Genomic DNA, 137,174 nt, shown 5'->3' with positions numbered 1-137,174 from the left:
ACTCGTGGGCTCAAGTAATCCTCCCACCTTGGCCTTCCAAAGTGCTGGGATTACAGGCATGAGCTACCACACCTAGCTCAGACACTAACTTAACCAGGCCTCTCAGGTTGAATCTGTGGGCTGATTCCAACTTTTCCTGGTATTAGAAACATTCTCCAGGTCAGGGGTTGTAGCCACACCTTTAATCCCAGCACTTTTGAAGGCCCAGGTGGGCAGATCACTTGAGGTCAGGAGTTCAAGACCAGCCTGACCAACACATGGTGAACCCCCACCCCGCCTCTACTAAAAATACAAAAATTGGCCAGGTGCGGTGGCTCACACATGTAATCCCCGCACTTTGGGAGGCTGAGGTGGGGATCACCTGAGGTGGGGTGTTTGAAAACAGCCTGGCCAACATGGCGAAACCCTATCTCTACTAAAAATACAAAAATTAGCTGGATGTGGTGGCAGGTGCCTGTAATCCCAGCTATTCAGGAGGCTGAGGCAAGTGAATCGCTTGAACCTGGGAGGCGGAGGTTGCGGTGAGCCTAGATTGCACCATTGCACTCCAGCCTGGGTAACAGGAGTGAAGCTCCGTCTCAAAAAAAAGTGAAAACAAATAAGCCAGGCTTGGTGGCACCGGCCTACAGACCCAGCTACTCTAAAGGCTGAGGCACGAGAATCTCTCCAACCTGGGAAGTGGAGGTTGCAGTGAGCCAAGATCGTGCCACTGCACTGCAGCCTGGGTGACAGAGGGAGACTCTGTTTTCAACAACAACAAAAAAAAACACCCTGCAAGATGCCTTACTGAAGACTAAAGATAAGAGAAACTGTCTTTTTTTTCCTTCTGAGACAGATTCTCGCTCTGTTGCCCAGGCTGGAGTGCAATGGTATGATCAGGGCTCACAGCAGGTGCAGGGCTCCTGGGCTCAAGTGGTTCTCCCATCTCAGCCTCTCAAAGTGCTAGGATTACAGGTGTGAGCCTCACAGTACTGGCCTAGAGAAACTGTCTTATACGGGTCCTGATGCCACAGTGTTAAGACCTGTCATACCTCTGGTGAGCAATAATATGGCACTCACTGCATGCCAGCACCAAAGACAGAAAGGGTGGCTCAGGAAGGTTCTGGATTTTGGATTTTAACTTTTGGCTGTAGGTGGAGGGGGCTCTTATTTGCTTCTGGGCTGGTGGGACCAGTCCTTTCCTGCATTACCTCACCCCAATGCTGAGAGGAGGACAGAGTCTAAACCGTATTAACAGAGCCTTAGAGAGAATGAAGCTCGAGGCTGGGTGCAGTGGCTAACACCTGCAACCCCAGAAATTTGGGAGGCCGAGGTGGGCAGATCGCTCGAGCCCAGGAGTTCAAGACCAGCCTGGGCAACATGGCGAGACTCCCGTCTCTACAAAAAATACAATATTGCTGGACACGGTGGCTCACGCCTATAATCTCAACACTTTGGGATCCGAGGCTGGCGGATCACATGAGGTAAGGAGTTCAACACCAGCTTGACCAACATGGAGAAACCCCATCTCTACTAAAAATACAAACTTACAAGGCCGGGTGCGGTGGCTCAAGCCTGTAATCCCAGCACTTTGGGAGGCCAAGGCGGGTGGATCATGAGGTCAAGAGATCGAGACCATCCTGGTCAACATGGTGAAACCCCATCTCTACTAAAAATACAAAATATTAGCTGGGCATGGTAGCACGTGCCTGTAATCCCAGCTACTCAGGAGGCTGAGGCAGGAGAATTGCCTGAACCCAGGAGGTGGAGGTTTCGGTGAGCCAAGGTCACGCCATTGCACTCCAGCCTGGGTAACAAGAGTGAAACTCCATCTCAAAAAAAAAAAAAATACAAAATTTGCCAGACATGGCCACATGCCTATAATCCCAGCTACTTGGCAGGCGGAGGCAGGAGAATCACTTGAACCCAGGAGGCGGAGGTTGTACTGAACTGAGATCACGCCTTTGCATTTCAGCCTGGGCAACAAGAGCAAAACTCGGTCTCAAAAAACAAAAACATTCAAAATTTAGCCGTGGGTGTTGATGCATGCCTGTGGTCCCAGCTACTCAGGAGACTGAGGTGGGAGGATCACTTGAGCCCTGGAGGCTGAGGCTGCAGTGAGCTATGATTGTGCCACTGCACTCCAGCCTGGGTGACAGAGCAATTTCCTGTCTCAACAACAACAAAGAAAGATTCCTGGTGCTGGAGGCTCTGAGGTAATGCAGTGTAAGTTCTTTGGTTCCCCATCCTGCACCCGGGGCCTCTGCAGATAACCAGAGAAACTGCCCCACGGGAGCTCAGCCTGGCCACGAGGCCCCGGGACCCAAGCTCAAGGCCAGTTCCTGCCAAAGAGTACACCCGGGGTAACTGTCATTTCCCCTCATTAAAAAAATGTTGGCCAATTTCCTGATGGAGAAACAAAGAAGCAGGAAAGAAAACAAATAAAAAATCTGCAGCCCGTCCCTTAATTGCTCAGCTCGCAGAGACGATCTCTGTCGGCATGTTGATGACTGATCGCTCAGCTCACAGAGATGATCTCTGTCGGCATGTCGATGACTGATCGCTCAGCTTGCAGAGACGATCTCTGCTGGCCTGTCGATGACTGATCGCCCAGCTCGCAGAGATGATCTCTGCTGGCCTGTCGATGACTGATCGCCCAGCTCGCAGAGATGATCTCTGTCGGCATGTCGATGACTGATCGCCCAGCTCGCAGAGATGATCTCTGTCGGCATGTCGATGACTGATCGCCCAGCTCGCAGAGATGATCTCTGTCGGCATGTCGATGACTGATCGCCCAGCTCGCAGAGATGATCTCTGCTGGCCTGTCGATGACTGATCGCCCAGCTCGCAGAGATGATCTCTGTCGGCATGTTCATGACTGCCTTCCAGCATTTCTCTGCCTGCATTTTCAAAAATGGTCTTATTATGTCTTTATTCTTATCCAAGAAATGTGACTGTATTGGAGAAGAAACAGCCAACAAGATAAGCAGAGAAAAAAAAAATAAACAGAAAGGGGCTCATCGAGGTGGCTCATGCCTGTAATCCCAGCACTTTGGGAGGCTGACGAGGCCAGATCACCTAAGGTCATGAGTTCGAGACCAGCCTGGCCAATATGGTGAAACCCCCGTCTCTACGAAAAATACAAAAATTAGCTGGGCGTGGTGGCAGATGACTATAATCCCAGCTACTCAGAAGGTTGAGGTGGGGAGAATCACTTGAACCCCAGGAGGCAGAGGTTGCAGTGAGCCGTGATCACGCCATTGCTCTCCAGCTTGGGCGACAGAGGGAGACTCCCTCTCAAAAAAACAAAAAAAAAGTAAAGTTCAGCCTCAGCCTGGTTTCACAGAAAGCCCCAGAGCAGGAACAGCACCGCAGAGATTGTCTTGGCCAGGCAATGACTTCCAAATCAACCCTCGCAGGGGCTATTATTTCTGTCCATTTTATAGAAGAGAAACTGAGGCACTGAAAGAGGCCAGACATGGTGGCTCACACCTGTAATCCAGCACTTTGGGAGGCCAAAGTGGGCGATCACTTGAGGTCATGAATTTAAGATCGGCCTGGCCAACATGGTGAAACCCTGTCTCTACTAAAAATACAAAAATTAGCCAGGGGTGGTGATGTGCACCTGTATTCTGAGCTACTTGGGAGACTGAGGCATGAGAATTACTTGAACCTGGGAGACAGAGGTTGCAGCAAGCTGAGATCTCACCACTGCACTCCAGCCTGGGCGACAGAGTAAGACTCCATCTCAAAAAAAAAAAAAGAAAGAGCTAGGTGATTCATCCAGAGTTCAGGCTTGATCCCTGACATGAATGAAACTGTCAAGTTATTCAGGCTAGATTCAAAAACTTTTTTCTATGTGCTATTTTGTTTTTTTTTTTATTTTAATTTTAATTAATTAATTTTTTTTTTTTTTGAGATGGAGTTTCGCTCTTGTTACCCAGACTGGAGTGCAATGGCGCAATCTCGGCTCACCGCCACCTCTGCCTCCTGGGTTCAAGCAATTCTCCTGCCTCAGCCTCCCTAGTAGCTGGGACTACAGGCACGCGCCACCATGCCCAGCTAATTTTTGTATTTTTAGTAGAGACGGGGTTTCACCTGGTTGACCAGGATGGTCTCAATCTCTTGACCTCACGATCCACCAGCCTCGGCCTCCCAAAGTGCTGGGATTACAGGCATGAGCCACCGTGCCCGGCCTATTTTTTTATTTTTTATTTTTTGTCTGGGGCAGGCCACATGCAGGCTCCCTGCCTGCAGCCTTCCCCATTGTTTTATTTTTTTGGGATAGCCTCTCACACTGCTGCCCAGGCTGGAGTGCAGTGGCGTGATCATAGCTCACTGCAGCCTCCCGGGACCAAGCAGTTCTATCTAAGTCTCCCAAGTGCTGATACCACAGGCACAAGCTACCACACCCGGCTAATTTTAAAGTTTTTGTAGTAAAGTTTTGTAAAGATGCCATGTTGCCCAGGGTGGTCTCGAACTGAGCTCAAGCAATCACTCCTGCCTTGGCCTCCCAAAGTGCTGCAATTATAGACGTGAGCCACCATGCCCAGCCTCTTTTATTTTGAATGCCAAAATAATATAGTAGTCCCCCCTTACCTGTGGGGAATATGTTCTAAGATTCCCGGTAAATTCCTGAAACTTCAGAAAATACTGAACCTTGTATCACTGTTTTTTTCCTATACATACATACTTACCTATGATAAAGTTTAATTTATTAATGAGGCACTGTAAAAAGTTAACAACAATATGGCCGGGTGCAGTGGCTCACACCTGTAATCCCAGTACTTTGGGAGGCCAGGCAGGAGGATCACAAGTTCAGGAGATCGAGACCCTCCAGGCCAACATGGTGAAACCTTGTCTCTACTAAAAATACAAAAAAAAAAAAAGAAAATTAGCTGGGTGTGGTGGTGCGTGTCTGTAATCCCAGCTACTCAGAAGGCTGAGGGAGGAGAATTGCTTGAACTGGGGAGTCTGAGGTTACAGTGAGCCAAGATTGCGCCACTGCACTCCAGTCTGGTGACAGAGTGAAACTCTGTCTCAGAAAAAAAAAAGATGAACAACAATAACATAATAACATAGAAAGTTAATAAAATTAGGATTTCTCAAACATAAGAACTGTAATACCGAGACAGTTGATCTGATCAACCAGAAAATTACTAAGTGACTAGTAGGCTGGTAGTGTCTACGGCGTGGGTGCCCTGAACAAAAGGATGATTCACATCCGGGGTGGGAGGGAGCAGGGTGGGGGCTGATTTCATCACACTACTCGGAACGGCAGGCAATTGAAAACTGATGAATTATTTCTGGAATTTTCCATTTAATATGTTTGGATTGAGGTTGACCGAAGGTAGCCAACACCACAGAAAGTGAAACCTCATGTTGAGTATGGTGGCTCATGCTTGTGATCCCAGCACTTTCGGAGGCAGACATGGGTAGATGACTTGAGGTCAACAGTTTGAGATCAGCCTGGCCAACATGGTGAAACCCCGTTTCTACTAAAAATAAAAAAAATTAGTTGGGCCTGGTGGCACACACCTGTAGTCCTAGCTACTCAGGAGGCTGAGGTGGGAGATTTGCTTGAACCCGAGAGGCAGAGGTTGCAGTGAGCCAAGATGGCACCACTGCACTCCAGCCTGGGGGACCAAATGAGACTCTGTCTCAAAAAGAAAAAAAAAAATGTTTTAGAGATATGAGGTCTGCCTATGTTGCCCAGACTGGTCTAGAGCTCCTGGCCTGAAGCAGTCCTCCTGCTTCAGCCTCCCATAGCACTGGGATTCCAGGAACGAGCCCCTGCAACTCCAGTGACAGTTACTTCTTGCCAGGTGTTCAGGCAGGACTGCTGGGACCCAGTACCAAAGCAGCGCTGTGAGTTGGAAACTATGGCCCAGAGAAGGCTCAGAGCAAGAAAGGGCTTTCCCCATAGTTGAATTTTTTGTATGTGTAGGGTGTGAGGTAGGGATCAATGTTCATTTTGTGCCACACAGATATCCAGTTACTCCAAAAGAGTTTATTAAAAAGCGCATCCTTGCCCAAGCTCACAGAGGTAACCAGAGATGAAGCAAGAATTCCAACCCACATTCCTCTGAGTCAACCTGGAACATTCTCCAAGTCTTCAGAGGGCCTGTTGTCATAGCCTGAAGCATGCTTTGCTCTGTCAGCAAAATGCAGTATTTGAAAAGTCACAAGCGTTTCCAAAGGAAGCAGAGGGAGGTGGCCTGGGTCAGCTCCAAGGTGCTTCCTTCCTGCAGGGATGGTGCAATGTCTCCCACTGTCTGCCGCCCATTGTGACCTCACCTTTTTATACTTTTTTTTTTTTTAATTTTCCTGCCTTATTCCAAGGGCGAAGGCTACATGTGCATTTCCGTGGGGGAGGTATTTGCCAAGGGGAACTTCACACTCATACCCACGTCCAGAACCTTTTTCCACTGGGAGATGTTCCAGGGGAACTGCCCCACCCTCCAGCCTGGTGTAGCAAACCCCTGCCTACCCCAAAGCATCAAGATTGCAGGGCACAGCCAGGCTCCCAGGCCACTCTCAGACCTGCCTGGTGCTCCCCAAGCCTCCCCAAATCAGAGAGTCCATGAAGCACCCAGAAAATCTAGGAGTTTCCCTAGACTCCTCCTTCAGCCAACTTCCCATGGCCTTCCCAATCCAGGCAGCAGAGCAGCCCACCCTGGAGCCTGCCCCCGCTAATTGTTTTTGTTTTGTTTTGTTTTTGGTTTGTTTGTTCTGAGATGAGCCTCACTCTGTCACCCAGGCTGCAGTGCAATAGTACGATCTTGGCTTATTACAACCTCCACCTCCCGGGTTCAAGCGATCCTCCTGCCTCAGTCTCCCGAGTAGCCGATATTACATGCATGTGCTGCCACGCCAGCTGATTTTGTATTTTTTGTAGAGACGGGGGTTTCACCATGTTGGTCAGGCTGGTCTTGAACTCCGGACCTCAGGTGATCCACCCACCTCAGCCTCCCAAAGTGCTGGGATTACAGGTGTGAGCCACTGCGCCCAGACTGTTTTTGGTTGGTTGGTTGTTTTTGCTTTTTAGCAGAAGTCTCTCTCTGTCACCCAGGCTGACTGATGACTGGAGTGTAGTGATGTGATCTCAGCTCACTACAACCTCTGCCTCCTGGGTTCAAGTGATTCTCCTGCCTCAGCCTCCCGAGTAGCTGGGATTACAGGCATGTGCCACCACTCCCAGATAATTTTTGTATTTTTAACAGAGAGAGAGCTTCACCATGTTGGCCAGGCTGGTCTCAAACTCCTGACCTCAGGTGATCTGCCTGCCTTGGCCTCCCAAAGTGTTAGGATTACAGGTGTGAGTCACCATTCCCAGCCCATTGTTTTTTTGTTTTGTTTTGTTCTGTTTTGGAGGAAGGAGTCTCACTCTGTTGCCCAGCTGGAATGCAGTGGAGTGATCTTGGCTCACTGCAACCTATGCCTCCCCTGTTCAAGCAATTCTCCTGCCTCAGTCTCCCAAGTAGCTGGGAGTTGCACCACCACGCCCAGCTAATTTTTATATTTTTAGTGAGATGGGCTTTCACCATGTTGGTCAGGCTGGTCTTGAACTCCTGACCTTAGGGGATCCGCCCGCCTTGGCCTCCCAAAGTGTTAGGTTACAGGTGTGAGCCACCGTGCCTGGCCCCTGCTTATTATTTGTTAGTTTGTTTCATAGAGATAGGGTCTCACTAAGTAGCCCAGGCCAGCCTCGAACACCTGGTTTCAAGTGTTCCTCCCACTGGCATGGTGGTGTTGTCTGGGGTAAATACTCAAGATTTGTTGTCTCCCAGCCACGTAAACTAGGACTCAGACACACAGAGAGTGAGGTTCAGAGTGAAAGTTTAATGAGCGATGTAAGGTTTGAATGAGGCAACTGGGGTTCGAATGAGGCAACTGAGGCCAGTTGTTGAAATAAAGAAATTTAATCGGCTCCCAGGCGAGGTTCTATGGTCCAGGGAAAGGGAACCAAAGAAGTCGCGCTGGCTTCCTGGGGCGTGGGGTTTTTATGGCTATGAGGAACGAGCAACAGCTGGGTGCTCTGATTGGCTCCAGGGGAGCAGGATTGGGACGGGGCGGGCAGCTATTGGTTGGCGGGTTGTTGGGCGGGTTTTCCGGTGCGAGAGCCGGCCAGGGCTGCATCAGGGGAGCCTTCCAGAGGAGCCATGCATGCCGGGTGTAGAGTCAGGTGCTGAGTGCAGAGGTGGGTGTGTCCGGCCTCCCAGCAAGGCAACCAGCCTTACAGGCGAAGCGCTCTTTCTGTCGCAAAAGATTGGTTGGACCAGGTGTTTCATTTGCATAGGTTGCAAAAAACTGGTTAGGACTAGGTTTTTTTTTTTATTTGCATAGGGTGTGAAAAGCTGGCCTCCCCACCCTAAGATTTTTTTTTTTTTTTTTGAGATGGAGTTTCGCGCTCTTGTTACCCAGGCTGGAGTGCAATGGCACGATCTTGGCTCACCGCAACCTCCGCCTCCTGGGTTCAGGCAATTCTCCTGCCTCAGCCTCCTGAGTAGCTGGGATTACAGGCACGCGCCACCATGCCCAGCTAATTTTTTGTATTTTTAGTAGAGACTGGGTTTCACCATGTTGACCAGGATGGTCTTGATCTCTTGACCTCGTGATCCACCTGCCTCGGCCTCCCAAAGTGCTGGGATTACAGGCTTGAGCCACCGCGCCCGGCCTTATTTTTTTTAAGACGGGGTTTCACCATGTTGGTCAGCCTGGTCTTGAACTCCTGACCTCAGGTGATCCACCTGTCTTGGCCTCCAAAGTGCTTGGATTACAGGCGTGAGCCACCATGCCCAGCTGGGTTCAAGCAATTCTCCTGCCTTAGCCTCCCGAGTAGCTGGGATTACAGGTGCCCACCACCACGACAACACCATGTTTGCCGGACTGGTCTCTTGGCCAGGGTGGTCTCAAACTCCTGACCTCATGATCCACCACCATGGCCTCCCAAAGTGCTGGGATTACAGGCATGAGCCACCAAGCCCAGTTCCTCATCTTTTACTATGCAGATAAGTTCTCTAGCTGGCTGGGAATGTTTCTTTCTTTTTTTTTTTTTTTTTTTTTTTACCCACTCCAGTAGATTTAGCCACAAGAGTCTGTTACTTTTTTTGTTTGTTTTGAGATGAAGTCTTGTTTTGTCGCCCAGGCTGGAGTGCGGTGGCTTGATCTTGGCTCACTGCAACCTCTACCTCCTAGGTTCCAGTGATTCTCTGGCCTCAGCCTCTCAAGTAGCTGGGATTACAGACACGCACCCTCATGCCTGGCTCATTTTTGCATTTTTAGTAGAGACAGTATTTCGCCATGTTGGCTAGGCTGGTCTCCAACTCCTGACCTCAGGTGATCTGCCCGCATTGGCCTCCCAAGTGTTGGGATCTCAGGAATGAGCCACAGGGGCAAGCCAAACTAAAGCCTGTTTCTTTCTTTCTTTTTTTTTTTTAAATAGACGGGGTTTCACCACGTTGATCAGGCTGGTCTTGAACTCCCGACCTCAGGTGATCCTCCCGCCTTGGCCTCCAAAGTGCTTAGATTACAGGCATGAGCCACCACGCCCAGCCAAAGCATGTTTCTTTACTGAACATGTTGCGACAAAAAAAGGGAAGCTGGAGCCCCCATGTTGAGCATACTCAGGTCGCCCTTCTTGTGGACACAGCTGCAGGCATTCACCCCCGCAAGCTTCCAGCTTGCTCATCCATGTCTGCAGCTCGATTTCGCAGGCTGCTCTTTCTTAGAAAACAAATGAGTTGGCCAGGCACAGTGGCTCATGCCTGTAATCCCAGCACTTTTGGGGGCTGAGGTGGGTGGATCACCTAAGGTCAGGAGTTCAAGAGCAGTCTGACCAATATGGTGAAACCCTGTATCTACTAAAATTTAAAAAATAGCCATGCATGGTGGCATGCACCTGTAATCCCACCTACTCAGGAAGCTGAGGCAGTAGAATTGCTTGAACCCAGGAGGCAGAGGTTGCAGTGAACCGAGATTGTGTCATTGCACTCCAGCTTGGGTGACAGAGCCAGACTCAAAATAAATAAATAAATAAATAAATTGGGGCTGGGCGTGATGGTTCACGCCTGTAATCCCAGCAATTTGGGAGACCAAGGTGGGAGGATCATGAGGTCAGGAGTTCGAGATCAGCCTGGCCAACATAGTGAAACCCCATCTCTACTAAAAATACCAAAATTACCGACGCATGGTGGTGCACGCCTGTAATCTCAGCTACTTGGGAGGCTGAGGCAGGAGAGTTGCTTGAACCTGGCAGGTGGAGGCTGCAGGGAGGCGGAGGCTGTAGTGAGCCGAGATCACACCACTGCATTCCAGCCTGGGCAACGAGAGTGAAACTCTGTTTCAAAAAAATTTAAAAAAAAAGAAAAAGAAAAAGAAATGGTTTGGAGGCCAGTCTTTGTTAAAAGGAAATTCCCAGGACTCTTTTACCTTCTCTAACTGCCTAATAATTTCTGTCTCCTGTATCACAACCACGACCTCCCAAAGTGCTGGGATTACAGGTATGAGCCACTGTAAACCTGACCCCTAGCTCATTGTTTTATTATTATTATTTTTTTAAAAAGCTCATGGTCACAGCATTTTTCTTTTTTTGAGACAGAGTTTTGCTCTCATTGCCCAGGCTGGAGTGCAATGGTGCAATCTTGGCTCACCGCAACCTCCACCTCCCAGGTTCAAGCAATTCTCCTACCTCAGCCTCCTGAATAGCTGGGATTATAGGCATGACCACCACGCCCAGCTAATTTTGTATTTTTAGTAGAGAAAGGGTCTCTCTATGCTGGTTAGGCTGGTCTCGAACTCCTGACTTCTGGTGATCTGCCTGTCTTGGCCTCCCAAAGAGCTGGGATTACAGGTGTGAGTCACCGTGCCTGGCCTTTTATTTATTTATTTATTTTTTTTTTTTTTTGAGATGGAGTCTCACTCTGTCTCCCAGGCTGGAGTGGTGTGATCTTGGCTCACTGCAACCTCCGCCTCCTGGGTTCAAGTGATTCTCCTGCCTCAGCCTCCCAAGTAGCTGGGGTTACATGTGCCCGCCACCACACCTGGCTAATTTTTGTATTTTTAATAGAGACAGTGTTTTGCCATGTTGATCAGGCTGGTCTCAAACTCCTGACCTCAGGTGACTCGCCTGCCTCGGCCTCCCAAAGTGCTGGGATTCCAGGCGTGAGCCACCGCACTTGGCCTATACATACATATTTTTTGTAGGCCTAAAATCCACTCCCTCCATGGATTTGAAACTGCAGAGAGGGGAGGCTATTTTGGCCAGGAGGTAGCATTTTGCTGACACCTAAAAGAGTAGCTGGTTATAGGGAAGAACTGAGAATAGGCCGCGCAGACAGCATGTGCAAAGGCCCTGGGGCAGTAATGTTGCCCTGTGCAGACCAGCCCGGAAGCCTGTGGCTAGAGCATTGTGAATGAGGGGGATCGCAGAGGGAGTTGAGCGTGGACAGGTGAGATGTTCGGCTTTATTCTGAGGCTGTGGGGGCACAGGGAAGGGATCAGCTCTGGTGAACAAAAGGTCCCTTCCCTCTTGGGGATGGCATGCCCGTTGGACAGAGGTGGAGTCTCAGGCTTGCTCAGGCACATACAGGGCACAGACAGGAGTCAAGGATGGCGGCTCCCTTTGCTGGACCAGGAGCTGAGGCCGAGGGTCCTGTCGTTTTCCTCAGTGCATGGACGACATGACCTCGCAGCCTCATTTTTTGCATGATCACCCACAGCAGGACCCTTTGATCCAGCTGGTAACTTAGCCTCAACTGCGTGTAGCAAGAAAGCTCTTCCGGGGCAGAGCTGCGCCGCCCGCCCCGCCCTAGCCCCTCCGGTCCGGTCCCGTCCCAGCCCACCAGGGGCCTCTCAGCCTCCAGCCACGCCCTCAAGCCCTCTGCACAGGTGCACTCCGCCCTGCTTCCACCTGATAGGGGCAGCTCGGGTCAGGCTCCGCCCACCCAATACGGATAGCCCCGGCCCACCAGGCGCATCCCAGACCCAAGTCCACTACTCACTGTGGGCTGCCGTCTGCTCTGCAGCACCCGGCTGACGTTCTTTGCGCCTGGCCTTCCCTTTCTGTACGATGGATGCAGGAATAGCCTCATTCCAAAACCTGCCCCGAATGTCCTTGCTGTGTGACCCGGGAGTGTCATTTCACCACCTCTTTGAACCTCAGCTTTCCCTTCCCTACAGTGAGTGAGGGTCGAGCCCACTCTGTGACTGAGTTGACTCACTCCTAGCAGGCTGTTGTAATGATGATCTTTGAGGATGCAGGTTGAGCGCTAAGTATACCGCCGGCGTTTAATAAATGTTTGGCCTTGTTCCTTCAGTTTGTCTGGGATAGAAGATGCAGAAATAGGCAGTAGTGGCCAGCCATGATGGCTCACGCCTATCATCCCAGCACTCTGGGAGGCCGAGGCAGGTGGCTCACCTGAGGCCAGGAATTCAAGACCAGCCTGGCCAACGTGGTGAAATCCCGTCTCTACCAAAAATACAAAAATTAGCCGGGCATGGTGGTGCATGCCTGTAATCCCAGTTGCTAGGGAGGCCAAGGCAGGAGAATCACTAGACCCCGGGGAGTCAGAGGTTGCAGTGAGCCGAGATCACACCACTGCACTTCAGCCTGGGCAACACAATGAGACTGTCTCAAAAAGGAAAAAAGAAAGAAGAAAAAAATAGGCAATAGTTGGAGAGAGCTGGCTGAGGAAGAAGCCAGCAGGTGGGGCAGGGTCAGAAGCCAGCCCTGAACTTCAGTTTCCTCATTTGTAAAAGGGACATGCAGGCTGCGCACGGTGCCTCATGCCTGTCATCCCACTGTTTCGAGGGGCCTTGGTGGCAGGATAGCTCGAGGCTGTCCTCCTTGACGGACACAATTCCCTGCTAGACATTCTAAATTAAATTAGCCCCCCAAAAAAGTAGGATTCAGGCTGAAGGGTGGGGTCCCATCTCTACCTTGCCTTCACTCGCTGCAGGTCTGGGTCGTCATGGGTTTTCTTGTACTCACGGGATGGAGTACAGTGGTGCAATCACGGCTCACTGAGCCTCCATCCCACTCTCAAGTGATTTTCTCACCTCAGTCTCCCAAGTAGCTGGGACTATAGGTGTGTGCCACCACACCCAGCTAATTTTTATATTTTTAGTAGAGATGGGATTTCACTATAACGACCAGGCTGGTCTCAAATTGCCAGGCTCAAGCAATCTGCCCGCCTCATCCTCCCAATGTGCTGGGATTACAGGTGTGAGCCTCAGCACCTGGCCAGGACACGTTTTTTTTTTTTTTTTTTTTTTGAGATAGGGTCTCACTGTGTGACCCAGGCTGGAGTGCAGTGACACAATCATGGCTCACTGCAGCCTCTAATTCCTGAGCTCAAGTGATCCTCCCACATCAGCCTCCCAAGTAGGTGGGACCACAGGCATACACCGCTATGCCCAGCTAATTTTATTTTAATTTTTGTAAAGATGGATTCACCATGTTGCCCCAGACTGGCCCCAATCTCCTGGGCTCAAGTGATCCTCTGGCCTCAGCCCCCCAAAGTACTGGGATTATAGGCATGAGCCACAGCACCCAGCCAAACTGGGATTGAAAAAAACCTTTGTCGAGAGAGTGTAGGCTGGCCATGGTGACTCACACTTGTAATCCCAGAACTTTGAGAGACCAAGGCAGACACATCATTTGAGGTCAGGCGTTTGAGACCAGCCTGATCAACATGATGAAACCCTGTTTCTACTAAAAATACAAAAATTAGCCGGGCATGTTGGGCCTCAGCTACTTGGGAGGCTGAGGCAGGAGAATTGCCTGAACCCAGGAGGCGGAGGTTGTGGTGAGCCAAGATCACGCCATTGCACTCCAGCCTGGGCAACAAGAGTGAAACTCCGTCTCAAAAAAAAATAGTGAAAAATTTTTTTTTTTTTAAGATGGGGTTTCACCATGTTGGCCAGGCTGGTCTTGAGCTCCTGACCTCAAGTGATCCACCCACCTCGGCCTCCCAAAGTGCTGGGATTACAGGCGTGAGCCACCACGCCTGGCCAAAAATAGTGAATTTTATGTTACATAAATATTAGCTAAATTTTAAAAATCAGAGGCTCCAATCTGCGGTCTCTGGCTTCCACCTCTAATGACACCTCCTCCAGGAATCCTCTCGTTACCACACTCAATCCCTTATGCACTTTCCATTTTCTCCTGTTATTATTATTTATTTTTTATTACTATTTTGAGATGGAGTCTTGCACTGTCACCTGAGCTGGAGACAGTGCAAGACTCCATTCAGAAATGCTGAAAAGCTGGGCTCAGTGACGAATGCCTGCAGTCCCAGCTACTCAGGAGACTAAGGTGGAAGGGCCACTTGAGTCCAGGAGTTCTGGGCTGTAGTGCACTATGCCAACTGGGTGACTACAGTAAGTTTGGTGTCAATGAGGTGACCTCCCGGGGAGCAGGGTACCACCAGGTTGCCTATGGAGAGGTAAACTGGCCCACGTCAGAAACCGTGACTCTTGTGCTGATTAGTAGTGGGATCGCACCTGTGAATAGCCACTGCGTTCCAGCCTGGGCAACATATGGGGACCCCTGTCGCAAAAATGAAGAAAAAGGAGGAGAAGGAGTGGGGGGGAGGAGGAGGAGGAAGAGAAGGGGGAGGAGGAGGAGGTGGGGGAGGAGAAGGAGGAGGTAGGGGAGGAGGAGGAAGAGGAGGAGGGGGCAGGAGGAGGAGGAGGAGGAGGAGGAGGAGGAGGAGGATTGAAAATGTGTGTTTGGCCGGGCTCAGTGGCTCACGCCTGTAATCCCAGCATGTTGGGAGGCTGAGGCAGGTGGATCATGAAGTCAAGAGATCAAGACCATCCTGGCCAACATAGCGAATCCCCGTCTCTTCTAAAAATACAAAAATTAGCCAGCCGTGGTGGTGGGTGCCTGTAGTCCCAGCTACTCAGGGGACTGAGGCAGGAGAATCGCTTGAACCTAGGAAGTGGAGGTTGCAGTGAGCCCATATTGCGCCACTGGACTCCAGCCTGGGTGACAGAGTGTGACTTCATCTCAAAAAAAAAGAAAATGTGTTCTTCTATTTGTTAGGCTGTCCCCAGAGAATGACCTAGATGTCCAACCATAGGGGATCTGTTTAACAACCAGTAGCAAAGCTTCAAGGTGAGTGATGCTGAAGTCCCTAAACTCAAGAATGAACCCTGGAAGTCGGCCTTGACTGACAAATCATGCGTATAGTATAATTCCATTTGGGCTAAGAAAAAAAGAAAGATAGAAAAAATGTAGATGGAAATAGACCATCGTGTTACCAACAGTTATTTCTGGGCATTGATTTTATTTTTAAAATTTCGTTCACTCAACAGATATTTACAGAGCACCTGGTCCGTGTCAGCTAGGGCCAAGGGCAGGGACAGCATCTGAATTTGTTTACTTTGTCTCCTCTGCCAGCATTTAAAAATTTACCAATAAGCACCAGGCATAAAGTAAATAGGTATTAAAAATTCATAGCGGAAATTAAATGCTGTGACAAGGGACCTATTTAGATTATTTATTGTCTGTGCTTTCTAAAACTGTTTTTACAATGAACACATATTATTTGCAGAATCAGAAAGAGGCCGGACATGGTGGCTCATGCCTGTGATCCCAGCACTTTGGGAGGCCGAGGCGGGCTGATCGCTTGAGGTCAGGAGTTCAAGACCAGGCTGGCCAACATAGTGAAACCCCATCTCTACTGAAAAATACAAAAATTAGCTGTGCGTGGTAGTGCATGCCTGTAATCCCAGCTACTCAGGAGGCTGAAGCAGGAGAATTGCTTGAACCAGGGAGTTGAAGGTTGTGTGAGCCGAGGTCATGCCATTGCACTCCAGCCTGGGTGACAGAGTAAGACTCCCTCTCAGAAGGAAAGAAAATGCAGAACTCTGAATCCATTAGGAAGCACACCTTTCCAGTAGCTCTGAAGAGAAAAAAAGAAAAAAAAGGAAGCACACCTATGTCCCACACCCCTCCCAGACCCCCAACTAGTGCCATCCGCCTTTTTTTTTCACTCTGTCATTCAGACTGGAATACAGTGGCACCATCACTGCTCACTGCAGCCTCGACCTCCCAGGCTCAAGCCATCCTCCTCCCTCAGACTCCTGATTAGCTGGAACCAACTGGTGTACACTATCATGCCCAGCTAATCTTTTTATATTTTGTAGATATGGGGTCTGGCTATTTTGTCCAGGGTGGTCTCAAGCTCCTGGCCCCAAGTGATCCTCCTGCCTCAGCCTCCAAAACTGTTGGGATTACATGTGTGAGCCACCGCGCCTGGCCCCATTCACCTCCTCAACCTCCCTTCCTGTTCTCCTCGCCTCAGGTCCTCCTGGCCTCTCCCCTGGAGTGGAGCTCATACATCCCAACTGGGGCCTGATGTGGGCCTCAACTTTTTGTAAATGTGCAATTAACATGAGACAGATTGATTTCATCCCTCAGTTTCAAATGGGGAAACTGAGGCTCAGAGACGTTAAAGTGACCTGTTTTGTGTCATGCAGTGCGTATGTGACATAAAGGGGCGCAAACCCAGATATTTCTGTTCCCAGAGCTCTTACGGCCCCCAGGAGTGGTCTCAGGCCAAGCCTGGGTTCCTTACCTGGGGCCTTTTTATTGGGCTTACATCACAGGAGCTTTATTATAGGCCTGATGCCTCAATGGGCCACAGACAGAATTGTTGGTCTCCTCCTTGACACCCCCTCACACTGGTGCTGCTGGGCCCCTAAGAAGCCTCAGCCCCAGGCTTGGCTCTTGAGCATTTTCCAGTTTGAAAGGTGAGCCAGGTGCATTCACTCAGCCCCATGGGGTCAGGCCTGGGCCAGAGGAAGGGACAGGGTCTGGGCCACATGGAGGGCTGCATGGAGGAAGGCACATGGAGTCGGGGCTTAAAGAATGAGTATAAGTATGAGACGTGGAAGTAGAGTTGGGTGGATCATGGGTGATGCCATATATGAAGGTGGATGGATGGAAGGAAGGATATGGGTGGATGGGGTAGGAATGAGGGATTGGTGAATAGTGAGATGGATTAGGGATGGACGGGAGATGGAGGATGAATAACTGGATAGGTGACTTGGTGGATGGATGGGTGGATGGATGGATAAATAATGGATCGATGAATGGATGAATATATGAGAAGATGGATGTATACATGGCTGGATGGTTGAATGGGTGGATATGTAGATGGATGGATGTATAGGTAGATGGGTAAATGGATGAATGGATAGTTGGATGGATGGGAAGATGGATGAATGGATGGATGGAAAGACAGATGGGTGGATGGATGCATGGATGGGTGGGTGGATGGGCAGATGGATAGGTGTATGGATGGATGGACTGGTGGGTGGATGGATGATGGGTGGATGGGTGGATGGATGATTGGAAGGATGGGTAAGTGGACAGGTGTATGGATGGATGGATAGGGGGATGAATGGATGGGTGGATGGTTGGATAGATGGATGGTTGGATGGATGGGAAGATGGATAGGTGGATGGATGGATGGGTGAGTGTATGGGTGGATGGATAGGCAGATGGGTAGGTGTATAGATGGATGAATGGGTGGCTGGCTGGCTGGCTGGATGGATGGATGGGTGAATGGGTGGATAGACAGATGGTTGGATAGATGGGGAAACAGACAGGTGTATGGATGGATGGATGGGTGGGTGGATAGATGGATGGGTGGGCAAGATGGATAGGTGTATAGATGGATGGATGGATGGGTGGGTGGATGGGAAGACAGATGGGTATATGGATGGATGGGTGGGTGGATTAGTGGATGGATGGGATTTGTGCACCTAGCCACAAATCTTTTTTTTTTTTTAATTTTTATTTAAAAATATAAAGACGGGGGCTGGGCGTGGTGGCTCACCCCTGTAATCCCAGCACTTTGGGAGGCCAAGGCGGGTGGATCACGAGGTCAAGAGATTGAGACCATCCTGGTCAACATGGTGAAACCCTGTCTCTACTAAAAATACAAAAAATTAGCTGGGCATGGTGGCGCGTGCCTGTAATCCCAGGTATTCAGGAGGCTGAGGCAGGAGAATTGCCTGAACCCAGGAGACGGAGGTTGCAGTGAGCCAAGATGGCGCCATTGCACTCCAGCCTGGGTAACAAGTGCGAAACTCCATCTCAAAAAAGGAAAAAATATATATATAAAGACGGGCCGGGCGTGATGGCTCATGCCTGTAATCCAAGCACTTTGGAGGCCAAGGCAGGCGGATCACCTGAGGTTGGGAGTTCAAGACCAGCCTGATCAACATGGTGAAACCCCGTCTTTATATATATATATTTTTTAATTTAAAATTTTTTTTAAAAAGACGGGGTTTCACCGTATTGGTCAGGCTTGTCTTGAACTCCCAACCTCAGGTGATCCTCCTGCCTTGGCCTCCAAAGTACTTGGATTACAGGTGTGAACCACCATGCCCGGCCTACAAATCTTATTTAAACACATAAAAGATCATGGCTGGGCATGGTGGCACACACCTGTAGTCCCAGCTACCTCAGAGGCTGAGGTGGGAGGATCACCTGAGACCAGAAGGTCGAGGCTGCAGTGAACCATGATCACGTCACTGCATTTCAGCCTGGGTGAAAGAGTGAAACCCTGTCTCAAAAAAAAAAAAAGCAGATCTTGTCCTCTCCTGCTCAAAAGCCTCCGTGGTTCCGCAGTGCTCTAAGTATAAAGTCTGCGTTCCTTGCTGAGGACCCGCAGGTCCCTGAGGCCCAGCCTGTAGGCATCCCTGCCTACATGGTACCCCCCAAGTCTCCCCAACCCACTTTGCTGCAGTCACAGTCGCCTCCTCAATGCTGTCCCAAGGGGCCAAACACGTCTCGCCTCAAGGCCTTGGGTGCGATATTGCCCTGAATCACCACCTCCACGAAGCAGCCTTCGGCAACCACTGCAGTCTTGGCCTGGTGCTGTGCCTGGTTTTCTTTCTTTTGAAAAATTCTGGGCCGGGTGCGGTGGCTCACGCCTGTAATCCCAGCACTTTGGGAGGCTGATGCGGGCAGATCACTAGGTCAGGAGATCAAGACCATCCTGGCCAACATGGTGAAACCCCGTCTCTACTAAAATACGAAAAAAGATTAGCCTGGCATGGTGGCACAAGCCTATAGTCCCAGCTACTTGGGAGGCTGAGGCAGGGGAATCGCTTGAACCCGCGAGGCGGGGGTTGAAGTGAGCTGAGATCTTGCCACTGCACTCCAGCCTGGTGATGGAGCAAGACCATCTCAAAAAAGAAAAAAAAAAAAGAAAAGAAAAATTCTGTCATAAATAATTTCCTCATTCCTTTGTCCCCAGTCATGAGGTCCCTGAGGGCAGGGGATCCTAACAGACATGGATACTCTAAGTGCTTTATAAACATGAGTTAATGATGAATAATCCTTGTTTTACGAAGGAGGAAACAGAGGGCCAGGGAGGGCCCCCTGCCGAGTGTCCACAAAGAAGGGCTGTTGGACCCCTTGAGTTTGAGCCAGACTGCACCAAATCTACCTGCAGGTGGGTGAGCGAACCCCTCAGTCCGTTCCCTGGGTAAGCAAAGCTCCAAAGATTGCAAGGAGCAGGCTTGGCTTCTTAGACTGGGGTTCCAGGACCAGCCTTTCCCCTCCGCTGACTTTTTGTTGTTTTGAGACAAAGCCTCACTCTGTCGCCCAGGCTGGAGTGCAGTAGTGTGATCTGGGCTCACTGCAGTAGGCTGGGGGTGGGGACTCACACCTGCAATCCCAGCTGTTTGGGAGACTGAGGCAGACGGATCACCTGAGGTCAGGAGTTTGAGACCAGCCTGGCCAACATGGTGAAACGTTGTCTCTACTAAAAATACAAAAATTAGCTGGGTGTGGTGGCGGGCACTCTGACACCTGGGTTAAAGCGATCCTCCCACCTCAGCCTCCTGAGAAGCTGGGAAAACAGATGTGTGCCACCACGTCCAGGTAATTTTTTGTGTTTTTAGTAGAGACAGGTTTTCGCCATGTTGGCCAGGCTGGTCTCAAACTCCTGACCTCAGGTGATCCGCCTACCTCGGCCTCCCAAAGTGCTGGGATTACAGGAATGAGTCACCTCGGCTGGCCTGACTTTTTTTTTTTTTTTTGAGATGGAGTCTCGCTCAGTCGCTCAGGCTGGAGTGCAGTGGTGCAATCTCGGCTCACTGCAACCTTTATCTCCCAGGCTTAAGCAATTCTCCCGTTTCAGTCTCCTGAGTACTTGCCATCATGCCCAGCTGTTTTTTCGTTTTTAATTTAGATGGAGAGTTTCACTCTTTTTGCCCAGGCTAGAGTGTAATGGCGTGATCTTGGCTCACTGCAACCTCCGTCTCCCAGATTCAAGTGATTCTCCTGCCTCATCCTCCCAAGTAGCTGGGACTAGAGGTACGTACTACCATACCTGGCTAATTTTTGTATTTTTAGTAAAGACAGGGTTTCACCATGTTGGTCAGGGTGGTCTCAAGTTCCTGATCTCAGGAGATCTGCCCACCTCGGCTTCCCAAAGTTTACAGTCATGAGCCTCCCGCCATTTTTTCATATTTTTGCAGAGACAGGGTTTCACCACGTTGGCCAGGTTGGTCTTGAACTCCTGACATCAGGTGATCTGCCTGCCTCAGTCTCCAAAAGAGCTGGGATTACAGGCGTGAGGCACCAACCCCAGCCTTCTGCTGACTTTTACTTCGGGGTACTGACAAGCTCACTGAGCCTCAGTTTTCTCTTCTATGAAACGGGTTGGATGCGGTGGGTCACGCCTATAATTCCAGCACTTTGGGAGTCTGAGGCGGGTGGATCACTTGAGGTTAGGAGTTCAACTCCAGTCTGGCCAACATGGTAAAACTATCTCTCTACAAAAATACAAAAAAAATTAGCCAGGTGTGGTGGCACACACCTGTAATCCCAGCAACTTGGGAGGCTGAGAGTGGAAAATCGCTTGAACCCAAGAGGCAGAGGTTGCAGGAGCCAAGATCGTGCCATTACACTCCAGCCTGGGTGACAGAGCAAGACTTTATCTCAAAAAAGAAAAGAAAAAAGAAAGGGAAGGGAAAGGAAAGAAAAGAAATTGGAGTTAGCTAGGTGCAGTGGCTCATGCCTATAATCACCGTATTTTGGGAGGCCAAGGCAGGAGGACTGCTTGAGCCCAGGAGTCAGAGACCAGCTTAGACAACACAGGAAGACCCCACCCTTACAAATATTAAAAACTTAGCCAGGCAGCCGGGCGCAGTGACTCACGCCTGTAATCCCAGCAATTTGGGAGGCCGAGGCAGGTAGATTAGGAGGTTGGGAGATCAAGATCACCCTGGCCAACATGGTGAAACCCCATCTCTACTAAAATTACAAAAATTAGCTGGACATGGTTGCATGTGCCTGTAATCCCAGCTACTTGGGCGGTTGAGGCAGGAGAATTGCTTGAACCAGGTTCAAGAATTGCTTGTCAGAGGTTGCAGTGAGCCAAGATGGAGCCATTGCATTCCAGCCAGCGTGACAGAGCGAGATGCTATCTCAAAAAAAAAAAAAAAAATTAGGGAGCCATGGTGGCTCCGGCCAGTTGTCCTGGCGCTTGAGGAGGCGAGGCTATGAGCAACATAAGAAGCTCTCATTCATTAACAAAAAACAAACAAAAAAATTAGCCAGGCATGGTGGCTCACGCCTCTAATCCCAGTGACTTGGGAGGCTGAGGCAGGAGAATCACTGGAGCCCGGGAGGCTGAGATCACGTCACTGTACTCCAGCCTGGGTGGCAGAGTTAGACCTTGTCTCTAAAAAAAAAAAAAAATTAAAGAAATAAATACATAAATAATTTGGTTGCATGTCAGGCCTGTGGGGTCGAGCCCGGGCTGCCACAGTGGCCATCTTCTTCCCCCACTGGCACTCCCATAGTGGATAACAATGGGGTCCCTGAGAGGCCTGGGTCCCAGGCCTGGACTCCAGATAGCCCCCAGTCTACGAGGGAGGCAGAGCCAGACACAGACACGGCCTTGTCCTGGGGATCAGGATCGTCAGAGTTGTGGGGAGGGCTGGAAGGCTTCCTGGAGGAGGTGGCCTCAGAGTGGACATTTCAGGCCACAGGTGGGACCCAGTGCCAGTGCTCTGAAGTGGTAGTGAGCAGCTTGGCCAATGGGCAGTGAGGAGCTTGAGCCTCCCTCTGAGGTGTCCAGGAAAGCCACAGATGATGCTGGAGCAAGGAGGTGGAAGCACCGCTGGTTAGAGGGGTCCCTTGGTGCCAGGCGTGGTGGCCGGTGCCTGTAATCCCAGCTACTCAGGAGGCTGAGGCAGGAGAATGACTTGAACCCGGGAGACAGAGGTTGCGGTGAGCCAAGATTGTGTGCCATTGCACTCCAGCCTGAGCAACAAGAGTGAGACTCCGTCTCATAAAAACTTAAAGGGGTGTCCCTTGGTGTGTGTTGGTGGTGGGGGTGGGGATACTAGAGGGCACCGCCAGGGCACAAGTGGCCAAGCCAGAGCCCCAGCCTGTGCCTGGGGACCAGGAATACACTCCCTTCGGCAGACCCGGGGAAGAGGATGTATTGTGTGAGTCACCCGGCTGCTGTGAGAACATTCGGCGCCCGGCAGCCCCACGTGGGCTGTTACCAAGCAGGAACACGGCCCCCAGAGCCCCTCCGAGCCGCCTTCCCCACGGGCTCCTGCTCTCTGTTCCCACAGCTGCTCCCTCAAGGCCACAGAAGGAGCGTGGGATGGGGGGACAGGCGGAGAGAAGGCTGTGTAGGCAGCACAGCCAGCATTTGGGAGCTCCAGGGTAGGATGGGGGTGCGGTGGGGCTTCCCTGGCAGAGGGCCCACTGTGTTCTGGGGCTGCTCAAGTCTCAGGACTCTGCTCAGGGTGGGGAAACTGAGGCTGCATCTGTTCTGCACATGGACAGACACCTCCTTCTTTCCTAAGAGCGAAACCCTGCCCAGGGCCTGCAGAGTCAGTGTGACTACTCCCTCACTCTCTGGCTCCAAACTCTCTCATGGCTCCCCAGTGCCTTCAGAATGAAACCCACACAACTCGCCAAGACTCATGAGGTTCTGCTCAGTTCCTGTGAGCCCCTAGGTCTCAGCAACCCCACAAGCTTTTCTCATGACCCCCCTGTCCCCACCTCAGGGCCTTTGCACACGCTCCAACCCCTGCTGCCTAAAGCACCCTTTTAAAATTACAACTGTTTCATCCCTTAGGAAATGTGCGAAGAGTTTATGAAAGGTAACATGCCCAGGAACACACAGCAAGCTGGCCGGACTTGGGATATGAACCCAGGTCCATCTGACTACCCCACTCCCACCCCCTGGGGGCCCTTTCCCGGCCATGCTGTCACATCAAAAACAGACCTGGGCCGGGCACAGTGGCTCACGCCTGTTATCTCAGCAGTTTGGGAGGCTGAGGTGGGTGGATCACCTGAGATCAGGAGTTCAAGACCAGCCTGGCCAACATGGTGAAACCCCATCTCTACTAAAAATACAAAAATTAGCTGGGCATGGTGGTGCACGCCTGTAGTCCCAGCTACTCGGGAGGCTGAGGCAGGACAATTTATTGAGCCTGGGAGGAGGAGGTTGCAGTGAGCTGAGATCACGCCACTGCACTCCAGCCTGGGTGACAGAGTGAGACTCTGTCTCAAAAAAAACAAAAAAACACAGACTTTCAGACCAATCCACCATGGAGCTGGCTGATTCTCAGCCCCTCTAGATTTTTTTTTTTTTTTTTTTTGAGACACAATCTTGTTCTGTCACCCAGACTGGAGTGCAATAATGCGATCTCAGCTCACTGCAACCTCCACCTCCCAGGTTCAAGCAATTTTCCTGCCTCAGCCTCCTGAGGAGCTGTGACTACAGGCGGGCGCCACCACGCCCAGCTCATTTTTTAAATTTTTAGTAGAGCTTGGGTTTCAGTATATTGGCCAAGCTGCTCTTGAACTCCTGACCTCATGGTCTGCCTGCCTCGACCTCCCAAAGTGTTGCAATTACAGGCATGAGCCACCACCCCATGCCCCTCCGGATTGTGCCACCTGTAGCTAGGCGCCAAAGACTGTCAGGTCTCGGGCCCAATCCACCCCCACCCTGTTCAGGGAGCTCCAAAGCCACCCGGCCCCCAATTCCCGCAGCGCCACCCCTGATGTGGCCTCAATTTCTCCGTCCCACTTTCTGCCCTTCAAGCACTGCTGATGGTGGAGGCTTCAAGGACGCCGCAGCCAAAAATAATCGGGCCCTGACCTACCTCCAAAAATTGGGGCAGCCCCGCCCAGCCACCTGGCACCCAGGAGGTAATTAGTGCATGTGGCAAATTAGGGTAATTAGGCCTGCAGGAACTCAACCTCGGGTCCAGGTCTGGTGCTCAAAGGGTCCTCAAGCACTGCCTCCTCCCATCTCCCACTCACCCTGGTCCTAGATCCTCAAATCCACTCCCCAGTGCTGGCGACCGCAACTCCCCCACCCTTGGCCCCGGCTCCATTGCTTCACAGGGGTTGTTTGTTGAATGAATTAACTTTGGCCGTGGGCAGAAGTCAGGTTCTGAATTTAAGGCAGGGTCTCCTTCAAGGGATGCAAAATCATCAATAGTGTTATGTCATCAAACTCCCCTTTGCCTGACCCCCATGTGTGTACCCTGTACTGGAAGATGACAAACTCCAGGGAAGCGTCAGTCCTGGTCTCAGCCCTTAAGAGACACGCAGGCTGGGGGAGTCAAAGCTGGACACAGACACTCCCAGGGGTCAGGGCTGGGCCAGAAAGTGGGAAAGGGGCTGGAGAAGGTCTAGAGGTGGAGGAGAGAGAGCTTCTTGGGGAGGAGAGCATTGAAGGTGAGGCTTTGAGGGATGAATAGGAGTTTTCCAAGAGGCAAATGTCTGGAAGTTGGTTCAACCAGCTACGGTTTGGGGAATGAGGAGAAGGAAGAGGGAGGTGGCTGGAGGGGGCACATGAGGGTCCAGGAGCTAAAGATTTAGAGGTTGGGTGGCCGGCTAAGGCAGTTTCTCTTGGCCAGGCCAAGCGGTGGATACGCTCATTGAGGGACCCTGGCTGCGGAATTTGTGGCTTTAGCAGATTGAGATCATGGCAGGTCCAGAAGCTGATGAACAATTTCAGTTCACTGGTTTTAAAAATATTTCAACTCTTACACTCTCACAGGTAGAAGGAATTGTGTACTGGCCACATACGGAGGCATTGCTTTGATTATCTTATATTTCAAGTTAAGGTCCAAAAAAACTCCAGCTGTGAAAGCAGTGTAAATGGATTTTAAACTGTCTCTGGTTCTTAACATCATCTGTTAAGTTCCATGCCTGGAGAAGCTAATCCAAGTCATCATGTGATCATACAATTTGTACAATAAATTATGAACCTGGAAAAAAAAGATTTAGAGGATGTTGGCTGGGCACAGTGGCTTATGCCTATAATCCCAGCACTTTGGAAGGCAGAGGTAGGTGGATCACAAGGTCAGGAGTTCAAGACCAGCCTGAACAAGATGGTGAGACCCTGTCTCTACTACAAATAATTAAAAAAAAAATTAGCCAGGTGTGGTATCAGGTGCCTGTAATCCCAGCTACTAGGGATGCTGAAGCAGAGAAGTGCTTGGACCTGGAAGGCGAAGGTTGCAGTGAGCCCAGATCACGCCATTGCACTCCAGCCTGGGTAACAGAGCAAAACTCCGTCTCAAAAAAATAGAGTTAGAGGGTATCATGCCAGGTTGGACCCATTCCTGCCTTTGAGAGTTCAGACATGGTTGGAGTCCTCTAACTCCTGAAAAAGAAAAGCATAAGAAGTTGCCTCAGGATCAAAACCACGTATCAAAAATAAATATGGTGTTTATAATAGCAAGCATTGCTGGGCGCGGTGGCTCACGCCTGTAATCCCAGCACTTTGGGAGGCCGAGGCGGGTGGATCACGAGGTCAAGAAATCGAGACCATCCTGGTCAACATGGTGAAAGCCCGTCTCTACTAAAAATACAAAAAAATTATCTGGGCATGGTGGTGGGTGCCTGTAATCCCAGCTACTCAGGAGGCTGAGGCAGGAGAATTGCCTGAACCCAGGAGGCAGAGGTTGTGGCGAGCCAAGATCGCACCATTGCACTCCAGCCTGGGTAACAAGAGCAAAACTCCATCTCAAAAAAAAAAAAATAACAAACAATAGCAAGCATTTATTAAGTGCCTATACCTTCTCTTCACATAACAACTCATTGGAGGCTGTGTGCAGTGGCTCACACCTGTAATCCCCGCCCTTTGGGAGGCTGAGGCAGGCACATGACCTGAGTCCAGGAGTTGGAGGCCAGCCTGGGCAACATAGTGACTTGCCATCTCTACAAAAAATACAAAAATTAGCCAGGTGTAGCAGTGTGCACCTGTAGTCCCAGCCAGAGTCTAAGAGTCTAAGGGGAGAGGATTGCGGATTGCTTGAACCCAGAAAGCTGAGGCTGTGAAGGAACTGCACTACAGCCTGGGCAACAGAGTGAGGCCCTGTCTTAACAACAACAGAAAAGGCTGGGCGCAGTGGCCCACACCTGTAATCCCAGCACTTTGGGAGGCCGAGGTGGGTGGATTGCTTGAGTTCAGGAGTTGGAGACCAGTCGGGCCAGCATGGTGAAACCCCCATCTCTACTAAAAATACAAAAATTAGCTGGGCATGGTGGCGTGTGCCTGTAGTCCCAGCTACTAGGGAGGCTGAGGCAGGAGAATCGCTTGAACCAGGAAGGTGGAGTTGCTGTGAGCCGAGATCGTACCACTGCACTCTAGCCTGGGCGACAGAGAGAGACTCCATCTCAAAAAAAAAAAAAAAAAAGAACTCGTTAGATCCCTACAGTAAACCTCAGAAGTGACACATTCATCCACCCTTTTATGGATGGAGAACCTGAAGCACAGAGAAGGGAAGGTGACTTCAGGGCGGCACTGCTGGTAAGCGGCAGAGCTGGGACGCACTCTCTGGCTCACGTGATTCCGAAGCTCACCGTATTGAAAGCTGGAACCCAGGGATCTCCTGCTTCTGAAAGTGCTCATAGAAATCGATTGCAGGAAAAAATTAGCTGGGCATTGTAATTTTGGTGTAAGCCCAGCTAAAATTGGTGGCACGTGCCTGTAATCCCAGCTATGCAGGAGGCTGAGGCAGGAGAATTGCCTGAACCCAGGAGGCGGAGGTTGCGGTGAGCCGAGATTGTGCCATTGCACTCCAGCCTGGGTAACAAGAGCGAAACTCCATCTCAAAAAAAAAAAACAAAAAACAAAAAAAGAAATTGGTTGCAGGTCAGGCCTGTTCTAGGTGCCAGAACACATCCATGTAAGAGGTGAACAGTAACCAAATCATGCCATAAACAGACCTGAAGCAGTCACCAAGACAGTCACTGGGAGGGGGGCACCCAGCTTTGGGGAAGAGCCGCTGGACTGTGGCTCTGGTGGGACAGCCTCTGGAGAGAGAGACAGTTCAGCCTCACTCCAAAGACTGGGTCAGATCTAACTAGGCAGAGACCACAGCCTGAGCTTCCTTACTGCTGAATGAGCCGTTCTGGCTCCCGCTTGGTTTCCCCTTTAAGACAGAAAGCTCACTCCCCCATACCATTTCTCAGCCCCAAAGGAAAGTTGCTTTCCTAGTCAGCTACCTTGGGGTGGTGGCCTCTGCCTGCCCTGCAAGGACATCCCAAGCCCTTCCTTCATTTCTTCTTCTTTTTTTTTTTTTAGAGATGGGGTTTCACCATGTTTGGCCAGACTGATCTCGAACTCCTGACCTCAGGTGATCTGCCCACATCGGCCTCCCAAAGTGTAGGCATGAGCCACCGGGCCTGGCCCCTCCCTCCCTTCCTTCCTTCCTTTTTTCTTTTCTTTTTCTTTTGAGACAGAGCCTCCCTCTATCAACCAGGCTGAAGTGCAGTGGCACATTCTTGGCTCACTGCAACCTCTGCCTCCCGGGTAGCTGGGATTATAGGCATGCGCCACCATGCCTGGCTAATTTTTGTATTTTTAGTAGAGACAGGGTTTCACCATGTTTTGGCCAGGCTGGTCCCGAACTCCTGACCTCAGGTAATCCACCCGCCTCAGCCTCCCAAAGTGCTGGGATTACAGACCTCAGCCACTGCACCTGGCCCAGTTCTTTAGAAGAGAGGCCTCCAGACCTAGGAAGAAGAGGGCTCAGACCGGAGTGGGGGCAGCAGCTCAGGACTGCCCTCATTAGAGACAAGGTCACACTATGTTGCCCAGGCTGGTCTTGAACTCCTGAGCTCAAGCAGTCCTCCAGCCTCAGTCTTCCAAAGTGCTGAAATGACAGACGTGAGCTCAGCCCCTTTCTGTGACTCTTCTGTCACCTGTTTATTACATGACCAGGTCTGGGTGCTCCTCTAGGGCTGGCCAATCCATCCTGAAGCCTCAGTCTGCCCCAGCACAAGAGTGATTGTTCATCCCAGCAGGGGAAACTGAGGCACAGATTCCGTTTCCCCAGTTGCAGCAAAGAGCTGCAGGGCCTCTGCCTGTGAACCTCATGGCAGGCACCCCAGAGGACAGCTGCTGGTATTGACCGAGTCCTTCATGTTTCTCCCTCTACCAGAGCCCTGCAAGCATCAGCCCATTTTCCAGGTGAGAAAACTGAGGTCCACACTGAGGAAGCCACTGCCTCAGTGTAGACTTGTGTAACCAGCTTCAGTTTGGGGCTGCTCAAGGCCAGCCCTGTCTCAGCCCCTCCCAGAGACTGGAAAGGGGGTTCAGGGAAGGAATTCAGCCCTTCACTGTCTCACTGTTGCTTTCTGCCCACACAAAGCGCAAAGTCAGCCTGGGCCACTTGCCCAGCCACCCCCATAGAATAGCCACACGGCCCCAGCTCTGCACTTGGCAAACTCTAAGCAGCTTCCAGAAGCCTCGGTCATGCTGGCCGGCACCTTTCCCAGATACTCTTTTATTTTTTCCATTATTTTGTTGGTAATAAGGAAAAGTCACTTTTTGCACAGAACAGACGGCGTTTTCTTTGCTCCCCACAATGTTCAAGCATTTTGTGGCTTCCAGCCGGAGAACAGAGCCAAATCCTTCCCTTGTGCAGATGCCTCGTGAAGTTAGAAGCAGCTGGGGAAACCGAGTCTGTGCCTCAGTTTCTCCTGCTGGGATGAACAGTCCCTCTTGTGCTGGGTCAGACTGGGGCTTCAGGGAGAATGGGCCAGCCCGAGAGGAGCACCCAGACCTGATCATGTAATAAACAGGTAACAGAAGAGTCACAGAGTGTCTGGGCTCACGTCTGTCATTTCAGCACTTTGGGAGGCCGAGGCAGGAGGATCACTTGAGCTCAGGAGTTTGAGACCAGCCTGGGCAACATAGTGAGACCTGGTCTCTAAAAATAAACTTTAAAAAAGGAAAAAAAAAAAAAGAGAGAGAGAGAGAGAGCCAGAGAGAGATACACAGAGATTGAGACAGGGAAGGGCAAGATCTTTTTCAAGGCCAGGGTAGTCAGAGAGGCTTCCTGGAGGAGGAGACGGGGTGGTAGCACTGAGCCTGGAAGGACAGGCAGAAGAGATGCCTGCAGAGAGGGCATTCCAGGCGGATGGAACAGTGTGAGCAAAGGCCTGGACGGGGGAAGACTTGTATCTTGGCCCAGGAGTCAATCTCCAGAGACAACCTGACCCAGAATTCACCTAAAGGTAATTTGAATGTAACTGCTGGCTCAGATATGTGATTCTTCTTAGAAGGAAACAGAAATAAAGGAACAGGGAAAGGAGACAGGAGCAGAGGTCTTGGAGATGAAAAGCAAAAGCCTCTCTGAAGTTGTCAAAAGACTCAAGTGTCGGCCAGGTATGGTGGCTCAGGTCTGTAATCTCAGCACTTTGGGAGGCCAAGGTGGGCAGATCACCTGAGGCCAGGGATTTGAGACCAGCCTGGCCAACATGGTGAAACCCCGTCTTTACTAAAAATACAAAAATTAGCCAAGTGTGGTGGTATGCACCTGTAGTCCCAGCTACTCGGAGGCTGAGGCAGGAGAATTGCTTGAACCTGGGAGGCAGAGGTTGCAGTGAGCCAAGATTGTGCCACTGCACTCCAGTTTGGGCAAGACTTTGTGAAGAAAGAAAAAAGTGAGGAGGGAGGGAGGGAGAGAGAGAGAGAGAGAGAGAGAGAGAGAGAGATAGAGAGAGACAGAGCCGGGCACGGTGGCTCACACCTGTAATCCCATTGCTTTGGGAGGCCGAGGTGGGCGGATCACCTGAAGTCAGGAGTTCAAGACCAGCCTGACCAACATGGTGAAACCCCGTCTTTAAAAATAAATAAATAATTAATTAAAAAAGAAAGAAAAGAAAAAGAGAGAGAGGGAGGGAGGGAGGGAAAGAAAGGAAAAAAGAGAGAGAGAGAAAGGAAGGAATGAAGGAAGAAAGAGAAAGAAAGAAAGAGACTCAAATGCAAGGCTCAGAGCTGTAGGGCGCCACAGCCCTTGGTTCCAGGGAGCTGCAGGGACTTTGCCCACAAACCGACGGTAATGTGCGGTTTTGGAGAAGGTGCCAGAGATAGGGCAGCACCAGGATTGACAAGTTCCACCCATGGGCTTGGGGCTGGGGAGATGGATCCCACCTCAGCTCTGGAAGGATGCTTTCCTGGCAAGTGTGGGAAGGGGATGCTCCTTGTGACCAGAGGTGACAAAGGGGACACACCCATGCGTTGGAGACATTCCCTAAGCCTTTGGATCTTGGGACCCACAAACTAGCAATGATAACCTTAATCCAACCATCATGGGCATTTTACCATTGTCTTGGGAAGGACAGAGGTGGACAGATGTCCCTGCCCAGGGATGGAGCTGGCAGAACAGACAGGAAGGCTTCTCTCTCTTTGTCTTGCTTCCTGTTCCCTCCCGAAGCCGATCTCTTCCGTTTCCTGGCAACACCCATTGAGCACCTACTGTATGCAAACAGTACATACAGTGCATACAGTAGGTGCTCAATGGGTGTTGCCAGGAAACGAGAGCCCCGTGGCCAGAAGGGACCCACCGCCCCCTCTGCAACCTCACTGAACCACCCACGTCAGCCCGGGAGGGACCTGACCTTCCTCATGGGCCCAAAGTCATGACCTCAGGTAGTGGGGACAGAGGCAGCTGTCCCCTGAGACGTGACAGGAGGGTGAGGTCACATCGCCGTCCCTGCAACTGTATCTCTACATCTGCTTCCTGTCTCTTTGCCTGTCTCCGCCGTGTCTCTTTCTGGGTCTCTTTCTCATCCCAGATGTCCCTCTCCTCTGTCTCTCTGTCCCCACCCTCTGTTCCCAGTCCCGAACCCCCGCAACGCCCCAGTCCCCCTCCACCGCCCTTAGCCCCCTCCCCCAATCCCCCGCCCCTCCCCCCACCTGGCCCGGTGCAAAAAGCCGGCAGGGGGCGCAGCGGGGCGGCCTCGGCGGCCCCGGGAGGCGGGGCGGGCGGCGGCCGCGTCGGGACCCGCCGCGATGGGACCGGAGGCGGCGCGGGCGGCGGCGGCGGCGCAGACAAAGACGCGGGCGGCGCGGAGGGCGGCGCGGAGGGCGCGGGCCCGGGAGCCAGGGAGCGAGCGGGGCGCCCGGCTGCGCGGAGTCAGCGCCGCGGGGGCCGCACCCGACTTGCGACCGAACACTCGCTGGGCGCCGACCCGGCAGGGTGAGCCCGGCCGGCCGAGACTGCGCCGCGAGCGCGGGGGCCTCGAAGTCGCGGGGCCAAGGGAAGGGCGCGGGGGGTCCCCAGAAGTTCCGGACCTGGGGACTGGGAGCGGCGCGAGGGGCCCCCAAGTTCCAGGGCCGGAGGGAGCGCAGGGGTCCCGAAGTTCTGGAGTCGGGGTCGGTGAGGGGACCGCGCGGGAGGTTCCCAAAGTTCTGGACCCGGCGTTGGAGGAGGCTGCGAAGGAGTCCCCAAAGTTTCGGACCTGGGGTGGGAGCCAGGCGCGGGAGGGGCCCCGACGTCCGGGACCAGGGACTGGAAGGGTGGCAGGGGGTCCACCTCGAAGTTTAGGAGTCTGGGACAACGAGGGGGTCCCCAAAGTTCCGGACCGGGTTAGAGGGGGCGGCACGGAGGGCAGTCCCCGGAGTTCCGGACCTGGGGTTGGAGGAGGCAGAAGAGGTATCCCCGAAGTTCTGTACCCAGCGACGGGGCTGTCGCGGGAATCTCGGAAGTTCCAGGGTCAGGGCGCGCGTCCCGGAGTTGGGTCGCGCACTGGGTGTCCTCCCGCCTCGGGTGGGGACTGGATCCTGAATGAATATTGGCCCCCTCCCCGCCTCCGGAGTGGGGTGCATGGGACGGGGCCTCACCCACCGGCCAGATTGGGGATCCCGGGCACCGGGCGGTGTCGGACCCCCCTTCGGGAGCCCCGTGGCCGGCGGCATCCGAGCGCATGACTAGTTGGTGAGTAACTTTCCCCAAACGCTGCAAGTCGCAGCAGGAGCGGCCGGACCGGAAGGGCCTGGGTTCCGGGGACCCCTGCGTCCCCCAACTCCCACCTGGCGCAGGACCTACCTCCGGTCCAGGCCAGAGCTCCCGCCCCACCCCCACTCAGGGGCTCCAGTTTCAGACCCTGTGACCGGCGCAGCAGCTGCCCAGGACAGGATGGGGGGGCATACCCCCTTTGACCATAGAGGCTGCTGGGCTGGGGCCTCCCCGCCTATCTTCCCCCTCCCCCAAATCCTTCCTTGGTCCCCTGCACATCCGGGTGGCTGGATGGACCAATGGGGAGGTTGGGGAGCCCTGTTCTCCCAGTGGTGGCATTGGGATTGGCATTCTGCTCTGCTCCCTGTGATGGGCACTGGGATTGGCTGTTTGGCTACATCTTGTCTTTTTAACTTGGCTGGGGGCTGCCTGGGGATTTGGAGTCTGGGCTGCCAGGTGTGCCTCTAGCCTAGGGTGGGAGCTGGGGGGGTCCCTCTGCAGGGCGCAGTGGGGAACTGGTCTCCCAGTACTACACACCTCTCAATGCCCCATTTTTGATGGAGAACCTCTCTCTGGCCGGTCATGGGTGAATGGAAAGAACTCAGCAGATATGTGGCCTTCACAGCTCAGCCCAGGATGGAGGGGGCTTCACGGGGCGAGGTGGGGGGTGCCGTAACTAGGACGATGAGAGATTTACATCTGAATGTCAACAGCAGCCACCTGGCTCCTCTCAGAGGGCCATCTCCTGTACAGGGTGTGGTGAGGGCTTCCCCCAGACAAAGAAAGATGGGGTCCACTTGCTCTGAGTGATCTATAATGATAATCTGGCCTTTTCATTTCTTTCTATCATTTCTTTGTTTTGTGGAGACAGGGTCTTGCTCTCTTGCCCAGGCTGGAGTGCAGTGGTGCTATCATGGCTCACTGCACTGCGGCCTTGACCTCCTGGGCTCAAGCGATCCTCCCACCTCAGCCTCCCCAGTAGCTGGGACCACAGGCACATGCCACCACACCTGGCTAATTGTTTAAATTTTGGGTAGGGGTGGGGTCTCACCATGATGCTCAGGCTGGTCTCGAACTCCTGGGCTCAAATGATCCTCCTGACTCAGCCTCCCAAAGCACACCCAGTGCTTTGGGCCTCTCTTGCCTTTTTGATGGAAAGTTCTGTGATAATGGGTCCTGAGCTGGAACCTGCTTGGCTTCCCTCAACCTGGCCTGAGGGACACTCATAGTCCCTCCTCTCTCCCTAGGGGCCAAACCAGCGGCTCCTGCCACCTCTCTGGCTGCCCCCTAGAGCCTGCCCAGCCCCGCCTGACCAATGTCCACAGCCAGGTGAGCTCCCACCTCCCCAGCCTGGACCTGAGCTTTCTAAGGGGGCATGTCCGGCCCCTACTGATCACCCTCTCCCCACACAGGGAGCAGCCAATCTTCAGTACACGGGCGCACGTGTTCCAAATTGACCCGGCCACCAAGCGAAACTGGATCCCGGCGGGCAAGCATGCACTCACGGTCTCCTATTTCTACGATGCCACCCGAAATGTCTACCGCATCATCAGCATTGGGGGCGCCAAGGTCCGGGTGGGGTCTAGGTGGGGCAGAGGCACCAGGGGTCCTGGTGACACGCGTGGGTCTGGTGGCTGGCTTGCTGTGTGCCCAAGGGATGGGAAACTCTGAGCCTTCCGGGGCCCTAGTCTGTCCCCTGAAATGGCTCAGAGTAAAGACTTTCCAGAGGCTAATACAAGGTGATACCTGGGGGTTTCATGTCTCGTACTATCCGTCCCATCAACCTTGAACTTTGTCCCCCAACCCCAGGCAATCATCAACAGCACTGTCACTCCAAACATGACCTTTACCAAAACCTCTCAGAAGTTTGGGCAGTGGGCGGACAGTCGCGCCAACACTGTTTACGGCCTCGGCTTTGCCTCCGAACAGCATCTGACACAGGTGGGCCGGGTGAGGGGGAGGGGGAGGGAGGGGATGAGGCTGAGCCCAGTTCTCCTGGGCAGGCTCTGGGACCTCGAGCAGGTCCTCTATCTTCCCATCTGCAGGATGGGCATGTGGGATGAGATGAGCTGAAAGCCCCTTTAAGGTTCACTGGTTTGAGTCCTAGTTCATTTTTTTGTTTTTTTTTTTTTGAGACGGGCTGGAGTGATCTCAGCTCACTGCAACCTCTACCTCTCCGGCTCGAGCGATTCTCCTGCCTCAGCCTCCCGAGTAGCTGGTGCCCACCACCACGCCAGTCTAATTTTTTGTATTTTTAGTAGAGGTGGGGTTTTGTCATGTTAGCCAGGCTGGTCCTGAACTCATGACTTCAAATGATCTGCCCACCTCCGCCTACAAAGTGCTGGGATTACAGATGTGAGCCACGGCCCTCCTCTAGCTCTAATTTTGGATATACCCTGATCCTCTATGGGCCATCAAGTGGGTGGCTGGGCTGGACACTTCCCCACATGCCCCAGTGATATTTTCATCGTCACCTCCCTCTGCCCTGTGCCCTCTCTATACTTCCATTATGATCTTTATCTATGCTTTTGTTGATGATGAGTGCTTTCATGAAGATTTTCTTCTTCTTCTTTTTTTTTTTTTTTTTTTTGAGATAAAGTCTCACTCTGTCCCCTAGGTTGGAGTGCAGTGACATGATCTCGGCTCACTGCAACCTCTGCCTCCTGGGTTCAAGTGATTCTCCCACCTCAGTCTCCAGAGTAGCTGGGATTACAGGCGCCTGCCACCTTGCCTGGCTAATATTTGTGTTTTTAGTAGAGACAGGGTTTTACCATGTTGGCTAGGATGGTCTTGAACTCCTGACCTCAGGTGGTCCACCTGCCTCAGCCTCCCAAAGTGCTGGGATTACAGGCATGAGCCACCACGCCTGGCCTTTTTTGTTTTCTTCTAGAAGTTTAAGAATTTTCCTTCCTTTCTTTTTTTTTTGATGAAGTTTCACTCTTGTTGCCCAGGCTGGAGTGCAGTGGCGTGATCTCGGCTCACTGCAACCTCCTCCTCCTGGGTTCAAGCAATTATGCTGCCTCAGTCTCCATAGTAGCTGGGATTACAGGTGAATGCCACCCCACCCAGAAAATTGTTATATTTTAAGTAGAAATGGGGTTTCACCATGTTCAAACTGTTTACCTCAGGTGATCCGCCCCACTCGGCCTCCCAAAGTGCTGGAATTATAGGCATGAGCCACCGTACCCAGCCTAAAAAATTATTTTTTAACTAAGAAAATTTATTTTAAAACTAGGGGGATGGGATGGGGGGAAACATATTCTATCCTAACTGGGAAATTTATCGCTCGTCATAAATAGGTAGTAAATATACACATTTAATACAACAAAAACAAGAATGGGATGATTTCTTTCTCATTGACTTTCCATGTCTCCTAGAGCCTGAGACCTAATCTCTTTGTTATAAAGGAATACTAACAGGTGTTAAAGACAGAATAGCACCCACCTGAGGCTCTCTTTGTTGAAATAGGCTTTATAAAGAAAAGGGGCCAGATGTGGTGGCTCATTACCTGTAATCCCCACACTTCCTGGGAGGCCAAGGTCAAAGGATCACGTGAGCTCAAAATTTCAAGACCAGCGACCCCATCTCCAAAAATATATATATATAAAAATATAAAAGGTCAGGTGTGGTGGCTCATGTCTGTAATCCCAGCACTTTGGGATGCCAAGGCAGGCGGATCACGAGGTCAGGAGTTTGAGACTAGCCTGGCCAATATGTGAGACCCTTGTCTCTAGAAAAAATACAAAAATTAGCTGAGTATGGTGGCACATGCCTGTAGTCCCAGCTATTCAGGAGGCTAAGGCAGAAGAATCGTTTGAACTTGGGAGACAGAGGTTGCAGTGAGCCAAGATTGCGCCACTACACTCTGGCCTGGGTGACAGAGTGAGACTCCGTCTCAAAAAAAAGAAAACAATGGCAGGCACAGTGGCTCATGCCTGTAATTCCAGCACTTTGGGAGGCCAAGGTGTATGGATCATGAGGTCAAGAGTTTGAGACCAGCCTGGCCAAGATGGTGAAACCCCACTTCTACTAAAAATATAAAAATTAGCCGGGCATTATGGTGTGCGCCTATAGTCCCAGGTACTCTGGAGCCTGAGACAGAAGAATCGCTTGAACCCTGGAGGCAGAGGTTGCAGTAAGCTGAGATTGTGCCACTGCACTCCAGCCTAGGTGACAGAGCGAGATTCCATCTCAAAAAAAAAAAGGAGGAAAAGGGCCATTCTGGGCAACATGGCTAGATCCTGTCTCTACAAAAAGTTCACAAAATTAGCCAGGCATGATGGTACACACCTGGAGTCCCAGCTACTTGGTGGAGGGGTTAGGTGGAAGGGTCACTTGAGCCAGGGAGGTCAAGGTTGCAGTGAGCCAAGATCACGCCACTGCATTCCAGCCTGGGTGACTAATTGAGACCCTTTCCTAAAAAGAAAAAGAGGAGGCCGGGCGCAGTGGCTCACACCTATAATCCCAGCACTTTGGGAGGCCAAGTCAGGTGGATCACAAGGTCAAGAGATCGAGACCATCCTGGCCAACAAGGTGAAACCCTGTCTCTACTAAAAATACAAAAATTAGCTGGGCATGGTGGCGCGTGCCTGTAGTCCCAGCTACTCGGGAGGCTGAGGCGGGAGAATTGCTTGAACCCAGGAGGCGGAGGTTGCGGTGAGCCGAGATTGCGCCATTGCACTCCAGCCTGGGTAACAAGAGCGAAACTCCATCTCAAAAAAAAAGAAGAAAAGAAAAGAAAAAGAGGAAAAGGGAATTCCTTTCCCTTTCTCAATGTGGCCCAATGTATTAAAATGCCACCTTCGTGATCTGATGCCACCTGCCCACCCACCATGGTACATCATTTTTCAGACCTTCTCTCCTTCTTCCACAGTGTGTGATGAGAGAATGGGTACAGTTCCAAAGTGACAGGGCTGTCGCTGGGTGGCGGTTACCTGGTTTGTGGGGATGGGCTGGGGGTTGACTGTCTGTTCCTCCCCACTCCCCTAGTTTGCCGAGAAGTTTCAGGAAGTGAAGGAAGCAGCCAGGCTGGCCAGGGAGAAATCTCAGGATGGCGGGGAGCTCACCAGTCCAGCCCTGGGGCTCGCCTCCCACCAGGTCAGCACTCCCTGCCCCCCTATGCTTCCTGGGCACCTGTGAGTCAACCAGGCCCAGGATTGGGGGGACCTTGATATTAGGAGACCAGGCACTGTGCTAGTCCTCAAGACCCAATGCTCCCAGATGACCTAAAGTTAGACCCATGGCAGGGGCCATGGAGGAGGGGTGTGGAGCATGTCATGGAGGGTCTGGGCCTTGCCTGGGGTCGGCAGGGGGCACCCAGTAGGTCCCAGTAGCAAAACCAGCTCAGATGGCAGAATGGAAGACTAGAAATTGAAATAGCTAAGTGTGGCCAGGCGCAGTGGCTTATGCCTATAATCCCAGCAATTTTGGAGGCCAAGGTGGGAGGATCGCTTGAGTCCAGGAGTTTGAGACCAGCCTGGCCAACATGGTGAAACCCCATCTCTACTAACAAATACAAAAATTAGCCAGGCGTGTCGGCGTGCACCTGTAATCCCAGCTACTTGGGAGGCTGAGGCAGGAGAATTGCTTGAACCCAGGAAGTGGAGGTTGCAGTCAGCCCAGATCATGCCACTGTACTCCAGCCTGGTGACACAGTGTGACAGAAAGAAATGGCTAAGTGTGAGGCACAGCAATGAACTGGCCCTGTGTGTTTTCCCACATTAATTTATTCAGCATCATTTATTGAGCGCCTGCTGTGTACCAGGCCCAGGGCTGTGCACAGGGGTTGCAGAGATTTAGAAAAACAGGCTGAACTCTACCCTCAGAGCCAGCGGTCCAGGCTTTGGGGTGGCTCATGAAACACAAATTCAGCCTGGGCAGGGCTTCCTGCTGAAATCCTAAACGGGCCACAGGGAACAGAACAGGGAAGGGAACAGCATGGAGCTGTCCGATTGTCCCTCTCCCCTACCTTGGAGGTTCTAAGTATCTTGGTTTAGACTAACCTGCATCAGACTTGCTCCTAGGGGTGGTGAAACCCCAGGAAGGCAAGGCTGAGGGCATGGGCCTGGAACTCTCAGCCTAGGGGCCACAGGGAGCCATGGAGGGTGGGTGAGATGGGGAGGGACACATTCGGATCCGGTGCTGTGAAGGACCTGCTTAGGGTGCATAGGTCAGTTGGACCCCCTGATGTGACGACCCCGGTCACATCAGCCTTGATCCCAGCCACTGACAGAAGCTACTACTCATCGTGACCTGCTCTTTTCCCCGTGCACAGGTGCCCCCGAGTCCCCTCGTCAGTGCCAACGGCCCGGGTGAGGAGAAACTGTTCCGCAGTCAGAGCGCTGACGCCCCCGGCCCCACAGAGCGCGAGCGACTCAAGAAGATGCTGTCCGAGGGGTGAGGGGCGGGGCTTGGGGCGCGGCAGGGGACGGGGTGGGGATGCGGGACTTGGAGGCGGTTCTCGAAAGCCAAGGGAGTGCCAGGGACTGCGGGATCTAACTGTGGACCCAAGACCTGGGAAAGGGGAGGAGCTGATCCCGCTGCTGCTCCATCCAGAGCCGACCCCGCCCACGGCTTTGGCAGGCCGGTCTGTATTGAACCGGTCCCTGTCTCCTGGCTGATAACCTCGCCCCATCCATGCCTCTCGGGCTTAGGATAAACCTGGGGCGCCTCCCCACCCCGACCACGCCCCCCTTGGCTGACTCTCCTCAACCTCCCAACCCTCCTCTGCCATCCCGACAGTGTTACTGGGCGGACCCCATGTGCCCACTTCTTTGACCAGGTCCCTGACAAGACCCCGCCTCTTCGGGACTGCCCCATCCCCAAGCTTCGCACTATTTTGGCTGCGCTCCTAGCCCAGCCCAGTGTCGCCACGTCCCCAGCACACCGTGGCCCTGAGTCCATCCCCTGGCCCTACGCCACCCCACCCTTGGCCCTGCCCCCTACCCAGCATTGTCCTTGACACCACCCCCAGCCCAATCTCGCGCCTGGCCACGCACCAGCCCACACCACCCACCTCTGGCCCCGCCCCCTAGTGGAGCATCGCCACTGACTCCACCCCCAGGTCAGTGCCACCCCACCCTGGCCCTGCGCCCTAGTTCAACCTCACACCCTCTCCAAGCTTCGTCCTCACCCAAGCCCAGAGCCATCCCAACCCCTGGCCCCGATCCCAACCCCTGGCCCGATCCCAACCCCAGCATTGCCCTCTGACTGCCCCCGCTCTAGCCCCATGTCACCCCCTGCCGACCCTTGCGTTTCTGCAGCTCCGTGGGCGAGGTACAGTGGGAGGCCGAGTTCTTCGCGCTGCAGGACAGCAACAACAAGCTGGCAGGCGCCCTGCGGGAGGCCAACGCAGCCGCAGCCCAGTGGAGGCAGCAGCTGGAGGCTCAGCGTGCAGAGGCTGAGCGGCTGCGGCAGCGGGTAAGGGCACCCCCTCCCAAAGAGAGCCCCCCACCTGACCCGGGCAACTGTGGAGCCCACGCCTCTGCCAGTCCCATCTGCCCTGGGTGCATGGACTGGCCGGGTGACCTCAGCAGGTCACTGTCCCAGCCCCAGTTCCTTGCTCTGTAAAATGCGTGTGAGACAATGCCAACTTCAGAGGGTGATCAGACCCTAAAGTCCAAGCTACGTGAGTGGGGGAGGTGCCACCAACCAAGGGAGTTGGGTGCTCGGTCCTGGATGTGGCTGGACAGGAGGCAGAGTCCCTAGAGGTTGGGGGAGCAAGGGAGAGTGCAGGCAGGGGTGGTAGGGGCTGCTATTCCTGTCCCACAGGTGGCTGAGCTGGAGGCCCAGGCAGCTTCAGAGGTGACCCCAGCCAGTGAGAAGGAGGGGCCGGGCCAGGGCCAGTCACTGGAGCAGCTGGAAGCTCTGGTGCAAACCAAGGACCAGGTGAGCGCCAAGTATGGTTCCCGGGCCTCGTCCTCCCTCACCTCCAGAGGGAAAGCCAGGACCCCCAGAACAGACCCTGGGAACTCTTTTCCTCTAGGAGATCCAGACCCTGAAGAGTCAGACTGGGGGGCCCCGAGAAGCCCCAGAGGCTGCCGAGCGCGAGGAGACTCAGCAGAAGGTGCAGGTGTGTGTGGGCGCCAGGAGGTGGGGTGAAGGTGGGTGACCATCACCTCAACAGACAATTGGGACGATCTACCTAAGATGATAAAGTAGTATTGGGAGTCCCAGGCCCGCGCCAGGCCTGATGGCCGGCAGGCGCTGTGTGAACAGTGGGTTCAGCAGGCAATCTCGAGTCCCGGCTGCATTCCCACGCCAGACCCTGTCATTTCCTCCTGTTCTCAGCCGGAAATCACAGAGCCTGCACTGGAACCAGGTGTGGCTTGGCTTTTTTTGTTTTTTCTTCGAGATGGAGTCTCACTCTGTCGCCCAGGCTGGAGTGCAGTGGCGCAATCTTGGCTCACTGCAACCTCCACCTCCCAGGTTCAAGCGATTCTCCTAACTCAGCCTCCTCAGTAGCTGGGATTACAGGTGTGTGCTACCATGCCTGGCTAATTTTTTGTATTTTTAGTAGAGATGGGGTTTTACCATATCGGCCAGGCTAGTCTCAAACTCCTGACCTTGAGCAATCCACCCTCAGCCTCCCAAAGTGCTGGGATTACAGGAGTGAGCTGCCACGCCCAGCCTTGGCTTGGCTTTTGCTACAGGCTTTATCTGAGAAATGTTCAGGGGATACCTTTTTTTTTTTTTAATTTTGAGACAGGGCCTCACTGTGTTACTGGGGCCAGAGTACAGTGGCGCAATCTCAGCTCACTGCAACCTCCACTTCCTGGGCTCAAGCGATTCTCCTGCCTCAGCCTCCTGAGTAGCTGGGACTACAGGTGCCTGCCACCACATACAGCTAATATTTGTATTTTTAGTAGTGATGGGGTTTTACCATGTTGTTCAGGCTGGTCTTGAACTCCCGGCCTCAGGGGAGCCACCTGCGTCTGCCTCCCAAAGTGCTGGGATTATAGGCATGAGTCACTGTGCCCAGCCCAGGGGGCACTTCTTGTGAGCCCAACAAGTTGAGATGTTACAGGACCTGCTTCCCTTACACCTGTATTCCTAGCTACTTGGGAGGCTGGGGTGGGAGGACTGCTTGAACCTAGGAGTTGGAGGCTACAGTGAGCTAGGATTGTGCCACTGCACTCCAGCTTGGGCAACAGAACAAAACCCTGTCTCTTAGAAATGAGGGCAGAAGCCAGATCCCTGGGGGGGTTGGATTTTATTCCCAGTGTGATTGGTGCCCTAGGAGGGCTTTGGGTAAAAGAGGGACATGAAGCCGTCAGACTCTGGACACCTCGGACAGGCACGGTGACTTGTTGGGGCCCCCACCCCGCCCACCCTTTCCTGGCAGGACCTGGAAACCCGCAACACGGAGCTGGAGCACCAGCTGCGGGCAATGGAGCGCAGCCTAGAGGAGGCGCGGGCGGAGCGGGAGCGGGCACGGGCCGAGGTGGGCCGGGCAGCGCAGCTGCTGGACGTCAGGCTGTTCGAGCTGAGTGAGCTTCGTGAGGGCCTGGCCCGCCTGGCTGAGGCTGCACCCTGAGCCAGGGCTGGTTCTCTATGAACGATTCAGGCCGCAGGCGGCGTAGTTGGACCCATTTGTCCTGGCAAGGGACCGGGGGGTCCCAACTCGGTCCCGGGTGGGCCGGGGTAGGGTGGGCCCCAGCTGGCTCTGGCTGTTGACAGCATGGGGGCTGTTTTTGAGCTTCTCATTGTGTAGAATTTCTAGATCCCCAGATTACATTTCTAAGCGTGGCTGTGTGTGTGTGGTATGTGGGTACCTGGGCACCTAACATGTCGCCGGCCCCTTTCCCTGCCTCCTCTTGGGTGCCCCTGCATCCATGTGGGAGTTGTAAGCCACTTGCAGATGAAGGGTAAGCCTTGAAGTCCGGGGTGGGGTGTCCAGGCCACACAGCCAGGAACCTGGCTCTGGTGCTTCTGCCTGTCCCCTTGGGCTTAGCTAATGTGGTCTGGCCAAGTTTGGACGTTCGTGACCCCTTCACTCTGGCCACAACCCCCAGATGTGTCCAGGTGGCTGGCCAGGGAAGCTTCTAGAACATAGCTGTGCTTATTCAGCACAGGAGTGCCCTCACTGAAACCTCACAGCCGCCTCTGGAGAGCGGGGCAGCTGCTGCCATGCCCATTTTCCAGATGAGGAAGCTGGAAGCCCAGAGAAGGGGCTTCTGGATGCAAGACCACGGCCGTGCGAGCAGGTGGTTTGTCTGCAAAGCTCTGGGCCTGCCTGCTGGAAACAGACTTGGTGTTCTGGGCAGACACCGGCAGCCGCACCCCACCTCTCCTGTTCCCCTGCTCTTTGAAAGTCAGACTGAGGAAGTCAAAAGACCCATTTATTGAGCACCTCCTGTATGTGGCACCCTTGGGGGGTGACTTTGGGTCGGGTCACAACCTCTTGGGTCATGTTCTTTCCTCCTCTGCAGGCTGAATCTTGGCCACAACTCAGGGAAGGGGCCAGCTGGGGGTTTGGGGGCAGAGGAGCAGGGTCTGCACAACATGGGTGCCCACGGGTTCTGCTGCAGGACACTGAGCCCTCAACGAAGGTTCCTCCAACCCTCAGCTCCATGGAAGAGTCCAGCACTGGGCAGAAGGCTGTGTGGGGCTCAGGCCGGGTGCTGGGAGGGAACCGGGCCTGAGCGGACTGCAGGTAGGGCCCCGGGTGGCCCCCTCTTGTGGCCTGCCCTGCCAGCCTTCTGCCGTCGCTGCAGCGTCTCCTCTACCTTCTCCTTGAAGCGCCGGTTCTTCTGCTTGATCTTGGCCAGCTCGGCCTTGCGCTTGGCCTCCAGGTCAGGGTCCTAGCACCGGGAGGACCAGGGGGCGGCTGAGCCAGTGCCCCCACCCAGGGAACCTGACCACCCACCTCCCACTGGTGGGCTCGGCCCTCACCTTTCCTTCCAGGATCAGCTGCTTCCGTTTGTTTATCTCCTTCTTTTCATCAAAGTGGGCCGCCTCCAGTTTCTGGTGGAGGGACAGGGGGTAAGGAGATGCTGGTCAGAGGGGCCCCGCCTGGAAGGGAGCACCCTGGCCCCGGAAAGCAGCTTGGCCCCTGCCCACCTCTGACACTCACAATCTCACACTCTCTCCGCACCACGTTGACCTGTGTGAGGATCTGTAGCACCTCGGCCTCCTCCACGGAGAATTCCTCTAGCTTCTTCTCTGTGGGGACAGCAAGGCCAGGGTGGGGGTGGGGAGGAGATGTGACACAGAGGAACTTCAGCCAGGTAGTGAGCTCCCCATGCTGTGGGGTATACAAGACCATCTGGAGTCATATCAGATAAGGGCAAGGTGGGCAAGGTCAGGGATTTCTGAGCTAAGGAAGGTATGGACCGCTGTCTTTGCAGAGTCTCACTGTCACCGAAGCCGAAGCACAGTGACACTATCTCGGCTCACTGCAACCTCCGCCTCCCGGATCCAAGCAATTCTCGTGCCTCAGCCTCACTTTTTTTTTTCCAGATGTTTCTTTTTTCTTTTTTTGGGACAGAGTCTCACTGTCACCCAGGCTGGAGTAAATTCTCCTGCCTCAGCCTCCCAAGTAGCTGGGATTACAGGCGTGTACCACCACACCTAGTTAATTTTTGTATTTTTAGTACAGATGAGATATCACCATGTTGCCCAGGCTGGTCTCAAACTCCTGGGCTCAAGTGATCCGCCGGCCTCAGCCACTCAAAGTGCTAGGATTACAGGCATGAGTCACTGTGCCTGGCCAAGTCCAGATGTTTCTAAATTTTAGGACAGTCGGTGCCGTGGTCAGAGATACCTTAGGAAGTGTCTCTGTCTTGGTTGTATATGAAGCCACTCCTGGGGGTTTTTAGCAGGCCCGGGCCCTGCCACTGCGGCCTCTGACATCTCAAGGACCTTCCACATAACCTCAGTCTGAGAAACCCAAGTCCCCTCCTGACGTGGCTTTCAGCTGCTGGCAGCCACTGTGGCGAGTGTTCCAATAAATGGGAAAAACTGCTTTTGGGGGTGCCCAGGGAGGGAAGCTCAGCCTACATCTGCTCATATCCTACAGGGCAAATGGGTCCCACCCAGAGGCACCCACCCCTGCCCACCCCCTCTCCGCCCCCGCCCCCACTCACTGATCTGCTCCTCAATGGCATGCACCAGGTGGATGTCGTACTGTGTCACCAGTGTGATGGCCTGACCCTGCCGCCCTGTGGGGATGCACCAGTTATCTGCTATGTCCTGGGGGTCAGGACATGGGGCTACGTAACTCAGCGGTCCTCCTAGAGATGCTGAAGAAAGGCTCAGGCGTGGGAGGGATCAGCCCAGAGTGTCTGGGGTCGACTCCAAGCAGGACCTCTGTGTGGAGGATGGGTCACTGAGTTCTCCTGCTGGTCTGGGCTTAGACAAGAGTTACTGCCCGATTTCCCTTTTTGGCTTGGCTGCCAGGGAACCCAGTCTAAGTCACCCAGGTTGGAGTAAATTCTCCTGCCTCAGCCTCCCGAGTAGCTGGGAATACAGGCACGCACCACTGTGCCCAGCTAATTTTTTGTATTTTTAGTAGAGACGGGGTTTCACCATGTTGACCAGAATGGTCTCAATCTCTTGACCTAGTGATCTGCCCACCTTGGCCTACCAAAGTGCTGGGATTACAGGCGTGAGTCACTGAGCCAGGCCTATTTTTATTATTTTTTGAGATGGAGTTCTGCTGTTTTTGCCCAGGCTGGAGTGCAATGGTGCAATCTTGGCTCACCACAACCTCCCGGGTTCAAGTAATTCTCCTGCCTCAGCCTCCTGAGTAGCTGGGATTCACCTCTGCTTTAGAAAGGTCGACTCCTGGCCAGGCGTGGTGGCTCACGCCTGTAATCCAAGCATTTTGGAGGCCAAGGCAGGCGGATCACCTGAGGTCAGGAGTTCAAGACCAGCCTGACCAACATGGTAAAACCCCGTCTTAAAAAAAAAAAAAAAAAAATTAAAATTAAAAAAAAAAAAAAGAAAGGTCAATTCCTTCAACTTGCAAACATGGCCCCAAGTGGCTCTCATCTGTGGCTGTACCCCACCCATGTCCCACCACCTGGCTTTGCTGGGCAGGCTGGAGGGACGGGCCCAAAGCCCAGCCTCCCCTCGGCCACTCACCTGCACGGGCCGTGCGGCCGACTCGGTGGATGTAGATCTTGGGGAGCCCGGGGGTGTTGTGGTTGATGACCACCTGTACCGTAGGGATGTCCAGGCCCCTGGAGGCAGCGGTGGCTGGTCAGCTTTTGGGAAACCGAGGCTAGCTATGACTCACCCAGGGCCACTCAGCAGGGAGGATGGGGCTGCCCGACGCACGCCCGAGGCCAGACTTCTCATCTGTTGGGCCATGTAGTAAAGAGGGAGTGCCCTGGGCAGGGGACAGGGGCGCTGCTCACCGGGAGGCCACATCTGTTGCGATCAGGATCCGGTAGATACTGGACTTGAATTTGGCTAGGGCGGCAAAGCGTTCTTTCTGCATGGGGTTGGGGAGAAAATTGGGAATGGGTAAAGGCAGGGTTTTCTGTGTGAGGCCTGGGGACAGGGTGGAAGCTGGGACAGTCCCCCAGATCCACCGAGGAAGGTGGCCACGGGAAGCCAGACTGGGACAAAGGAATGACAGGTGAAAGAGGTGGTGGTCAGGGAGGGCTGTGTGAGCTGCGATGTTCTGGGAGCAGGAGAGGGCAGGTGGCAGGAAGAAGGCACCTGCACAGGGAAGGATCTCGGCCAATGCCTGAGGCCGGGAGGTGACCTGGGGTGAGGCTGGCGGGCCCCGGGTTTGCCTCACCTGCTTCATCATGGAGTGCAGAGCCACAGTGGGGAAGCTGAATTTCCGCAGCATCATGCACAGAATCTGGCAGGTCCTGGTGAGAAAGATGTGCCTGTCAGCCCCTCCAGCTCTCAGGTCCTGGTAAGGCATTCCTCCCCGGACCCGCCCGAGACACTGAGCACAGCGGCCCCATATGGCTTAGAAAGGAGAGGCAGTAGCCAGGCGCGGTGGCTCACACCTGTAATCCCAGCACTTTGGGAGGCTGAGGCAGGCAGATCACTTGAGGCCAGGAGTTCGACACCAGCCTGCCCAACATGGCAAAACCCCATCTCTACTAAAAATACAAAAATTAGCTGGGTGTGGTGGTGTGCGCCTGTAGTCCCAGCTACTTGGGAAGCTGAGGCAGGAGAATCGTTTGAACCTGGGAGGTGGAGGTTGCCGTGAGCCGTGATTGCGCCATTGCGCTCCAGTCTGGACGACAGCATGAGAGTCTCTCTCAAAAAGGAAAGAAAGAAAGAAGAGACAGCAGGATGAAAGGCAGCTGAGGCCTTGCCTGTCCAGTGTCCTCTCTACTGATCACTCCCTGGAGCTGGAACTGACAAGAGTTGGCCCTGGGACTTCCGGGCTGGAAAGCTGGAAACTGACTTGCTAGGGGTGGTCACTGTTAATGAGAGGGCTGAGAGGTAGTCAGCAGAGGAAAACAGAGAAGAGAGAGGGGCACGGGGAGAAGGATGAGACCATCATGTAAGTTGCTGGATCCTGCTGTGTCTGACAGCCACCCTACAGCCAAGCTTTTATCTCTTTTTTATTGAGATGGAGTCTCACTCTGTCACCCAGGCTGAGTGCAGCAGTGTGATCTCGGCTCACTGCAACTTTGCCTCCTAGGTTCAAGAGATTCTCCTGCCTCAGGCCCCTGAGTAGCTGGGATTACAGGTGTGCACCACCATGCCCAGCTAATTTATTTTTGATACAGAAGGAGTTTCACCATGTTGGCCAGGCTGGTCTTGAACTCCTGACCTCAGGTGAACCCCCCCCTTCTATCCTGGCTCTTGCAGGAAGCGCCTACAGCTTCTCAATGAGCTTCCCAAACAGCTCAAAGGAGATGTGAACTGCCCTCCTAAGGGTCTCTGTGCCTGTTAGTTGTCACAACTTCCTCTGAGATAGGACTAGAGGCCCAGGAAAGCTCGGTGATACCCCCAGAACACAGCGAATGGGCTGTTCACACGGCTGCCTGCAGGGGTTTCCTGACCCTTCCATCAAGGGCTGGCTGAGGAATCCCAAAGCCCAGCTATACCTTCAGATAGGGTGACCTTGGCTCCCTGGGGGAAGCCCCATAACCTCCAGGCTGAGCAGAGGCTGGGGAGTGCTGAGACTGGTTGTGTGTCCCAGGCCCAAGCCATCGGGCCACCTCCTCCTCTGAAGGGCAGTGGGAGGGGAGAGGCGGCCCCACCCCTGCTCACTTGCACGTGTTGGTGAAGATGATGACGGACCAGTCCTCGTGCTCATCCTGGAAGCGCTGGATCAGGTGGACCAGGTAGGCGTCCTTGACCTTCTCGGGCACCAACAGGTAGCGCTGGTCCAGCTGCTCCACGGTGCTCACCCTGGGGATGGACAGGTGGACCGCCGCACCTCAGTGTCCCTACCTCTCAGATGGGGCTGCCCCCCTACGCTGTCTGGGCTGTGGACTCACGGGGCCTGTGCCTCCCAGAAGAATGGCTGGTTGGTGGCCAGGCCCTGCAGCTCCCGGAGTGTGTCGGTCAGCGTGGCGCTGAACAGCAGCGTCTGCCTGCGGGCCGGCACGGCTGCCAGGATGGTCTCCAGGTCCACAGTGAAGTCAGTGCAGCCCTGTTCCAGCAGCCGGTCTGCCTCGTCCATCACCTGCCGTGCCAGTGGGGGTGGGAGTGAGGGTCCCGTCCATGGCCCCAGGTCTTGGCCATCCCTGAAACAGGCCTCTCTGACAGGTGTGGATGTGGGCCCTGGAGGACCCTCCTTTCAAAAGAGGCCTGCCTCTCACCCAAATCCCAGCAAGGCCCCGCCCCTAAATAACATTGCTAGGACTGGGGCCCCTCTTATTGGTCCTTGAGTGGTCCTTGTCACTGTTCCTAGCATTTTACTGGACAGTCTAAGGGATCTACATTTCCTAAATGGATGAGATGGTGCCCCCAGGCTCTGACCCTGGGCCTGGAGGCTCTGAGCCCAGCTCCTGAGGTCTGCTTGGGGGGTGGGGGGCTCACCAGGAAGCGGATCTTCTTTATACTAAAAGTGTTGGAGCTGCGCAGGTGATCTGCCAGGCGCCCTGGCGTGGCTATGACCACGTGCGGTTTCCGGGAGAGTTCCAGAGCCTGGGCCACCATGTCTGAGGGGCAGAGAGTGAGAGGCGGGGCTGGGTGGGTGGTCCAAAGCTGCCGGGGTCCTATGCTGGGGCCTCACCCACCTGCCAGCTCCCATACCCAGGCCACCGACGATGATGCAGTCTTTCAGCCCCAGAGGCTTCCCCAGGACCCGGAACTGCTCTGCGATCTGGTAGGCCAGCTCCCTGTGGGTGTGAAGGGGCCAGGCTGGGTCAGGTAGTGGTTCTGGGCCTGCCTCCCATTCCCCTCTCCATTCCTAGGGTTCCTCCCTGAGCTCCCAGGCTCCTGGCTTGCCCGGTCCCGTTCAAAGATACTGAGCGTTGGAGGCCGTTGTGGCCCCTGCCCCCTCGTCAGGCTCAGCCTGGAACAGCCCTCCTTCACCAGCCCGATCCAAACTGGCCTCAGCATCTCCTCCTACCCCAAACCTGTGCCTTCCCCCAAGTTCGCCACTCAGCAATGGCCTTACCACCAGCCAGTCGCTCCAGCCAGAGAGTCTCAAGCATCAGGCTCCTCTCCTCCTCTCTGTCCCCCAGTCAACTCTGTCCTGGCCTCTCCCTGGCCTGGGACCTTTCCTGCTCACACACCCTCAGAATCAACCCTCTGCCTGGCATTCAAGGCCCTTCTCAAACTGGTGCCAATATGCCCGGGCCTGGTGGCCTTTCTGCTGCCTGCCTCTCTCATGCGTCTCCTACATGCACTAGCAGGTCCCTCTGGCCACAACACCTTTCCCTAAACTTGTCCCTTTGCAGGGCTCCTTTCATCTTTTTTTCTTTGAGACGGAGTCTTGCTGTGTCACCCAGGCCGGAGTGCAGTGGTGCGATCTCCGCTTCCTGCAACCTCCACCTCCCAGATTCAAGCGATTCTCTGCCTCAACCTCTAGAGTAGCAGGATTACAGACGTGTGCTACCACACCCAGCTAATTTTTGTATTTTTAGTGGAGACGGGGTTTCACTATGTTAGTCAGGCTGGTTGCAAACTCCTGCCTTGGCCTCCCAATGTGCTGGGATTACAGGTGTGAGCCACCACGCCTGGCCCAGCCCTTTTCATCTTTAAGACACTCCTTGAGTGAAGCCTTCCACGACATCTCCCCGCAAGCTACACCCTTATGGCATGCTATGCCCACTTCTGCTGTCATAGGACTCATCACATCAACTGCTCTGCTTGCTTGCCCAAGGACAGGAGATGTGTCAATTCCTTTTTTTTTTCCTTTTTTTGTCAATCTCTTTTTTTTAGGTGGGGAGACAGAGTTTCACTCTTGTTGCCCAGGCTGGAGTGCAATGGCAGAATCTCAGCTCACTGCACCTCTGCCTCCTGGGTTCAAGTGATTCTCCTGCCTCAGCCTCCCAAGTAGTTGGGACTACAGGTGCTCACCAGCACACCTGGCTAATTTTTCATTTTTAGTAGAGACAGAGTTTCTCCATGTTAACCAGGCTGGTCTTGATCGCCTGACCTCAGGTAATCCACCCACCTCAGCCTCCCAAAGTGCTGGAATTATAGGTGTGAGCCACTACGCCTGGCCTGATGTGTCAATTACTTAGGCTCTAAAACTATCAGCAGCTCCCCACTGGCCAGTACGTGCGCTGCTTTGAGCCCTGTGCTGGGAACTTGTCCCACACACACCATCTTGTTTTATTCTGTTTTGTTTTGTTTTTCTGAGACACAGTCTTGCTCTATCACTCTGTCGCCCAGGCTGGGGAGCAGTGGCCCGATCTCAGCTCACTGCAACCTCCGCCTCCTGGGTTCAAGTGATTCTCCTGCCTCAGCCTCCCGAGTAGCTGGGATTACAGGCACACGCAACTGTGCCCAGCTAGTTTTTATATTTTTAGTAGAGACAGGGTTTCACCATGTTGGCCAGGCTGGTCTCCAACTCCTGGCCTCAATGATCTGCCCACCTGGAGCTCCCAAAGTGCTGGGATGACAGGTGTGAGCCACTGTGCCTGAGCCATCTTGTTTAATTCTGTAGGACCCCTAAGAGGTGGGCAGCAAGATTTTCATCCTCATCTCACATGTGGGACAAGGGGGCTCAGAGAAGGAAAGGCACTTGCCTGAGAGAACACAGCTGGTTAACGCATACCCAGGAGGCCTGTTGGGGGCTCACCTGGTGGGTGTCAGGACGAGGCAGAAGATACCATAGGGGTCCTCAGACAGCTTCTGCAGGATGGGAAGGACAAACGCTGCTGTCTTCCCGCTGCCCGTCTTGGCACAGCCCAGGCAGTCCCGACCTGGGTGGGGGACAAAGCAGCATCAACGCCCTCCATGTGTGGACAGCTATTCCACTGGGCACAGTTTGCAACAGCTTCCATTTAATGAGCAGTTACTGTGTGCCAAGTCCTGTGTGCCAGTAAGCCTTTTCCATTCTGGGTATACTGACCCCTTTCCACTGGCAACTGACAAATCCTAGGAAGGGGCGACCATTATCGTCTCCATTTAACAGAAGGGGAAACTGGGTTTCAGAGACCTGCTCAGGACACACAGCTGGTGAGTGGCAGGCTGGACTGGAACCCAAATCCATTTGACCTAAGATGCCCACAGCCTCCCAACACCTCATTCTAACTCCCTCCAAACTTGGGGAACCCAGAATTCCCTTCCCTCATATGCATCTTGTGCTCCCTGTTGACTCCTTCATTTGTTTATTTAAATCCCTGACTCGTCACATCTTAGACTTCCTGTGGGCATCTCTTTAATGGCAAAACTGAGTTGGGCTAGAACGGAGAAGACCTGCTCCTAGAGGAGCAATCACAGGACCAAGGGGTGGATCTACCAACAATTTTGACAATCTCAACTTCTAATTGCAAAATGCAGAGAGTAGTATCAGGTCTGCAGGATTTTGCAATACTATCAATTAGCCATTCATCAAACCCTCCCTGTGCTGAGACTATGAAAATTTCAGAGACTACGTCACTTGGGTACGGACACAAATCAAGTCAGTCATGCAGCCTAAATCGCAACACTGTCTAGTTGGCTTCCGGAACACTGGATCTCCTGTAATGCCCGAGGCTACCCATCGCCTCGTGGGACCAAAATGAGCAAAGGCTGCGAGAAGGAAAAGCGGTTGAGAGGAGCGGAGTCGCCTTTTGCGGAAGGCGCCGGGCCTACTCACCCTCCAGGATGGCGGGGATGCAGCCGAGCTGCACGGGCGTGGGCTGCTTCAAACCCAGCTGCCGACATTGTTCCACGAGCCACGATGACAGCCCGAGCTGCGCGAAGCCTGCCATCCTTGTGCCCAGCCGTGGGAGAGACCGTGTGATTCGCACTTCCGGTGCGTACCAATGACGTCACAACCATTTATTGGATCTGCCTCCTGCGTGGTTCCACCCTCTCCAGCTCCCTGAGCCCATTGCCAGTTTCGACCGCACTTTTATCATGTTTCCCCGAATCCTATTGGCTCGCAGAAACACACTACAATTCCCGAGATGCCCTGCGTGTCGCCCTTACGTCTTCCACCCCTTGCTTATCATTATAGAGCTTCCCATTGGCTTACTTTGCCACCACTTGGAAGAAGTAAACTACATTTCCCAGCGTGCCTCGTGTCGGGGTCTTGCTTCCGGCCGACGTGTCTTTCAGGAAGGGGAGCGGGTGACTAGTAAGCGACATGGCGCCTCCGGTCCCCGGCCCAGCCTCCGGTGGCTCCGGGGAAGTGGACGAGCTGTTCGACGTGAAGAACGCCTTCTACATCGGCAGCTACCAGCAGTGCATAAACGAGGCGCAGCGGGTGAAGGTGCGGCCGCTCAGGGGCGCGGGGACGCTGGGGGCGGAGGCGGAGGACGCTTCCTGGTGGCCGCGAGCCACGTTCTGCGTCTAAAAACTTTCTCTTTTCTCCTCGCGTTTTTTGGGCACCTGTTTACAGTTCAGTGAGGAGTAATCACTGTCCCATGACAGAACCCAGAGCAGTAACAGTTTACGGTACTGCTCACTGGTGCAGCGCTCTCTCTGCGCCCTTGGACGCGTTTGAGTAATGGAGGTGTTTATGCTGCTGTAGTGACAATAAGTGTTTTTTGTCTAGTCGTACCCTTAGTTCCCTTGAGATGGGGATTGTTGTTTATCCTCATTTTACGGATTAGAACACCAAAGTTCAGAGGGAGAAACCGCTTTCCCGACGTCTGCCTGCCCACCAAGTCCGGTTATTTCTCCCAGAACTTATCCATTCATTCATTCATTCATTCATTCTTCTTTACGCACTTTTATAGAACGGGCACTGTATTCCGCTGGACTCAGAGTGATTACAGATAGTTTCCCAGCGCAGTGGCTCACGCCTGTAATTCCGGCGCTTTGGGAGGCCGAGGCAGGCGGATCGCAGGAGCTCAGGAGTTGGAGACCAGCCTGGGCAACATGGTGAAACCCTGTCTCTACTAAAAATGCAAAAATTAGCCAAGCGTGGTGGCAGGCACATGTAATCCTAGCTACTCGGGAGGCTGAGAGAGGAGAATCGCTTAAACTCGGGAGGCGGATGTTGTAGTGAGCCAAGATCATGCCACTGCACTCCAGCCTGGGTGACAAAATTGTAAGAATTAAAGAGAAAAGAAACAGGAAACGTGGCTTGCCAGTCAAGACAGGTTTATTTTAGAGAAAATAAACCTGAGAGGTGCCTTCTGGCCGAGTTGGGTCAGAGGCACTCTTTTACAGTCTAAAAGTTTTTAAGGATTCAGGGTGGGAGAGTTGATCAGAGGCTTGGGCTGCTTCTGTGTCTCTGTTGTGCTTATCTGGGAGGGATAGTTGTGTGTTCCTTCCCGTACTTATACAGCTGCAGGCATACTCCCCAGTCTGCTTTAGCTTCCCTGTCTTAGTGCACCTGAAGGGAAAGCAATGTGCTTATTAAGGCCCACTGTTTTACTGGGGCCCATTGTATGAGGGTAAAGTTTGGCAGTTACCGAAAAGACTCCTCCACCTCCTTCTGTGCCCTAGCTGTCTTATCTGTGTTTTACCGTCTGCTTTTTCTGGCTACTTGTTGTTAGAAGAGAAGCGATTTCCTTGAAATGCATGAGGCTACAGAGAGAGCTGGAACTTAAAGTGGCAGTGTTTGTCCAAGAGAGGGTACTCCTGCTTTGAGACAAAGTGAGACCTTGTCTCAAAAAAAATCTGCCCGCCTCAGCTTCCCAAAGTCCTGGGATTACAGACGTGAGCCATTGCACTGAACCAAAAAAAAAAAAAGGAGAATTTTTCTAGCAGGTTTTCTGACCTTCACCAGAACCCCCAACTGGGAAAAAAAAAAAAACGCAGAGGGAGATTTGAAACACAGAGAGGAGGCAGTGATGGGAGTGATGTGGCCCCAAGCTGAGGAATGTCACAGTCACCAGAAGCTGGGAAAGCCCCTAGAGCTTTTGTAGGGAGTGTGGCCCTGCTGGCACCTTGACTTGGGACTAATGGCCTCCAGGACTGTGACTGTGAGGGAATTTTATTTTTTTGACGGAGTCTCACTCTTTCGCCCATGCTGGAGTGCAATGGTGCAATCTCAGCTCACAGCAACCTCCAGCTCCGAGGTTCAAGCCATTCTCCTGCCTCAGCCTCCCAAGTAGGTGGGATTACAGGCATGTGCCAGCACACCTGGCTAATTTTTAAGGAATACTTTTTTTTTTTTTTTTGAGACAGAGTTTCGCTCTTGTTACCCAGGCTGGAGTGCAATGGCACGATCTTGGCTCACCGCAACCTCCGCCTCCTGGGTTCAGGCAATTCCCCTGCATCAGCCTCCTGAGTAGCTGGGATTACAGGCACGCGCCACCATGCCCAGCTAATTTTTTGTATTTTTAGTAGAGACGGGTTTCACCATGTTGACCAGGATGGTCTCGATCTCTTGACCTTGTGATCCACCCGCCTTGGCCTCCCAAAGGGAATACATTTTTTAAGCCTTCTGGTCTGTGGTGGTTCATGACAGTGACCTGAGCAGCCTAAGATAGTCCTGCCTGAGGTGGCTCTAGAGAGAGCATCTGACTCGTCTTTACCCTTTGTTGACACTAGCACTAGGCGACCATCGTGACATTTCTGGGTTTCTCAGACATTTGTCAGTTGCCCACAAGGTGGCAGGCACCGCCCAGCTGCTGGGGTTGAAGCAGCTCACAGGCCTTGAGCTGCTAACGGCACAATGCAGTCTGGTCACTGGCTACAGGGACAAAGGGGAGGAGTCACTACCCCCAGGTTTCCGGCTACAGGGCCCCCATCCTGTCACCTGCCTTCCCAAACAATACCACAGCCGCATCTTAAGCCACCTGGGGCCAGTGCTGGGGCCACCCTAGGGCCAGGTGACCTTGGTGGACGTGGCCTCCTGGCTTTGCTGGTTTCGGGTTCCCCGGTGATCCTAGTGAGCCATTGGGGTTGAAGAGTAGCACTCTCCCTCCCCGGGGACACATATGTGTCCTGATGGTGGGATCATCCCTGGGAATCAAAGAAAATCACAAAGATTCCAGAGCCTCCCGTCAGGGTCACGGTCTCCACATCTGTTGTTATCTTCCTGGTGCTCTTCTCTCTCCAGTGCGCTCTGCAGCCCCTGAGCACTAATGCACACACAGTCTCCTGGGCACCTGCATTTCACACAGGGGCGGCCGAGGCCACCCCGGTGCCTGCCATGGCACCCCACTGTGCCCTTGCTTTGAAAGCCCCAATAGCCACCTTTTGTCTCTTTTTTTTCCCTAAAGGTAAACAGGGTCTCACTGTCACCCAGGCCGGAGTGCAGTGGCGTGATCATAGTCTCCTCTAGCCTTGACCTCCCAGGCTCAAGCAATCCTCCTTCATCAGCCTCCCGAGTTGCTGGGACTACAGGTGCACGTCACGACACCCAGCCAATTTTTAAATTTTTTTATAAACACAGGGTCTCAGACCGGGCACGGTGGCTCACGCCTATAATCCCAGCACTTTGGGAGGCCAAGGCAGGTGGATCACCTGGCCAACATGGCAAAACCCAGTCTCTACTAAAAATACAAAAATTAGCTGGGCTTGGTGGTGGGTGCCTGTAGTCCCAGATAATCAGGAGGCTGAGGCAGGAGAATCACTTGAACCCTGGAGGCGGAGGTTGCAGTGAGCCGAGATCATCATGCCACTACATTCCAGCCTGGGCCACAGAGTGCACTACCGTCTCAAAAAAAAAAAAAACAACACACGGGGTCTTGCTGTGTTGCCTATGCTGGTCTCAAACCCCTGGACTTAAGCATTCTTCCTGCTTTGGCTTCCCAAAGCACTGGGATTACAGGTGTCAGCCACCATACCCAGCCTCTCTCTTTTTACCTTTTTTTTTGTGTGTGTGAGACAGAGTTTCACTCCTGTTGCCCAGGCTGGAGTGCAATGGCTCCATCTTGGCTCACCACGAACTCCGCCTCCTGGGTTCAAGTGATTCTCCTGCCTCAGCCTCCTCAAGTAGTTGGGATTACAGGCACGCACTACCATGTCCAGCTAATTTTGTATTTTTAGTAGAGATGGGATTTCTCCATGTTGGTCATGCTGATCTTGAACTCCCGACCTCTCAGGTGATCCCCCTGCCTCGATCTCCCAAAGTGCTGGAATTACAGGCATGAGCCACTGCGCCTGGCCTGCCTCTCTCTTTTTAAACTGAGAGTCTCATGGGGCCCTGGGCTCGTCACCTCACTGATGTCCACCTCAGAAGGTTGCTTGAGAGTTACTTATTAACTAGTTTTGAGACAGTCTCTCTCCATTGCCCAGGCTGGAGTGCAGTGGTGCAATCTTGGCTCACTGCAACCTCCACCTTCCAGGTTCAAGAGATTCTCCTGCCTCAGCCTCCAGAATAGCTGGAACTACAGGCATGAGCCACTGCTCCCAGCTGATTTTGTATTTTTAGTAGAGACAGGGTTTCACCATGTTGGCCAGGCTGGTCTGGACTCCTGACCTCAAGGGATCCACCCGCCTGGGCCTCATAAAGTGCTGGGATTATAGGTGCGAGCCACTGCACCCAGCCTGTAATATGTTTCTTTGCATACTTGAGTATATCTTTTACCTTTCCATCCCATTTGCAGGTGGGGCTCAATTTCTGCAGCCTCCATCCTCCAAATGCCTTTGACATTCTTCTAGGAGTGAGTGAGTGAGTGAATGAGTGAGTTAATGAGTTATTAAGGCAGAGTTTCACTTTCATTGCCCAGGCTGGAGTGCAATGGTGCGATCACGGTTCACTGCATCCTCCACCTCCCAGGTTCAAGCAGTTCTCCTGCCTCAGCCTCCCAAGTAGCTGGGATTACAGGCATGCGCCACCATGCCCAGCTAATTTTGTATTTCTAGTAGAGGTGAAGTTTCCCCATGTTGGTCAGGCTGGTCTCGAACTCCTGACCTCAGGTGATCCGCCTGCCTCGGCTTCCCAAAATGCTGGGATTACAGGCATGAGCCACTGCGCCCAGCCAGAGTTATTTATTTAGAAGACATCTCCTTTGGGAGGCCAAGGCGGGTGGATCACGAGGTCAAGAGATCGAGACCATCCTGGTCAACATGGTGAAACCCCGTCTCTACTAAAAATACAAAAAATTAGCTGGGCATGGTGGCGCATGCCTGTAATCCCAGCTACTGAGGAGGCTGAGGCAGGAGAATTGCCTGAACCCAGGAGGCGGAGGTTGCGGTGAGCCGAGATCGCGCCATTGCACTCCAACCTGGGTAACAAGAGCGAAACTCCGTCTCAAAAAAAAAAAGACATCTCATTCCAAATCACAGCCAGATACCTAGTCTGGCTACCAGAGCCTGAACTGCTGGGGCCTCTTGGCAATGCCAGCCTGAGTCAGGCTGGGGCCAGGTCTACAGTGGAGATAAGGGATGAGGACATGTTTGACACCCACGCTCCTCCCTCAGGCAGGGGAGAAGGAAGAGATGTATCTTGGAATCTGTGGTTCTCGGCCTCAGGGGACAGGGTAGTATAACCCCCACCCCAGTTTGGGCGCTGGATTTTTTGCCCCTGTGCCATGGCAGCTCCTCTTGCTGAGAGCCCTCTCCATGCCTCCCATATAGAGGTTGTTGGAGTGACTGTGCCGAGGTGGCTAGGCCCCTTCCCAATTGCACTTTCCTCTCAAAGCCCCCAGGCGCCTGTGCGAGCACCCTCAGGCCACAGGCTGAGCTGCACTGTGTCCACCTGCGTGGGCACCCTGGGAAGTCAGCCAGCCCCTGGAGGCACTCTGCAAAGCGGTGCTCCAGAGGAGGGCCCCAGCCTCCCTGCCTGGCCTAGGCCCAGGGGCAGCTTCCTGATCGTCCCAAAATGGGTGTTGCCACAGGTCATCTCCCTCCTGTTCCTCAGTTCTGTGCAGTGACTGGGCCGTGGGGGGTGTGGCCCAATACAGGGCCGTCTCCCGGCTCTCCCCTGGCAGGGCTGGGCACAGATGTTACCACACTGGGACAGCCAAACTGAGCTCAAAATGTCTTGAGACAAAAACACAACAGAATCAAGCCACAGTGGCCCCAAGTCCAGCAGTTAGAGGTGCGGGCACCACCCTGGTTGCTTGAGTGTGGCTGGAGCAGGCACTGGACTTTGGGAACAAGCCTTCCTGGGGTGGTGTCGGGGTGGGATGAGATCGGGTACCCCCGTGTAGGGCGCCCCCAGCAGAAGCCACTCTCAGGCTCCCCAAGGTCACGGGCAGTGGAGGATCAGAGCTGGGACTCAGACCTTCAACCCTGCTGGAGAAGTCACCTGTCCCCAGCGTACAGGGGCCTGTCTGTCTGTCATGCTCACCCTGTGTTGTGTGGGTGGCATGGGGCCTCCTGTGCGTCATGACCCACGTTGGTTCCCACAGCTGTCAAGCCCAGAGAGAGACGTGGAAAGGGATGTCTTCCTGTATAGAGCGTACCTTGCGCAGGTGAGTGCGGGCCTCGGGCTGGAAGCGAGAGTGATGAACAGAGTAGAGGGTGGGGCTGCGGGCAGGAAGGCACAGAGCAGGCAGCAGGGACCCAGGCCTGCGCATCCAGTGACTCTGAACAGCCAGTGCAGCCAGCTGTGTCACGGAGGCCCAAGACTGCCAGGCCGGGGGCCTGGGTCACAGCTTCTTGATTTTTTTTTATTTATTTAGAAACAGAGTCTCCCTCTGTCGCCCAAGTTGGAGTGCAGTGGCGTGATCCTGGCTCACCACAACCTCCACCTCCTGGGTTCAAGTGATTCTCTTGCCTCAGCCACCCGAATAGCTGGGATTATAGGCGCCTACCACCATGCCCAGCTAATTTTTGTACTTTTAGTAGAGATGGGGTTTCTCCCTGTTGGCCAGGCTGGTCTCAAATGCCAGACCTCAGATGATCACCTGTCTTAGCCACACAAAGAGCTGGGATTACAGGCGTGAGCCACCGTGCCTGGCTGATTTTTTTTTTTTTTTTTTTTTTAATAATTTGTAGGAGCCAGGCACGGTGGCTCACACCTGTAATCCCAGCAGTTTGGGAGGCTGAGGTGGGAGGATCACTTGAAGCCACGAGTTCAAGACCAGCCTGGGCAACATACCAAGACCTCCATCTCTACAAAAAAATTTAAAAATAAGCCAGGCATGATGGCATGTGCCTGGAGTCTCAGCTACTTGGGAGGCTGTGAGGGCTGGGCCCGTGGCTGCAGCTGTGACCGTACTGTCATTGTGGTCCTCCTTGGGAGGGTTGGTGGGTGGGGCAGGACTGGCTGGGGGCATGTCCTGCTTTGTAGAATCACATGCCATAGCCCCCAGTAACTACTGCTGCCCTGCCCCGGATGACACGCCCATCCTCACCTTCACCTCACACCAGAGGTGGACAGCTCAGGGGGATAGACAGTAACCTGCCAGGGTCCCCAGCTCAAAGCATGGGCAGTGTGGCCCCACAGATGAAGACACACCTGGCTGCTCATGACAGGTGATACCACGCCCACCTTCACCATGTACTGCAGTGGGGGTGGCCCTTGCTGGATTGAGGGGGTCCCTCGTAGGGCAGGGGCATCCCATCTGGGGCTCTCCCTGCCAAGCTGAGGATATGGAAATCCTCTGGGGCGGGCAGGTGAGCTAGCTGACGCCTTGTCTCCACTGCAGAGGAAGTTTGGCGTGGTCCTGGATGAGATCAAACCCTCCTCGGCCCCTGAGCTCCAGGCCGTTCGCATGTTCGCTGACTACCTCGCCCACGAGAGCCGGAGGTGAGGCCCCAGAGGGCAGACTGGCCTGGGGCGCGGGGCCTTCTCTGAGGCCTGTTGTTATGAACTTGGGTGGGCAGTGGGTGTGGTGTGCAGCACACAGCATCTTCAGATTAGCCGCCTCTCCCCTCTGCCCCCCTGCTGCTTTGGGTCTTCAGTTTCCTTCACCTGCACAGCAGTGAGGGCTGGTGATGGACCCTGCTTCAAAGGGGAGAGTCAGAGACAGTGCTGTGTGTACACCTGCCCTCAGGGCCTACAAGGCGCTCTCTGGACCTAGAACTGAGAATGTCAATCAATGAGCAGCCGAGACCCCAAGGTCTCAGTGGGGTGGGGCCTTCCAATCAGTTTCTTTTTTTTTTTTTCTTTTTTGAGTCAGAGTCTCAAAAAAGGACTGAGACTCTGTTGCCCAGGCTGGAATGTAATGGTGCGGTCTCAGCTCACTGCAACCTCCACCTCCTGGGTTCAAACGATTTTCCTGTCTCAGCCTCCTGAGTAACTGGAACTATAGCCATGTGCCACCACACCCAACTAATTTTTGTTATTTTAGCAGAGACGGGGTTTTACCATGTTGCCCAGGGTGGTCTCGAACTCCTGAGCTCAGGCGATCCGCCTGTCTCACTCTCCCAAATGCGATTAGTTTTCTAGTCCCAGCTAGTTAGGGACTGTATCCTGCCAGTGTACTCCCTCGAGCCCAGGTAGAGGGTGAGGCCATGCCAGTCCTGCCCCTGAGCCAGAGGCCAGCATTGGTCAAACACCCATGGGTAGCAGCCAAAGGGAGGGGGAGCTGGGCTGTGGGGACCCAAGAACCGCCTCCCCCTCGCTATGGGGTTGGAGTGAGGGTCTGAGACGGGGAGACTGCTGTGATACTGTTCTTCCTTGGCCCACGGAGGCCGCGCCCCGACCACTGCCTCCCTTCACCCAAAGATGCCTGGGAGCTGACTCCTGTGCAGAGGCAGCAGAGTGGGGTGAATGGGGTCCGCCAAAAGGCATGTCCATATCCCATCCCACATGTTTGTGAACGGGATACCATTTAAAACATTGTGTCTGGTCTGCGACCACACCACCGTGAACGCTCCCGGTTTCATCTCATCTCGGAAGCTAAGCATGGTCGGGCCTGGTTAGTACTTGGATGGGAGAAAAAGCGTCTTTGCCAATCAAATTAAGAGATGAGGAGATGAAGACATGGTGAATTTAGGGTGGGCCCTAGAGCCAAGGACTTGTGTCCTTATAAGAGATAAAAGAAGGGCTGGTTTTAGCTGGAGAGGCAAGAAAAAGAAAATGAGGGCTGGGTGCAGCGGCTCACGCTTGTAATCCCAGTACTTTGGGAGGCTGAGGCTGGCAGATCACCTGAGGTCAGGAGTTTTTGAGACCAGACTGGCCAACATGGAGAAACCCCGTTTCTATGAAAAATACAGAATTAACAGGGCATGATGGCACGTGCCTGTGATCCCAGCTACTAGGGGGGCTGAGGCAGGAGAATCGCTTGAACCAGGGAAACGGAGATTGCAGTGAGCCAAGATCATGCCAGTGCACTCCAGCCTGGGTGACAGAGGGGGACTGTCTCCAAAACAAAAAAATGGGGACAGGACAGGCACAGTGGTTTACCCCGTAATCCAAGCACTTTGAGAGGCTGAGGTGGGTAGATCACAAGGTCAAGAGATTGACACTATTCTCGCCAACATGGTGAAACCGCATGTCTACTAAAATACAGAAATTAGCTAGGCACGGTGGTGTGCACCTGTACTCCCAGCTGCTCAGGAGACTGAGGCAGGAGAATTGCTTGAACGCAGGAGGCGGAGTTTGCAGTGAGCCGAGATGGTGCCACTGCACTCCAGCCTGGCGACAGAGTGAGACTCTGTCTCAAAAAAAAGGGCCAGGCACAACCCATAGCATTCAGCCCACGTGACAACAGAGACAGGGATGACATGGCTGCCAGCTGAGGAGCGCCAAGAATGGCTGGCAGCCACGAGAACTGGGAGAGAGGCGTGGGACGGCCTCCCCTCCAGCCTCCACGTGGAGCCAGCCCTGCCGCCACCTTGACTGCAGACTCGCGGCCTCCAGAGCTGTGAGAAATGAAGCCCTGGGGTCCTCAGACTGCCCAGGTTGTGGTACTTTGCCACAGCAGCTGGAATGCCAGCTGCCGAATGCCAGAACATTCGGATGAGTGACCTCCCAGGGTCACGGTTTCTCCCACCCTGCACTTCACCAGCTGGGGTGAAGGCGGGGAACCCTGGGTGCCGCCGGAGCTGCAGTTGCTGAGTTTCACAGCAAATAGCCCTGGAGAGCAGGCGGCCCAGCCAGGCGCTTGTGCTTCGTCTCTCTGGCTGCCCAGCCGCTGCCTCACTGGCAGGACGCCCCGGGACTGGAGGATCCTCCATGAGCAATTGGTTTTGGTTTTGAGTTTTCTGTTTTCTTTGTTGTTTGTTTTGAGATGGAGATTTTTGTTCTTGTTGCCCAGGCTGGAGTGCAATGGTGTGATCTCAGCTCACCGCAACCTCTGCCTCCCGGGTTCAAGCAATTCTCCCGCCTCAGCCTCCTGAGTAACTAGGATTACAGGCATATGCCACCATGCCCGGCTTTTTTTTTTTTTTTTTTTTAATAGTAGAGACAGGGTTTCACCATGTTGCCCAGGCTGGTCTCGAACTCCTGGGCTCGTGATCCGCCCAGTAATTGCTTTTGTTGCTGTTTGTTTTCTAGATGATCTTGCTCTGCCACCGAGGCTGGAGTGCAGAGGTGCAACCACAGCTCACTGCAGCTTCAACCTCCCAGGCTGAAGCCAGCCTCCTGCCTCAGCCTCCCAAGTAGTTGGGACTACAGGCACCACCAGGCCCAGCTGACTCTTTTTTGTAGAAAAAGGGGTCCTATTATGTTGCCCAGGGTGGTCTTGAACTGCTGAGCGTAAGCAATCCTCCTGCCTTGGCCTCCCAAAGCACTGGGGTTACAGACGCGCCGTGGCACCCGGCCCCATTGGTTTGTAACACCTTAGGGTGACAACTTTCTGGTACCAGTACTACCACAGCGGGCAGCGTTTATGCACCCTTCATGTGCTGGAGCCTCAGGAAGCTTCATAAGGTGGCCTTGAGTGCGCCCTGCTCCATCCCACATGACCCCTGTAACATGGTCCCTCAGCACAGGGGGAGACAGACTCAGACCTGAAGTCACTCATCCATCAGACCTGGCACCGTGGCGCGTCCTCAGTGGAACCTGGTTGGTGTCAGACACACTGTGCTCTTGGTGACCCCTCGGACACAGGCCCTGGGCAGACAGCCCCCAGATCCACTTGGATGCTTACGGGGTCACAGAGCTGGGTGTAGACCCAGGGGAACACCAGCTTTGGTCTAGGTTATCTCCCTCGCCCGCCTTCTCTTGTCAGCTGCTCAGTAGCCATGGGGAATGGAGGGTCTGGGTCCAGTTGGGGACATGGAGGCGAGTGACCTGTGCCCTTGGGGGAGCCCAGCCAGTCCTCAGCCTCACCTGGGCTCAAGCTTGGCCCTGGCCTGCAGCATGCTGTTCATCTTCAGGGTGCAGCTGGCACGCTGGACTCTCAGGGACTGAGGGCAGCCACCCTGGCATTGGGGGTGCCTCAGGGCTCCCATCCTCCTGCATGGCCCCTTGGCCATGCTCCTGCTAGAAGATTTGGCCTTGGTTATGGTCAGGAGTCCCAGCTGGGCCCACCAGCCTCCTTGGGAAGGTAGGTGAGGCTGGTGTGCCCATGACTGGCGGTGCCTCCTCATGTCCCCTTGGGCACATGTCCCACGTGTCCCAGCCTTGGGATCCTTGTCTGGACCGGCGTAAGAGGTGACTCATAGGGAGGGAGGGAAGGCATGTCGGGGATGCTGGATGCTCTGCCTGTGGCTGCTCTGCACCCCCAGTGCCTGGCTCACCCTCTCTGGGCCTGTCTGCTCCCAAGGAAGGGGAGCCTCTGAGATCGCCCAGTGCCCCCAGCTGTGGGTCCTGAGCATCTATGTCTTGCAGGGACAGTATTGTGGCTGAGCTGGACCGAGAGATGAGCAGGAGCGTGGACGTGACCAACACCACCTTCCTGCTCACGGCCGCCTCTGTCTATCTCCACGACCAGAACCCAGACGCTGCCCTGCGTGCTCTGCACCAGGGGGACAGCCTGGAGTGGTAAGTGGCCGTCCTGCTCTGGGGCCAGCCTGGGAGGCAGGTGTCCCTTACCACATCTCCAGGCTGCGCACGCATGGCCTGACTGGCCGTCGTCATGGGAGCAGGGAATGAGGTGGCGCTGAAACGAGGCCCCAGCCTGTTGTCCAGGCTCCAAGGACACGGTGCCCAGGCTGCAAACCCTCTGTTCCCAAAGGCAGAGCAGAAAGCAGCTTTGTCTCTGCTTGGTTTCTGTGTCCCCATCCTTCTATAAAGCCTTCTGTGCCTCGGCCCTGGGCCCAGTCTCTCAGGCCTCCCCAGACCCCCCACACTGGCCCTCCTCCAGGGCCCTCTGGGGTTGGGGTGCTGGAGCCCTGCAGAGTGAGTTCAGTGCCCCCTCCACCCCACGATGTGACTCTGGGCCATGTCCAGGGCACTGGTCACAGAAAGTGTGTCGACTCTTCCCGGCAAGCTGTCATGGAGTGCCTGCCTTCCGCCACGAGTCCCAAGCTGGGCATTACACGGGGGCTGTGGATCTGCTCCCATCCCACCTCCATCCATGGAGGGCTGAGAATGGAGGGCGGCAGCCAGGCATGGTGGCATGCACCCATTCCAGCTGCTCAGGAGGCGGAAGCGGGAGGTGGAGGCTGCACTGAGCTGTGATGGCGCCACTGCTCTCCAGCCTGGGCAGCCAGACCCTGTCTCACAAAAAAAAATAAAAAGAAAAGCAATACGGATGTCACGCTGCCAGCGGGCTGGTGGACACGGTGCTGGACCAGGCACTGGCTCCCGTTGGTGGTCACGGCCGCCTGGGGCCGAGAGGGATGAAGGGATGAGGGGACCTGCAGGGAGAGTGGGTGGCCCCAGGGCCCTGCTGCTGGTGCAGGTGCAGGGCAGGTGCATGCCCTTCCTCTGGGGCCTTGTTCCTGAGTACCCACCGCCGTGGGGATGTTGATGAGTCCAGGCAGGGTGCTCTGTCTGCAGTCACAGCCTATGGAGGCTGCCGCTTCTCCTGTGGGCAGTGAGTGGGCCACGGACTAGAGCCCCACCCTGGGGACCCCTGCCCCTGCAGAGCTCCTGGGCCTGAGCGAGCTGAGTGGTGACGTGGGAGTGCGGGTGTCCCCCTCTTTTGGATAGGTCTGGTGGTCCCAAACAGAAGGCTTAGGAACATTCCAGACACACAGAGTGAGCCCTGGGTGTGGAGGGGCCGTGCAGTGTGTGTGTGGCCACCTGCTGACCTCCACCCAACCTGCCCTGCAGCACAGCCATGACCGTGCAGATCCTGCTGAAGCTGGACCGCCTAGACCTCGCCCGGTGAGCCCTCCTGCCCCTCTCTACCACACAAGCCACAGCCCAGCCACATTGGGATCCCATGGCCCAGAGTGTCTATGGTTACGTCATTACTCTTGATGTCCATGGGGCTGGCCATCACTCAGCCCCTCTCTGCAGTATTTTGCCAGGAAGGAGGGCCATGGCTATCTGTGCCTCAGTTTCTCTCTATGCAGTGGGTGGCAGGCCTGTCCCACAGGATGACGGTGGGCCCAGAGGAACATGTCAGTTGGCCAGCTTGTAACTGTGCCATGGGGCCGGCAGGGCCTGCATGTGGCATCCGCAGGTCGGAGGCTGTGGCTGAGTTCCGGCACTGCCCTGCTGCCATTTCCAAAGCCCTTGCCTCAGAGTTGTTCACGCTGTGGCTCTGTGGCCCTTCCCTGCGTTCCATTCTCTGTGGAGTGAGTCTCTCCTGAGCCCTACCTTGTGTGGACTACCTTGGGGTTCCATAGCTGGTGCCAGTCCAGCCTTCCCGGGGCCTGCATGTGGCCGGACGGGCAGGGCAGCTTAGGCACTCAGTCTCGGGGGGTGTATGTGCAGGGGAGCACGTGGCAGGGGCCTCCCTGAGTTCCAGTGGGCCCCAAGTGGGAACAAGGCAGGGATGGCCAGGCCGGGTCCTCGGCCACTCAGCCCCTCCTTCCTCCGTCCCCGCCCCAGGAAGGAGCTGAAGAGAATGCAGGACCTGGACGAAGACGCCACCCTCACCCAGCTTGCCACCGCCTGGGTCAGCCTGGCCACGGTGAGTCCCGGGCCACAGAGCAAGCGGGCATTGCAGGCACCTGGCTGAGCGGGGTCTGTGGGCACCCTGCACCTATGCCCAGGCTTGCTGGCCACTCCAGTGGGACTCCAGGATGAGGCCATGGCCCATGTCAGCCTGGCACAGCTCTCAGCCTTGACTCCATTCTGGCTTCTCACAGCCAAGAGATGGCAGGGGCGGGGACGGGGGTTTCCGAGCCAGAGGTGCAGGCCTCTGCCACGACCAGCGGCCCAGCCACCCTGGCAGCCCCTCCTTCCACAGGGCTTCCTGGGGTTTCCTTCGGCTCAGCTTTGCTCTCCAGGGTCCTGGTCCCCAGCCAGGGACGGGGTCCAGTGTTTCCATAGCAGCGCTGGAGATGTCCTTAGCTCCCAGGCCTGGGCATCTCCGCCTGGCAACAGCCCCCTCCTGATTTCTGGGACTTGGCCCCTTTCTGAGCCACTCTTTTGTGCAGGCCTGTTAAAATGTACTCCCTGGGCCAGTCACAGTGGCTCACACCTGTAATCCCAGCACTTTTGGAGGCCAAAGTGGGTGGATCACGAGGTCAGGAGTTTGAGACCAGCCTGGCCAACATGGTGAAACCCTGTCTCTACTAAAAATACAAAAATTAGTCAAGGTGACGCACAGCGTAATCCCAGCTACTCGGGAGGCTGAGGCAGGAGAATCACTTGAGCCCAAGAGGCAGAGGTTGCAGTGGGCTAAGATCACGCCACTGCCCTCCAGCCTGGGTGACAGAATGAGGCTCCATCTCAAAAACAACAATGTGCTCCCTGCCCTGCTCCCCAGGAGGATGCAGCCTCACCCAGAGGGACTTGCGGTGTCCATCCAGTTGGTGGGACAGGGCCTGGCAGCCTCTTGGGTAGTTTGAGCTGTTTTCACAGCCTGCCTTGGCCTCAGGCTCCCCCTGCAAGTGGCCCGCTGTCCCGAACAAATGGACAGGTCAGGGCTGGTGGTCACAGAGCTGACTCCTCCTCCGACGGGCCCGGTGACCCAGTAGTCCCCACTTAGACCCTGGCCCCGCCACCCGTGCACTGCCTCCCTGGAAACCCCAGATTCCACCTCTGTGTACCCAGTGCTCCAGGAGCCGGGTGGGAGGTAGGGCGGGAGGCGGCTGCGCATCTTTAGGCCTCATCAGCAGAGTACAAGCTACCAGCCTTCCCCATGGTGATGAGTGGCTGTGCCTTGAACCTGGCACACCAGATTCGTCTCTGCACAGTGCTGGAGCTGCCCCACTGGTGGAAGGGGCTGGCAGGGGGAGAGCCAGGCGGCAGGAGCTCAGGCGATAAAGCAGGACTCTCCCCACAGGGCGGCGAGAAGCTGCAGGATGCCTACTACATCTTCCAGGACATGGCTGACAAGTACTCGCCCACCCTGCTGCTGCTCAACGGGCAGGCAGCCTGCCACATGGCCCAGGGCCGCTGGGAGGCTGCCGAGGGCCTGCTGCAGGAGGCGCTGGACAAGGTAGGCACAGGCCCGTCCAGCAGTGGGGCCGACGGGAAGCCAGGCGGCCGGAGGGCAGGGAGGACAGAAACAAGCGTAGCAGAGGCCCCCTGGGTGTGCATGTGACCCCACAGGGCTTCTAAGGCCCAGTCAGCTGTGAGACCTACAAAGCAGGGATCATACCTGCAAATCAATCCAGATTCCAGCCTCCCAGAAATGGGGCATCTGGTCAGCCTGGGCCTCAGTGACCTGAGCTGTCATTGCTGTCACCCCAGGGCCTGCACATGGAACCCCTCACCCGAGTACATATTCAGTACTGGAGGGAGGCTCCCAGCCTCATCTAGAGGAGAGCGTGCTGTGGACAGGGGTGTCCCCTTCGTGGAGAGAGTGCTGCCTGCCCAGGGTGGCTACAGCCGTCTCCTGTCTCACATCTGCCATCGTGTCTTTTTTGAAATATTTTTTTGAGACGGAGTTTCACTCTTGTCACCCCGGCTGGAGTGCAGCGGCCTGATCTCAGCTCACTGCAACCGCCACCTCCTGGGTTCAAGCGATTCTGCCTCAGCTTCTCAAGTAGCTGGGATTATAGGCGCATGCCACCTTGCTGGCTAATTTTTGCATTTTTTGTAGAGACAGGGTTTCACTGTGTTGGCCAGACTGGTCTCAAACTGCTGACCTCAGGTGATCTGTGCACCTCGGCCTCCCAAAGTACTGGGATTATAGGTATGAGCCACCTCACCTGGCCATCTGCTGTCTTTCTGAGGAGTTTATGTTATCGTAAATTTAAAGTATTTAGATATTCTGTAGAGATGGGGCTATTCTTGCTGTCTTGCCTAGGTTGGTCTCAAACTCCTGGCCTCAACTGATCCTCCCGCCTCAGCCTCCCAAAGCACTAGGGTTATAGGTGTGAGCCACCATGCTCGGCAGATGATGATGATGATTTTATTCGCTTATTTATTTATTTTTAAGACGGAGTTTTGCTCTTGTTGCCCAGGGTAGAGTGCAGTGGCTCGATTTCAGCTCATTTCAACCTCCGCCTGCCCGGTTCAAGCAATTCTCCTGCCTCAGCCTCCCAAGTAGCATGCCACCACACCCAGCTAATTTTTGTATATTTTGTAGAGACCGGGTTTCTCCATGTTGGCCAGGTTGGTCTCATCTCTTGACCTCGTGATCCGCCCACCTCGGCCTCCCAAAGTGCTGGGATTACATGCATGAGCCGACATGCCCGGCCTATTGTTTGTTCATTTTGTGTTTTTGGTTTTTTTGAGACGGAGTTTCGCTCTTGTTACCCAGGCTGGAGTGCAATGGAGCGATCTCGGCTCACCGCAACCTCCGCCTCCTGGGTTCAGGCAATTTTCCTGCCTCAGCCACCTGAGTAACTGGGATTACAGGCACGTGCCACCATGCCCAGCTAATTTTTTGTATTTAGTAGAGACGGGGTTTCACCATGTTGACCAAGAGATGGATGGTTTTGATCTCTTGACCTGGTGATCCACCCGCCTCGGCCTGCCAAAGTGCTGGGATTACAGGCATGAGCCACCGCGCCCGGCCCCGGCCTATTGTTTTTATAATCAGAAAGGACATCAAAGCTTTTTCCATTTTGGAGAAACAGGTTTTTTTTGGTGTTTTTTGTTTGTTTGTTTGTTTTGTGCTTTGAGACAGGATATGCCACCACACCTGGCTCATTTTTGTATTTTTTGTTAGAGCTGGTTTCTCACTGTGTGGGCCAGGTTAGTCTTGAACTCCTGGGCTCAAGCAGTTCTCACCCTCCTCGGCCTTCTAAAGTGCTGGGATGACATGTGTGTGCCACTGCACCCAGCTGTGATAGTTTTAATCCACTGACAAACACTGGTTAAGCTCTCCTCCCTGTCACGTGTTCCCAGGGCTGAGTTATCATCAGAAAGTAGTTTGCAGAGCGGGACAGGCCAGGGGGTGTCAGGCTGGCCCCATCACAGTCCAGGGGCTGCTCCTCCTGGATGGGGTTCGTCTTTAGCTCTGAGCAGTTAGGGCTGGTCAGGAACTCACAGCCTGATGCGGCATCTCAGACAGGCAGTGTGTCCCTCACTGCCCCAGCCTGGAGACTGGCGCCCTCCTCCATCACCCTGCCCCTCTCTGCTACCTCAGAACATTTGGATGGATGCGTGTTCTGTGTTCACGGCCACATCCTCATGGGGCTTTTGTTACACCTCTCAGGTGACACACTCCGTGACTCACCTGTTAGACAACTCCCTTCTGTCCTGTGTCCTGAAACACCGCCCGGGGCTGGCTGGCTGTGGCCCATGGCCCTGGTGGCCTCCCCGTGGCTGTGGTCACCCTGCATTCTTGCCAGGCTTCCAGGAGGCACTCAGGTTCCCCCACTTCTCTTTGGAGCCACCTCATGGATGCTCCTGTGAGTGCAAGCTGGTGCCCCCTTCATGGTGGAGACTGAGGCTCAGGGAAGTCCAGTCTCCAAAAAGGTGCCCCAGGCTGGGCTCCGGGTGCGTCCCGGCTGGTGCCTCTGTGCCCTAAGCAGACACCGGGGCTCTGGCCAGGAGGCCCAGGCGATTCCCAGGGTCCTGTGTGCCTGGGAGCTTAGAGTAAGTGGGTCAGGCAAGGTCACCTGCCGAGGTTTCTTGGGCTCACTGTGCAGCAGGAGTGGAGGCCATCTCGGCCTGGGCCCCATTGCCTTGAGATGTGTGGGACAAATACCTCCTTCCCAAGTTTCCACAAACGAGGGGTCGTGCCCCAGACTGGACCACAGATGGGGAAACTGAGGCTCAGTGAGAGGGTGGCCCCTTGGCACCGTATCACCTGAGGTCTCCACCTTGCAGAGGGGTGGGCAGGGGGACTCTGGCAGTGTCAGTCCCAGCCTACCTCTGAGGAGGTGACCTTTTGTGGTCCTGGCCGAGGTGGGGGTGATGGGCAGGCCTGGGGACTCGAGTGGCTGACCCTGCCTGCTGCATCTGCCTGGGTCTCTAGGACAGCGGCTACCCAGAGACGCTGGTCAACCTCATCGTCCTGTCGCAGCACCTGGGCAAGCCCCCTGAGGTAAGCAGCCCCCAGGGCTCCAGGCCAACCCTAATGACCAGACCCTGGCACCCCAGCCTGGGGTCCACGTCCAAATCCCTAGATCCCTGGGAAGGCTCTGCACACAGTGTGTCCATTGAAGCCCACCTCCCTCACAAACCCTGCACCCCCAACCCATCCTCACCTGGGGTCCTGTCCAACCAGCTCCCCTGAACTCCACAGTGCATCTGCCACTATGTGCGGAAGCCAGCTCTGTGCCAGCACCGCCCCAGGGGTTGGCCCTGGCTCCTGCCCCCATCCACCCCTGTCCTGCAGGTCAGAGCTGCTGTGGGGTCCCCATGTTCGGCTCACCCGCCTCCCTGCCTTCCCTGCAGGTGACAAACCGATACCTGTCCCAGCTGAAGGATGCCCACAGGTCCCATCCCTTCATCAAGGAATACCAGGCCAAGGTGAGTGGCAGGGGTGGCCTGTCCCCAAGAACCAGGCCAGGGGGCACCTGGAGCTCAGCCTAGACTCACATGCAGCCTCTCTCTCTCCCCTTTCTCCCCACCTGTCTCCCCACACCCTGCCCCACCCTGTATTGCCTGTGTCTCGCTGAAGGAGAACGACTTTGACAGGCTAGTGCTGCAGTATGCTCCCAGCGCCTGAGGCCGGCCCAGAGCTGTCAGGACCTTGAAGCCAGGACAGAGGCTGGGAGTCCTGCAGCCCTCCCCACCTGGCACCAACCCTGCATCCTCTCTGGGGGCAGGAGCCTGGCCCCAGCACCCCCATCTGTCAATAAATGTCTCCAGAATGTTCCCACCTGATGATGTGCTCTGGCCACTTTGCTGGGGGGTGTAGGAGGTGACACTCAGGGAGACTCCTAGGGCACTGGCACCCAGGGCTGTTCCGGGAGACCAGGGTTTGTGGTGAGCCCCAGCTGTGCAGCCCTCTACCCTGCCCTCACACAGCCACAGGCTGCTCCTGCCAAGCCAGAGGCAGCACAGCCCTGTCCCCACACCTCACCCTGGCCCCGAGAGGACACTGAGCAACCCTGGTTGGCATCGGGGAAACTGAGGCACAGAGAGCATGCAGTTATTGTGAGGGGCACTAAGATTCAAAACGAGAATTCCTGAGTGATGTGGCGGTGGTGGGAGCTCAGACCTCAGCTCAGCAAAGCCGGGGGGCCCCAAAGGGTCAGCGTTAATCCCACGCACTGCTCCTGCCGCCCTGCAAACCCTCCGCCAAGTCAGAGTCCTGCTGTGGCCAGGGCCCTGGGGCCAAGCACCCAGCCACAATGAGAGGTGGCTGCACAATAGGGAGGTGAGTGGGCAGCAGCGGCCCTGGCCGGAGCCTCCCAGATGAGGTCACCATTGAGCTGTCCACCCGATCAAGGAGGAGCTATCAGGCTAGGTTCTGGGGGGACAGGCACCCCAGCAGTGTCCCGGCCGGTGCAAAGGTCCCTCGGTGGCTCAGGGCAGTAAGGTCAAGGGGGGCTGGACAGGGCTGCATACCCTGTGACTTCTGAGCCTGGCCTGGGCTTATCTCCCAGGGAAAAGATAAGAGGCTGTGTTTCCCCGAGCCCCACCCAGGCCTATTCATTTGAAACCGGGCCCTGTCTCTGGTTGCCAGGGCAGGACAGCAAGCGACCCCTGCCCCCAGCTCCTCCCTGCCTGGTCAGGGAGGGAGGTGGCAAGAGAGGCCTTCCTGGGCAAAGAAATCAGGAGGGGTCCAGGCCCAGCCTCCTGGAGGGAGGAGACCTTGGCGGGGGAGGGCGGGGGGTTGCAGTGGCCTCAAGACTGACCCCTGCCTGGTCTCGGGTGCCTGGTTCCCAGCTGCCAGCAGAGTCGCCTTCCATTCCTGCCCTGTACCCCACCCATTGGCGGTCTCCTGGCTAGACCAGCCAAAAAGAAATTTGAGGCTGAGCTGGAGCCAGTGGGTGGGCGGGTAGCACCTCTCCCATGACCGATGGGTGCCATGGTGACCAGATAGTGCTGGCTGGGAAGGTGGGGGAAGGTGGCTGGTCCCATCCAGGGCTGCTCTACAGGCCTGGCCAGACCTATGAGAGTATGTCCAGCTGAGCCCTGCATCCCCCTCGCCTCCCTCTGCCTGCCAGGCAGCTTGTGGCATCTCTGGCCTCCAGCTGGACCTGAAATATTGGCCAGGTCAGGCCTCGTGTCCCCCACACACTGGGCCTGTCATATCCCTCCCTGACTCAGGGACAGACTCCTAGCCATGTGGAGTCCACATTCAAGGATAATGAGTGGGGCCAGGTACAGTGGCTCTTGCCTGTAATTCCAGCACTTTGGGAGGCCAAGGTGGGCAGATCACTTGAGGTCAGGAGTTTGATACCAGCCTGGCCAACATAGCGAAACCCCTTCTCTACTAAAAATATATCAATTAGCCAGGAGTGGTGGCCGGCGCCTATAATCCCAGCTACTCAGGAGGCTGAGGCAGGAGAGTCGCTTGAACCCGGGAGGCGGAGTTTGCAGTGAGCTGAGATTGTACCATTGCACTCCAGCCTGGGCAACGAGTGAAACAAAAGAATAAGGAGGAGCTGTATGTATTCGGGGCATCTGGTGACAAATGACAAGCACACTTGAGGGGTGTGTGGGACTTTAGAGTTGGGCAGCCTGAGCAGGTGGCAGAAGAGCCCTGCAGGTACTCAGGGGAACAGCATTTCAGGAGGAGGAACAGCCAGTACAAAGGCCCTGAGGCAGGACAGAGGCATGTTGGAAGAACAGCAGGAAAACCCACGGGTGGAGGGAAACAGGATACGGTGAGGGCGGCGAGTGAGGACTTGGGCTTTTCCTGAGTGGGAAGGGAGCCATGGAGGGCTGCCAGCAGAGGAGGAACAAGCCCAACAGTGTCACAGCCTCCTCCTGGCCTCTGTGGGAGGCTAGGATACCAGACAGAACCCCCAGAAGGTTGGGTGGGGGCAAGGATGTGCAGGTGCAGAGAAGTGGCCGGATGCAGGCACACCTGAAGTTGGGGTCACCTGGCTGTGTTGTAGGAGCTGGGATTGAGTCAAGGGGAAGGTATATTCACCTGTGCCCCGCAGGTCAGGTGCGGGTGTGTGGGAGCCAGCTCGGCGCTACAGGGCTCATCTCTGCATCCTGCACCTTTCGGGCCAGGTGTGGGGATGTCCTGGGGGCTGGGAGAAGGGGGGGCAGCAGTGCCAAGGGAGGTGGCGGTCCCAACAGGGGTGACCAGTGTCTCCCTTGATGGCCCTCAGGGGGAGGTTAACACATGAGGAAGCCTGCTGGGTTCCCCAGGGTCACAGAGCAGCAAGTGACCCTCAGAGAACCCCCTAATCTCAGTAGCCCTCATCACACCTTTGAGTCCCAATAGCCCACTGTGCAGACCTGGAGAAGAAGAGGCCTGGGAAGTGTCCAGGCTGGAACCTCACTGCAAGGCCCCTGGTGTGGGACAGAGGGCTGCGTCTGTCTCCACGAGGTGCTCTTCCCAATGCCCTGGTGCGGGGCATGTCCTTTTGAAGAATGAGACTGTTTCATTGAGCCCACGCCTGAATGCGGGAAGGCCACGGGATGGTCCTGAGACTGTGCCAAGGCGTGCCAGGCCTCGGGTCCTTGAGGAGGAGCGAGGGCTCCGGGAACGGTGAGGTCCCAGCCTGCCGGAGCGATGAAGTGGGACTGGTGTTCTGGAGGGCTGGGAGGAGCGAGGGTGGCTGGCCGAGGGGACTGCCTGCTAGTGTCCCCTGTGCCCCTCGTCACGGGCACTGCGCGATGGGATGAGGGAGCCGGGGGCGAGCGGGGCGGGCATGGGGGCGCGACACGGCCGGGCGCGGGGCTCTCGGGGTCCAGGTCCAGTGGGCGCCCAGCTGGCTCCGGTCCCCTTCCCCCGCGCCTTGGTTTCTCTGCTGGGAAACAAGCAGGGGCGCGGGCCCGCCTCAGGGGCACCGCGCGTCCCCCCTGGCCGCCCCCCGGCCGCGCCCCCGGAGGGGTGGAGCTTGCGCCAGTCCCGCCCCTCCGCCCTAGGCTCTCCAGCCCGCGCGCCCCCGGCCCAGCTGCGGCGCGTGACGCGGGGCGCGCGGCTCCGGCGGCTACCGCGGGCGGGCGCAGGCGACGGGGACGGCGGGCTAGCGGGCGGCATGGCGGCGGCAGGGCTGGCGGCAGGGCCGACTGGGCCCGAGCCCATGCCAAGCTACGCGCAGCTAGTGCGGCGCGGCTGGGGCAGCGCGTTGGCGGCGGCTCGGGGCTGCACGGACTGCGGCTGGGGGCTGGCGCGCCGCGGCCTGGCCGAGAACGCGCACCTGGCGCCGCCCGAGCTGCTGCTGCTGGCCCTCGGCGCGCTGGGCTGGACCGCTCTGCGCTCCGCGGCCACCGCGCGCCTCTTTCGGGTCAGTGTGGCGGGGGGCCGGGACGAGGGGACCCGGGACTGGGGGAAGCCGGGACCGGGGATCTCGGGCCGCCGCGCGTCCCTTTCTCCCAGCGCTGGCTGCTGCGGATGAGGGGGTCGCCGGAACGTGGGTGGGGGCCTCGGGCTGGAGGGGCCCGGGATGTTGGAACCCCGGGACGGGGTCTCTCGGGCCGCCGCGTGCCCCTTTGAGTCAGTGCGGCATGGGGGACCTGGGTTGATGCGGGGGTGTGGCGGGCTGGGGTGAGTCTGGGACAAGGGGGCCCGAGACGGTGGGGTGTTTGAGACATGGGGGACCAAGGCACGAGCCTTTCCGGTCAGTTTGGGACCAGGGGGCCCGCGCGGTAGATGGCTTGGGCCACCGTGCGCTCTTTCCGGCAGTGCCGAGCCAGGGCACTGAGAAGCCCAGGACCGGGACAGGGAGGACACGGCGCACCACGGCCGCCTGCGCCTTTCGCCTCCCGGCCATGTAGGCTTGGCTCTGGCCCGGAGCGGGGTCCGCTGCCCGTTTTCTGCGGGGTCCCTGCTCGGCTTGCCCGCTGCAATCGGGAAGAGGCAGGAGCTGCTTGGTCGCTGCCTTGTGCCTGTCTGGGGTCAGCGCCACCCTCCGACCAGGGATGGCAAAGGCCTGGGCGCTCCGGCCACGCCAGTGGTCGCTCCCTTGACAGTGACAAGGCCCGGGGTTTCAGGGTTGCACTGTGCTGCCTCCAAGAGGCGACAGCAGAATTCCCCAGTTTCTGCTGAGACCATCGCCCTGCGGAAGACTGACCACGGTGGTGACATTGGCGCCTGACCCCACTCCCTTCCCTGGGGAGGGGTCGCTGTGGCAGGAGCTGGTGGCAAAGTGTTTGGGCCTTTAGCTTGGCTTGGACACCCCCATGGACCAGCTGGTGTCACCCAGCCCGTCTGACTGGAGGGTGCAGGGACAGTGTGCCCTGGGCCAACAAAGGGGCCTTTCTCTGCTGGCCGGGAAGAGGCTGGCCCTTGTTAGATTGAGGATGGGCCGTTATCAGACTGCCACTCCCCCCACTCCCGTCCCCATATCACCCATATGGGGGAGAGACCCCAGCCACCCCCCTACTGCGGGAGGGAAGACAGGCTGTCCAGGGCCCCTCCCTGGGTCCACAGTGCTCTTTATCCTGCTTGTTGCCCCTGCCTTCTTCCCAATTTCTAGCTGGGAAGCCCGAGGCCCAGGAGGGCAAGGCCCCCACCCCCGACCCTGGGGGCAGGAGGATGTGGCCACTCTAGGACTAGCCTCTTGGCAGAGCCAGGGGGCCGTCCCCAGCCTGGGTGGGGTGCTCGCCCAAATTCCAGGCTCGCCCTTCTCCAGAAATGGGTGGAGGGGCTGCTGGGTGCTCCAAAGCTCATCTTTTTGGCAGCAGCCTGGTTGCCAGGGGTTACCGGAGCGGGCTCCAGCTGTCTCCATGACAACTACTGGGTGCTCTGGGCTCCGTCCCCCTCAGCTTCGGGGGAAGGGGGCGGAGCTTGTCCGGGCTGCTCCAGCCCAGCTCCTAGAGAATTTGAGCGTGCCCCACTGCACTCCCCAACCCCAGCCTTGGAGCCGGCAGCTTCCTCTGCACTCCTGATGCTCCCTAGGGTCTCAGCTCGCCTGTGACACCCTTTCCGCGGCCTGTCCCCTCTTCCTTCCTCCAGCCCCTACTCTCCTTTCATTGCCCCCAGGTTCCCATGTCCCCGCCATACCTTCCCCCCAGTCTCCCTCAGCCCTCTATTCTCTGGTCTCCCCAAACTCCCCGGCTGAGACGGCGGCTTCCTCTCAAGTTCTTCTCTCTTCTGCATCGTTCCCATGGGGCTCCCTGTGTTCCCCAAGATGCTGGGTGCTCTGGGCTCCGGCCCCCGCAGCCTCTGTGAAGGGGCGGGGCGTCTCCAGAGACGGGCAGCTCAAACCCCGCCCCCAGGGAGCTTGAGCACCCCCCTACGTACTCCCCAACCCCAGCCTTGGAGCCCGCAGCTTCCTCTGCACTTTGGTTCGTGGAACCCCTCCTTGTTCCCTTCATGAGTCACCCCCAGCAGCCCAACTCCCCTAGGCTGACCCATCCATCTCTCTCCTTCGCTATAAGCCCCAGTGTCGCCCTCCCGGCCCCAGAGCCCTCCTGTTCCCCTCCTCTCCCCTCGGGGTTTCCCCCCGACTCCCCTTCCAGCGCCACTGCGGCGGACAGCTGGACACTAAGTTTAGCCTTGGCAGGTGCCCATGGGTTCTGTTTACACTCCAGGTGATTTCGGGCAAGGGGGATGGGCCTTCCCAGTGCTGCCCCGCCTGGAGAGTCCCTGGGCCACTCCAGGGACTCTCCAGGCCAGAGTTTCCCTACCCTGGAGAAGCAGTCTCTGGTCTCCAGCACCAGCGGTTGCCTGCCTGCCTTCTCCCTCATAGCCCCTAGCGAAGCGGTGCCGCCTCCAGCCCAGAGATGCCGCCAAGATGCCCGAGAGTGCTTGGAAGTTTCTCTTCTACCTGGGCAGCTGGAGCTACAGTGCCTACCTGCTTTTTGGCACCGACTACCCCTTCTTCCATGACCCACCATCTGTATTCTACGGTAGGGGCCCTGAGGGGATGGTGGGGAGGGCTCTGCTTAAAACACAAAGAAGCTAGGCAGTGACGGTGCTTGTGGTCCCAGCTACTTGGGAGGCACAGGTGGGAGGATCGCTGGAGCCCAGGAGCTGGAGGCCGCAGGGAGCCGTTGCACTCCAGCCTGGGCGACAGAGTGAGACCCTGTCTCTTATCAGAAAAGAGAAAGATAGAACGGTGTAAGGGGACACTTATCAGAATCAGAGCTCCTATAGGTGTCTCAGAAGTTAAGCCTGACAAGGGTGATCCATGGGGACAGGAAAGGGGGTTATCTGGCCCTGTCAGAGCTCAGGGAAGACATCCTGGAGGAGGGACCCCTGTGTGGGCCCAGGCAGGCCTTCCGGGTGGGGGGTAACAGCATGTGCAGAGGCCCAGAGGCACTCACATTGCATGGGGACAGGAGGAGGGTGGCTGCAGAGAGCTGAGGAGAGCAGTTGGAGTTCCATCCTGAATGTGATGTTTTTAAGCACCGCCTGGAGAGGATTGGGTTTTGTGCATGATAAAATGCTTCCTCTGGCTGCCTGTGGAGGTGGGAGGTTCCCCGTGGCTTGTACCATCTTGGTGAGGAGATAAAGATGATGAGGCCGGGCGCGGTGGCTCACACTTGTAATCCCAGCACTTTGGGAGGCTGAGGCAGGTGGATCACCTGAGGTCAGGAGTTCAAGACCAGCATGGCCAACATGGTGAAACCTCATCTCTATTAAAAATACAAAAATTAGGCATGGTGGCACATGCTTGTAATCCCAGCTGTTGGGGAGGTTGAGGCAGGAGAATCGCTTGAACCCGGGAGGCGGAGGTTGCAGTGAGCCGAGATCGTGCCACTGCACTCCAGCCTGGGTGACAGCGAGACTCCATCTCTGGGAAAAAAAATGGTGAGAAGTGGGCCAGGCAGTGGCTCACTGGCTCACACCTGTAACCCTAACACTTTGGGAGGCAAAGGTGGAAGGATCCCTTGAGCCCGGAAGTTTAAGAGCAGCCGCGGCAACATGGTGAAACCCCATTTCTACAAAAAATTAGCCTGATGTGGTGGTGCACATCTGTAATCTCAGCTACTTGGGAGGCTGAGGTGGGAGAATCGCATGATGAACCTGGGAGGCAGAGGTTGCAGCGAGCTGGGGTCGAGCCACTACACTCCAGCCTGGGCAACAGCGAGACCTTGTCTGAAAAAAAAAAAAAAAAAAAAAAGATTGGATGTGGCTTGAGCTCTGGGTGGCTGTGCAGGAAGGTGACTGCAGTGTGCTCTGTGTGACCTGCCCTGGCAGAGAATGCAGGGCAGGGTCAGCATTGCCACTGGGCAGGTTGATGTAGGAGACCACATATGCACTGGGGCAGTAGGGGCTGCAGCTTCTCTGCCCTTTGAGGACCACCAGGATACACATGATAGGTGTTTCCTGCCATGTGATGCCAACAGCCTAGAGGGCTCCTGGTGCCACCCATGAGGCCACTTTTCTCATGCCATGCACCTTGAATCCCTAGAGGGGAGGTGTTAGCAGTCACTCAGTTTCCTTGTAGACGCATGACCCCTGACCGACTGCTCTGAACTTGTCGTTGAGTCAGAGGTTCACTCTTGTCCCCAGGATGGAGTGCGCTGGCATGATCTCAGCTCACCGCAATCTCCACATCCCAGGTTCAAGCAGTTGTCTTGCCTCAGCCTCCTGAGTAGCTGGGATTACAGGCATGCCCCACCACGCCTGGCTAGTTTTGTATTTTTAGTAGAGACAGGGTTTCTCCATGTTGGTTAGGCTGGTCTCAAACTCACAACCTCAGGTGATCCGCTCACCTCAGCCTCCCAAAGTGCTGGGATTGCAGGTGTGAGCCACTGCGCCCGGCGCCTCTTAACATTTTGGGCATGTTGCCTCTAGTTTCTTTTTATTTTATTTTTTGAGAAGGAATCTTGCTGTCCCCCAGGCTAGAGTGCAGTGGCACCATCTCAGTTCACTGCAACATCCGCCTCCCCAATTCTCCTGCCTCAGCCGCCTGAGTAGCTCTGGGACTACAGGCACGCGCCACCACACCCGGCTAACTTTTGTAGTTTTAGTAGAGTTGGGCTTTCACCATCTTGGCCAGGCCAGTTCGCACTCCTGACCTCGTGATCTACCTACCTTGCCTCCCAAAGTGCTGAGATTACAGGTGTGACCACCCCACCGAGCCTAGTTTCTTTTTTTCTTTGGTGACTGGGTCTTACTCTATTGCTCAGGCTGGAGTGCATTGGGGCGCTTGTGGCTCACTGCAGCCTCAACTTCTGGGCTCAAGTGATCCTCCCACCTCAGCCTTCCAAGTAGCTGGGACCACAGGTGTGCCCCACTGTGCCCAGCTAGTTTTTGTGTGTTTTTTGGTAGAAATGGAGTCTCACTCTGTGGCCAGGCTAGTCTTGAACTCTGGCTCCCGGGTGGGAGCAGTCCTCCCCCCTCGGCTTCCCAGAGTGGTGGGATTGCAGGTGTGAGCCACTTCGCTCAGCTTTAGTTGCTTTCTGTAAATGATACTGACAAGTTAGCTGATTATTTCCATGTGCATTTACTGAGCCCCTATTGTATGCCACAGCTGAGACACAGTTAGGAACCGGTCAGAGAAAGCCCTGTACCCTCCTCAAGCTGGCCTTGTGGCAGGGGCACCAGTGAGGTACATAGTCTATCAACAGCAGTAAGTGCCAATGAGAACACCTGTGTGGAGAGAAGAGGCGGTGTGTGGTGTTGGGGAGGTGGGGAGGGGCAGTGTTCAGCCCCACTGAAAGGGAGTGAGGGCCTGGAGAAGCCCGGGGCAGGCAGGAGAGGCAGGGACTGCTGTACAGGTGAGTGGGGACCATGCCTTCCAGGCCTCGGAGGCCAGGGTCAGGATTTGTCATTTACCTGTGGGCTGGGGCAGAGGAAGGACGTCACCCTAGGTTGGGCACCTGCCCCAGGGTCCAGGAGGGGGTTGACGGCAAGAGCTGGAGCCCTGAGCTGAGGGGAGGGGATAGCAGCAAAGTGGCTGATTTGAGAAACGTTGAGAAGGCAGAGCTGATAGTATTCACTGCCACCTAGAGGTGATGTGAAAGAGAAGAAGAGGGTGGGGACAATGCCTGGGTCTTGTCAGACGGGGGCTGGTCGGGGAGACCAAGATTTTGGATTCAGGGCCGGGCGAAGTGGCTCAATTCTGGAATCCCAGTGCTTTCGGGGGCCGAGGTGGGAGGATCACTTGAGCCCAGGTGTTCAAGACCAGCCTGGAGAATATTGTGAGACACTATCTCTACAAAAAATAAATAAATTAGCTGGATAAGATGGCGCCAGCCTGTGGTCCCAGCTTCTTGGGAGACTGAGGCAGGAGGATTACTTGAGGCCGGGAAGTCGAGGCTGCAATGAGCCAAGATTACACCGATACACTCCACCCTGGGCGACAGAGTGATCCCCTTTCTCAACAACAAAAAAAGGAGGGAGAGGAGAGTTGAGACTCCTGAACTGAGCCAGGACATCCCCCATCCTGTGGGAGGTAAAGCTGCAGGAGGGGTGGGGGCCCCCTTTTGAAAGGTGGGCAGCAGATCCAGTGAGGTGGCCCTGGGCAAAAGCTCCAGCTCGGATGTTTCTGGAGAGTCAAGATGGAGAGGATCAGGGCATTTTGGAGTTTCACCCAATTTTCACTGTAATTCTGGAAGGTGGTTGGGCGTGGTGGCTCACACCTGTAATCTTAGCACTTTGGGAGGCTGAGGCAGGCAGATCACTTGAGGCTAGGAGTTTGAGACCAGTCTGGCCTGGCCAACATGGGCAAACCCCATCTCTACTAAAAATATAAAAATGAGCCGGCCTGTACTCCCAGCTACTCGAGAGGCTGAGGCAAGATAATTGCTTGAATCCAGGAGGCGGAGATTGCAGTGAGCCGAGATCCCACCACTGCACTCCAGCCTAAGTGACAGAGCAAGGGTCTCACTGTCGCCCAGGATGGAGCGCAGTGGTGCAATCTCCACTCATTGCAGCCTTTGCCTCCTGGGTTCAAGTGATTCTCTTGCCTCAGCCCCCTGAGTAGCTGGGATTACAGGCGTCAGCCACCTCGCCAGGCCTGCATTTTTTATTGAGATAAAAATTATGTAACGTGAAATTAGGCAATTTAGCCAGTCACAAAAAGACAAATACTGTGTCACTCTACTTACATGAGATTCCCAGGGTCATCCCACTTAGAGAGAAAGTGGGATGGGGGGGTGTGCCAAGGGCTGGGGGAGGGGAATGTGAGACTGTTTACCGGGGACAGTTTCAGCTGCGGAGGAGAGCGTTCTGGAGGTGGCCGCTGATGTTTGCTGATGCACGACAATGTGTACTTAACAAATGGCTTTGATGGTAGATTTTTGCCACATCTCACCCCAATTTTAAAAAATTAACCGTTTTATTTATGTATTTATTTATTTTACTTTGAGATGGAGTCTCTCCGTTGCCCAGGCAGGAGTACAATGGTGAGATCTCAGCTCACTGTAACCTCCACCTCCCGGGTTCAAGCGATTTTAGTGCCTCAGCCTCCGGAGTAGCTGGGACTACAGGCATGTGCCACCACGCCCAGCTAATTTTTGTGGTTTTTTTCTTTTTGAGACAGTCTTGCTCCATTGCTGGAGTGCAATGGCGCGATCTTGGCTCACTGCAACCTCCGCCTCCCAGGTTCAAGCAATTCTCCTGCCTCGGCCTCCCGTAATTTTTATATTTTTAGTAGAGATGGAGTTTGCCATGTTGGCCAGTTTCGAAATCCTGATCTCAGGTGATTCTGGAAGAGGGTGTAGATAGGGGAGGATTTTGTTGTTTGTCTTGTTTGATCTTGTTTAGAGACAAGGTCTCACTCTGGTGCTCAGGCTGGAGCACAGCGGTGCCGTGTGACCCGCCTCCGCCTCCGCCTCCGCCTCCCAGAGTTCCGGGATTACAGCAGGCCTGAGCCACCACACCCGGCCAAAAACTAACTACTTTGAAGTGAACGGTTCATCAGCTTTTATATATTTAGCTTTGTTCAACCAGCCCTCAGTCTAGCTTGGGAACATTCTCATCCCCTACAAAAGGAAACCCCATCCCCATCAGCAGACACTCCCCATTCCCCTCCCCCAGCCCTGGCACCCACCAATCTGCTTCCTGTCTGTAGATTTGCCTGTGGCCTTTTGTGTCTGGCTTCTCTGACTTAGCATCATGTTTTGGGGTTTCACCCACATTGTAACATGCATCCGTGCTTCATTCTTTTTCATGGCTGCATAGTATTCCACTGTGTGGATGTATCCTATCCTTCATTCATCTGCTGATGGACATTCGGGTCGTGTCTGCCTTTTGGTTGTGTGCTGCTGTGGACATGGGCACATGAGTATCTGTTTGAGTCCCTGTTTTCCATTTTCAGGCACACACTTAGTGGACTTGCTGGGTCATGGTGACTGTGTGTTCACGGCCATCAGGGCTGTGTGAGGACAGTGGACAAACAGGCATGGGGGCCAGGGATCACTGGGGATATGCAGGAAGGAGACAGCAGTGCCTGGACTGGGGTGAGGGTGGCGTGGTTCAAAGAGGTCGGACCCTTGATGGGGGTGCAGTCCCTGTGTAACTCAACTGCAGAAGGGGCCAGACCAAGTTGAAACTTTTCACAGGTGGTGCTTGGGGCCATCTGGGGGCAGCTGGGTTCCAGGGCATGTCACTGAGGCCGGGGGCAGGAAGCTCCAGATGGAGGCTGGGGGGCTTGTCTTGGGGGTCTGCAGAGAGGGAGTGGCCAGTGATCAGGGTGCAACCCCCAGAGAGTTCCAGGTTAGTGTAGGCAGAGCACAGCATGGCCCCCCGCCCCTTTTTTTTTTTTTTTTTTTTTTGGCTGGAGTGCAGTGGCAAGGTCTCAGCTCATGCAACCGCCTCTGCCTCCAGGACTCAAGTGATCCTCCTGCCTCAGCCTCCCGAGTAGCTGGGACTACATGCATGTGACACCTCACCTGGCTAATTTTTATATATTTTTTTTTGCAGAGAGAGGGTCTCACCATGTTGTTTGCCCAGTCTGGTCTTGAACTCCTGGACTCAAGCAACTCTCCTGCCTCAGCCTCTTAAAAAGCTTGGATTATAGGCATGAGCCACCATGCCCAGCTAGAGCATGGCCCTTGACTTTGGTGTCTGGCAGCCCCTGGGGATGTGGCTGAGGAGGGGAGAAGGGGGATGTGGTGGGGTGGGCTGGGGTGCACCTGTCACCTCAGTGTGGTGGTCAGGTGCACCAGGAGGCAGGAGGACGGCAAGGTGAGGCAGGAGCCGCTTGGTGGGAGACCCTGTGCTTGGTGGCACGGCAAGGCTCGATGGGCGGTCACCTCTGTCAGAGCCTGGGATTTGTAGGGAGGGGGCCCAGGACACCCACAAGGCAGGGGCCTGTTAAGACAAAGACGGAAAAGGGGCAGGCGCAGTTGCTCATGCCTGTAATCCCAGCACTTTGGGCGGCTGAGGTGGGAGGATCAGTTGAGCCCAGGAGGTGGAGGCTGCAGTGAACTGAGATCACAACCCTGCACATCAGCCTGACTGGAATAAAAGCCTACAGAGGAAGACCCTCTTTCTAAAAATAGATATAAATTTTTAAATGTATATAATGACAATAATGTGTCCACATTAGTTCAGCATTTGCAGCAAATGTGCCACTTAAAGCCAGGGGAATGGAAATCTGTAGGTGTGTTGGGGCAGGGGAGCTAAAGGAACTTTCTGTCCTATCTGCTCCATTGTTCTAGAATCCCAGCTGGGCGCGGTGGCTCAAGCTTGTAATCCCAGCACTTTGGGAGTCCGAGGCGGGTGGATCATGAGGTCAGGAGTTTGGGACCAGCCTGTCCAATATGATGAAACCCCGTTTCTACTAAAAAATACAAAAATTAGCCAGACGTGGTGATGCACACCTGTAACCCCAGCTACTTGGGAGGCTGAGGCAGGAGAATCTCTTGAACCCAGGAGGTGGAGGTTGCAGTGAGTTGAGATCACGCCACTGCACTCCAGCCCGGGCAACAAGAACAAGACTCCATCTCAAAAAACAAAGAATTGGGAATGAAAAGCCAGCGATCAGAGACGTATGGTTACCCTGGTTCTGGGACGACACGTATGTCTTCGAGGGTGTCTCGAGGCTCCACAGGCCCCTGACTGCGACATTTGGCTCTCCCCAGACTGGACACCAGGCATGGAGGTGCCAGGGGACATTGCAGCTGCCTACCTGCTCCAGGGAAGCTTCTACGGCCACTCCATCTACGCCACACTGTACATGGACACCTGGCGTAAGGACTCGGTGGTCATGCTGGTCCACCACGTGGTCACCCTTGTCCTCATCGTCTCCTCCTACGCCTTCCGGTAAGGACAGGATTGGGTGGCAAAGGCCGAGGCCCAGCCCGAGCCGCATGCGGAGGCTGATGCTGTTGGTGAGGGGCATAGGGGAGGCCATGGAGGGGATTACAGCAGGTCTGAGTACTCAGGGGTCCTAGGAGGGGACAGGCCAGAGGGAGGAAGGCTGAGGAGGAGATGTGGGCTTGGAGATTCCTGAGGGAGATTCCACAAGGGTGTGGTGAAACTGGCCCAGAGAGCCATACCCACCTCCCCCCAGCCACCCCCAGCTCCTCGGATTCTGCCCCTTATCAGCTGGGTTACACACAGGAGTTCCTGAGTCCCCGCCACGCCCAAGCAATGGGTGTGTGGCTGTGAACGCAATTGACGCACCCCGATGTTCTAGAGCCCACCATGCCGCCGCTGAGCCTTTCAGACGGAGTCTGTCTAAGCCTCGGCGTGCTGTGTGTATAAAAGCCACCCGGTTTCAAAGCGCTCATACACAAGCAAGAGTGAACATGTCTTATCCACCCTTTTATCTCTCTCTCTTTTTTTTTCTCTTTTTTCTTTTTCGAGACAGGGTCTCACTGTGTCACCCAGGCTGGAGTGCAGCGGCGTGACCATAGCTCACTGCAGCCTGGACCTCCTGCGCTCAAGCAGTCCTCCCACCTCAGCCCCCGGAAGTGCGGGGATTACAGGCATGCGCCACCACACCTGGCCTTGTTACCTCAATTCCATAGTGAAATGACAATATTTTGGATATATTTAATTAATTAGAATGCATTATTTTATTTATTTTTTGAGACAGAGTTTCGCTCTTGTTGCCCAGGCTGGAGTACAATGGTGTGATCTCAGCTCACCACAACCTCCGCCTCCCACATTCAATCCATTCTCCTGCCTCAGCCTCCCAAGTAGCTGGGATTACAAGCATGCGCCACCACGCCTGGCCAAATTTTTGTATTTTTAGTAGAGATGGGATTTCTCCAGGCTGGCCTCAAACTCCCGACCTCAGGTGATCCGCCTGCCTCGGCCTCCCAAAGTGCTGGGATGACAGGCGTGAGCCACTTTGCCTGGCTAGAGTGCATATATTAAAATTAATCTTACCTGTTCTTTTCCCTTTCTTGTTATTGTTAAGTGTGGCTGATAGAAACTTTAAAATGAAATACATTGCTCACATAGTATTCCCAGGACTAGCCGCGCTAGCTGTGGTAAGAGAGTAAGCAGACACAACTCGCAATTATAGAGCAGCAAAGAGGTGGCCCTTTCAACTTGAATTAACCTGAAATAAAACTCCAGGAGCAGTGGCCCCCAGCTACTCAGGAGGCTGAGGCAGGAGGATCATTTGAGCCCAGGAATTTGAGTTCAACCCGGGCAACATAGGGAGACCCTGTCTCAAATGAATACATTTTTAAAATTATTTTATTTATTTACTTATTTATTTTTTCAGGCAGGGTCTTGCTCTGTTGTTCAGGCTACAGTACAGTGGCACGATATTGGCTCACTGCAACCTCCATTTCCCGGGTTCAAGCGATCCTCCTGACTCAGCCTCCCAAGTAGCTGGGATTACAGGTGCACACCACTACATCTGGCTAATTATTGTATTTTTAGTAGAGACGGGGTTTCATCATGTTGGCCAGGCTGTTCTCAAACTCCTGACCTCAAGTGAGCCACCTGCCTCAGTCTCCCAAAGTGCTGGGATTACAGGCCTGAGCCACCATGTCTGGCCAGTTTTAAAAATAATTTTTAAAAGCCTCCCATTCCGGCCAGGTGTGGTGGCTCACGCCTGTAATCCTAGCACTTTGGGAGGTTGAGGCAGGTGGATCATGAGGTCAGGAGTTCGAGACTGGCCTCCCCAACACGGTGAAACCCCGTCTCTACTAAAAATACAAAAATTAGCTGGGCATGGTAGCACGTGCCTGTAATTCCAGCTACTCAGGAGGCTGAGGCAGGAGAATCGCTTGAACCCAGGAGGCAGAGGTTGCAGTGAGCCGAGATCACACCACTGCACCCCAGCCTGGGCCAAAACAGCGAGACCCTGTCACAAAGGAAAAATAAACTTCCAGGGAGCCTCCTGGGCCACATGGGGACACTGTGGCAGGGAATACTAGGATCTGGTTGGGGGTTACAGAGCTAAGGGAGGGTAGTGAGGAAAGGGCATCGTGGGTATCCTGGGAAGGGGAGATGGGCAGGAAAGGTGAGCCAGGAAGGGTGGCTTTGAAGAGGCCCATGGGGAGCCTGAGGTGTAGCACAGGGGCTCTGTGCTGGGGGCCTTAGTGCAGGGTGGGTCCCCCAGTGTTAGCCACCCTCTCCCCTCTGCTTCTTGTTCCCCCAGGTACCACAATGTGGGCATCCTTGTGCTTTTCCTGCACGATATCAGTGACGTGCAGCTTGAGTTCACTAAGCTCAACATCTATTTCAAGTCCCGCGGCGGCTCCTACCACCGGCGGCATGCCCTGGTGGCAGACCTGGGCTGCCTCAGCTTTGGCTTCAGCTGGTGAGTGGCATGGGGTGCTGGCAGGATGGGAAGTGTGGCCTGGTGAGGTGGGTGTGGCCAGAAAAGGGACAGAACCAGGCAGGGAGGAGGTGTGGCCCAGTGAGGTGGGTGTGGCCCGACAAGGAGAGGGACTGGGCAGGAAAGGGAGTGGAGCCTTGGTGAGGTGGGTGGGGCCAGGAAGGGGAAGGACTGGGCAGGGAGTGGGGTGGGGCCTCGGTGAGGTGGGCGGGGCCCAGCAGGACAGGAATGACAATAAGAGTGGAGACACGTGAGCAGAGGTGGGCAAGGATGGGGCAAAGGGGCAGAGATGGGTCCAGATGGGACAGGACAGGGACTGGGTGGGGCACTGTCTCCCTCTGCCCATGGCCTCCCGTCTCCTCCCACCACAGGTTCTGGTTCCGCCTCTACTGGTTCCCACTCAAGGTCCTGTATGCCACGAGTCACTGCAGCCTGCGTGCGGTTCCTGACATCCCCTTCTACTTCTTTTTCAATGCACTCCTGCTGCTGCTCACCCTCATGAACCTCTACTGGTTCCTGGTGAGTCAGCCCGGGCTGTCCTCCACAGCGGTGGTCCCGCCCTGGCCCCCATCCCTGTGCCCTCCTCGTTTCCATCCCTGTCCCCTCCTCAGGCAGGCGTGGGGAGGGCACATTAGGCAGCACTCAGCCTGTGCGGAGTGGGGGGGCCTGGGACAAGAGCCCATAGCCATCAGCAGGATGGCATCGGGGGGACTTCCTTCTCACCTGTGCCTCCCCTCCCTTCTCGCAGTACATCGTGGTGTTTGCAGCCAAGGTGTTGACGGGCCAGGTTCAAGAGCTGAAAGACCTTCGGGAGTATGATGCAGCCGAGGCCCAGAGCCTGAAGCCCAGCAAAGCCGAGTGAGTGTGGAGGGGCCTGCGCCCCGCGTTCCTTCCTTTAGTGAAACCTGTCCGAGCGCTCATGGGCAGGCCCCCAAGACCCAGCAGCACATGAGGCTGATGCGGATGCTGCCCTCCAAGCCTCCTGCAGAGCAGAGACTGCAATAAAGGCGTGGACGATGCAACGTGGCCACGGAGTTAACTGCCCTGAAAGACAGGACAGTGAGGAAGGGGAGGGTGAGGCCGGGGAGGGGCAGGCAGGGTCTTAACAGTGGGGACACTGAGGGTCAGGCCTGGTGGCTGGTGTGGCCAGAGTGGGCCAGCCGAGGCCCCGTGAGTGGTGAGGACTAGCTGTTGGCCAGGCTGGACCATGAACCTCCTACCCATGTCCCCACTGGAGCTGGTGGCAGTGGAGCTAGGGGGCACCTGGGCCAGGGGTGAACGGAGGCAGAATTGGTGACAAGCAGGTCGGGGCGTGCGGTGTCTCAGGCAACTCGAGGAGTGTTTGAGCTGAGACAGGGCAAGAGGTTGTGGAAGGCCCTGGAAGGCACTGACCGGCCAGGCCCTCTGATTCGGCCAGTGGGGGCCATCAGTGACCCGGGAATGATGGTTTCAGGGCAGCAGTGGCTCAGAGCTCAGTGGTGGTGTTTGGAACAGGAGGTGTGAGATGTAGGCGTTTAACACATCCGGGGCTGTAGCCGGGTAGAGGCTCCGTCAGACACCCCCACCCTGTTTGGAAGGGAGACCCCACCAGATCCACCCTGGGTGTCGATGAAACAGAAATAAACGGATCAAAGATGACTGAAGGCTTTTGGCTCCAGCTCATGTTGACTGAGACGGGATGGGGCAGGGTCACGTGGGTTCTGGCAGACGCCATGGCAGACTCCTTTTGAGGGTGTTAGGATTGCACTGCCCTTTGAGCATGAGTCAAGAATTCTTTTTTTTTTTTTTTTTTTTTTAAGACAGGGTCTCACTCTGTCTTCCAGACTGGAGTGCAGTGGCGCAATCTCGGCTGGCTGCAACCTCTGCCTCCCAGGCCCAAGAAGTGATTTTTAGTAGAGATGGGGTTTCACCATGTTGGCCAGGTTGGTCTCGAACTTCTGACCTCAAGTGATCCACCTGCCTAGCCTCCCAAACTATTGGGATTACAGGTGTGAGCCACGGCACCTGGCCTGTTTCTTTTTTGTTTTTTAGAGCTGGGGTCCCACTCTGTCACCCAGGCTGGAGTGCACTGGCTCAATCATAGCTCACTGTAGCCTCAACCTCCTGGGCTCAAGTGATCCTCCTGCCTTAGGTTTTCAAGTAGCTGGGACCACAGCCACCCACCATCACATCCAGCTAATTTTTTTTCTAAGATGGGATTTCACCATGTTGGCCAGGCTGGTCTTGAACTCCTGACCTCAGGTGATCCACCCATCTCAGCATCCCACAGTGCTAGGATTATAGGCACGAGCCATCTCGCCCAGCCACATCCAGCTAATTTTAAATTTTTCTGTAGAGACGGGATCTATGTTATCCAGTCTGGTCTCAAACTCTTGGCCTTAAGCAACCCTCCTGCCTCAGCCTCCCAAAGTGCTGACATTAAAGACGTGAGCCACTTCACCAGGTCCTGAAAATTCAATTAGGTTTGAAACCCTTACGAAAACAAAGACTGAGAACCACTGTTAGATAACTCAGGAGGCATGAAGCAAATCAGAGAGCAATTAATTGGCTCAATCCCTTCCTCACGCCATATCACCCGATTGCTGCTGCTTTTGCTTTTTGAGTCGGAGTTTCACTCTTGTTGCCCACGCTGGAGTGCAGTGGCGTGATCTCAGTTCACCACAGCCTCTGCCTCCCAGGTTCAAGCGATTCTCCTGTCTCGGCCTCTTGAGTAGCTGGGATTACAGGTGTGTGCCACCACGCCTGGCTCATTTTGTATTTTTAGTAGGGATGGGGTTTCTCCATGTTGGTCAGGCTGGTCTTGAACTCATGACCTCAGGTGATCCACCCTCCTCAGCCTCCCAAAGTGCTGGGATTATAGGAGTGAGCCACGGCGCCTGGCCTCCATTGCTGCTGCTTGAGCAGCCTCACCTCCAGGGTCCCCTCATCTGCACCCCTACCCCAAATTCCCTGTCCTCCCCATGCTCCTCGTGGGACCCCTCATGATGTGCATAGCCAGTACCCTTCCCTCCTACACTGACGCGTGTAGCCTTCTGTGGCCATTCCTTTGTCCTTGTCATGATCCAGCCCCTCTGTCCAAAGCCCTCACTGCCCTCTCAGGGGCTGCCAGGACCGCCCATCCATTGAGGGACTCTAACCTCTCTCTTGCTCTGGTGACCTGCACCCACTACTCCGTAAATCCCATTTTCACCTCTGCTGCACCTGCTGCCACCCCTGCAGTGTCTAAAGAACTGGGCAGGGCACGGCAACTCGAGCCCGTAATCCCAGCACTGTGGGAGGCTGGGTCTGGAGGATGGCTTGAGCCCAGGAGGTTGAGGCTGCAGTGAGCCCTGATCGCACCTCCGCACTCCAGCTGAGGTAACAAAGCCAGACCCTGTTTCACAAACTAAAAATAGAAAACTGTCAAGTTCAGCCCCTATGCCTGGCCCATGCCGGAACATCTTCCCTCCTGAGGGTTCCTGGGCACCAGCTTCCCATCATCATAGTCATCTCCTGCACCAATCATCTGGCCAACATGTCCCCAAGAAGATGGGGTGTCCGGGTGAGGACGTCCACCTGCTGCTACAGTGGACAACAGTCCCTCTCCCTCTGAGGCTAGGGACGTCCGCCCAACTTGCCTATTCAAGGACATTTCAAGCCAGGAGAGAACTCTTCTCTCTTCTCCACTGGCCTCATCAGCCTCTTTCCCTCCCTTGTTGCAGAATTCCTCCTCGATCCTCCTGGGTCCTCCTCAAACCCAGCAGTGCCCAATCTTCCTCCCCCCATCCCCAAGACCACTCCTGTCCTTCCCCGCTGTGGCTCTCTTGGTGCTAACCCCTGAGGGTCCCCTCCCCTTCTTTTTTTTTTTTTTTTTGAGACAGAGTCTCACTCTGTTGCCCAGGCTGGAGTGCAGTGGTGCAATCTCTGCTCACTGCAACCTCCGCCTCCCAGGTTTGAGCGATTCTCCTGCCTCAGCCTTCCGAGTAGCTGGGATTACAGGTGTGTGCCACCACGCCTAGCTAATTGTTATATTTATTTATTTGTCTTTTAATGAATGATTGGGTCTCATGTTGCCCAGGCTGGCCTTGAACTCGTAGCCTCGCCTCTTCAAGCGCCAGGACAACTGGCCTGAGCTACCGCAGCTCCCTCATTTTAGTAGAGATGAGGTTTCACAATGTTGGCCAGGCTGGTCTTGAACATCTGACCTCAGGTGATCCGCCCATCTCAGCCTCCCAAAGTCCTAGAATTACAGGCATGAGCCACCATGCCCGGCCCTGGATAATTTTTAATTTTTTTGTAGAGATGGAGTCTCACTGTGTTGCTCAGGCTGATCTCTCTCTCTTTTGACCCCAGGCTGATCTCGAACGCCTAGGGTCAAGTGATCTGCCCGCCTCAGCCTCCCAAAGTGCTGTCATTACATGTATGAGCCACTGCGCCCAGTCCCTGATGCCCTTTCTTTGCCCTGCACTCCTGCTCTGTCTCTCCAGCCTCCCGGCTGACCTCCTCCTCTACCAGGGCCCTTTCTCTGCCCACATTTATTTGTTTGTTTTTGAGATGAAGTCTTGCTCTGTTGCCCAGGTTGGAGTGCAGTGGTGCAATCTCGGCTCACCACAACCTCTGCCTCCTGTGTTCAAGCGATTCTCCTGCCTCAGCCTCTTGAGTAGCTGGAATTACAAGAGCACACCATCATGCCTGCCTAATTTTTTTTGTTTTTAAGATGGGGTTTCACCATATTGGTCAGGATGGTCTCAAACTCCTCACCTCAGGTGATCTGCCCACCTCAGCCTCCTAAAAAGTGCTGGGATTATAGGCGTGAGCCACTGCACCCAGCCTCTCTGCCCACACTTAATCCACACCAACTTGCACGTTTCTCTCCCAGCTCATGAAGTTCCCCTGAGGGCCTTTCTCCATCTTCTGCGTTTGACATTTTGAGCATCTTCTAAAATATCCCAAATCAAGGCCAGGCGAGGTGGCTCACACCTGTAATTTCAGCACTATGGGAGGCCAAGGCGGGCAGATCATGAGGTCATGAGTTTGAGACCATCCTGGACAACATGGTGAAAACCCGTCTCTACTAAAAAGACAAAACTTAGCCAGGCGTGGTGGTGCATGCCTGTAATCCCAGCTACTCGGGAGGCTGAGGCAGGAGAATTGCTTGAACCTGGGAGGCAGAGGTTGTGGTGAGCTGAGATTGTGCCACTGCACTCCAGCCTGGGCGACAGAATAAGACTCTCTCTCAAAAAAAAATCCCAAAGCAGCCCCAGTTTCACCCCAGACTCCCTCTCTGGAACACTAGTCAATGTGGACAGCAGTTCCTGGCAAAACCCTTGCAAGACCCCAGGGGCCCCCCCCACCCCCCCCGTCTCCCTCTCCTCCTCATCTATGAAGAAACATCTAGAAAGTGCCTGCATCATCATTCTCTCTCTGCACCCTTGCTCTGACTCTTTTCACCACAGTGGTGGATAGAAGCCGAAAGGTGTCAATCAGAATAAGGCCATGTTGGCCGCGTGGTGGCTCATGCCCATAATGCCAGCACTTTGAGAAGCTGAGGCAGGCTGATCACCTGAGGTCAGGAGTTCGAGACCAGCCTGGCCAACATGTGAAATCCTGTCTCTACTAAAAATACAAAAATTAGCCGGGTGTGGTGGCACGTGCCTGTGATCCCAGCTACTTGCCCCATCCGGGTGGCTAGCAACCCAGGAGGCGGAAGTTGCAGTGAGCCGAGATTGCGCTACTGCACTCCAGCCTGGGTGACAAAGCGTGACAAAGCGAGACTCCGTCTGAAAAAGAAAACAGAGAAATGCTTCTTCCCCAAGGTGGGTATACCCCCACCCACACCCCAAAAGGCAAATGCTGACAGCTGCCTTTGAGTGGGTAGGGAACACTTTGAAGCTTGTGTAGAACAAACAAACAAGAATCAGCAGGAAAGCTCTGATAAAAAGCCCCGCCCATCACCAAAGATGCTAAACTTTACCATTAGGGAAATCTACACTCTCGGTGGGAACTGAGTGGAGAAATTAGCCTAAGACCTCGAAACCTTTAGCAAATACTAAAGACCATCCTGGAGGGCAGGAATAGGGACACATGGGGGCCATCTGGAAAACACAGTGAGGGTGTGTCTTCGTCTCCTGTAAGCCCCAGGGCATCCCCCCACCCGTTGTACCAAAGGTGTCAGTGCAGAAATGGAATCCCTGAAGTCACCTCAGAGCCAAAAGGGGAGATTGTGTCACTGAGGTTTGTTTATGGGAAGAATCAAGAAACCACAAGGGTGGATGAAGACCCACCACTCACAGTCCCAAGGACTGCAGGCAGTCAGAAGACAAGTGACAGATGGGAGGTCCAAGCAGGGCTTATCTCCTCTCAGATAAGGACCATCAGATGGGGACAGCTAGCTGGCTATGAAATGCATGCAGAGAAGCTGGGCTTCCACCTAAGGGGAGAGCAAATTAAAGTGACAAAAGCCCTCTGGGAGGCAGCGGCGGGCTGACTGCTTGAGTCCTGGTGTTTGAGACCAGCCTGGGCTACATATCGACCTTGTTTCAAACAATAAAGTTAGTTGGGGTCAGACGTGGTAGCTCACAGCTGTAATTCCAGCACTTTGGGAGGTCGAGGCAGGGGGATCACCTGAGTCAGGAGTTCAAGACCAGCGTGGCTGATATGGCGAAACCCTGTCTCTACTAAAAAATACAAAAGTTAGCTGGGCGTGGTGGCAGCCGCCTGTAATTCCAGCTACTTGGCAGTCTGAGGCAGGAGAATCGCTTGAATCTAGCAGGCAGCGGTTGCAGTGAGTTGAGATAGTGCCACCGCACTCCAGCCTGGGCAACAGCGAGACTCAAACCAAAAAGCTGGGCATGGTGGCATGCCCCTGTAATCCCAGCTACTCTGGAGGCTGAGGTGGGAGGATCCATTGAGCCTTGGAGGTCAAAGATACAGCTAGCTATGACCATGCCACTGCTGTAGCCTGGACCACAGTGTGAGACCCAGTCTCAAAAAAAACCATGGAAGGGAAGTAGGGAGGACATCAGATGCCAGCCAGGGCCACTGGAGCCGAGGACTAGCCTTTGTGGGGCGGGGTAGGATAGCAGAGGAGAGAAGGGTTGTGTGGCAGAGGGGGTGAAGTTGTCAGGTCCAGGCTGGTGGGTGGCTTTTGCCCTCCAGCAGCCTGGAGAGGCAGGGAGGAGGGGAAGAGTTAGGTTTAATTAGGGAGGAGGAAGCAAGGAGGAAGTGCCAGGGTGCCAGGAGGATAAACGTGCCTACGGGGCAGGGTGAAGGAGAGGAGGGAACCACAAGGTGAGGCCGTGGCCTGGCTGGGTAAAAGTAGATGCGGGTGTGTGAAATGTCCAGGGAAGCAGCGGGACAGAGGGGCAGACGGCTGCGTGGGGCTCCCAGGCTAACCTGCGCTGGTTCTGGTCCCCAGGAAGCCACTGAGGAACGGCCTGGTGAAGGACAAGCGCCTCTGAACCCCTAGGCCCCGCCCCCGTGGACCCGGCCCCACCCGAAGAGCACGCCCCCGTCCTTGGCGCTTCCCCAACCCCTCCTCCAGCTCTGGTCCTCTAGGGCCCCCGCCACCTCCCTTGGGACCCCCGCCGCCTCATCCTGCCTCTGTTCCCTGGCCACGCCCCCCAGGACCCCCCTGCCCCTCTAGGGACACCGGCCCCGCCCTCAGCCCGCTGGTCCCGCGCCGCGGCAGACCCTGCACACACACTGTCCATCGCCTGGAAGGAAGATGCCACCGGCGCGGCAAGGTCCCAGCTGCCACCACCACCTCCTCCTCCTGGCCCTGCTGCTGTCCTCGCTGCCCCAGACCCGCGCCCCCGTGCCCCCAGGTCCCACTACCGCCGCCCTGCTCCAGGCTTTCGGGTTGCACGATGCACCCCAGGGCACCCCCAGGCTCCGGCCGGTTCCCCCGCTCATGTGGCGCCTGTTTCGACGCCGGGACCCCCAAGAGACCTGGTCGGGCTCGCGACGGACGTCCCCAGGGGTCACCCTGCAACCGTGCCACGTGGAGGAGCTGGGGGTCGCCGGAAACATTGTGCGCCACATCCCGGACCGAGGTGAGTGGGACTTTCGCTGGGGACACTGGTCCCGGAGACCAGACCTTCCAGGGCGGGGGTGCCCGAGAGGTTCCGAGAGTCCCCACCTGCCCCGTCCAGGCTGCTAGCAACTTGGGCCACCTCACCCTACCCCTTCCTCGTCCTCTGCATGCTGCAGACGCCAAGGGGTTCCCAAGACCAGGTCCCCACCCCATCCCCACCCCCACTGCTTGACACCATTTAATGCCTTCCTGCAGATGTCACTTCCACACCCCAGCATGGCTTCCCCAGGGGCCCAGGCGCTGGCTCTTGTCTCCCACTTCGGCCACCCTCTTCCTAGAGATGGGGTTTCACAGCGTTGGTCAGGCTAGTCTCAAACTCCTGACCTCAAGTGATCCACCCGCCTAGCCTTCCAAAGTATTGGGATTGCACGCTTGAGCCACTGCGGGTTCCCTACAGAGGCCAGCCCGCCCCCACCCCTTCACCCTGCAGGGCGCCTTTCTTGGAACTCACGCCCTGCCCCCACTCCATCAGCCCACCCCGCCGCTTCATACCCTTCCCACCGACGGTGCACCCCCAGCCCCACCGTTCACCTTCCTGCCGGTCCGCAACCGAGACCCCATAGGCAGGCCGGGGACGCAGCGTGAGCTGAATCCTGTCCCTGCCTCCCCAGGTGCGCCCACCCGGGCCCCGGAGCCTGCCTCGGCTGCGGGGCATTGCCCCGAGTGGACCGTCATCTTCGACCTGTCGGCTGTGGAACCCGCCGAGCGCTCAAGCCTGGCCCGCCTGGAGCTGCGTTTCGCGGAGGCGGCAGAGGCTCCGGAGGGCGGCTGGGAGCTGAGCGTGGCGCTGGCTGGCCAGGGCGCAGGCGCGAGCCCCGGGCCAGTGCTGCTCCGCCAGGCGATGCCCACCCTGGGGCCGCCGGTGCGCGCAGAGCTGCTGGGCACCGCCTGGGATCGCAACGCCTCATGGCCGAGCAGCCTCCGCCTGGCGCTGGCGCTGCGCCCCCGGGCCCCTGCGGCCTGCGCGCGCCTGGCCGAGGCCTCGCTGCTCCTGGTGACCCTCGACCCGCGCCTGTGCCACTCCCTTGCCCGGCCGCGGCGCGGCGCCGAACCGGTGTTGGGCGGCGGTCCCGGGGGCGCGTGTCGCGCGCGGCGGCTATACGTGAGCTTCCGCGAAGTGGGCTGGCACCGCTGGGTCATCGCGCCGCGCGGCTTCCTGGCCAACTATTGCCAGGGTCAGTGCGCGCTGCCCGCCGCGCTGTCAGGGCCCGGGGGTCCGCCTGCGCTCAACCACGCCGTACTGCGCGCGCTCATGCACGCAGCCGCCCCGGGAGCCGCAGACCTGCCCTGCTGCGTGCCCGCGCGCCTGTCGCCCATCTCCGTGCTCTTCTTTGACAACAGCGATAACGTGGTGCTGCGGCAGTATGAGGACATGGTGGTGGACGAGTGTGGGTGCCGCTAACCAGGCGCAGGCGGGAATGCAGGCCCAATAAACGCCTGTGGGCTGCTCTGCTGGTCTCCTCGGACTCCTTGCCTTGGGGGGGGGGGGGGTTTGCCCTTCACTCCTGCAGGCAGCCCTGTCCTTTGCCTCAGTCTTCCTCTGGACTCCATACCCCGCCCCCTTACCCAGGCAGGGCCCCAGCACCCTCCATCCCCTGCAGTTCATCCAGCCCTTGGTGTGTAGGCAAAACTGTTTATTAATATTTTATTGGTGACAAAAGAACTTAAATTGACCAAAAATCAAGTTACATCGCCTTGGTACAGTGCGCCTGGGTTTGTCAAGGTCAGTGGCTGCTGCTACAAAGCTGGAGAACACAGCACAGGGCGAAGCAGAGGCAAAGTGGCCCAGCCCAACAGCTGGGGTGGGGCGGGCAGCGCCCCTCAGGCCACTGCAGGGTACAGCGGAAACCTAGCCGGGTCTGTGCCTCTACACGGCCTACCGGGAGAAGGGGAAACCGAAAGCCCTAGAGCAATGGAATAAATACGAGGCCCTGCCAGAAGGAAGGCGGCCTGTACGTCCCATCTGTCCCAGGCAGAATGACACCCCAAGCTAGGTGTTCAAGGGGCTGGAGCAGTTCTCCTACTAAAACGACCCCACACTCCCAGCCTCTCACACAGAACCTGCTGACTTCTGTGACTTGTTTCCTTACCCCCAGCAGCAGCCATCATCCCATCAGCAGAGCTGCTTGGCGGGCAGAGCTCCCACTTTGGGAGTGCGGTGTGCAGTGCCATGTGTCTAACCAGCGCAGGACTGTCGGTACCTGCTGGGGACAGGGACAGGCCCTCTTGTCCTTCCACCAAATCCTTCGAAGGACCCCAGGGAAAAGCCGTCGATCCAGGAACAGCCACCTTCTCATTCCCTGGCCACAGGGCCAGTCCTGGCCAAGGCCCCTCTCAGTGAGGCCAAAAGCACGTTCCTCACAGGCGCAGGGCCCTTCGCCGAGTCCAGGCAGGAAGCAGCTTGGCTTCTGAGTCCAGCGGAGAACGAGCAGCTTCCAGGCTCGGCGGACAGCTACCCCAGTGGCCCGATCACCCAGTTCTTGAAGCTGCTGGAAGCTAAAACCTACAACAAAAATCCTCCTCTGGGCCTAGGCACAGGTGTTGCTCCTCTTCTCCAGTGGCGCTGGCTTGTTTAAACTGTGTTTCTGGAAGCTTCTCGCATCTCCCAGGTCCACCGCTAAGATTTTAGATATAAACTTAGGAAAGTATTTTTCAGTACTCTTTTAAAAGAATTTTGGAAAAAAAAAAAAACAAAACAAAAAAAACCCAAAAAAACCCCAAACACCGTTATTTTCTTTAAATGAAGGCCCTCTGAGAACACAGGCAGCGTGACCTCGGCGGGTCCGGTCGGTGTGGACAGATGCGCCCTCCTGGGGCTCTGCCTGGGCGCCGTGGCCTTTGGAAGGAGCCTGCTCGGGCACAGAAATGCGAAGTTTTTTCCTGCTAAGACGTAGTCCCCTTTCAATCAAAGAGAAAAAGAAATAAAAGAACAGAGGAAAGGGCTACTCTGAGATGAGGGTCTTCCTCCCTCCGCCCTGGCCGCAGCCCCGGTGGGACGGAGCGGGGCCTCCTGGTGGCGGCGGCTCCCGCGGGCCGGCCCCTCCTCCGCTCCCTCTGCTCCTCGCCGCCGCGGGCCAGCAGGGGGCGCTCGGCCTCGGCTCCTCTCCCTCGTGCGCTCTCCCTTCCTGTCGCTCACACAGTGGTGCTTCAGTTTTAGCAGTGGAAAACAGGTATCCGTTTATTTTTATTTTTTAATACCCAGAATAAGATGCTGATGGACTAAGCCACATTGCTTAGCTCTTCCGCCGCCACCTGAAGGGAGCGAGAAGGGCAGGAGTCAGTGAGAGGTGGCACCTGGCACCCCATGGGCCTCCAGCACACAGGCCAATGAGGAAGAGCCCAAGCTGCCCTCCCCAACTCTGATGAGGAAACGAGGCCCCGCAAGGGTCCCACAAGCAGAGGGCTGCCCGTCAGGGTGGGGTGGTGGCCCATCATCATCCTCCTGCCCTGGACCACCATGGGAGCTTCAGGGCCTCCACACCCCTTTCCATGGGGAGCCCTAGAATTCTCTCAAGGGGAAAGTGAGGCTGTGACTGGGATACACAGGGAGCCACCCTGACTGGCGGTGAAAGTCACAGGCCCAGCACACCCCGGGGCCCGCACACATTCCCAGACACCACCCCTCTAGTGCAGCTCCCAGGGGAGAGCCCCTCCCATCCCTCTCCCTGAAGCAGGGTAGGGCCAGGCCTGCTCCAGGGGGGCTTGCCTTCTAATACTGGGATAGTCCCGTCACCCCGCCATGCTGGTAAGCCCGCTCTCCCTGGTATGTGGAGTCCTGTGAGAGCGCCACGTCAATCTGTGATTTAAACTCGTCGCCAAGGTAACTGTCCTGAAAGACAAGGTGGGGAGGTGAGCAAGCCACCAGCCAAGGGCGCTCACGTCCATCCAGCCCTCAGCAGCCCAAGAGAATGGAAAAGCTGTCCCCAAACTAACAGCCAGAGACCCACTCCGCTGACCCCAGCTCAGGGACAGGTAACCCACACAGGGTACACAGGCCAGACCGGCTCTCCAGGGGAAATGTTCCAGGTGCACAGCCCCACCCTCATTCCCACAGGTCCCCTCGGAGGGCTCCGAGAGGGCTCTGCGTGGGGCGGCCTCACCTGGGACAGCTCCGGCTGGGACAGGCCGGGCTGGCTCATCTGGGAGGGCTGGCTCATGGAGATGTAGCCCTGTGTCAGGGCGCCCTGCGAGAAGGGCTGTGACGCCACATCCTGGCTGGCTTGACTGTTGGGGAGGTTGGTCTGGCTGGGCCCAGGAAGCCCAAAGCGGTTCTTCTGGCGTCCCCCACGACCAGTCTTGCCTTTCGGGGTGCCTCGGCCTGAAAGACAGCAGTCCAGGGTGATGAGGAGGCCAGGGCCTGGAAGATACGCACACCCTCAGGAGCTCTCAGAAGGGCCACACCCAGCCCTGGCTACAGGTGCTCACCTGCAGCTGGCCCGTTGGCTTGTCCGAAATAGCCAGGTGGCGGCATGGGCGGCATGACCAGGTTGAAGGGGATGGGAATGTTCATGGCGGCCACGTGGCTGGGGCCAGCACTGATCATGCCGATCTGGTCGTGGGTCTGGAAGTACATGCTAGAGGGCCGGCCTGAAAATCACAGTAAGGCGTCACTTGCCTCGGTCAAACCCCAGCGATGTCGCCACCCACCCCACCAGCCAGTCAGCCGGAGCTACACATGTGCTGGCCCTGCCCAGGCTGAAGATGCAGATTCCCAGGACTCCATGTTGACTACAGCAGCCTGCCTGGGGCTGGATGCCTGGGCCGGCACCTTCCCCTAGGAGAGTCTGCTGGGAATCACTGGCCTACACAGATCTTAAAAACTGAAAATTGGGACTGGGTGCAGTAGCTCATGCCTGTTAATCCCAGCACTTTGGGAGGCCAAGGCAGGTAGATCACCTGAGATCAGGAGTTCAAGACAGCCTGGTCAACATGGTGAAACCCTGTCTCTACTAAAAATACAAAAATTAGCTGGGCGTTGTGGCAGGTGCCTGTAATCCCAGCTACTTGGGAGGCTGAGGCGGGAGAACTGATGGAACCCAGGAGGTGGAGGTTGCAATGAGCCAAGACTGCACCACTGTACTCCAGCTTGGGTGACAGAGAGACTGTCTGAAAAACAAACAACAAACCCCTGAAAATTGGCCGGGCACAGTGAGTCACGCCTATAATCCCAGCACTGTGGGAGGCTGAGACGCAAGGACAGCTTGAGCCAGGAGTTCAAGACCAGCCTGGACAACATAGTGAGACCCTCCCTGTCTCTAAACAAAAAAATATATGAAAAGCTCCCTCCATTTACAAAAAAAAAAAAAAATCCTTTTAATAAAAATGTTCTATTTGTACTACATGCAGCCCCTACCCTACCACCACCAAAAAGCAAGAAAAAGCTAACTAGCTTGATCACCAGTAAACACTAATGAATGGACTCCGGCTAAAGACAAACGCTGGGAGGCCAAGGGAGCCAGGCCCTGCCCTCGACGGGGAGGAAAGGGGGACACCCAAAGCTGCAGCTGTGGGAACAGCTAGCATCCCAGTGTGGGGACAAAGGGGCCGGCTGGGTCTCCTGCTGAGTGACTCACCCTGGCTGCTCCGATCATAGACGGAGCCGGGGATGATGGCCTCCCGGGCATCATACATGGCTGTGGTCATGAAGCGGGCCCCCTGCGAAGGTTTAGATAGGTGAGGAATTTGTCATCTCAACACAAAGAACGACTTCCCACCAACCAGTGGCCTGGGAGGGGCAGGTGTGCCGCTGTGGGTGCTGACACTGTGCTAGGGGCTCTCTCTGGGGGCAGGAGGGAGCTGCTGTCTCATGGGCTCTGGGCCTGCCCTGTCAGCCCAACCTGGGCTCTGACGCTGACCCCTGGGACTCGGCTGAGGCAGCTTCACACCCCTCATCACCAGAGCACCCCAGGCTCGCAGACCATGTCCGAGGTCCCAGGCTGCTGCAGCACAGCAGCCAGAGCCCAATTTCAGAAGCCTCTCAGGACCTAGCAGCCCTGAACCAAACATGCCACACACAGCTCGGGAGACGGGTGGGCTGCCCGCCCTCAGCTCACGGGCACCGTGGACCCCTGTACCACCTTCCCAGCAGTGTTTTGGGCCCGGGTTTCTCCATGCCCCCGCTGCCCTGTGGGCACTCACCGGGTTGATGGTGTTGACCAGCTTGCGTGGCTTGCTGAACTGCATGAGGCTCTCGCGCAGGTTGTTGAGCGGCCCCTCCACCAGCACCTTCTGCTCCTTGTAGTAGTTCAGCAAGTGGTTCCAGAGCGGCTGCTTCGACAGCGCCTTTGGGTTGCCCACAATGATGACGCCATACCTGCGGCAGGGGTGCGGTGCTGAGGACGCACGTGGAGAGCTGCCCGTCTCACAGGATGGTCCAAGAGGCAAGGCTGCACTCGCTCAGAACCCAAATTCAAGGCAACAGAGGCATGGAATGGGTGAGCTGAGGTGGCGGGCAGGCTGTTGGCCACAGGGACGGGCCCTAGAGTCTAATGCCAAGCCACTGATCTTACACATGGGGTGATTTTGTGGCCAACTCTTAAGCAGCCCCATGGCAGACACCAAGCTGGGTGGATACGCTTGGAGACAGGGTCTGCTGTCAAGAGTTGGCCTTCCAGGCACTGGGCACAGGCAGTCCCACAAAGCCCCCGGTGGGGTGGGGCAGACTCGATACCCAGCTCCTCTGGCCCACCTCACACAGCTATGGGGGGGACCCACCCGATACTGCCCACCAGACAAGAAGGCATCTTAAAAAGAGGCAATGGGGGGGTATCGACCATGCGGGGGTATTAACAATGATAAAAATCACCGTGACCTACGCGGGGGCCATGGTGCATGTGAGCTGACGGAGTGCTGGGCTCTCTTCCTGCGCTGGGTGGAGCCAGGCCCGTAACTGCCAGCTGGCAAGTGGGTCCTTATGGTTTATTTTTTTTTTTTTTGAGACAGAGTTTCGCTCTTGTTGCCCAGGCTGGAGTGCAGTGACACCATCTCGGCTCGCTGTAACCTCCACCTCTCAGGTACAAGAGATTGTCTCAGCCCACCAAGTAGCTTGGATGACAGGCATGCGCCACTACGCCTTACTAACTTTTGTGTATTTAGGAGAGATTGGGTTTCGCCATTTTAGGCTGATCGAGAACTCCTGACCTCAGGTGCTTCACCCTCCTGGGCCTCCCAAAGTGCTGGGATTACACGCATGTACCACCGTACCCGGCCTGCTGTCTGGCTTTATGTAGGACCACAGAATGGACACTGTGTTCTCGGAGTCCCTTCTGCTATCATCAGTTCAGAAAAGTTGTATCTCAGAACCAAAATAGTAGACGGGACCACAACTTCAGGCTCTCAGACTAAATAACTAGACAGACACACACAGGGTTTATATGAATCAGACCAGAGGCCTGCTGGGCTGACGCACAGGGACCACAGCAAACCCTCAGGACACAGAAACAAAGATCTCCCAAGTGAGGCATCATTTCTCAACTGCTGCTCTGGGCCCCCTGACCTCTGGTCCTGGCGACCCCCGAACCCTAGCCCAAATCCCCTGGGAAGTAAAGGCTGATGAGGAGCTGGGCACCCCACCCAGGAGGCAGCCTCCCTACCTTGCTCTGGTCAGGGCCACGTTCAGACGTCTGGGGTCATTTAAAAACCCAATGCCTTGGTGCTCGTTGGCCCGAACACAGGAGAGGATGATGAAGTCCTTCTCGCGTCCCTGAAAGGCGTCCACACTGGCGATCTCCACCTCCTATGAGAGCGCTTCGTGGTCACTGTCAGCCAGCAGGCTGTCTTCCTGGCACCCACAAAACGCAGGAAATGCAGCAAGACACACCCTTAATCCCACCCAAGAGCTTGGGCCTGGTGCCTGCTTGCCACACCTAGGGGCTGTCCTGGCCCTGCTGGTTGTTTTTTTTTTTTTTTTTTTTTTTTTTTTAAAAGAGACAGGATCTTGCTCTGTCACTCAGGCTAGATTGCAGTGGTGCAATCTCAGCTCACCACAGCCTTGACCTCCCAGGCTCAGCTGATCCTACCTCGGTCTCCTGAGTAGCTGGGAACACATGCTACCACAACCTGTTGTTTATTTTTTGGTGTAGACGGGGTCTCCCTACATTGCCCAGGTTGGTCTGAACTCCTAGGCTCAAGCGACTCCCTGGCCTCAGCCTCACAAAGCGCTGGGATTCCAGGCATGAGGTGTGACACCCAGCCTGTTCTCTTTTAGCCACGGGGATTTGATTCCTAGCACTGAGAACACACGTGCTCATCTCGGAGAACCTGAGCCCATGCTCAAGCACAGAGCAGAAACCACCGCCCTGTGGCCACTCAGACTCAGCACATGGCTCATCCATTTCCTGGTGGAGACGGAGCTGTGCCTCCTCCCAACTCACCCGCAGTGGGCGTTTCACCGATCAATAAAGATGTGAACACAATACCCACTGCTGGCAGGCGCGGGTCACTCCCGCTCCATCTTGGACTTGTTTCAACCACCCCGAGAAAACATCCTCATGTGCCAGTCTCAGCCCATGTTTCTGACCCTTGTGACTTATTTCTCAAAGTCTCCATCCTGACCAGAATTTTACAGGGACTTTGGGGATGTGCTATCTGTGCCCTCCCCAGAGGCTGGCCAACAGGTGCTTCCTGGGCATGCTCTGAGCTCCAGCCAGGGCAGGCATCTCTTGGGCGGGCTAACCTGAAGGTCCAGGTCAGTACCCCCTGCATGGCCCAGGAGACCATGTGTGCCCGCGGCGGCGCACCTGGTAGAGCTTGGTGTGCAGGGAGCCACTGAACTGCATGTACTGCACCAGGTAGGAGCGCTGGCCCTCGTAAGGCGTGATGATGCCGATCTGGTCCGGCTTGGCGCCCGCCTTCAATAGCTTCGTGGTGATCTTCTCCACATTCGCAGCCTCGGTCCTAAGAAACCCAGTCTCTCAGTGCTGGGATCCACCTGTGGGATCCCGAGCCCTGAGGCTGGAGGCTGTGAGAGGTGTAGACACACGACATCCAAAGGGAAGGCAGCTGCCATCACTGGCATCTGCACGGCTGAGCCTTCCCAGCCTTCACCAAAGGAGTCTCAGGGAGCAGAAAACACTGCCATGTGGGACCAGAAAGTATCTGCCCAGGGCCAGGCACATGGCTCACGCCTGGAATCCCAGCACTATGGAAGGCTGAGGCGGGCAGACCACAAGGTCTGGATATCGAGACATCCTGGCTAACACTGTGAAACCCTGTCTCTACTAAAAATACAAAAATTAGCCAGGCATGGTGGCATATGCCTGTAATCCTAGCTACTTGGGAGGCTGAGGCAGGAGAATCGCTTGAACCCAAGAGGCAGAGGTTGCAGTGAGCAGAGATCACGCCACTGTACTCCCTGGGCAACAAAGCAAGACTGTCTCAAAAAAAAAAAAAAAAAAAAAAAAAAAAAAAGTATCCGCCCAATAAAAAACAAGCACAGTGGAAAAGGAGGCAGAAACAACATGGTTTAGAGTCTAAACAGGGAATGAAAGCAAAAAAATCTTCAGTCCCATGTTAAAAAATAAGCAGAATGGGTCAACAACCTCTCAAGCTGTCCCCAAGGCCTGCAGACGCTGGTGGGCCCAGCCCTGCTCACCTGTTCAGGTAGGAAGTGCCCGAGCTGGCAATCTCCTCTTGGCCCTGGGTCACGTAGAAGAACATCGGTTTATCAGGTTGGGGCCACTGGAAGTCAAATCCCTTCTTCACACGATCCGCTGCGATGGGGAGGGAAAGAGGGAACACCTCAAAAGCTGTAGCCTGCCTCAACCGAGATCAGACGCAGCGCAGTGTAGATGCCGCACTAGCGCTGTTGAGGCCCTGGGGCAGGAGACCTCGGTCTGTGAGGCCCTGGTGAGGTCACCTGAGCTGGTCCTCTGGCCAGAGATCCCAGGACTGAGCAAGGATAAGCAGAGGCCACTAAGAGCACTGTGGCCAGCAGAGCTGGCTCAGCCCCTGACCGGGGGCTCAGCTGGTGCTTTCCTGAAGCCTGGACATCTCTGCCAACCCCAGGATCTGGGCTATTCTCCTGCTTCCTTCCAGAAGCTTGCCTTAAAGGCAAGTGACTTCTGTATGTGACACTGTTGAGCCACCTGTGTCCCCCAGTCCTGTAGCCTTGCCCATTCCTGCTGAGGGCCTGTGGACCCCTGCCTCTGCCTCTGGGCTCCATCCTGGGCCGGGGCCCAGCAGTGTGGCTGGTGCGCTGCAGCATCCCGTGAGTGGCCACTTTCTTCGGGCTCTTCGCATTCATCTTGGTTTTTCTAGGCCCTGTGCGTGTCCTTAAAACTGTAAAACCAGCTTCTCAATTCATACGCGCCCTCCTCACCCCACTGGGAGCTTCGATAGGTGTGAGAAAACCGGTGTTTTGGGACAGCACCAGCCTGACATGGACAGAGGAAGCCAGACCCGCCAGGACACGCCGTGTGATCCCATGTTGAACTGAAAATGAGGCCAAGTACATCACTGTTGTTAGAGCAAGCGCAGGGCACTGCGTGAGCTCAGAAGTCCCTCAGCCCAGGGGCTGCTGTGGACGTGCAGTCGCAGGCAGCAAGTGTGGCCGCCTGCATGGATGGCAGCTTCTTGCAGCTGGTCAGGTGGTTGTGGGTTCAGGCGCTGGCTCTCCAAATACTCTCAGTGATCACTCATTGAGCCCGACACTTGTGACGTGGCCGCATGTTTACACTTCAACAGAGAACTTCCTGAAGTGTACTTAACAGGGTGCCAACCACGTGCTGCGCACTGACTAGAGCCGAGCACACCAGCGCCTGCCCTGAGCCGATGCCCTGCGGACCATGAGGGGTCTGCGCCTGCGCCGAGCCACGTGTTTCCCGGCCAGTACTCAGACACCCCCAAGCACAAGCAAGGTCTCTGCGGTCTTGCGTGTTCAGCTTTGCCACGGGCTGGTTAACAGTGCTGTCCTCGTGATGTCAATAGTGGCATCAACTCCCAGGACCTACCACCCAGCAAACAGTGGTGCAGCCCAAGCCGGGGGATGGGCTCTGAGCCTCAGTTTCCCCTGTAAGGAGGCCTGACAACACCAACCTCACAGGTTTGGAGTTCATGAGGTGCTGTGTCGGCAGCTCTCAGGACCCCTTTAAACTCCTAAAAGTCCGGGAGTCCAAACAGCTTCAGTTCATGTAGATTACCATTCTCCAAACTTAGAAATTAAAAAAATGTATTAATTCAAAAGTAACCCATTACATGTTAGTTATTTCTCTAAAAATAAGTTAAGTGAGAAGAGTGGCCCTATCTCCTGTTTTGTGAGTCTCCTCCCTATCTGACTGAATGAGAGACGGCTGGACCTGGGGTCCGCCTCTGCTTAGTCCACCCCTCCTGGGCTCCAAGGAAGCGGTGGGGAAGCCAGGCCGCATGGATGCCTGTGGCTGGGAAAGGGAGATGGGTTTGTTTCTACAGCCTTTCCGCAGGGCCAGGAGTCTCCAGCCCTGAGGCCATGCCAAGCTGGGAAGAGGTGGGTTTCCACAGGCCTGTGACAACCCTTTGCCACTCCAACCCCATGTCACTTTGTGACACTCTGCATTGGTCATTCAGGAAGGATCTCCCACCAAGTCAAGTAGATTTTCCAAAGGCTGAGCCGTTTCACAGGCAAAAGTGGAAATGTTCCCTCTCTCACCCCCACAGACCTCACCAGGAAAGTCTCTAGATGTTAGGAAGACAGCAAGCTCATGGCAGGCGATGTTAAGTTTTCCAAAATTCTGGTTTTCACTTGAATTTTACTTCTGGTAACAGATGCCCCTTGTTCTCCGAGGGTTGCTCATTTTTGGAAAAAGGTCTGCCCACACCTCGGGGTGAATATCCAGGGTGTGTCCACAAGCCCTTCCTTCAAGCGCCTCACACACCCAATGGTGTCACAGGAACTTCTATAGGTCACAGTAAAACACTCGAGGCTTAGTAAGATTCACATTCACTTCCTCATCGGGGCATTTCACCCTGTGATCCCAGCACAGTCCCACTGCTCTAAGCCGACTCTTGAAGAAGCACCATTAGGTCACCAGCAGCACAAGCGTCAGCAGAGTGAAAAAGGGCAGATGAGGCCTCTGTGTTATCCAGGGAAGCCGGATGTGGTCTTGCGGGCCCCAGAGGCCCAGGCCTTGAGAACCACTGCTCTTCACAAAGCACTGAACACAAGGTGAACACAAGGCCCGCGTCAGCTCCCAGAACGCCTGTCCTTGCAGCTGTGCGTGCCGCCACGTGAGGCTTGGGTGAATTCTGAGGCAATGACTGGGTTTTAATTTAAGGACACAGGTTCCCCACATGCCCCAGAGACCCCACTCGGGCCAAGACCATACCACCAAGACCTTGGGGCACAAAGTGCCCTGAACGCAAGCAGTCACTGTGCGAAACCACTCAGGAAACTGATGAGCCAGCGTCTTCTCCCTGGCCACATTCCCTCAGTGCCACTTCTCTGCGGAAGCCCCTGTCCCGGGCAAAGCCCTGTTACCTGCAGTGACACCATTCTGGAGGGAGCCCTCGTAGAATATGTTGGATGGGAAGGCGCTGAGTGCAGGGTGCATCCGGTACTGGACCTGCAGGCGGATGGGCCGGATGCCCAGTACCACGAGGCGCTCGAAAAGCGACTGTGACAGCCCAGCCTTGGCCGCCTTCTTGCACATCACCACTGGGCCCAGCTGGCAGTGGTCACCCACGAGAATCAGCTGCAGGGAGAGGGACCCCCACAAGTGGAGAAGCTCAGGTGTGAACTGGCCTCAACACGCGCTAGCGAGGAAGCAGGGCCCCAGGGTGCACAGGGCACCACCTGGCCACAGGGGCGGGAAGACTGCTCACCACACATGCTGGATGTGCAGCTGGCAGAGCCCACCCTCTATAAACCCCTGTGTGTGTGCGCACCGTGCTGGGCATCCCAAGTCAACACAGGGTGTTTTTAAAAGAGAGAACACCAAGAATGGCACACACTGGTTTTCTCACAGGTGAGGGAAGGGGAGATGCCCACCTGCTTAGCCCCAAGGACCACAGGAACCATGCACTCGGGCTCGGTGGCCTGGGTGCTTTCGTCGATTAAAATGGAGCGGAACTGCATCTTGGCCAACCTCGGGTCGCCGGCACCCACACATGTGCAGCAGATGACATCTGCGTTCTGGGGAAGGGTGCGGAGGCATCAGGGCACTTGCCCTGTGAACGTCACCAGACCCCGGAGGGCAGGCAGTACAGGACGCAGAGGCTCTCCTGTTCCTCACCCTCCCTGACTATGAAAACAAGCTGTCCCTCCCAGACAAGACACACAGTCAAGGGTGTGGTGTCCACCAACTTTGAAGGTCCTTAAACGGCCATGTTTCACAGAAGGCAACCTCTCCACACCAAGGGCTTTGTGCCTCACAACAGCCTCCAAGGGGCAGTGCTGAGCTGCTGAAACCTGCACGAAGGCTGATTCCAGTTTGGGCTGGTTGGTTATGAAAGAGCAGCAAAGAGTGTTCTAGATCCACGGCCAGGTCCCAGTGGAGGCTGGGACGGGAGACTCCCTAGAAGCCCATCTTCCAGGCCGCAAGACATCCCTAACTGTGAGAGTGAGCGCAGAGAAGGCAGGTAGAGAGCATTGAAGGTGTCCGCCAAAAGCAAAGCAACGATTCAAACAGGTGCTCTGGCCCAAACCAAAACCATCAGGCCACCGGCCCATAGGCCTTTTCATGGGTGGGAGGGGCACTCACCATCAGCAGCTCTCTCTCTGCAGTGCGCTTCAGGGCCCGGTATCGCTTCTCGTCGGCGGATGACAGCTCCCCGGTCTCGTCTTTCAGCTGCTGCAGCTTCTGCAGCTCAGGCATGCTGAAAGCACACGTGGGTTAGTGGGGTGCCTGAGCTCTGCATACACCACCCGTGGCAGCTCAGGGACCAAGTGGGAAGGATGGACTCGACACACACCTGTCCATGTTCCTGATCTGGTTGTGCAGGGCCAGGAAGGACACCGGGGAGTCGATGGCCTCGCGGCTCTTGGCACAGAGGCGCACGACTTTCAGCCCCGTCTGGTGGATCTTCTCCGTCAGCTGGTCCACAGCAATGTTGCTGGGAGCACATACCAGCACTGGCCTGCAACACCATTTGGGAGGCTCAGTGCTTACTCAGAGGAAGCTTGGTGAATGTAATAACCCAAGACTCTGTTTTCTGAGACAGGGTCTTGCTCTGTTGCCCAGGCTGGAGTGCAGTGGCATGATCTCAGCTCATGGCAGCCTCAAGCAACCCTCCCACCTCAGCTTCCCAAGTAGCTGGGACTACAGGTGCACGCCACTACCCCCCAGCTAATTTCTGAATTTTTTTTGTAGAGATGAGGTCTCTCCCTATTCAGGCTGGCCTTGAACTCCTGTCCTTTTTAACAGGCAGTAACAATGCAGAAGGAGCCCCACGCGCCGCAAGCAATGCCACGGCTGTAACTCGCCCTCCAGCCGCACTGTGAGCTGCCTTCACAGTTCTGAGACAAGCACACAGAACTCACGCCGCAGCAGCCACCCCGAGGCTGGATGTGACATGAATATGTCACATGGAAGGCAGGAGGCGCCACAGTGACACTGCCTGCCACATGCGCTCCTAGGTCTGACAGAGCCCGAAGCTCCCGGCAGCAGGCCTTCCATCCGGCCACCCAAAAGCCCCTCCCAGGTCTTGCTCCAGGGGTTGTGCCAGTCCTACCCGTTGCCTTGCCGGGCCAGGTGGTAGACTATGGTGGCTGATGTCACTGTCTTCCCTGTGCCTGGCGGGCCCTGGATCAGGCTCAGCGGTCTCTGCAGCACAGTCTTCACGGCATAAACCTTCAATACAAGTGGCCGTCAGGGGCAGCCACTGCCTGTGTCCCGGCTCGTGGGCGAGGCCCCGCGCGCTGAGGACGGTGCGCACCTGGGAGTGGTTGAGGTCAGGGAGGCCCTGTGCCGTGAAGCGCTTGGGCAGCTGGCACTTGATGATCACGTCTTCCACCTCGTGGCCCAGCAGCTTGTGGTAGATGTAGCCGGACACCGAGGTCTCGTCCACAGCAAATGTTTTCAACGCACTCTGCATTCTGTGATAAGGGTGTGGGGTCGGGGACACGCACAGACAGCCATGACCGCCTCAACGGCATCCTGAGCTTGCAGAGCTGGGTGGGTGGGGACCCCCGTCCACAGTGATGCCAAGGTGGTAACGAGGGAACAGGGGGCAATGGTAGGAGGGACATACCTGTCAAAGGAGGTCGACTTCCACACAAAATCCACCTGGAAATTGTGAGTCACCTCCACGGGTGCACCCACGCTGCTCCGCAGCTCAATGGCGATCTCATCGCCATAATCTGTGCGCTGAGTTAAGTTTGCATCCTTGTCAAAAGCCGGGCTGACCTTTCCGGGCCACCCTCGTACACCACTCTTTAAATTATGTTTTTAAAATTTAGTTACTAAGACACTGCTGCTGTGTAACAAATGCTAAAAATGTGCGGCCTACACTGGACCAGAGACCAGACGGACAGCGTCCGTGCAGACAGACTCTCCTCATCATGAGCTGGTGTCCCACCCCCAGCCAGTCCAGAGTTCCTCCTTGCCACCCGCAGCACCACATCTGGGCCCTTCTCAGAGACGCAGAGGGCGGCAGCACTCACCAGCAGGGAACAGCCACATCCTGGGCCCCCAGGACCCCAATGGGGGCTCCTGCACATGTGGCCAGCAGGGGTGGGCATGGAGCTCTGGAAGCCCAGCTTCAAACAGAGCAGCTCTTCTCACAGCTCCCCATAAACAGCACCCACCCCAGTAGAGCCAAGCGCAGGGCTCCACATACAAAAGCAACCTGCCCTCTAGGAGGCTGCGGCCCTGAGGCAACAGTCTTCCCTTGACCCCAAGCCCCAAAATCAGTCTCACATGTTCAGTGTGAGCTTGTCAGATACAGAGTGGGCATCAAAGATGGCTTTCCTGACCCCCACCAAGGCCACAGCACTGGATGGTCAGGAACCAGCAGCATCAGCCAGTCACCAAGAGGTGGCCTGAGTCAGACCCGCAGTGTCTTCTCCCAGGACCCCTCCCAGCCTGGGCTTCTGACTGCACCTGTGCCTTACAGCTGCCCCACTCTGGCTGGCAGGCTGGGTCACCGTGAGGTCACTGTACATCCCCACAAGTGGCCTGGGAGCAAGTGTGCATTCAGAGGATCTGCATGTGACCCCTGGCTTCTGAACCTCTGTGTGTATTGTCAGCGTCCAGGTAAGGTGATCCTGCAGTCACATTAACTGCAGTCAGTCCAGGGATGCTCTGCACAAGTGGCATGACCAACATCACCATCTGGACAGAGGGGAGGCACCACACAACCACCTGTCCCCGAAGGTGAAGGCCCTGCCGCTTTCCTAAGAACAGTGGAAGGCAGTGCCAACCAGCACCCACCACGGAGCACGAGATGCTCGCCCGCCCCCACTTCCTCTCCCACTGGCCGGCCACACCCTCTCCACATGAAGGATACTATCAGGGACCTTGATGACGTGGCCGATCCCTTTCCACAGGGGCGCAAGGTCCCCTTTGTACCGCAGGCATATCTCATCCCCCTGCATGAGCCGCATATCTTGCGGTGAAAAGTGAGAGAGGTGGCCATTTTAACTCAAGGCATGGCTTCCACCAGGAATAGTTCAAATAAAGGGGCATTTTACAAGGGTGGAACTAGGAATTTTATGCTACTTATGGTCACAAATATTTTAAAACTTAAAATCACCTCTTAACCAAATTATGACTAAATCCTCATTACCAGAGTCAGTCTTGGGCAAAGTGAAGTAGGCGATTCTCTTCTTGTTAAGGCCCAGGTCCCACCTGACCGTGATGTTATCTTGAGTCTGAGCACATGAAAAACAAGAGCCCCGGTTAGCCTCCAGCACAGGCCGGGGTCTGGACTCCACATGCCCGAGGCCCCGTGAGGTAGGGCCCTACAGTAAGCCTCTGCCATGACAGTGGGTGCCATGAGTGGCACCCGACAGCCCCAAATGCCACCAAGGGCACATCTGAAAGAGAAGCCATTAGGAGTCCCTGTAACACACACGGGCCGATCCTGTCTGGAGGCTTCATCGCGCACCAGAGGCCTCCATGGCCAGGAGCAGCTGCTGTGGGAGGGAGAGGTGGGCAGCAAGAGAAGAGGGGAGGGAGAGAAAGAAGAGGGGAGAGAGGGAGAGGAGGGGAGGGAGAGAGAGGAGGGGAGGGAGGGAGAGAGGAGGGGAGGGAGGGAGAGGAGGGGAGGGAGAGAGGAGGGGAGGGAGAGAGGAGGGGATGGAGAGGAGGGGAGGGGAGGGGGGGTGGGGGAGAGGGAGGGTGGAGGTGGAGAGAGGAGAGGGAGGGTGGAGGGGGAGAGAGGGAGGGGGAGAGAGGGGAGGGAGGGAGGAAGGGGGGAGGGGCAGAGGGGAGGGAGGGAGGAAGGGGGGAGGGGCAGAGGGGAGGGAGGGAGGAAGGGGGGAGGGGCAGAGGGGAGGGAGGGAGGGGGAGAGAGAGAGGAGAGAGAGACATGGGGAGGGAGGGAGGGGGAGAGAGAGAGGAGAGAGAGACATGGGGAGGGAGGGAGGGGGAGAGAGAGAGGAGAGAGAGAGAGAGACATGGGGAGGGAGGGGGGGAGAGAGGGGAGAGAGAGGGGGAGAGAGGGGGGAGAGAGAGAGAGAGAGAGAGAGAGAGAGAGAGAGAGACAGACAGACAGACAGACAGACAGACAGACATGGGAGGGAGAGAGGGGAGGTCGATGCTGCAGGGCTCCCGTTACTTAAATTCGGTCTTCACAGGGATCAGGCCAGAATCTACCTTTCGCAGCTGTGGGCAAAGCTGTGGACCCAACTGGGATAGATGCTGGATTTAAATGGAAAACACTGAGGCTGATGTCAGCTCTGAGGGCTGGGCCAGATCACTGGGCCATGCAGCCCAGATCAGCTCCCATGGCCTGAAGACAAAACCGCCCTCTGGAAGCCTGAGGAGAGACGCTGTGAGAGAGAGCCCAGCCCAGGCCTTCCTTCACACATCACCTGGGATTCCTTCAGCTTCTTGTCATAATCGGCCTCCAGCTTGACCAGGGGCCCGAATATGTTCTGGTATTGGTAGGCATCCTCGTACCGCAGGAGGACGTGCTGTGGCTCCTCGTCCACCCCCGGCTTCTCCAGGTCCTCCAAGGTGGCAGAAGGATTTTCCTAGAAGACAAGACCATCAGTGCCACGCTCGTCCCCGTGTTTCCCTACATGCCATTGAACGAGGGCGCAGAGGCATCAGAGGGATAGAGCACATGTATTGCTTCTCAGAACAGGCCATGGTGGGTGGTGCACGACTGCACCCCCAAGAACCCTGAGAAGAGGAACTCCATGCCACATGGAGAGCTGGGCGCCGGCCTGGCCTGTACCTGGCCCCTAGCTGCTGCTCCTCACCCCAGCAGGGTTCCAGCACTCGGCTCACCTGCCTACAAAGCCCCAGCCACCAGCCTGACACGCTGTCCACAGCAGAGGGCACCCTCAGAGCCAGCTGCTTCCACCAAGCAGACCCAGCTTGTGAACATGAGCAGCTGATACTCCTCGCAGGCTGCCACAGAGAGTTTCTCTCGCTGTGCCCACAGCCCAGGGGGTCCATCTCCCACTTCTGCTAACCCTGGGCCAGAAAAATGTGGGCCTGCGGCTCTTCCCCTGGAGGACAGCTCCCTCAGTGAGTGCCATGCTGGTGGGGACAGAACAGTATCTGGCCTTCCTGAGTGCCATGCTGGTGGGGACAGCAGTATCCTGTTCAGATATAAACAGGAATCATGAAATCATCTGGCAACCTGAAAATCCAAGTGGAAAGGTTCCCGGCTGAACAGCACTCAAAAAATAATTCAGCTTGTACTTAAAATTCTGATGTGAGATTTCTGACTGAATGGGAGGCAAATGGGAACTTCTAGCCTAGTTATTAGAACTCACTTTATCACAAAATCCCCAAGAGCCGGAAACAGAAAAGGCTTCCATGGGGAAAAGTGAGGGTTGTCCGTTCAGGGAGGACCAGGCACCCACTAGTGACCCCGCACCCTTCCGTCTTTCCTCTACTCAGCTGACTGCACCCAACCTCAGCCCCAGCGTCTTTCCTCAGGACACTCTCGCAGCCTACCTGTCTATGCAGGTCCAGGCTCTGCTGGACGAGTCCACCCACAGCCAGTCCCGTCCTTCCCCTCCCACCACCACCCATCCTCACCCCGGCAACACAAGAAAAATTCCAACAGCCAGAGCTTTCTTTTCCCAAGGCCAGGCTCTTCTCAGTCAGGTGAGGCTGCCTAGACGGCACGTGACCAAGGCACCCTACGGACACTCCACATAGAGGTGGCAGAGGCCTGCCTGAGTTCCTTCTAGAGAAACTCCAGTGGTCTCACTAGGTTAGCCATCTCTGAAAACACCCCCCTCCCTGCAACCAGAAACCGCACAAGGTGCTCATCGGCCTGCTGGGCAGCCTCACCTTCCAGAGCTCCTCCAGCTTGTTGATCTGCTGCGCTGTGATCTGGCGCGCCCGCAGCTGCTCCTGCTCAGAGGGGATCTTGACCAGCCAGGACAGGAAGCAGCGGTCCTGGATCAGTGGCTGCCACTGTGAGCTGTCCCAGTTGATGTCTTTGAGGCTGCTCTGGCTGGCACAGGGCTGCCTGCGGAGTGGGAGGGCCGCCGTGAGGACCAGCTCCCCTCCCTGAAGCCCCGAAGCAGGGAGGGCCCCCTCCCATGCTGACCTTTCACCCAAAGGGGCGTACCCTGAGTTTTATGTGATCACATTACCTTTAAACTGTCAGTAATAAATCGCATCTCCCCGTGCACTTGAGCTCTGAACTCTTAAAACTCAAAACAGACTTCGTTTTTACAGAATTGTGTTTATGATTTAGCCAGAATGCCCCAAAAGAGTGACACGGCACTGCCAACTCCCTAACAAGCCTCAGCCCCTAAATGCTCTTATGCCTCACCCCTCAGCAAAAACCATCTCTGGAGCACAATTCCCTGGAGTTAGAGCCACAGCAAGGCTTGAGAGGAGACGGCTGGAGCTTAACGGTCACGCCGGGGGCCAGCTGGGGCCCGCTCACCTGCAGAGCAGCACAACCACTGAGTCGGCTTTGGCTGGGATGAAGCCGAGGAGGAAGACGTTGCGACAGCCGCAGTTGTAGCACTCCAGGACTGTCTCCCCCAGGGGCCCGTCCTTGTGCAGGGTCACTTCTTTGCATTTTGCCCTCACAAGGTGATTTACAATGTGGCTGAAACCAGGAAATGATAAATGATTAACACCCAAAGTTTGGCTTTTCACCACTTCCAATTTTCGGGCCCTGTGAAAAGTTCCGGTACCGTTCATGGTCCATTAGCAGAGGCGATCACACCTCATCCATCTGGCATCCCTGGGGAGGAGCCCTCCTCCAAACTAGCTCCCCACCGTGCACAAAAATCAATCAATCCCAACTTGAACCACTTTTAAGAAAAACTTCCTTAATACGGTTCACATAGTTCTGCCTTTTTAAAAGATTCTACTTTCTTAAATCCAACTTACCAGGCCTAATTTAACCCATTGCTGTGCTGGGGCTGCTGTGGGGCCAGAGACATTTCCCACAAGGCCCCAGCCTCCTTCTCTCCAAGGTCACTTCCCTGCCATCTTTAGTGGCTTCTTCTGAAGTCACTCCTCAGAGGCTCTGTACCCACCTCCAAGAGCAACAGTCCCTCCTGATTCACTGCAGGCCGGGAAACCCGAGAGTAGTAAGAGGGCTGAGCAGAGGTAGGGCTGCTGTGCAGAAGCCCAGGGCCACAGCGGAAGCCCTGGCTGTCTCGACTCCTTGCTGTGACATGGCCAGGACACTGCTCGCCTAAACCACGGTCTAGGCTGAACCCTGCCCTGTGCCAAGCCAGCCACTCTCGGGCCACCCATCTGCCGTATCCAACAAGGGTGTGTGGCCACTCTGCCTTTGGGCTGTTCCAGCATCATCAGCAGCTCTGAACATGCCCGAGGGGCCTCCCAGCCTTCCTCACTGGGCCCTCTTTTCCCCTCGAAAACCCTTCCTGTTAAAAGCTTCAGCTCAGCCAACCTTCTAACCCTTCTCCCTGCCACGAGGCCCAGGATTCTCTAACCAGCCATGGCCGCTCTGGGCATCCCCAAAGCCCAACTCCTCTCTGGAGCCCCACCAGCCACGTGGAAGAATCAGCGGTCTCCATGTCTTCCCACACATCCTCCCCCTGTTGCAGCCAAGCTCCCGGAGGGCCGGCGGCTGCTTCCTCACCTTCCCCCGGGCCTCGCACGGAACGTGCACTGGTGCTTGGCTCGAGCCCACTGTTTCTCAGAGGCCCTTTTGCTCACTTCCCTGTTCTTGGCTGTGCTGACCGGAAGCTGGGGTTGCCAGCTAAGAGAAGTTTTATTTAGTTGCTTTTCCTACACAAGAGGAACTAAATGCAAACATAGCAACACTTAAAATTACCCAGAAGATTCTGAACACAGAACAAGAATGTCTTTAGAAGATTCCAAAAGGGGGACAAGAATGTCTTTTGGTTATCCAGAAGATACTTTTCTTTTAACATTGTTTAAAAAGAGCAGCCCCTTTCTTACCTTGCTCATAGCACCACATTTCAAGTTACTAATTCAGAGATGCCATGCTCCTGACTGCTCCATCTGTGAACCTCTGAGACTCACAGCTGCCAAAGGCACAGGAAGGGCGGGTGTCTACACAAGAAAGCCTGGCTCTGGGGCTTTGGTCATTTTCTCTCACCAGAATGTGAACCTCAGAAAAAGTCCCCATTTCCTTGCTGGCACCTTGGAGCTCTGTCCTCTCCAGCAGTGAACTGAACTGTACACAGCAGCCCGGAGGAGAAGGGGTGCCGCTGGCAAGGGACCCACCAGGATGAGAGTCCCACGAGTCGGGCGAGACTATCAAACTCCCTCCTGGAATTTGGGCACCAGGAGAACACTGGTCGGGTCCCAAACATAGAACACGCGACTCAATCCAGCTGCAGCTGATCAACATCAGGAAGGCAAGCCCAGCGCCGGTGGGCAAGTGAACTTAGACGAAGCCGGTGATTCAGGATCTGGCCTGAATTAGCCTCCGGATGGCTCCGATGAGCTCAGGCCAGAGTGAGCCTGCTCAGGAACCGGCGCCCCTGGATGCCCGTCACCGCCTTGAGAACATCCTCCCGTTAATGAGACCAATGGGTGTGCCAAGAGCTCATCTTGCAGAATAATCGAAATAAAAACTGGAAACCAGAATTAAGCCAACCCTACTTGCATAATAAAAAGAGCCGCAGAGAATAAATCAAGGGTAAATACATTAAGGCATTCACACACCACCATCTGTTTCGAGTTAAACCAGTCAGAGGAGGAAAAACCAGGTTTGTTAGCGTGATCGTATGTCGTGCTTTGCTTCAGCATTGCCGTAACTCACACACCAATCTGAGCGCAGGCTGACTAAAGGCGCGTGCACGGCTCGGTCACCTACCTGCCAGAGGTATTCCCACGGCCGTTGCAGAACCACTTCTTGCTGGTATTACAGTAAACCACGCAGGCAGGATCGTGTATTCCACAGTAACTGAAAAATCAAAACAGCGACAGTTACAGCTGGAAGCCTGCTCTCTGGTTTTCATTTGGCAGGATGTAAAATTCTTTCCTCTTACAACATTTCTAAGTTCTTCATTAAACACATACTCAACCCCAACCATCTCAGTAACCAAATCAAACCAGTGAAGCAGGGCTCCCCAAACCTGAGAATGCAGGGAAGGAGGTGGGTATGTGGCAGAAGCTCCGAGGGATGAGGAGCAAAGCCACCTCCCGAAAGAGTCCTGCCGAAGGGAGGCCCCACTCCCCCAGGGCCATTCCAGTCCCGGCTCTTTGGCCTGAAATTCAGGAACCCAGACTCATCAGCCAGCAGAGGGCACTGTGTTCCCCAGGAGCTGGGCACAGACCCTGCAGCGGCAGCGCCCTGAAGCTCCTGCCCATGAGGCCCATGCAAGGAGCCTCAGGAGAGCCCCATCCCATCCCTGGCTGTGGTTTTCTGAAAATCCACATAGAAAACCCAAAATGCAAGCTCCCCAGAGCTGCACCAGAACTTACAAGCATCTCTGTGTGTTGAGCACATGATTGCATACATGAAAACATTTGTAAATCAGAACGAGTGAAGACCTGAGATGAAGGAAAGAGTGCCTGCCCACCAAGTGCGGGGAGAACACTCTCAGTCTCAGAGCGCTGAGCAGCACACAGGGGAGGAGGGTGCAGGGAGGGCCCCGGGTGGGAGCCCGCAGGGAGAAGAAGTCCAGGCCCAAAGCTGCCCTGACCAAAACCTTCTTGCCTCTAATCTACGTTGCCTCATGTGTCAGAAAAATACAGAAATAAGCCCCAAAAAGGGACGATCCTGCTGGAGATGAGAATTCTAAATGTGTCAACATGCAGATCTACGTGCCATTCTCCAGGCATGGCCAAGGCACCGGGAGGCAGGGAGGCCACAGCACGCTGCGGCAACCACTGTGGAAGGGCATCTCAGCTGCTCCGCTCACCCTCCAACCCCAACGCTCTGACAAATTCTTTCTAATGAGTGAGTGGCAGGTACCAGGCAATGCCCCCAGGGCCTGAAGAGGCCAAAGGAAGGAAAACTTTTCCCACCAGCTGGTGAATTTGGGGTGTGGAAGGTTGCTGAGCCCATCTCCTGACTGGTAACAGGCCTCAGCTGTGCACATGGTCTAAGCTACTTCCTTACTCCCGAGGACACACCACCCAGAGTCAAAGCACAAGGGCGCCGTCCTACACCTGGGAGACAAGTGTCCCAGCCCTGTGCCAGAGGCATCTGCCTGCCCAGCACATGCCCAGCTCACCTGCAGGCGTGTATGGGGAGGTCCTTCGTGTAATAGGTGTCTTCTTCATCTTCCTCGAAGTTCAACTCGGCCAACAACTGGCTGGTCTTGGCTACACTGTCGTCCACAGCCCCATTCTGCAGGATGCCTTCGGGTCCAACCTGCAGTGGAATGCAGTATCACCCGAGTGAGGCTGCAGCTTCCGGGGCTCAGCACAGAAGGACTAACCTCAGTGACTCTGGTGTGATGCCTCAGACTCATCTCTACTTTGAGACAGTTTCCCTTGTTCTAACTGGATTTCATTCTTCTCTAGCAAACCTACCTGGCCACAAAAGAGATACTGGTGGCCTCCTACACTCCCCCACACAGCCAGTGTAACTCTCACCTAGCCACAGCCACATCCATGTCCACAACCAAGACACCTAGGAAGACGCTGCTTTCCCACGACTGAGGACCACAAGGAGAAGGGTGACTTTTACAGACTGACGGCAGTGCGCCCTGAGGACAGCTCCATGGCGCCAGACCCACCACAGTACAAAGCTCATCAACACTACAAGGCTGTCACCCACGAGGATGTGGAAATGCCACCAGCCATATCCACCACCACTTGGCCCTGCCCATCCTTCAGGCAGCCCTTCCTGAGGATAGAGTAGAAACTGAACACTGAGATACCTTTCCCAACCCAGGCCACACCCTCACTAAAGGCGCCTCTTCCATATTCCTTCCAGAAGCAAAGGCAGAGAGCGCTTCAGGCCACAAACTCCACAGGACACCTGTAGGAGACCACATACCCACAGGGGCTCCTCATGCTGCTCCCAGGAACCAGCACCTCAAATGACATGCCAACAATCCCTGGCATGGCCCCCATAGGCCACCTAACGCCACCACGGGGCTAGGTCAGGCAGCAGGAGCACTGTGTCATGACAGAACAAAGCAGTGGCACAAAATTAAGGGCCAAGTGCTCATGGGGAGCAGCAGCCCACAAAGGCCCCACCCGCCCGCCTGGCTGCAGCGCATGGGCACATTCTACCTGCACGCATGTGCATACGCACACTGGGCCCACTGCCGCCCTGCAGTGATCTGGCCACAGCACAGCTTACTTCTGGGTTGTTAGTTTCTCCCTCCACTCTGAAAAGTTTCAAGATAAAACAATAATTTCAAAAATATTTGACCCCAGAAACTATCATGAAATGAGCAGTACTAAGGACAGTGCTTGGCACAGAGAAGGCCCACAACCCACTCCCGGGGACATGATGGGTGAAGAAGAGGGTTGTCACCTTCAGCTGGCACAGGGTTGCCACTCCCACTAAGTAAAGTCCTTCCAGGCTGTCAACCTAGCCCATCACTAGGAAGGCTCTGGAGGGCAGGGCCTCCCTGTACCCACCCCAGGCACCCACCAGTGGGCTGGGAAGACCAAGAAGCAACTCCTTGGCCAGGCGCAGTGGCTCACCCTGTAATCCCAGCACTTCAGGAGGCCAAGGTGGGTAAATCACCTGAGATCAGGAATTCAAGACCAGCCTGACTAACATGATGAAACCCCATTTCCACTAAAAATACAAAAAATTAGCTAGGCGTGGAGGTACACGCCTGTAATCCCAGCTACTTGGGAGGCTGAGGCAGAATTGCTTGAACCCGGGAGGTGGAGGCTGCAGTGAGCTGATCTCACACCATTACACTCGAGCCTGGGTGACAAAGCGAGACTCTGTCTCAAAAAAAAAAAAAGGCAGCAGCTTCTTCTACCATCGTTGCTCTGGACACAATATTTAAAGGCACATCCTAGAATTCCCAGTTCCTAGCCATGCCCAAGGAAGGCCCCAGAGCTGGGGTACCCAACTCCTTTAATACTGGGTGTGAACCCAGCTACGACTAAAACTAGATCCTGGAAGTCCATCTAAGAGGTGTACAGGAGCTTTCTGCCCAGAGACAGTTGCTCCTGACACACTCCAGAACTCAGACTGTGCATCAGAGCAGCACAACGGTAGGTCACTCCAAGAGTAGGAAGGGCGGCTCACACCTGTCATCCCAACACTGGGAGGATCGCTTGAGGCCAAGAGTTCTTGAGACCAGCCTGGGCAACACAGCAAGATCCTGTCTCCGCAAAAAAAATACGAGAATGAGCCAGATGCGGTGAGCACTTGTAGTCCCAGCTACTCAGGAGGCTGAGCCCAGAGGACCCCGTGACCCCAGTGGGTCAAGGCTGCTGTGAGCCATGATGGCACCACCGCACTTTAGCCTGAGCAACAGACAAGACCCTCTCTTTAAAAAAAAGGGGGAGCCTGATCAACACGGCAAAATCCCATCTCTACTAAATATACAAAAATTAGCTGAGTGTGGCCAGGTGTGGTGGCTCACACCTGTAATCCCAGCACTTTGGAAGGCTAAGGTAGGCGGATCACGAGGTCAGGGGTTTGAGACCAGCCTAGCCAACTTGGTGAAACCCATCTCTACTAAAAATACAAAAATTAGCTGGGCATAGTGGTATGTGCCTGTAATCCCAGTACTCAGGAGGCTGAGGGAGGAGAATCACTTGAACCCGGAAGGTGGAGGTGAAGGTTGTAGTGAGCTGAGATTGTGCCACTTATTCCAGCCTGGGCAACAGAGTGATACTCCGTCTCAAAAAAAAAATTAGCCGACCAGGGTGATGCACACCTGTAATCCCAGAGCAGGAGAATCACTTGAACCCAGGAGGTGGAGGTTGCAGTGAGCCGAGATCACACCAATGCACTCCAGCCTGGGTGACAGAGTGAGATTGTCTCAACAAAAAAAAAAAAAAAAAAAAAAAAAGGTCACGTCATTCCTACAGAGGAAAAGCACAGAAATTCAAAAACTCAAAAATCCCCCCCAAATGTGCTGGCATAAACTCTCGGGCCACAGACATCTATTCCAACCCTTGCATGCACTCCACCACTGTCTGCACTTGCCAGCGCCCAGGCCTTGCACCTGTTGTTCCTCAGCCTCGGGGTGAGGTCCACAGGGTGCCTCTCAGGCAGGCATCCTCTGACTCCAACTCAGGGCCCCCATGGGGCATTGTCCGTCTCACTCCCTGCCTCGAGCTCAGCACCTAGAATGGAGTCTATACCCCAGAATGCCTTCAACAGTGTTGGCTGAAGGCCAAACTCAAAAGGCACAGCGACTCATCACTGGTTTTCTAATTCCAAGGCTTAAATAAAAGAGAGGGTAGGAGGCCGGGCACGGTGGCTCACGCCTGTAATCCCAGCATTCTGGGAGGTCAAGGCAGGAGTATCTTGAGCTCAGGGTTCGAGAACAGCCTGGGCAACATAGTGAGGCCTCATCTCTATTTTAAAACATTTTTTAAATTAAAAAAATTGTAAAAGGAAAAAAAGGGGAGGGAACAGGAAGTCAGCACAGCCTCAGAGTGATGGCTGCCAAGAAACTGCAGGGTCTCTGTGCCCTCTCAAGGGAGAGAGTTGCCAGGAGGTCTGGCCCCTAAACTGAAAGGACTCTGCCCTGGTATTTCCTTTTATTTGGCAAAATTCCAGAGCTACAGAAATGGGACCCCACACCCCTCCAACTGGACACCACCACAATCCCCCTGCACTCCGGCTCACCCTCCTGCTCTCGCACACACATCTTTTCCTGAGCCATTTCAGAGTCGTGAGCCCCAAGGCCAGGGCTTTCTCCACATCCCCACAAAGCAGCCAGTCAGGAGCCCACCCAGCCTGCACTGCTGTTGGCGAATACACATTCACCCATCGCCCCCATGTCCTCATAACATCCTTTACAGGTTTTTAAAAATCCAAGACCCAGTTAACGACGGCACGTGATTCGTGGTGTCTCTTTAGCCTCCTTTAGTCTGTTCATCTGAACCATGCAAAACCACAGGGAGCTGAGCATCTTTCACAGACAGAGAAGGCAACTTCAACTTCACATGGCCCCACCACCTGGTACGGCGGTCCCCAGGCTCTCCTTCAGTTTACTGAGATAGGGTCTTGCTCTGCCACCCAGGCTGGAGTGCGGTGATACAATCAACTCTCACTGCAGCCTCAAACTCCTGAACTTAAGAGATCCTCTTGCCTCTGTCCCGAGTAGCTGGGACTACAGGCGTGCATGATGCCTGGAAAGTTTAATTATTCACTATGTTGCCTAGGCTCACATTCGTTCTTCACAAAGAGGAAGCGCCTCTCGCCTCCCCTCTCACCAATGGCACCCGTGTGGACCGGTAGCCCCTGTTCCAGGCAGGTGTGCTGGAAGTCAGCATGAGGTTCATTTCAACACTCAGAGTGTTCGAGGCATTCTCAGCTCACCTCAGGCCGCCCCTGCCTTCCCAGCCCTGGGATCAGCCACTCCCAGGGGCCCACAGCCTGAGATGAAAGCCACTCTACACCTGTGGCAAGAAGCCGACATGTGATGACGAGGGGCTCAGTCCAGAAGCTGCACACCTCACAGGACAATCTGGATCAGACTGCTAGGCGGCACGAAAAGCAGCATGAGGGGCCACTCAGAGCCCAGAGACCTTGATCATCTCAACAGCAGACCTCCAGGGTCCCAGGAAAGAATCTGACTGTGGAGAGAGGCCGACTGTCCCTACATATCAGACAATCCTGAAAAGCCATTGTTAATGCTGCTTGTCTGACAATGAGGAAAGGTGCTCTTTTTGTTTCTAGAAAAGCATACTACATACTGCAGGTCAAAATGGCTGACTATCGCTAATTCACAGGGCTGCACCTCAGATGCAAAGGTGAAATGACACATGGGACTTGCTTTAAAAACACTTATCAGACTGGGCGCGGTGGCTCAGACCTGTAATCCCAGCACTTTGAGAGGCAGAGGCGGGTGGATCACGAGGTCAAGAGATCGAGACCATCCTGGTCAACAAGGTAAAACTCCTTGTTTAGTCTCTACTAAAAATACAAAAAAAAATTAGCTGGGCATGGTGATGCGCGCCTGTAGTCCCAGCTACTCGGGAGGCTGATGCAGGAGAATTGCTTCAATCCAGGAGGCGGAGGTTGCAGTGAGCCAAGACCATGCCATTGCACTCCAGTCTGGGTAACAACAGCGAAACTCCGCTCAAAACACACACACACACACACACACACACACACACACACACACACCAGCAAAGAAGAAAAAGAAAGCAGAGAGAGTAGCCAGGCATGGTGGCTCACACCTGTAATCCCAGCATTTTGGGAGGCCAAGGCAGGCGGATCACCCGAGGTCAGGAGTTCGAGACCAGCCCCTGACTAACATGGAGAAACCCCATTTCTACTAAAAATACAAAATTAGCCAGGCATGGTGGCGCATGCCTGTAATCCCAGCTATTTGGGAGGCTGAGGCAGAATTGCTTGAGGGAGGTGGAGGATGCAGTGAGCCGAGATCGCACCATTGCACTTCAGCCTGGGCAAGAAGAGTGAAACTCCATCTCAGAAAAAGAAAGAAAGAAAATGGGGAGAGGAAAACCTTCACAACTATCACATTAGGGAGACGGAGGCACAGGGCTTGCTAGCTCTTGTTCATTAGAGAATCCATCACAGACATTTCTACAAGGACGCGGTGGGCCTGCAAGCTATGTGCTATGGATCCCTGGGCTGAATGAAAGAGGTGAGGACGTGCAGGCAGCGCAGCGGCTCTGACCAAACACCTCTACCTGAGGTCTGCAGCTCCCTCTCCTGGGACCGCCAGGGGCCTGCCCGAGCTCTGCAAGGAGCTGATGCTTCTGGAAGGTGTCGTGCTCGCTATGGCAAGGGCTCTCCAGAGCTCTCCAGAGCCCAACGAGCCACCCAGATCAACTGTGTATCTAGACACCACCCTGGCAAAGGCCCACAGGGCCTGAGAAGACCAGCTGGGTTATCCGGCTCTCAAGCTGCTATTCAACCAACACAGAAAAAGGCAAGAGGACCTGCTGCCAGCCACCGGACTCCAGAGCCCGGCAGCCCTCCCTGTATCACCCCTCCCGCCAGCCCCTCCAGCCCAGCCCCTCGGCTCTGAATGCCACAGAGCATAGCTAGGTGTCACGACACTTTTCTGCCAGGCTAGACTATCCCAACCAAAGCAGTCCCACCAGTGACAGGAGCTGCTACCCAGCATGTGCCCTTTAGCTTCCTTGCAGCAGCTCTGGGAGGCCTCTCCCTCTCAGCCTGGGGAATCGTGGAGCCTGATGAGACCACAGGCAGGAGCTGGGGCTGCTTTAATCTGTGGCTTCTTGTGAGGACTGGGAGGGGGCACCCAGTACCCTGGCAGTTCCCACAGGCACACACTTACACACTTACTCAGGCACACGCAGCCCTGACCCTGGTGTCCTCCGTCTCCACTCCTCCGTGGCCCCTCCATCTGTTCGTGGGTCATCAAACCTGGGCCACACTGCCCAACCTCCAATGCCACGGCCCCTCCCCTAACCCCTTGCCACTGCTATTTCAGAGCCCTCCTCCCAGCCTTGGTCAAAGGCACCCCAGCAGCTGCTAAAGGCTCCATGACACAGCCCAGCCCTGGCCCCAATGGCCCCACACCCACTCTCCTCCCTCTAGGCAAAGTCCTATGCCCACCCCTCTGCCCGGCAGGTACAGCTTCTGAACAACTCCAGAGGTGCCATTGCCACAGACTTTCTCTTAGCAGGGGACCCACTCCTACTCCTGGAGCCCTCACTGTACCCGAGCCAGACAGCATGTGCTGTCTTCTTACAGGTGCAAATGCAGGGGCAAAGGCTTCACTCTCCCTCCACTGGCCTCACTGCCCTCAGCCCCACAAGCACAGTAAGGCCAGGAAGTCAGAAACAGTAGCGGGTGGCTGGAGTCCAGGGCCAGGCTGATGAGGTCGCCATAGCACTCGCAGATGGTGCAAAAAGTTAATGTAACAGACACAGGGGCTCAAAGGCAGGCACCCATCCAAGGCAGGAGCAAGGGACCAGTGCTTGGCCACATTTCTGACCTCCCCAGTGCAGGGCCCAGCCCAAGAGATGGACACACCTTCCTAACAGGTGACCTTGGGTATGAGCACAGGGTCTGACAAGGGGGTCAGATGTGAAACCATGCCCAGTCAGAGCTACAGATATCAGCAGGAGCAAAAGTGGGGGAGGGGATGGGAGGATGGAAAGGAGAGAAAGAGAAATCAGAGACAGCAAGATACTGCACTGGTGGCGGGCCAGTTCCGTAAGTTCACTAAAACAGCACTAAGTTCTATACTTCAAAACAAGGGGGCTGGCGTGGTGGCTCACACCTGTAATCCCAGCACCTTGGGAGGCCGAGGCGGACAGACCACCTGAGGTCAGAAGTTCCAGACCAGCCTGGTCAACATGGTGAAACCCCGTGTCTACTAAATATACAAAAATCAGCTGGGCATGGTGGTGAGCACCTGTAATTCCAGCTACTCGGGAGGCCGAAGCAGAATTGCTCGAACCTGGGAGGCGGAGGTTGCAGTGAGCTGAGATCACGCCGCTGTGATCACACCACTGCACTCACGCCTGGGCCACAGTGTGAGACTGAAGTTCCATGGTAGGTCATCAGACCTCAGTCAAGCAATGAGAGAAATGTGGTGCTGGCTGGCAGTGGTAACTGGGCTGAGGGGGAACTTTTTTGGTTAGTACTGGTATAGTATTAATCATAACCCCCCACCCCATCATGCTGGATCTGGGCAAATTATTAATTGGGATAAAAATAGAAACCATTTCATGTATTCACCACTAACTGTAAAATGTCAGCTCAGCTCACTTTCCTGTAAGCGCTGGGAGACTCCTAACAATCTCAAAACACATCTGGGAAGCCCACTAAGGGGTAGTGCTGACCAAACACCTGCCCGCACTCCTCCAGGTTAATGGCGTCTTCTCACCAATGTTCTGGCGCCCTGAAACCACAGCTGGTCTACCAAGGACTCAAAAGCCAAAATGAAATCATGAAGAATTTTTGTTTGTTTGTTTTTTGAGACATAGTTTAGCTCTATTGCCAGGGTGGAGTGCAGTGGCGCGATCTTGGCTCACCGCAACCTCCACCTCCCTCCTGGGTTCAAGTGATTCTCCTGTCTCAGCCTCCCAAGTAGCTGGGATTACAGGTGGGCACCACCACACCCAGCTAATTTTTGTATTTTCAGTAGAGACAGGGTTTCACCATGTTGGCCAAGATGGTCTCAATCTGACTTCATGATCTGCCTGGTCAGCCTCCCAAAGTGCTGGGATTACAGGTGTGAGTCACCGCACCTGGACCTTTTTTCTTTTTTTTTTTTTGAGACAGAGTTTTGCTCTTGCTACCCAGGCTGGAGGGCAATGGCGTGATCTCAGATCACTGCAACCTCTGCCTCCCAAGTTCAAGCAATTCTCCTGGGATTACAGGCATGCGCCTGACTAATTTTGTATTTTTAGTAGACAGTGAGGGCCACACTGGTGGAAATGCTCAGGAGTCGTCAGGCAGGAGGAGAGCGACGGCTGGACGACAGGTCAGCTAGGAGCTTTTGCAAGAGTTGTCCCTTACGATCCAGAAGGACCGTGTTTTTCCTGGGGAAACAACTCCTGCACTCAGAGTAATATCCCCACATGAGATGACTGTTCAGCTGTGACTCCCGTAGGCTACCGTGAGTGGAGAGGGAACAGGCGGTGCAGACCTGACCTGATGACGAAGAAACAAAGTGGGACCAGGACCAAGCAGCATCTACAAGATCACCTGGAGCACTGCACAAAAATTTCCGTGTTCCTGCCTAAAACGGACATACCTACCCTCAGACCTCGTACTTCCAGGTGAGCTATGAAAAGTAAGTCAAACCAATAGGCACGCATTTTTCCCACTGGATGTACACACTGTTGTTTACCCATTCATCTGCTGATGGCCCCTGGGGCTGTTTCTGGTTTGGGGTTCTCATGAATGATCTGCTGTCAGCGTTCGGCGCAGCCCAAAATATGTGCACCTTCATCTCTGCTAGGTCACAGGCAGGTATATGGCATGAGAGTTCCAAGCAGCACTCTCACCAGGCACAGTAGCTCTTGCTGTAATCCCAACATTTAGGAGGCCTGAGGCGATAGGACCTCTTGAGCCCAGGAATTTGAGACCAGCCTGGGTAATGTGGCAAAACCCCATCTCCACAAAAAAAATAGAAAAATCAGCCAGACATGGTGGCACACGCCTTTAGTCCCAGCTACTCAGGAGGCTGAGGTGGGAGGATTGCTTGAGCCCAGGAGGTCGAGGCTGCAGTGAGTTTGATCGCATCACTGCACTGCAGCCTGGGCGACAGAATGAGACCAAGTAGCACTTTCAGCCTTTTTAAAAATACGTGTGCCATGGGAATGGGTCGATAGTGGTATCTCTATGACTTTTCTTTCCGGTTGCACTGAGGTGTAACTGACATACCATAAGCTGCAAATGTTTAGTATGCCATTAGAAACTAACATACGTCAATGTATTTCAACACCCTGCAAATGTTTAGTGTGCCCTTAGAAAGTGACCTATGTCAGTGCACTTCAACACCCATAAAACTGTCACTACAATCACGATAATGAAAACACCCATCAACCCGCAAGTTTCCTGTGCCCTTTGTCACCTGCCTCCCCTTTCCCACCTTTCTGTCCAGCCGCCACTGGTCTGCTTTCTCTTACTGCAGGCTAGCTGGCACTTTCTAGAATTTTGTATGAATTAAATCACACGATGGATGACACATTAAAAAAAGCAATTATGAGACCCATCCATATTGCTGCAGGTTATCAATAGTTTACTCAACAGTATTTCCAACTCTTAAGAGTTTCTCTCTAATTCCACTGTTTGGAGGATGCAGGGTAGAATCTACAGTCAAGAGGAAATAGTCCAACCAGACCAAAAAGCTTGTAACACCAGCTATTATGCAAAAGGCTTCTGCAGTTACCTTCACTGTCCTGGGAGCTGGAGAGGCGGGAGCAGAGAAGGCCCCAGCAAAGGGTGAGACACTCAGAAACTGTCCTTTTATCTTAAGAACACTTGCCAACAGTGTCAGCACTTTTCATCCCATGATCTCAAGGGCTTTGATAAATATCAGTTTCATTTCATAAATAAGAAAGGGAGTGTTATCTGAACCAGCCCTAAGTGCAACAGTCACCCCTGCTGACACTTTCCCACCCTGGTGGGGACACACACTGTCTTTCAACAGACATCAAGGGAAAATCAACCGTGCAAAACCAGTACAGGCAGGGTTGGTAGGAAATGTGGCTACATACTGGAAAACAGTCTCGCAGTTGCTGAAAAGCATTAAACCCAGAGTTACCACCCAACCCAGCACGTCTATAAATACATCCACACAGAAAGCCGCACACCCATGGCTATAGCACCGCTATTTACAAGAGCCAAGAGGTGGAAACAACCCAAATGTCCATCAAGAGATGACAAGACAAAACGTGGTCCACCCATCTGGACCATTCCATCAATGGAATATTACTCAGCCTTAAAAAGGAATGGAACACTAACACATGCCACAGCATGGATGAACTTCCATCAGGTTCATTGTCCTGAATGCTCAGCCAGGGAGTAGCTACGACGCTCACCTCGTAGCTGATTCTCACACATCAGGCAGAGTGAAAGGAGCCAGACACAAGACCCACATATAATTCTGTTCATGTGAAATGTCCAGAAAAGGCACATCCGAGACAGAAAGCAGATGAGTGGTTGCCAGGGGCTGGGGACGGGGGTCGGAGGAGCTAAAGGGTTTATTTTTGCAGTGACAAAAATGGTCTAAAGTTTATTATGGTAATGGCTGCACAACACTGAATACACTAACTAAAAGCTGCCGAATTGTCCACTTTAAATGAGTAAACTGTATGGTGTGGTACGTGAATTCTATTTCAATAAAGCTGTTAAGCAAAAGTGACTGCAGGGCACTTGACAGCTGACAGCCACTGACCCAGTAAAATAAAAATCGAAAAGCAGAATGAGGGGCTGAGTCCTTCCAGGAGCCCCCAACTCACAGCTAGTTACACCGCCAACTCCTGAGGACAAAGAGGGAAAGTCTCCCCAAATGTCTTGCAAACACTGCCATCAATTCGCACAAGAGAGAACTTTCTTCTGCTTTCCCTTGAATGATATTCACAGACTTCCCTGCCCACAAATTCCAGTCTTCCCCTTGTGATACAAAGGGGTGCCACTGCCATTCCCCACAAACACATCCAAAATTACAGGCAACAGGTGGGTGGGGCATCTGGATCAATTAAAAACAGTGCAGGCCAAACCCTCTGATGTCACAGGAACTGCTGCGAGCTCAACTGCAATGGTTACCTCCAGGGAAGCATTTTAATGCTCTCATTTTGCACAGCCCAGTGTACTCAGGTGCAGGGAAAAAAAATCAGTTGTTTCAACTGAAAGAGAAGGACATGCCCCACAATCCCAAACAGAATGCCAGAAACAAAAGCAGAACTAAAGGCTGCCCCAAGTTTGCTGTTTCATGCTGGCTACAGTTAGAAGGATTCACAAGAAAATGATTACCTTTCACACCCAGCCAACCCCGCACCCATGCTGTCACAGCTCATGGCTCACTGCTCCCTGCTCCAGAGATCTTTACCGAGTCTCCCCAACAGGCTGGATGTCAGGTTACAGACAGCCTATACAGTTGACTAACACATGGATCTAGGTTTCCTTCAGTAAGAACAAAAATCTAACCGCCACCCCCATTGCACAGCTGCGAAGCAGAAAGGTCTACAGGGCATGAAAACTACAAGGTGGTGGGGCCTCCACAGCTCAGGCTCCCTTCTTCAGGGGAACTCTCCTCTTTCCCTCCCTCCCTTCACCAAATGTAAACAAAACAAAAAACACCCATATGTGCACACCTGTTCTCCTCACGCTGCACCTCTATGCAGGCCTTCTATTTTAAGAGATACAGGGTTAGAATGAGTCAAATGTTTTTTTTGCTTCCATTAGGGGCTAAAAGAAAGCCCAAGTGGGTGGTCTACCCACGGGAGTGACTCAACCGACTACCACGTAAGCCCCCCTCAACCAAGGACAGGGTCTGAGCTCACTCTGCTTGAGCAAGGGGTGGTTTCCCCAGCTCTGAAACACAAGCATATACCAAGGGACACTTCTGCCAAGGTGAGCCTTGTAGCTACTCCCTGGCAGAGCATTCAGGAAAATAAACCTGAGTGAGGTGTCAGGCACAAAGCAAGCCTAGGGTGAAAGCAACCTGAGATCCAGAGCACGATGAGGACATTCACCAGACCCCGGCCAACACCCTCACTCCAAAGCCCTCTCCCACCCCAGGTGGGCAGCACCCAGAACCAGGAAATGCATGCCTGACACTTTTCCCAAATCAAGCCTCCATTTAAAATACCCAAATAACCTTCTCTAAACATCCACATCATTAAAAAGTTTCCAAAGTGGCAGACTCGTTTATATAAAATCCACTATTGCTGTCTTATTGGAGGAACAAAACTCAAACTCAACTTTTTCAAGGCAAGAGTTGTGGAGTTATGTAACAGGTTGGTTTCAGCAACAGGCGATTCAAGGAAAAAAAACAAAACACAACCTGCCTCCCGAATGATCTTAATACCCAGCCAATGTGTGCTCCTCTGCGGGAGGCAAAAATTCTTCTCGGCTCCAGGAGCCTCAACCCTCCACTGGCCAGCGCCCCTACGCCTGGGGAAATTCGAACCTCGGCTCCTTGACCGTGAAAGCGGGGCGGGGGCGTGCCCAGACGGCTGCCACCGCAGATGGGAGGTGGGACAGGGAGGCCGGACTCGCCACTGGGGAGACGGGACAGATCCCCCCAGACCGAGCCAGAAACAGGCTTAGGGCAGGTCACCCTGGATACTCCCGGAAGGGGACTGAAAGAAATCACTCAAGATCCGGCGTGAGGAACACCCGGCCCAGGCCGTAAGGGAACTAGGGGTAGACTACAGAGACCTGCGGAAGAGGGTCCAGGGCAGGGCAGCCCTAGCCCGGCTGGAGTGGAAGAACCTGGATAAGTCAGCTGGCCAGGGGAGTGAGGGGGGGAAGCGGGGCAGGTTACTCCAGGCCACACTGGTTGTGGAACACAAGGCAGGTCAGCTCTAGCCCAGGCGGAGGAACAAACCCAGCCGAAGTAAAAGGAACAGGGGCAGGTTAGCTCGGACCCGGACGGAGGGGAGGACTCGAGGCAAGTCGGCCCGGCCCGGGAGTTGGGGTCCGAAGGAACTCAGCCCCGTACCGGCTGGAGCGGGGGCCCGGGGCAAGTTGGGCCAGGCCCCGGAAGAGAGCAGAACCTGGGGCAGGTAAGCTCAGGCCCAGACGGAATAGGGGACCCGGGGCAGGTCGGCCCAGGCCAGGCCGCGGTGTAGAACTCCAGGTAAGCCCCGGCCCGGCCTGGCCCGAGGCGGGGTCAGGGCAAGTCCCAGGAGCCGAAGCCGGGCCCGGGCTTCCGGCGCCGCCATGTGCCGCTCACCTGCGCGTCGAGCTGTCCCGCCGCAGCGCCCGCGCCCGCGCCGCCCGGGCCTCCAGCGCCGCCACCGCCCGGGCCGCCAGGGCCGCCGGGGGGCGTCTGCGTCTGGCTAGGAAGAGTGAAGTCGGTGAACTCGAACTCGGAGCCCTGAGTGTCGGCGCCGAGCAGCTCGGCCTCCTCCGTGTCCAGGAAAGTGAGGGTCTGCGAGCTGGGCCCGTACGCCTCCACGCTCATGGTGCCGCCGGGTAGGGCCCTCTGACCGGCTCCGCACCGCACTCGAGCCCGCCGCCGCGCTGAGGCCTAGGCCGCAGGCTTCGGGTCGCCGCCGCTGTAGCCCCCGCGCGTCCGGAACGGACAGAAACGCCCGCCCCGGCACCAGCCGGGCCGAGAGCTACGAGCGCCGAGACGCCGCTGCCACCGCTGAGCCCCTCCGCGCCGCCGCTTCCCTCGAAGCCGTCCGCTGCTCGCAGCCCTGAGCACGAACGGCCGCCACCGCCGCCGTCGCCGTGCGCGTGCGCGAGCCCGACGCCGGCGGAAGCGCGCGCGCTCTTCGCGGACGCAGCCAACCTGCGTTCGGGCGCCGGGAGCCAAGCGGCAAGACGGTACGCGCACGCGCACGCGCAGAGGGCGGGGCTTTCAACCGCCTGCGCGTCGGCAGCTCCAGGACTTTGGCCCTGCCCCAACTGCTAATCAGGGACGCCCGGCGGCGGGCGGTGTGGACTGGGCGGTCTGCATCTGTGGGCGGTGCGACAGTGTTTCGGTTTAATTGAGCGCTAGCCGAATACCTTACGTAGGTTGTCTCGGAACGCCCAACTGGAGAGGCTGGGCAAGGACAGTGCCCTCCCACCCCGGGCAAAAGCTGCTTAGAACGCAGTTTCCGCATCGGTAAAATAGGGGAATATCTCGCACACAGTAGATGCTCCCTGTGCAATGGTTTAATAAGAGAATGGGGCTCGGCACGGTGGTCACATCTATAATCCCAACACTCGGAGGTTGAGGCGGGAGAACTGCTTGAGCCCAGGAGTTCGGGACCAGCCTGGTTGACAGAGTGAGACTCCATCTCTACAAAAAAATACAAAAATTAGCCAAGCTTGGTGGTTCGCTCCTGTAGTCCCAGCTACTAGGGAGGCTGAGGTAGGAGGATTGCTTGAGCCTGGGAGATTGAGCCTGCAGTGAGCCGCGATCGCACCACTGCACTCCAGCCTGGCAGCAGAGCGAAACCCTGTCTCAAAAATAAATAAAAATAAATGAATGGGGATAGTCTTACGTTCTGGGCCTGGCACGTGGAAATGATGGTTGCTGCTGTTCCTGATTTCTCTGCCGCTGTTACTAACCAATTACAATTTTTGCTATGATTATTTAGCGGACGTATACAGCAAAACAATTGGAAGCATATGGTCTGTGGTGGAATTTAGACCTGACAACTTATTAGCTGTATGAAATTATACAAGTGACTTAACCTCTCTGAGCCTAGAGTTTCTGCTGCCAGTAAGGTGGGCTAGTAAGGCTGGGCAAGATGGCTATTTCCCGAAATCCCAGCGCTTTAGAAGGTAGAGGCAAGATGATCACTTGAGCCCAGTAGTTTGAGGCGAGCTATGATTGTGCCACTGCACTCCGGCCTGGGTGACAGAGATCCTGTGTGTGTGTGTGAATATATATACATATATATTATTATTTATTTATTTATTTTTTGAGACGGAGTTTCGCTCTTGTTACCCAGGCTGGAGTGCAATGGCGCCATCTCGGCTCACCACAACCTCCGCCTCCTGGGTTCAGGCAATTTTCCTGCCTCAGCCTCCTGAGTAGCTGGGATTACAGGCACGCGCCACCATGCCCAGCTAATTTTTTGTATTTTTAGTAGAGACGGGGTTTCACCATGTTGATCAGGATGGTCCCGATCTCCTGACCTCGTGATCCACCCGCCTCGGCCTCACAAAGTGCTGGGATTACCGGCTTGAGCCACCGCGCCTGGCCTTTTTTTTTTTTTTTGAGATGGAGTTTCACTCTTGTTATCCAGGCTGGAGTGCAATGGCGCGATCTTGGCTCACTGAAACCTCCACCTCCTGGGTTCAAGCAATTCTCCTGCCTCAGCCACCCAAGTAGCTGGGACTACAGGCGTGCGCCACCATGCCCAACTAATTTTTGTATTTTTAGTAGAGACAGGGTTTCACCATGTTGACCAAGATGGTCTCCATCTCTTGACCTCATGATTCACCCACCTCAGCCTCCCAAAGTGCTGGGATTATAGCTGTGAGCCACCGCGCCCCGCCAATATATATTTATATATGTTAATACATATTAGTAGAGTGACTAGTAGCTCATCTATTCCTGTCATTATATATGGTTGCTGCTGATATGCAGGTATGTGTGTGTGTATATACATATTTTTATGTATACATATGTATATATATATATTTTGTGTGTGTGTATGTGTGTGTATATATATATATATATATGATGGAGCCAGGCGCAGTGGCTCCTGCCTGTAATCCCAGCACTTTGGGAGGTCGAAGCAGGCAGATCATTCGAAGTCAGGAGTTCGAGACCAGCCTGGCCAACATGGTGGAACCCCATCTTTACTAAAGATACAAAAATTAGCCAGGCATGGTGGTGCATGTCTGTAATCCCAGCTACTTGGGAGACTGAGGCAGGAGAATCGCTTGAACCTGGGAGGCAGAGAGGACAGTGAGCTGAGATTCACACCACTGCACTCTAGCCTGATGACAGAGTGAAAACTCCATCTCAAAAAAAAGTACATATATATATACATATGTATTATATATATATATTATATATATATATATGATGTACATGATCCATATCACTATATGACAGGAATAACTGAGCTACTAGTCACTATAGTTTATATATAGGGATAGACTGTGTGTATATACATATGTATGTACACTCTCTCTATATATGAGAGAATATGAGCTACTAGTCACTGTGTTATATATAGATAGGGAGGGTGTGTGTATATATGGATTTATATATATGCACTCTCTATATATACATATGTATATACACTCTCCATACACACATATGTATATACACTCTCTATATATACACATATGTATATATACTCTATATATATATATGAGAGAATGACCTACTAGTCACTGTGTTATATATAGATAGGGAGGGTGTGTGTCTATATGTATTTATATATATGCACTCTCTCTATATATTTTTATGTATATACACTCTATATATATATGAGAGAATGGGCTACTAGTCACCGTGTTATATATAGATAGGGAGGGTGTGTGTCTATATGTATTTATATGCACTCTCTCTATATATATACATATATATGAAAGGAATAAATGAGCTACTAGGTGTTCTCTTAATAAGTAGTTCCATAAGGACAGGGGGTTGACGTTGTTCATTGTGATCTTTTCCACAGAGAGAATGATGCCTCGTACAGTAGCTGCTCAATATAAAGTTTTCTGGGCCGGGCGCGGCAGCTCACACCTGTAATCCCAGCACTTTGGGAGGCCGAGGCGGGCGGATCACGAGGTCTAGAGATCGAGACCATCCTGGTCAACATGGTGAAACCCCGTCTCTACTAAAAATACAAAAATTGGCTGGGCATGGTGGCGCATGCCTGTAAGCCCAGCTACTCGGGTGGCTGAGGCAGGAGAATTCCTTGAACCCGGGAGGCAGAGTTTGCAGTGAGCCGAGATTGTGCCACTGCACTCCAGCCTGGCGTCTGGTAACAAAGTGAGACTCTGTCTCAAAAAAAAAAAAAAAAAAAGTTTTCTGACACTTTAAGTCCAAGGTAAGCTACTGATTTATGGGTCTTAATTTCCTATCCCCAGGCGTTCGCTTTCTGTCTTGTAAAGTATCGTGGAAAACATTCCCCCATTTCCCTTTCTGTCCCAAGATTCTGCTGCTCTTTAAATAAGTCAGCCGGAAGAGCTCCCAGCTTGCACAGCCGATCTCAAAGTTCCCAATCTTGCCGTGGTTCCTTATTTTCCAGTTTGCCTGTTTATCACGACAGGAACAAAGGTTCAGTTTTCCTTCTTCACATTTTTTCAGGGGCAAGGCAGAGTGGCTCATACCTATAATCACAGCACTTTGGAATATTGAGGGAGGACGATTACTTGAGGTCAGGAGTGCAAGACCAGCCTGGGAAATAGCAAAACCCCCATCTCTACAAAAAATAAAAATAACATTTTGGGGGGGACTCCTAGCATGCACTAAACTGTAGGAACACAGACCATGGATACAATTAGGTCTCCCTCTCCATGAAGGCACAGTTTAACAGGAAATGCTGACAGACCCAACAGATCATTTTTTTTTTTTAGACAGAGTCTCACTCTGTTGCCCAGGTTGGAGTGCAGTGGTGCAATTTCAGCCCACTGCGACCTCCACCTCCCGGGTTCAAGCAATTCTCCTGCCTCAGCCTCCCAAGTGGCTGAGACTACAGGCGTGTGCCACCACGCCGGGCCAACAGATAATTTTAATATCATGCAAAGCTCTGTTTGGAACACATCCAGTTGAATTTGTAGGCAAATGTCAGATCAATGTAGTAACACCTATCATAGTTTATTTTATTTATTTATTTTTAGACAAGGTCTTGCTCTGTTGCCCAGACTTCGGGGCAGCAGGGTGACCCGGCTCCACTCTCAACCTTCCTGGCTCAAGGGATCCTCCCACCTCAGCCTCATGAGTAGCAGGGACTACAGGCACGTACCACCACACACAGCTAATTTTTAAATTGTTTATTTGTAGAGACAGGGTATCACTACGTTGCTCAGGCTGGTCTCAAACTTCTAGGCTCAAGCGATCCTCCCTCCTCAGCCTCCCAAAGTCCTCAGATTCCAGGTGTGAGCCATCACACCCGGTCCACCTTTCAGGGTTTTAACTGCCTGTCTTCCACTTTGACCAACCTACTCCCTTTCTCAAAATCTCCTCTCATTACCTGTATACACTTACAATTGCAATGACATTGTGGATGGTACACTAGGAACACATCTATGTAAAGAAAAAAAAAAAGACAAAAAAAACCCACATCTATTTAACACCAAAGAAGTTAATAGTGGAGGAATTGAACAATAAAAGACATAAGATGTATAGAAAAAGGCCGGGCGCGGTGGCTCACGTCTGTAATCCCAGCACTTTGGGAGGCTGAGGCGGGTGGATCATGAGGTCAACAGATAAAGACCATCCTGGTCAACAAGGTGAAACCCCGTCTCTACTAAAAATACAAAAATTAGCTGGGCATGGTGGCGCGTGCCTGTAGTCCCAGCTACTCGGGAGGCTGAGGCAGGAGAATTGCTTGAAACCAGAAGGTGGAGGGTGCAGTGAGCCGAGGTCGTGCCATTGCACTCCAGTCTGGGTAACAACAGCGAAACTCTGTCTCAAAAA

General features: G+C 54.9%; 7 protein-coding genes and 1 pseudogene across 15 annotated transcripts; 6 read left to right on the top strand and 2 right to left on the bottom strand.

Moving 5' to 3' along the window:
- The first annotated feature begins 24,943 nt into the window (after positions 1–24,943).
- Positions 24,944–25,197, top strand: LOC108589546 (ATP synthase F(0) complex subunit k, mitochondrial pseudogene; annotated as a pseudogene).
- Positions 25,198–31,288: 6,091 nt separating this feature from the next.
- Positions 31,289–41,994, top strand: HOMER3 (homer scaffold protein 3). 4 transcript variants are annotated; one of them, XM_035285788.3, is made up of 10 exons: positions 31,289–31,488; positions 33,495–33,576; positions 33,660–33,816; positions 34,057–34,188; positions 37,237–37,344; positions 38,522–38,643; positions 39,510–39,666; positions 40,018–40,134; positions 40,232–40,318; positions 41,591–41,994. In XM_035285788.3, the coding sequence occupies exons 2-10, from the start codon at positions 33,563–33,565 to the stop codon at positions 41,780–41,782; spliced, it is 1,086 nt and encodes a 361-aa protein (XP_035141679.1). In that variant the 5' UTR covers positions 31,289–31,488; positions 33,495–33,562; the 3' UTR covers positions 41,783–41,994. The 4 variants fall into 4 exon arrangements, with proteins under 4 accessions (XP_035141679.1, XP_035141680.1, XP_035141681.1 ...); XM_035285789.3 differs by having other exon boundaries at positions 31,289–32,226; XM_035285790.3 differs by lacking the exon at positions 37,237–37,344.
- Positions 41,995–42,566: 572 nt separating this feature from the next.
- DDX49 (DEAD-box helicase 49) lies at positions 42,567–51,575 on the bottom strand. The gene is made up of 13 exons (XM_035285787.3): positions 51,431–51,575; positions 50,429–50,552; positions 48,430–48,515; positions 48,214–48,335; positions 47,670–47,857; positions 47,440–47,580; positions 45,998–46,073; positions 45,609–45,685; positions 45,334–45,431; positions 44,334–44,408; positions 43,322–43,410; positions 43,141–43,212; positions 42,567–43,049 (listed from the first exon to the last, which is right to left on the bottom strand). The coding sequence occupies exons 1-13, from the start codon at positions 51,543–51,545 to the stop codon at positions 42,858–42,860; spliced, it is 1,455 nt and encodes a 484-aa protein (XP_035141678.3). The 5' UTR covers positions 51,546–51,575; the 3' UTR covers positions 42,567–42,857.
- A 317-nt stretch (positions 51,576–51,892) lies between these two features.
- COPE (coat protein complex I subunit epsilon) lies at positions 51,893–70,810 on the top strand. Of its 4 annotated transcripts, none has more exons than XM_035285792.3 (10): positions 51,893–52,048; positions 58,035–58,097; positions 59,277–59,377; positions 63,350–63,502; positions 64,739–64,792; positions 65,465–65,546; positions 66,867–67,022; positions 69,957–70,025; positions 70,379–70,453; positions 70,605–70,810. In XM_035285792.3, exons 1-10 carry the CDS (start codon positions 51,923–51,925, stop codon positions 70,650–70,652), a joined length of 927 nt encoding a protein of 308 aa, XP_035141683.1. In that variant the 5' UTR covers positions 51,893–51,922; the 3' UTR covers positions 70,653–70,810. The 4 variants fall into 4 exon arrangements, with proteins under 4 accessions (XP_035141683.1, XP_035141682.1, XP_078217976.1 ...); XM_035285791.3 differs by having other exon boundaries at positions 70,529–70,810; XM_078361850.1 differs by lacking the exon at positions 58,035–58,097.
- Positions 70,811–74,012: 3,202 nt separating this feature from the next.
- CERS1 (ceramide synthase 1) lies at positions 74,013–94,736 on the top strand. 2 transcript variants are annotated; one of them, XM_035285785.3, is made up of 7 exons: positions 74,013–74,343; positions 76,750–76,909; positions 84,041–84,221; positions 86,524–86,685; positions 87,075–87,222; positions 87,452–87,561; positions 94,100–94,736. In XM_035285785.3, the coding sequence occupies exons 1-7, from the start codon at positions 74,095–74,097 to the stop codon at positions 94,140–94,142; spliced, it is 1,053 nt and encodes a 350-aa protein (XP_035141676.1). In that variant the 5' UTR covers positions 74,013–74,094; the 3' UTR covers positions 94,143–94,736. The 2 variants fall into 2 exon arrangements, with proteins under 2 accessions (XP_035141676.1, XP_054105871.1); XM_054249896.2 differs by lacking the exon at positions 94,100–94,736 and adding an exon at positions 88,157–88,341.
- Positions 94,204–96,227, top strand: GDF1 (growth differentiation factor 1). Its single transcript, XM_054249897.2, has 2 exons — positions 94,204–94,736; positions 95,389–96,227. The coding sequence occupies exons 1-2, from the start codon at positions 94,409–94,411 to the stop codon at positions 96,177–96,179; spliced, it is 1,119 nt and encodes a 372-aa protein (XP_054105872.2). The 5' UTR covers positions 94,204–94,408; the 3' UTR covers positions 96,180–96,227.
- Positions 96,228–96,408: 181 nt separating this feature from the next.
- On the bottom strand, positions 96,409–132,317 carry UPF1 (UPF1 RNA helicase and ATPase). 2 transcript variants are annotated; one of them, XM_017967531.4, is made up of 24 exons: positions 131,805–132,317; positions 118,521–118,660; positions 117,155–117,244; positions 114,773–114,940; positions 114,166–114,346; positions 112,725–112,886; positions 111,443–111,560; positions 111,197–111,295; positions 109,940–110,048; positions 109,625–109,784; positions 109,421–109,539; positions 108,662–108,826; positions 108,451–108,565; positions 107,739–107,882; positions 107,229–107,442; positions 104,370–104,487; positions 103,516–103,672; positions 102,370–102,512; positions 100,916–101,090; positions 100,351–100,432; positions 99,203–99,364; positions 98,878–99,095; positions 98,484–98,606; positions 96,409–98,029 (listed from the first exon to the last, which is right to left on the bottom strand). In XM_017967531.4, exons 1-23 carry the CDS (start codon positions 132,033–132,035, stop codon positions 98,487–98,489), a joined length of 3,390 nt encoding a protein of 1,129 aa, XP_017823020.1. In that variant the 5' UTR covers positions 132,036–132,317; the 3' UTR covers positions 96,409–98,029; positions 98,484–98,486. The 2 variants fall into 2 exon arrangements, with proteins under 2 accessions (XP_017823020.1, XP_017823021.1); XM_017967532.4 differs by having other exon boundaries at positions 111,476–111,560.
- LOC144580760 (uncharacterized) lies at positions 132,034–135,539 on the top strand. The gene is made up of 3 exons (XM_078359593.1): positions 132,034–132,046; positions 132,100–132,686; positions 135,208–135,539. Exons 1-2 carry the CDS (start codon positions 132,034–132,036, stop codon positions 132,489–132,491), a joined length of 405 nt encoding a protein of 134 aa, XP_078215719.1. The 3' UTR covers positions 132,492–132,686; positions 135,208–135,539.
- The last annotated feature ends 1,635 nt before the right edge of the window (positions 135,540–137,174 follow it).

Source organism: Callithrix jacchus, chromosome 22, assembly GCF_049354715.1.
Source record: "Callithrix jacchus isolate 240 chromosome 22, calJac240_pri, whole genome shotgun sequence".
Classification (NCBI taxonomy): domain Eukaryota; kingdom Metazoa; phylum Chordata; class Mammalia; order Primates; family Cebidae; genus Callithrix; species Callithrix jacchus.
This window is presented reverse-complemented; position numbering and strand designations above follow the sequence as displayed.

Coding starts and splice junctions, on each gene's coding strand:
- HOMER3 (XM_035285788.3), top strand. Junction 37,345..38,521: donor TGGGGCTCGCCTCCCACCAG/GTCAGCACTCCC, acceptor CCCCGTGCACAG/GTGCCCCCGAGTCCCCTCGT. Junction 40,319..41,590: donor AGACTCAGCAGAAGGTGCAG/GTGTGTGTGGGC, acceptor CTTTCCTGGCAG/GACCTGGAAACCCGCAACAC.
- DDX49 (XM_035285787.3), bottom strand. CDS start 51,545: ATGGCAGGCTTCGCGCAGCTCGGGCTGTCATCGTGGCTCGTGGAACAA. Junction 50,553..51,430: donor CATCCCCGCCATCCTGGAGG/GTGAGTAGGCCC, acceptor TCCCCCACCCAG/GTCGGGACTGCCTGGGCTGT. Junction 47,581..47,669: donor TTCTGGGAGGCACAGGCCCC/GTGAGTCCACAG, acceptor GTCCATCCCCAG/GGTGAGCACCGTGGAGCAGC.
- COPE (XM_035285791.3), top strand. CDS start 51,923: ATGGCGCCTCCGGTCCCCGGCCCAGCCTCCGGTGGCTCCGGGGAAGTG. Junction 64,793..65,464: donor GACCGCCTAGACCTCGCCCG/GTGAGCCCTCCT, acceptor TCCCCGCCCCAG/GAAGGAGCTGAAGAGAATGC. Junction 67,023..69,956: donor TGCAGGAGGCGCTGGACAAG/GTAGGCACAGGC, acceptor CTGGGTCTCTAG/GACAGCGGCTACCCAGAGAC.
- CERS1 (XM_054249896.2), top strand. CDS start 74,095: ATGGCGGCGGCAGGGCTGGCGGCAGGGCCGACTGGGCCCGAGCCCATG. Junction 76,910..84,040: donor CCCACCATCTGTATTCTACG/GTAGGGGCCCTG, acceptor GGCTCTCCCCAG/ACTGGACACCAGGCATGGAG. Junction 86,686..87,074: donor CTCAGCTTTGGCTTCAGCTG/GTGAGTGGCATG, acceptor CTCCCACCACAG/GTTCTGGTTCCGCCTCTACT.
- GDF1 (XM_054249897.2), top strand. CDS start 94,409: ATGCCACCGGCGCGGCAAGGTCCCAGCTGCCACCACCACCTCCTCCTC. Junction 94,737..95,388: donor GCGCCACATCCCGGACCGAG/GTGAGTGGGACT, acceptor CTGCCTCCCCAG/GTGCGCCCACCCGGGCCCCG.
- UPF1 (XM_017967531.4), bottom strand. CDS start 132,035: ATGAGCGTGGAGGCGTACGGGCCCAGCTCGCAGACCCTCACTTTCCTG. Junction 109,540..109,624: donor CTGACCTCAACCACTCCCAG/GTGCGCACCGTC, acceptor CTTGTATTGAAG/GTTTATGCCGTGAAGACTGT. Junction 107,883..108,450: donor CAGAGAGAGAGCTGCTGATG/GTGAGTGCCCCT, acceptor ACCCTTCCCCAG/AACGCAGATGTCATCTGCTG.